Source organism: Cajanus cajan, chromosome 5 (genome assembly GCF_000230855.2).
Source record: "Cajanus cajan strain Asha chromosome 5, NIPB_CcT2T_4, whole genome shotgun sequence".
NCBI lineage: Eukaryota > Viridiplantae > Streptophyta > Magnoliopsida > Fabales > Fabaceae > Cajanus > Cajanus cajan.
The window spans coordinates 2,208,023-2,338,287 of record NC_138521.1 but is presented as its reverse complement, the minus strand read 5'-3'; the positions used below and the strand labels follow the sequence as shown (position 1 = coordinate 2,338,287).

The 130,265-nt window shown below is 30.5% G+C and overlaps 12 protein-coding genes across 16 annotated transcripts; 4 read left to right on the top strand and 8 right to left on the bottom strand.

The window, feature by feature from the left end:
* The first annotated feature begins 3,748 nt into the window (after window positions 1–3,748).
* LOC109809141 (Ran BP2/NZF zinc finger-like superfamily protein) lies at window positions 3,749–5,503 on the top strand. 2 transcript variants are annotated; one of them, XM_020372375.3, is made up of 3 exons: window positions 3,749–3,905; window positions 4,348–4,723; window positions 5,142–5,503. In XM_020372375.3, exons 2-3 carry the CDS (start codon window positions 4,368–4,370, stop codon window positions 5,215–5,217), a joined length of 432 nt encoding a protein of 143 aa, XP_020227964.1. In that variant the 5' UTR covers window positions 3,749–3,905; window positions 4,348–4,367; the 3' UTR covers window positions 5,218–5,503. The 2 variants fall into 2 exon arrangements, with proteins under 2 accessions (XP_020227964.1, XP_029129064.1); XM_029273231.2 differs by having other exon boundaries at window positions 3,786–3,905; window positions 4,358–4,723.
* Window positions 5,504–9,787: 4,284 nt separating this feature from the next.
* LOC109808207 (3-isopropylmalate dehydratase small subunit 1) lies at window positions 9,788–13,011 on the bottom strand. The gene is made up of 2 exons (XM_020371099.3): window positions 12,131–13,011; window positions 9,788–10,140 (listed from the first exon to the last, which is right to left on the bottom strand). The coding sequence occupies exon 1, from the start codon at window positions 12,855–12,857 to the stop codon at window positions 12,132–12,134; it is 726 nt and encodes a 241-aa protein (XP_020226688.1). The 5' UTR covers window positions 12,858–13,011; the 3' UTR covers window positions 9,788–10,140; window position 12,131.
* An 8,722-nt stretch (window positions 13,012–21,733) lies between these two features.
* On the bottom strand, window positions 21,734–27,149 carry LOC109809455 (uncharacterized). 2 transcript variants are annotated; one of them, XR_014433817.1, is made up of 4 exons: window positions 26,805–27,149; window positions 25,874–26,102; window positions 25,249–25,596; window positions 21,734–23,171 (listed from the first exon to the last, which is right to left on the bottom strand). XR_014433817.1 is itself a non-coding variant. In XM_020372778.3 (3 exons), exons 1-3 carry the CDS (start codon window positions 26,894–26,896, stop codon window positions 25,309–25,311), a joined length of 609 nt encoding a protein of 202 aa, XP_020228367.1. In that variant the 5' UTR covers window positions 26,897–27,149; the 3' UTR covers window positions 24,814–25,308. The 2 variants fall into 2 exon arrangements, 1 of the variants encoding a protein (XP_020228367.1); XM_020372778.3 differs by lacking the exon at window positions 21,734–23,171 and having other exon boundaries at window positions 24,814–25,596.
* Window positions 27,150–39,730: 12,581 nt separating this feature from the next.
* LOC109809262 (MAPK kinase substrate protein At1g80180) lies at window positions 39,731–40,015 on the top strand. The gene has a single exon (XM_029273700.2). The coding sequence runs from the start codon at window positions 39,731–39,733 to the stop codon at window positions 40,013–40,015; it is 285 nt and encodes a 94-aa protein (XP_029129533.2).
* Window positions 40,016–47,473: 7,458 nt separating this feature from the next.
* LOC109809934 (peptide deformylase 1A, chloroplastic) lies at window positions 47,474–50,859 on the bottom strand. The gene is made up of 4 exons (XM_020373360.3): window positions 50,384–50,859; window positions 49,463–49,552; window positions 49,292–49,359; window positions 47,474–48,238 (listed from the first exon to the last, which is right to left on the bottom strand). Exons 1-4 carry the CDS (start codon window positions 50,756–50,758, stop codon window positions 47,998–48,000), a joined length of 774 nt encoding a protein of 257 aa, XP_020228949.1. The 5' UTR covers window positions 50,759–50,859; the 3' UTR covers window positions 47,474–47,997.
* Window positions 50,860–74,148: 23,289 nt separating this feature from the next.
* LOC109808201 (glyoxylase I 4) lies at window positions 74,149–75,735 on the bottom strand. Its single transcript, XM_020371092.3, has 3 exons — window positions 75,480–75,735; window positions 75,200–75,305; window positions 74,149–74,592 (listed from the first exon to the last, which is right to left on the bottom strand). Exons 1-3 carry the CDS (start codon window positions 75,632–75,634, stop codon window positions 74,335–74,337), a joined length of 519 nt encoding a protein of 172 aa, XP_020226681.1. The 5' UTR covers window positions 75,635–75,735; the 3' UTR covers window positions 74,149–74,334.
* Window positions 75,736–88,439: 12,704 nt separating this feature from the next.
* On the top strand, window positions 88,440–90,946 carry LOC109808217 (uncharacterized protein At2g34160). The gene is made up of 5 exons (XM_020371115.2): window positions 88,440–88,656; window positions 88,768–88,816; window positions 90,292–90,354; window positions 90,453–90,517; window positions 90,639–90,946. Exons 1-5 carry the CDS (start codon window positions 88,540–88,542, stop codon window positions 90,738–90,740), a joined length of 396 nt encoding a protein of 131 aa, XP_020226704.1. The 5' UTR covers window positions 88,440–88,539; the 3' UTR covers window positions 90,741–90,946.
* A 2,897-nt stretch (window positions 90,947–93,843) lies between these two features.
* Window positions 93,844–96,914, top strand: LOC109808328 (O-fucosyltransferase family protein). 2 transcript variants are annotated; one of them, XM_020371278.3, is made up of 6 exons: window positions 93,844–94,058; window positions 94,197–94,276; window positions 94,642–94,712; window positions 94,812–94,900; window positions 95,031–95,252; window positions 95,890–96,914. In XM_020371278.3, the coding sequence occupies exons 1-6, from the start codon at window positions 93,931–93,933 to the stop codon at window positions 96,620–96,622; spliced, it is 1,323 nt and encodes a 440-aa protein (XP_020226867.1). In that variant the 5' UTR covers window positions 93,844–93,930; the 3' UTR covers window positions 96,623–96,914. The 2 variants fall into 2 exon arrangements, with proteins under 2 accessions (XP_020226867.1, XP_020226869.1); XM_020371280.3 differs by having other exon boundaries at window positions 93,997–94,058; window positions 94,600–94,712.
* Window positions 96,915–100,035: 3,121 nt separating this feature from the next.
* LOC145957694 (uncharacterized) lies at window positions 100,036–101,725 on the bottom strand. Its single transcript, XM_083074109.1, has 3 exons — window positions 101,544–101,725; window positions 100,469–101,346; window positions 100,036–100,376 (listed from the first exon to the last, which is right to left on the bottom strand). Exons 1-3 carry the CDS (start codon window positions 101,723–101,725, stop codon window positions 100,036–100,038), a joined length of 1,401 nt encoding a protein of 466 aa, XP_082930235.1.
* A 2,390-nt stretch (window positions 101,726–104,115) lies between these two features.
* Window positions 104,116–108,769, bottom strand: LOC109809212 (DEAD-box ATP-dependent RNA helicase 15). 2 transcript variants are annotated; one of them, XM_020372460.3, is made up of 12 exons: window positions 108,628–108,769; window positions 108,396–108,512; window positions 107,649–107,749; window positions 106,733–106,905; window positions 106,344–106,575; window positions 106,111–106,229; window positions 105,804–105,860; window positions 105,524–105,708; window positions 105,064–105,208; window positions 104,836–104,919; window positions 104,642–104,705; window positions 104,116–104,462 (listed from the first exon to the last, which is right to left on the bottom strand). In XM_020372460.3, the coding sequence occupies exons 2-12, from the start codon at window positions 108,503–108,505 to the stop codon at window positions 104,452–104,454; spliced, it is 1,281 nt and encodes a 426-aa protein (XP_020228049.1). In that variant the 5' UTR covers window positions 108,506–108,512; window positions 108,628–108,769; the 3' UTR covers window positions 104,116–104,451. The 2 variants fall into 2 exon arrangements, with proteins under 2 accessions (XP_020228049.1, XP_020228050.1); XM_020372461.3 differs by having other exon boundaries at window positions 108,396–108,704.
* A 5,821-nt stretch (window positions 108,770–114,590) lies between these two features.
* Window positions 114,591–117,350, bottom strand: LOC109808368 (uncharacterized). Its single transcript, XM_020371355.3, has 5 exons — window positions 117,191–117,350; window positions 116,484–116,597; window positions 116,181–116,260; window positions 115,221–115,345; window positions 114,591–114,849 (listed from the first exon to the last, which is right to left on the bottom strand). Exons 1-5 carry the CDS (start codon window positions 117,241–117,243, stop codon window positions 114,778–114,780), a joined length of 444 nt encoding a protein of 147 aa, XP_020226944.1. The 5' UTR covers window positions 117,244–117,350; the 3' UTR covers window positions 114,591–114,777.
* A 10,959-nt stretch (window positions 117,351–128,309) lies between these two features.
* LOC109809929 (ethylene-responsive transcription factor WIN1) lies at window positions 128,310–129,876 on the bottom strand. Its single transcript, XM_020373357.3, has 2 exons — window positions 129,704–129,876; window positions 128,310–129,172 (listed from the first exon to the last, which is right to left on the bottom strand). The coding sequence occupies exons 1-2, from the start codon at window positions 129,781–129,783 to the stop codon at window positions 128,683–128,685; spliced, it is 570 nt and encodes a 189-aa protein (XP_020228946.1). The 5' UTR covers window positions 129,784–129,876; the 3' UTR covers window positions 128,310–128,682.
* Window positions 129,877–130,265: the final 389 nt, after the last annotated feature.

Below are 130,265 nucleotides of genomic sequence, written 5' to 3'. Positions count from 1 at the left end.
TAAAAAAATTTGCATTTCTTTCGACGCAGTTTTAGAATATATGAAAGAAGAATTTAACACTCAACTAAGAAAGAAAAATGTTAAAACATTTTTTGACAGATTTTTTTATCATATATTTAAATTTATTAAAAACTTACAATTTAATGAGTATTCATAGGTGATTTTATAATCTCTAATAAAATTTAACTAATAATAAATAATATTTTAAGGGTGTGTTAGTACCATACATTGTATGGATATTTCAAAAGATTTTAACCTCACATAGTCGCATTATTTGAAGTTGGTTGAAAGTATATGTTTATATGCTAAGAGGGAAGCAAAAGAACATTAACCGGTGCTTAGGGGTAACAATGATTCAAAATCAATTAAAAATAATTTGAAATTTAATTCAATAATTAACTCGTTGAGTTTGTTTTATAAATTAAATAAGTTGAATTTGAACTAAAAATTAAACACGATAAATAAATGAGTCAAATATGAGTTGTATATAATCCATCTCATTTAGTTCGTAAATTGACTAGACATATAAATATATAATTAATTTTTTATTTAATTTCAACTTACTAAAATTTGAAAAACTTTCAAAATTTAGTTATAAGTTAATAATAATAAAAGAAGTGAACATTTTAAAATTTTAGATTTATGACTTTATGTAAAATAGAGTAATTTTAATTTATATAGACTTTAGTTATTATATCTTTTTTAGAATCATATCTTGTAATCTTACAAAATTAATAAAATAAATAACATTTTTCTTTTAAAAAATAAATATTTTATTTAAAATCTATTATTAAATAAAAATATATGAAATATATAAAATAAAAAAATTAATTCATGTAATTTAAACTAACGAGTTGAATCAAATTACTAACAAATTTAAAATAAATCAAATTTAAACTAAAAAAAGAATCATTTAAAATTAAAAACTAAATCAAATATTATCGAATCAAATTAAATCAAACTAAACTCAACTCAACTAAATTTTAGCCGGCGAATACGTGAAAATAGGCCTCGTGAAGATGCTGTAATACAAATCTGGCAATTTGTCCCATTTCAACCTGACTTCGATTTACCATGCCAACAATTAGAGAATTATATTGTTATCGGTTTTTAACTCATTAAACACATGATTCTCTTTATTAAAAAAATCAACAATTAAAATTTTAATAATTTCATGAATTATTATATACGATGTACTTAAATTTGATGGCAATGTATCTTTTAAAGGTGGTGCTTTTAGAATACCGAAGTACAAAGGGTTACTTGATAATGATAGATAAAATAAAACTTGTAATGAGTATTCCTTCCTCGGCATAGAAGCCATACAACTACCAATAGAGTTAGTGTGCTTAACTATTAAGTTACGTATAAAACCAAACCATGTGACACATAGATGTTCTTCCCAGTGAACAGTACACTTTAACAAAATAGGAAAGAAAGTGGTAGAGCTAAAAGTAAAGTAGATATGCTATAATATTGTAATATTTTTTTAATAAAAAATAAAATAAAAAACTAAGGATATGTTACGATGCACAATGGCACATAACATAAAATGAGTAGTAACTAGTAAGGATTTGATTAGATGATGTGTGTGTTGTTGCTTGGGAAAAGTACGCACACAATCACAGATAGCAGCAAATGATGTGGTCGTGGTCTTGCATGGAAACGATTCCCAAGGAGAATCGAATCATCCCTCTTTATTCTTCTTTACAGTTTGCCTCTACTTCCCTTTACCCTTCCCCAAGAGAATGGAGGCCAGATCTTGGCTCATTCATTCTCACCATTCAAGAGAGAGATAAAGCTGAGGTTTGTGTGAGAGAACAAAAACAAAAGAAAGACAGAATAAAATACTTCAGCAGCAGCCGCAGCAGTGCTTCAACCAAAGAATAGAAAAAGAATACAAAAGATGGTCAAAATCAAACCTCGAAGACTTGTTATTCCATCATAAGCCTTCACCTATCTTTATTGAAACTCTCCATTTCCCTTTTCTTTTCTCTTTTTCCATTTATTTTATCTTCTTCTCTCTTTTTTTACCTTTCTAACTTATACCAACTTCCTTCCCTCACCTTCTTCACTTACATTACATTCCTCATCATTGCTAGCTACAACAATTCTACTACTACATGAATGTATACGTCACACATTTATCTTATATATGGTCTCAACAGTTCCATAATTTTGACCCTCATAAAATTCTTAACTACAAAATTAACGACGAAAAATTATATGTATATACTAAGGATTTTATCACTAACCTTTTTTACTAAACTAGGTACTTTTATGAGAGAATAAAAGAATATTCAAATCAATTGTAAAGCAGAAACTATTTTAGAAACATATTGACTGTCAAAATTCTGTTGATTCCCAAAGAGTAATGGACATGAAAGAGACTTGGATCCCCTCGTGGATGTTATTGGGATAATTAGTGGGCCGGTCTATATGATTTAATGGTACGAATATTCATTACGTGGTGGCAAATGCTGACTTGGATTCCACATTGTCCAATTAGAGGCCGCCAACATTCTTTTCTTTTCTTTTTTTTTTCTTCCTACTGTTCATTTTTCTTTTTGTTGTATACAATTGGATTCTGTTTGTGGGGTTGTACAATTCGAATTTGATTCTTGTAACCAAATGCTGTGGTCAAAGGGACTTTCTAGGGTTCATGGTTTATTTTGATTGATGAGATCTTTTGACACTGTCTGTTGTGCTATTAGGTTACATGCTCTTTCTATGGGTCTTGAGTTTGTTTGACTTGGCTATATCTTGCTAGCTGCTATAGAGAGAAAATGTTTGCCAATTTAGTGCTGCGTTATCCTAATACATCAAAGAACATATTATAGTGCCAAAGTTCATAAATAGTATTAAGCATATAAAAAGTTGTTCTAATCAATAGCCTTTTATAATTCATGTTATTTTCAGAATTTGCAAGTTTAATGTACAACTGTTCAAGATAACTTCAACTAATTTTATGTGGCTTCATCAGAAATTCTTTTAAAACTCAAGCTGTGTAAATTTGAGAGTCACTTTACTGTATTACTTTATTGAGGGAGAAAATTTGAAAATTCAATCTCATTTAAGATTACACACTAATTAATCGTCACAATTTTGAAGTAACATTACTAACAGATAAGAGAGCCATAAGCATTCATGTTCATGAAACATAAACTAAGTAACAGTTCTGATAACCTGCTTATAAAAGGAGAATACGTTTTTCCATTAATATATATATTTTTAGCTCCAAGAGGCCATGTTATACATGAAAAATTCTTAAAACCAGGCCTAGTAGAAAGAGTTGAGGTAGCATACATGAATTCGTCGATTCTAACCTCTTTGTGATCAATGTATTATGTACACCAAATATATGAAAAATGCTTTGAAATTGAATGCACCTATTGTGCTTGAACCGTAACGTATGTAAGCCTTTAATTGGCATCCTGGGGTTGGAGAAAAAATACAATGAAAAAATAGAAAGAAAAAAAAAACTAGTTCAGTTAGGATGAGACTAGCACTATATGAGCCCCTGCCTCTATCCGATTTTGGAGTTGAAGGACAAATGATTATCCTATATGCACTTTGCACCCGTTACCGTGCCATTAAAAACTTAAACAAAATGAAATTGTAGCCCACTGGCAAAGTATATGTTCAAAATTCAAAGTGTGCTCTCTTTGGAATTGTAGCACGAATTTCCTTTATCTTTTTTCCCTCCTTTAGAATTCATTGATCCCATTTATCAAGGTTGCCACTCAAACAACACTAAAAAGTACTACAACACGGCCCTCCATTTATTCTCTTTTTTCTGTGCTCTCTGCCAGTATATAAACCATCCCCCCTATCACATTTCCTCATCAGTAAATCCTCTTCACCTTCTGCATCTCTAATACTTCAACTTACTGTATTATCTTGAGGTTGGTCTTTTGTATTTTCCCTCCTACCACCCCCCCCCCCTTATTATTTTTTTCAGTCTTACCTACTTAAATCTTTAAAATCTTTCTATGTAATTCTTCAGTGATCAAATCTCTCCAAAGGGGTGACAATTATAGTAATGTGATCAATCTGTCTTCTACTAGAGTGCTCTATTATGTCAGCCTCGAAACTTGTTTTCATAGCTTTCAGAGAAGTTAATGTTAATCCATCACTAAGTTATTTTATTTTTGTCCCAATATTATAATAACCATATGCTATTAAGCTAGCTAGTGCCTAGTACAATGCACAAACACATGTACATATGTAGCATATATATAATGTGGCAATAAGTTTGATTAACAGAAAAAATTATTCAACATTTGACACATGGTTGCTCATAATTTATACACAGTCTTTTCTAATGAGGGTTGCTGAATGCAACAGTAATTTGCAGAGAAGTAAATATGAGCAGACCAGGAGACTGGAACTGCAGGTCATGCCAGCACCTGAACTTTCAGAGGAGAGATTCGTGCCAGCGATGTGGGGACTCAAAATATGGAGACAGAGTTGATTTTGGGGGGTTTGGAGGAAGAGGAGGGTCTTCATTTGGGTTAACAGGGTCAGATGTTCGCCCTGGTGACTGGTACTGTGCTGCTGCTAACTGTGGTGCACACAACTTTGCAAGCCGCTCAAGCTGCTTCAAGTGTGGTGCTTTCAAGGATGACTTGGCTGGAGGCTACAGCAGTGACATATTGCGCTCAAGAGCTTTTGGTGGCAGTGGAAGACCTGGATGGAAATCTGGTGACTGGATATGCAGCAGGTGAGTGGTCATTCATTGATTGATTGATTTTTGTGTCTTTTGATTATTGGTTCTTCCTTAGGGAACATCTTATGCTTTTTCCTTTGCCTCCTGTCTTTAAAGTGTGAAGAATATGACAAACACAACACACAAAAGGCACTGTTAGTGTTATAGGCATGCAACTCGTATCTTTATTGGGTTCCCCTTTCTTTGACTGCTTTTAGGAGTTGCATACTTTGAAAAATAGTTGTCCCTTCTGCTTAGTGACCAACCTTAAGTGCAAGAAAATGTGATTCACTGATTAGGCTATGTTTGGTTTTAAGTTTGCATCTCGTAACCTCAGTTAGCTGATCTGGAATGCAACACTGACATGTTTAGCAATTTTATTTCTTTCCTTGTGTTTCTTGTTATGACTAAATTTGTTTTTATTATTGAGCAGATCAGGATGCAATGAACACAACTTTGCTAGCAGAATGGAGTGTTTTAAATGCAGTGCTCCAAGGGACACGTACTAGAAATGAGTTTATGGTCGAAGCAAGAAAGCTACATTAATTACTGGAGATGCTGCGAGATTTCTTTATTAATTTCTTTGGGATGTTAAAGACAGTGTGAATTCTGAAAAGGTGGTTTAAAAGACCATGTTACAGAGAAGCTAGCTACATCCCCTAGGATCTTTCTCAGAAGAGCTACAGCAATGTTGTTTTGGTGCTTTAAACTATTTTCTTTAGTTTTGGCGTTAGAGAGTTCATTTATTGTATGGTGCGTGGTTTTCTTAAATGAATATGAATCTCTTTTCTTGTCTTTTTCTTTTCTTTTCCCATGAGATGAACTAGTAGTAGTACTTCCCAAATGGATGTGAGAGAAGGAGCGATGTGATGCAATGATCTATCATTCATTTAACTTTCACCAAGTGGACCAGATTATTCTGTATGATCAAACAGCTATCAAAGTTAAGCATGCATGCGGGGTCATGTGTTACGCTATTTGTTACTATTTGGTAACCCAAAAAAACAAATTCAGAAATATTTAACAAACTCTCATACAAATTTTTGAACACACTTGTTATTTTTTGAAATTTATTAAAAATTATTTTTTTAACTAACTTATTTTCTAAGTCTCTATGATAGTTTTATAATATTCAATAAATTATGGTTAATAACAAAAATATGTATTAAAGAATGTATTATTAACACTCCTTAAGAAAAATAATAGTATACACATACAAGTCCACCAAACAATTTTCTTAACAAGGGACAGCCTTTAAAACTTTAAGTTGACAAAGAGAATATTTGAATTAACTTTGAATCATCATTGCAAACAGTTCGGTTCAACTATAAGGCATAAAACATAAAAGAAAGACTTGTCTTTTTTAGTACTTATAAATATACCTTTATTTGATTTAGGTCCTACAAATGTTTTTTTTTTTCTTCAATAATTTTGATTTCATAAATTTTATTTAAATTTTTAAAAATGGTCTCTATCATTACTTAGCAGTAACATACCATACAATTAATCATGTCATATTAACAATCATTTTAAGATAGTTTCTAAACATCAGCATGTGATAAAAGAGATTTTTTCAAAAAAAATAAAAATAGAACCGTATTAAAGACATAGTATTTTATTAATAAAGAATGGCGACAAAAGAACTTTGTAATGTAATTAAGTTAAACATTTGGGTGATACTCAACTCATTACAGAGAAATTAATATTCCTTAATCTGTATTATTTTTTTATGAGAAATGTCTCAAACCTGGTCCTTCCTTCAATGTCATAGCTAGCATATTTGAAACACAAATCACATTGGATTCCTTTCTGAATGTAAAGTATACCTTTAAAAAGGATGCACATTGCGGATTTAAAAGATGAGCCCAATACCATAACTATATTTGCTTTTATGTAGGACTCTTGTCTTCCTTTCAGGCAAGCTTTATGTTAGTGAAGTGTCTCCCATTCTTTTCAGGCAAGCTTTATGTTGATTAAGTGTCTCCAAGTTTTGACTCTAGATTATATATATTGTGTTACTATTATTTCATTATTCTCATTTTCTCTATTGTTATTATTTAGCTAAAGCTACATGGTTTATCAGTTGGAGGTCCCAACTCCCAAGATGTCCTCCTAGTTGGGTGCAGTTCGGTAATGGTGCTGATTATAAAATAAAAAATAAAAAATTATCCACTTTAAAATCTAATCTAACATTCCTATCAATTCTGAAATTGAATATCTGTGCGATTCTTCTTTCAAATAAGGTCATTTTCATTGATTTCTGCGACTTAGAATTTATTAACGACGTTGTCTAACTTATATCCCAAATAAAAATGGGATTAAACACCTCATCATAAATTATAGATACAAATATACCAGAGTTTGCACCAATCAATTTTTATGGGATTGTTTAACCCCATATTTAGTTGGGGGTAACCCTAATTTTTTATGTGTTTTTGGGAAAATAATAAAGTAAAATTTTATATCAAAGTTCAAATGTGAAGTGATGTTACACATTGGTTAAAATTAAATATGTGGAATAATATATAAGTGAAAAAGACTCATTTACCTAATATTTTAAGATTTTAGGTTATATTGTGGTATCAAATTTACTTGTATGACTTACTCACTATTTATTACGTGGAATGTTCCTTGCCGTAAAAAAAATCCCAACTCTTTTGAATGATAAATGAGGTAAATGAATTTCATTGGTGAAAACAAAAGTTTGTTTGATGAGATACATCATATGAATGAGATTACAGAAGAAGCTAACTGATGCAAAAAGAACCATGTTTCTATTTCCATGTATTATTATCTCTGGAAGATCTTGCCATTTAATAGTGTGATCCGGCCTCTTATTCTTCTTTGTATCATTTGCTGTCTATAGCAACCACTTGGGAAAAGCACACATAACAATTTCAATTGCCTCCTATGCGTCCCTGTAGGTGCTGTAATGTTCTGTCTCAAGTCTTAACTGCTTTAGATGGGAGTTTTATGTAGCAACTTATACCGACAGGTTTTTGTTTTTGAGCTACTTCCTTTGTATCAGGCTTCTTTCTTTTTTTTTCGCCAAAGTGGTATCAGTTGTACATTTCTTTGATCTTATTAATAAAATTGATATTTTTGCCTTTTCTATTAGAAATAAAAATTGGACCAGGCTAATTCTATCATTGTAATTTTACAGTACAATAATAAAAATTAGGAGCTAATTCTAAAAGTGTGAAGATTGAGAAGAGTGGAGAGACAACAGAGGCTAATTCTGAGACATTTTATGTTAACTATTTGACTTATTTAAAATAAAATTAACTCATAAGTTAACTAAAATTACAATACAATAATAACAATTAGGGGGCTAATTCTAAGGGAATGTGAAGATTTTGGAAAGTGAAGACACAACAAAGGCTAATTCTAAGACATTTTTCTATAGTAACAAGTAACAACTAACAAAGGTTAACGATCTTTCACTTTTGAATTTGACTTATTTAAAATGAAAATATTTTGAGTGTTTTTACAAACTTAACTCATAAGTTTACTAAAAACTTATAAAGTAACTTATAAAAAATAGTAATTATTTGATCATAACTTTACACAGCCACACACACTATATAGATAAATTATCAATGAAAGCAATGGACAATCGTAGTTGTATTTTATTTGTTTTCTTATGTGTTTTTTTCATAAAAATTATAATTTAATTAAATAAACGTATATACACAGCCCAGAACCACACACTATAACTCTATAACTATACCAATATATTATCATTGAAAGCAATGAACAACCATAGTTGTTTTGCTTTTTTTAGATATGTTTCTTTCTTCTTTTTTTTTTTTTTTTTTTTTTTTTTTTTTTACAATGATCACATTGAAATTAAACCTATAATTTCTTACATACTATTTCTACACCAGACGGATTCAAGTGATTCTATCTGTCTTTCGTTGTAGATACACAATACCGTGTATTATCATTGAAAGTAAATAACAATTAACAACCATAGTTGTTTTGTATTTTGTTTTTTAGATGTGTTTCATTCATTTTCATGAAAAATTATAATTTAATTAAATAAACTTATATCATTTAAAATCACTTTTTAATATTTGAGTATTTTTAATAATCTTATCTTAATACAGAAGGAATAGTTAATTTTTTCATTTTAATCCTGAATATTTATTAACGTTTGTTTAATGGCTAGATATTTTAATTAAAAATAAAAACAATTCAATTACATATTAAAATAAGTGGTTTGACATCAAACAATGATAATAATAATAATAATAAAAGTAGTATTCCAAATTGTACAATAAATAAGAAAAAAGTGTGCGTCCAATGAATGAGAGTGACAAGATAAAGAAAAAAGGTTTCTAAAAAAATTAAGAAATATCAAGTAATGAAGATAAAAAAAATGAAAGAAAAAAAAAGTAATTTACAATTTAAATCACTAGTCACTAGTTAAAATAATATATGAAAAAGTTAAAATTCACTAGTGTATTAGATAAATTTACTTTAGTGAAACCAACTTATTCTCCAAAAAAAAAGGTGAAACCAACTTATTGTAAGTTACTAAAATGGCCTGTGAAACATATACATAAGCTGCCAAGCATGAAACTATTATTTTTCATTCATCCTATTTTCCCCTTGAAACACTCGAGTCATCACATGCACACACAAAAGACAGCAAGGAAAACTAAGAAACTCGGTGCATGTCTTGTTCAAAACTTCCAACAAACAAACACGTAATTCAAAATTGTTACATCAAGTCCATACAAAATACACAGAAACTAGTTATCCATCGTGCATCCTAACACACTGCCAGCCACTCTACTCCACTGGTGAGTTAACAGTATATGCATTTCAATACTTTTATCTATGTTGAGCAAGTTTTTATTATACCACGAATATACTTCGTTAAGAATTCAAAAAAGAATAAACGGTTTTCAAGCTACTTGCATTAGGTGATCAATTTCAAATCATCATGTCAAAATACAAGAGTAAAAGTTCGGTCAATAACACTTCTTTAGCTTCTTTTTGGCTGTTATTTTGTAGCTAATCTAAATAAACATGATTATATAGAGTTTCGTGTGCCTTTTGCAAATTAAAATATTATTCCAACTGTTTTTATATTATTGAAAAAACTTGCAAAGGAGTACAAACGAGAATACACTAGAGATCCTGCTAATGCTACAAGCATCCAAAGGTTCAAATGTTCTAATGGGAGCTTTGACACCAAGAAAAACTTCAAATTTCCAAAATATAAATAATTCTAACGTCAAATTTTACAGTACTATCTTTCAACCAAATAACTTTCATCTTAGAAAGACAATGCAGTAGTCTATCTGTGGAATACTCAAATATTTGGGTAGTTGCGAGTTGCTGCAAAAGAGAGTGACACAATTCCAACAAGTCCATGAATGTTTCCGGCTTCTCCAAATATCTACTGCCATGCCAATATCTATCTGGAAGGTAAAAAATTTCAGGCATTGGAATGTGGACGCATAAGATGAAAACAGAGAACTACAACAAGGTGTCATCTACTTCAAGAGCAAATATAAATAAATGAGCCAAGTCCACAAGCTTTTGGAAACAGAAACTAATCAAAGGAAACTAACTTAACTTCTGAAGATGATTATTGAGAACAGAAGACAACCTTGATGAATGTCGACAATAAACCAAACACCAAAATCTCAAGAGAATGACGATAGTATCTACTCCATTCATTGTATTGTCTTCATTTTTAAAATATCAAGAAAATTGTTTTGAAAACCAGATCAGACTGGCCATGTTAGTTCACCCAGGAAACTGGTGAACCAGCTTAGTGTGCAGTAGTCCAAAGAAACCACAGAATTTATCAGAAGACTGGCAATAGCTCAGCTTGCAACAGATAGTGAAAAATGTTTAATACAAAATACATTTATTTTTTCCTTTAAAAATAAAAAATTAACATAAGGTATTTGTCATTTTCTTTTTTATTCTAGATGTAACTTGTTATTGCTAATTAACATTGTTGTGTATCCTTAAAAAACATGGACCTAAATATTTATGATATATTTGATTTGGACCTAAAACATTGTGTGTACTTCGAATGTTAAAAACTACAAAATGGTGTTTTATTTATAGTTTTTAGTATTGCAAAGTTAAGATATCATGTTTCTTTAATACTATTTTCCGTATTATTGTATTATTTATTATTATTATTATTTTATTAATATCAAATTGGTCATAGTTCAATCATTGAACTTTGAACCATAAAACTTGATGAAAACATCAACTATATTCAAATAAATCAGAGAATGGTTTCCATGAAATTAGTCTCCATGTCACAATTTCCTGTTTCAGGGTAGCTAAATGCAGGAGTCGAGATCCATGATCAAATACAAAATGAGAATAACTAATTCGCAAAACTTGCCAAATCTTTTCAAATCTAAGCTCCCATCTAAGTTGGGATTACAAGTGATGGACAAGGAGGAATCTAACATAAATCTCGCAGTTCCTAAGAAACACTTGCACCATAAGAATTCCATACCAACCCCCTTTTCTACGTGTGTTTCAGTTCACTCTAAACAGGAATTTTAAGTTCAGACATCCATATTGGATCATGATCACCTACAGTTGTATAACAACTGCACAAAATATGGACGATCAAAAATGTGATTTCCATATAATTAAAATGTAAAAAAAAAATGTATTTAGCATTATGTGCATCCCTGTTGAATGCAACCGCAAGTGCATAACAATGCAGTTTGTTTTTGAACAGCAAGTTGTTAAAAGCCTCACATTGAGTAGAATAAGAACTCGATATGGTACTTAATCCATGAGACTCTACCACTTAATGGACTAATCTTTTAGGCTAGATTAAGGTGCAAATCGAACACTAATAGGTGAGTGAAAGCGTCAAAGAGGAGAGGGATACCACCGGGTCAGTATTAATAGAGTAAAAGCCACCATTGACGTAATCTCTTAAAGGATGTGGCGATGTTAGGAATCCTACATTGAGTAGAATAAGAAACTCAACATGGTACCTTAAACCATGAGACCTAATAGCCTAATCTTTTGAGTTGGACTCTCTTCATATGCTTATGTCGTAATGCTGGTGATCCTAATCCTTGGTTTTCACACACAGGGTCTGGAGGATTGGTTTTGTTGGATAGGTGAAAGCTCGTCAATGGTTATTATAACTAACACTGCCGAGTTTCTTCAAGCTAACCTACAGCAATCAATAGCATCATAGCTAACAGTCTAAATCAGTAATAAAAAGGATACTAAGGTCCCAGAACAATATTGCTAGTACAAGCCGAAACACTAAACCCTAGTTTCTCTTCCTTTATATTTTCACACAATTTCCTAAAATGGTACAAGTATTGGTCTACAAAATGGTCACTCTGATTCAGACATAGCACAAACATAATGTGATTAAATAAAAAAAGAAAGAGAGAAAAATTGGAATACCTCAACGAGAGGGAATCATGCCGGTTTTCCTCGCATAGGCAAAGATGCCACCGGCCTCGATGACCGGACCGGCGTCGCCGATCGGCTTCAATTGGTACTCCTTCCCGGTGGTGTGGTTTATCAAGCGGCTCTCCCCGAGCTCGATCGTGACGACGTCGCCGGTGTGGCACTCCTCGCAGATGCGTCTCTCCGACTCGAGCGGGTACACCTCGCCGGTGGCGACGGAGTTCCGGAAGAAGATGCGCGCGTAGGACTCCGCCACGACGGCGGAGACCCCGGCGGCGCCAAGCGCGACGGGCGCGTGCTCGCGGGAGGAGCCGCAGCCGAAGTTGTCGCCGGCGATGACGATGGAGTACTTGGTCTTGGTCTCGCCGGCGTCGATGAAGCGCGTGGCGTAGGAGGCGGGGAGGCCAATGAGGGCGTAGGATCCGAGCTTCTCGTACTCGTCGGGCTTGGAGGGGACGAGGGTGAGGTACTCGGCGGGGATGATCTGGTCGGTGTCGATGTTGTCGCCGACGACGTAGCAGAGGCCGTGGAAGGAGGCGGAGGAAGAGGCGGCGGCTTGGGCGCGTGGGGCTTGGATTGAGACAGAGGCGCGGTTGCGCGGAGCAGTGGGGAATGAGAGGAAGCGCGGAGAGCGGAGAAGAGAGCGAGAGAGGGAAGAAGCGAATGCGAGGTTTCGAGGAAGAACGGTTGCAGTTGAAGTTGCTGCAGAGAACAACGCCATTGTTATTGTCTTCCCCTTTCCTAGGGCTCGTCGCTCCTGGTTATGTAGGTATTCCAACGACGCCGTTTCTGTGCACGAACGTGGCGGCTCTTCTACTAGTAAACTAATCCATCTGCTCTTTTCCCAATAACATTTTGAATTATTTGTGTAGCAAGTTTCCCCAATGAGGTTTTCATTTTCAGGGTTTAAACAATCTTCAAATAAATAGTCTATAAATTTGAATATTTTTTTAATTTATGTATAGAGCGGAAGTTTTAATTTTGTTTCGGTAAAGAAATTAGTCTTTCATTTTTTAAAATATATAATTATCATTTTTAATTTTTACTATTATATAACTCTTCTTAATTATGTATTTATCTAAAGATTAAATGATTATTTCACATAACACTCATAATTTTGAAACCATGTACACTTCGATAATGATGGTTTTAAAATTTAAAAAAATAATAAGAAATAAAATATTTTATGTGAATAAAAATTAAATTTTATTCATTTTTCATATAAAAAAAATTATTCTAAATTTTAAAACGATAAGGAACAAGATAAAAAATGAAGAACTAAAACAAACTAAATTTACGATACTATTACTTATATATTAAAATATTCAAATATAAATCAAAATATTATTTTAATCCTTATGATTTTATTTACTTTATCTTTTATTTTTTATAGTTTAAAATAAATTTTTTAAGTATAGATATTTTTCTTTTTTAAATTTTTTTAATTCATATAACTTTAAATATATTTTTAAATTTTATATTTGTAATTTTTTAATCATTTTAGTCTCTATCATTTTTTTTAATGTTATCTCTTTTGTGTCATATTAACGTGACTAAGGTATTAATTCAATTTTATGTGTCTAAAATCGAATCTATTTTATTATAATTATTCTACATTAGATCTCTTAAAACTTCGTGTTTCTTCCATACACACACTTATAATATCTATTGTTGAGACATTTTTTATACTCTCACAAAATTAAAAACATCTACCATATCAATACAAAACTAACAACACTATATAAAAGAAAATGAACAAACAATAGAAAATAAAGCAAATCAAATTATACATACTCAAAAAAAAATATTTAACATAAAATATATAGTTCAAATAAACTCTTACAATAAAAATTTAAAGAGTGTATTCAATTTTTTTTTTTAAATTGCTATAAAATTTTTTGATAAATTGTTTTATAAGATGAATTAAAATTTTTTGAATCTATTTAACCAATTAAAAAATTATAAAATTAAAGAAATTTAAATTAACATAATTCAAATTTCAAACATTTTAAATTTTAAACTTCATTTTCTAAACACAACTTAAGAGGGCTTTTTTTTTGTTATTTAAAACATTAATATGTAAAATGTACATTCAAAAGAGACATAATACAAAACATTATGAATGTCTGAATAATAGAGTTAATGTTTTACTCTTTAAATAATATGCAATGTCAATTTAAAAATAATTAAATTATATATATATATAGTGAAAATATCATTTTCAACAATTTCATAAAATTTCACAAGAATCTTAATTTCGATAACATGTGATTTGATAGTTAAACAAGAATTGAGTGTGTATGCTAAAATAAGAGAAAAAAATTAGATTTTACCTTACTTCAAGGTACATGATAATTATATATTTATAGCAAAATTAAAATTATATTTCTCATTATTCTTATATACAGTAGCGGAACTTGAAAAAATATTACTCTTAAAACTCTTCCCTTCTCATTCTTGAACTGTGGTTTTGGTGGTTGAAGACGCTGATTGAAGGCTGGCATTCTTGTTAACCCGTGCGGAGCTCCTTTCATCTTTTTCCCCCTTTCAAGCATTTTCTTCCTTCTTCTCTTCTCCTTTTCCCGGAAGCTGCGATCTTCAATTAGAGGTAAGGGAAGCTAGATTTTTTTTTGAGTTTTTGGTTTAAAGAGAGTTCTAAGAACTCCTTAGCTGTTTGATGTTTGTGATTTTGATTGAGAATGATGAAGTTAAGACTTTCGGGGTTTCGGAGTAATAGTGAAAATTTGGAGTTTTGATGTTTTCATAGTTGCATGTTGAAAAAGAGTTGATTTTTGGGTTGTTGGATGAAAATGGGGTGTTTTGGGTGGATTGCATGTGCTTGGATTTCTTGTTTTTGCAGGATTGTTGTTTAAAAATGGTGGAGGGTTTGTGTTTGCTGTTACAAAGAGTCCCCTGGAACCAAACGGCTAAGCCATTTTAAGGCGCTGAGCGCTTTGGGGGCAGAGAGCCCCCAGTAACCAAACGGCTGAGCCGTTTTAAGGCGCTGAGCGCTTTGGGGGCAGAGAGCTAGAGGAGAACCTCTGGAGGTAAAGCGCTGAGCGCTTTGAAGGCGCTGAGCGCCTTTGTGCTTTCAGAATTGGACTTTGTAGTCTTCATGAAAGTTGTAGCTTTGGATCTTAGCTTTCCAATGGCGCTGGAATCACCCAAAAAGGAGTTCTAGAACTCCAAATATGGCTGTTTTAGTGAAGAGGGGTCAAGCTGTCAGCATTGGTTAAGTTGTTTTAGGTGCTTAGGTTGATTGGTGTTGTTTGGGTGGGTAATTTTGCATGATTGATGAGTTGTAAACAAGAAGGGTGAGCCGTATTATATGTTGTATGTTATAAAGTTATTGATCATGCTATTAATAATGCGAGAGTTGAATTAAAATAGGCGAATATGATGTGATGATTAGTTGATAATACTATTGTTGATGTGAGTTGTATCAGTTGTATATTGTTGTAAGTTATTATGTTGAGTTGTATCACTTGTGCATTGTTGTAAGATGATATGTTGAGCTGTATAGTTGTGTTGTACTGTGTGTTGATATTGGATGTTGTAGGCCGAAAGACTGAGGTGTTGTAGGCTGAAAGGCTGAGGTGTTGTAGGCCGAAAGGCTGAGGTGTTGTAGGCCGAAAGGCTGAGGTGTTGTAGGAGATCTCCGAGGTGATATGCGTGACGACGCATTTTGTGTGTATTGATAAACTGTGTGGTAATAGCTGACAGGATGTTTATGGATGAATTGTTGATAGTTGTAATTGCTACTATTACTATAAAAAACAAATTTCCCTATATCTTGTTCTTTTTATACTAGCTTACCCTTGTTGTTTCCATGTGTTTGGACTGCGATGATCATACTGGTATGGGAGCAGAGCAGGGCTAGATTGTAATAGGAGCAAGCTTATAGCTGGCAGAGGACGGGGAGTCTTAACTAGCTGCTGTTTTGGATGTTAAGCCACTATCTGGCTATTTCGGATTGTATTTTATATTGTACGCCCTAATTCTAGTCGGATTGGAACATTTGTATATATTTATATTCTAGATCCTATATTTATATACTTGTTCTATTTTGTCTAGTGTTTCTGGTGTGCTACGGTTATGAGTGTGGTGACCTGTCGGGTCGTTACACTATTTTTATATATATATAAAATTATAAATTAATTTTTTTATTAATTAAAAAAATAATAGAATTTTTCTTTTTTTAATTTAATTTTTTTAGGTTTATTATAATTAATAATATAATAATATATAAATATAATATTAATATATATATATATATATATATATATATATATGAATATATATATATATATAATTAGAAATGTTTGGGGGAGCGGTGGCTCCCTGTCACTACCAAAATCCGTCACTGCTTATATATGAATAATTTTAGGATTGCATATTGAATATATTGGTGATACACATATTTTGATGACAATGAGGAACAAGATGTAAATAACAATGGTAATTATCATATAAATATATGACAACATATATTAACAACTTGTAATTGTGATTTGGAATTCATATATATTTTTAGTGAATGGGAAGGTTCAACTCGTGATTCTAAGTTACTAAGGATACATTTGATTTACTTTTCATTTGCTAAAAGTAAAGAGATAAAGCGGTACAAAATTATTTGATACATGTTTGATTTTAGAATCTGATACACGATAGAACAAAATAAAAATTGAGAGACAGAATAAAATTATAAAAAATTGTAACTCACTCATTCACCATACAACTTTTTGTTTGGTACATAATCCATTCAAATTGTCAAAATTGTCCTTGTGCCTCTGTCTCTCACGCACAACTTCCACTTCTCCTAGGTTGCTTCTTTTCGATTTTTTTTCATTAGTTTTTCTCCCTACATAGTATTTCCTTACTCTCCGCTTTATTTCAAGCTTTTGTTGTGCTTTTTGCGATTCAAAGACACTTTCACATGAAGTCACAAACATGTAATTACAGGTAAACACTTAAATAATTTGGAGTATTGTTTTTCCACGCACCATGTTAGAAACTTACAAGCAAGCACTTAAATAATTAATATATAATATACTATTAGAAACTAATGTCATCTATTTGTGATTGCAGTATAATATATGACCAACTGGGACCATCCAGATTTGGAATTAAATGTATAAAATCATAATTTGGAGTATTTAGCTTATTGAACAATTTGGTACACATACACGTGGATTTCATTTGTTATTACAATATTACATTACTTTATATTTCACATTTATTTGTATAAATCTTTCCCCTTCATCAATGCTTCTTTCAACGTTATAAAGAAATTTGAATGTTCCACAACAAATTAAAAAAATCTTATCCAAAAAAATCCAGAAAATCCATGTAATTCTCATATTTTTGTCATAAAATGATTATGGATTTAAATTCCTGTAAAAAAATGAATTTGAAGAAATTCGATTAGTGTATATTAGTGAAAATAAAATGAAAGAAAAACAAAGATTTTCTTTAAAATGCAAAGAAAAGTATTGAAGACTTGTTGGGAGAGTGTTTAAAACATATAAAGCAATATAGTAAAACTGGTAGTTTAAGAAATTTCACTTGTTTTGTCATGTACTTAAGCTTATCAAACAGAGTACAACATTAAAATGTGTCTATCGGATACCAAACAACATAAAAGACAAAAAGTTGTATTGTGACTCAACTATTTGTCCTGTACTATATCCTGCACTATATGTGTATCAAATGCATCCTAACTGATGCTTTGACAACAAAGAATGAAATTGAAATACCCAAGATAAATCTACTTTTAAATGATAAATATGATTTTTCTTTTTGTTTTCTTTTTTACTAATTTTAAGTGTTGTATATGTAATTAGATAAATATTTTTTAGCACATTGTGAAATTGGGAATAACTTTTAACTTGATTTCAATGCATTGTGAAATTGGCAACAACTTTTAACTTGATTTCGATGCATGCAATATTATTTACAAATTTTGCAGATCATGATAAGGTGATGACCCTCAAAATGAAAACAAATTATTTGACATTCGTCATGCATTCTTAAAAAATTTGATTAAAAAGATATTTGATATTTTTAAATCACACTTCATAATTTTTAAGTTAGTGTCTCTATTTATATTTAAAACACAAGTTAAACTTGTGTTAACATGTATAATAATACATAATTGTTTTCACAAATAATGTTGTCAAATAAAATTTCCATTAAATTAGCAGACAAATATTTATCTTCGGTGTTACATGTTAATAAAAATCATAATCTTGAACAAATTGTTCAAACTCAAATGCATGGAAGAGAAGTTATTAATACATGGAGAGCTAGTATAATAATAGATATGCATAGAAATAATATTTAAGAGAACATGAAACTAAACTGAATTCTCTATTAAGAGATCGAAAATATTATATAAATTTTATTTTTCTTTATTCAAATATTGACATTTATGTTTTTTTTTATTAATTCTTATAGCATTAAATATTTTGTTAAAAATTCATGTCATCTTTTAAAATCTTGTAAACCAATAAAATTTTATAAATTCTTTTGATATAATTAATTGAAATTTAAACTAAAAAACCTTAAAAGTCATCACGTTAAAATTGTCTTTTGACATTTAATTCAATATTATCCCTTATTTCAATACTAAAAGCAACTATGAAATTGTCTTCTCAATAGTCAAAACACACCCAACCAGCCTTGCTATTATCTATAAGAAGACTAGCACCACTCCCATATTCAGAGGACCCCAAGCTTGCACATGATATTAGAATATCTTTTGGGCTGTTTATTATGGCCTCAAGCTTGCACATGATATTAGAATATCTGGAGACTTATTTGTTGAGTCAGATTCTGCTATAACTGTTAACTTCTTGAATGATGGGTGCAACAGGTATCATCCTTGTTATTCTTTGTATAACAAAGTAGTTAGTATGGCTCATACTGTATCTCTTGTTAATTGTAGGCATGTGTTCAGAGAGGCCAATCAAGTGGCTGATGTTTTAGCCAAGAGAGGGTTGACAGTGTTAGAGGGTATCCAAATTTTCCATACCCCTCCTGCCTGGTTACATTTAGCTCTATTAGCGGATGCTTCCGCAGTACCATTTTTTCGTGGCTTTTAGTTTGGGCGGTTAGCCCCTTTCAATACCAAAAAAAAAAAAAATATTCAGAGGACCCCAGCTGATATGGTCCAAACGTTTATATTCCTTAGTCAAAAATTGATGCAGGTTTATAAATATAAGTAGCCAAAAGGAAGTCTTTATAACCTTTGAACTATTACATACATTAACAATTTAATTTCAAAATGACTCCCAAACATTAAAATTGGAATAAATAGGGGTATATCTAATTTTATATATGCTCCAATTTCATATTAAATTATAAAAACTAAATGGTCACTTTGATCTTATAAAGCGATGAAATAATCAAAATGTCTTTCAAGCTCTCAGAGAATGCTAGACTGCTAGATTTTCTATTTGAGTATTGAAAATAAACACCTTGTTGTTTAGATTTAATAAATGCAATCAAAGAACCAACAGTGCCCATGTTAAGCTGCATTATACATATAAAAACATAAAAATAAATGTGTTAAATCTTATAAAAATCAAATTTAATTTATTTATCATATAGAGATGTTTTTGATGTGTGATATAAATTTTTACAATTTTGATTTTTTTTTATCAACATATACAATAAATAGAAAGTACAAAATTTTGACAAATATAAGATAAATGAATAATTCTTCGAAATTTATATTTTATACATATGATAATTTAAATATATATATATATATATTTATTAGAATTAATTTTTATTTTTTAAAATATATTATTTTTTAGATAAAAAAAATATGTATGTGTAAATGGTTTGTCTTTGATCTTTGAACCACATTGTGTGTTGGTTGGAGTTCTAGAACGGCCCGTTCTGAACCCGGAACGGCCCGTTCCGATTTCAAAACGGCCAGTTCTGATGCACTCGTTGGTGTTAAATAATGCATCTGAAACGCCCGTTCCGGATGCAAAATTTACGCACCACGAGTGCAACCAGAATGGTCCGTTCCGGTTTCAGAACAGGCCGTTCTGGTTTTAGATGCATGAAAAAATTAAGCATCCACGTCCGCATCCAAGTGGCGTCCACGTCACCAGGAGTTAACTCGTTTAAATCATTTAGATAGAAGTCCCAAATTGCAATAATTTAAATTATTGGAGACCAAATTGAAACAAAAAATTAAAATGAAACTAAATTGAAACAAAAAATATTATAAGAGACCAAATTAGATTTTTAACCTAAATTTAAATGTTCTTTTAATTTATGTATAAAGCGGAAGTTTTAATTTTGGTTCAGTAAAGAAATTAGTCTTTCATTTTTTCAAAACATATAATTATCATTTTTAATTTTTACTATTTTATAACTCCTCTTAAGTATGTATTTATCTAAAGATTAAATGATTATTTCACATAACACTCATAATTTTGAAACCATGTACACTTCGATAATGATGATTTTAAATTTTAAAAAAATAATAAGAAATAAAATATTTTACATGAGTAAAAATTAAAATTTATTCATTTTCCAAATTTTAAAACGATAAGAAATAAGATAAAAAAATGAAGAACTAAAAATTAAACTAAATTTACGATACTATTACTTATATATAAAAATATTACAATATAAATCAAAATATTATTTTAATTCTTATGATTTTATTTACTTTATTTTTAAATTTTTATAGTTTAAAATAAACTTTTTAAGTTTAGATATTTATCTTTCTTAATTTTTTTAATTCATGTAACTTAAAATATATTTTTTAATATTATATTTGTAATTTTTAATTATTTTAGTCTTTATCATTATGTTTTTAATGTTATCTTTTTTGTATCGTATTGATGTGATTATGATATTAGTTCAATTTTGTGTGTATGTTATAAATATTTTAAATTAAATCTCTTAAAATTTCGTGTTTCTTTCATAGATGTATTTGTAATATTTATTGTTGAGATATTTGTTTATATTCTCACAGAATTAAAAACTTCTACCATATCAACAACAAAGTAACAACACTATAAAAGAAAATGAATAAATGATAGAAAATAAAGTAAATCAAACTATACATACTAAAAAAAATTAACATAAAATATATAGTTCAAAGAAACTCTTATAATATAAATTTAAAAGAGTGTATTCAATTAGATTTTTTTTAAAAGAATTGCTATAAAAGATTTTGATAAATTGTTTTATAAGATAAATTTTATGAAATATTTTAATAAAATTTATAAATTATACATTCATCTAATAATTTCACATAAATTATGATTTTTTTTTTCTCTCTCTCGTTCTCATCACTCTTCTTTCTTGCTTTTTTCCTTTTTCTTTTCTTTCTCTTTCATCTCCTATATTACATTTCTTCTCTTATTTATTTTTTTCATTTTTCTTTCTTCTCTCTATTCTTTCTTCTATGTTTCTTTTTTTCTTTTCTTTTATCAATATTAACATAAAATTTATTAATATATGTATTTTAAACTATTAAATATTATCCATCGTTACTTTTTAAATTATTAAATATTTAAATTTGACTAAAATTTATTTTCAGCAAAAGTTTCAACTTATTATATAATGAAAATCAAATTGTCTAGTATAAATTAAGTATTTGAAATTTAAAAATTTTGAATCTATTTAACCAATTATAAAATTATAAAATTAACATAATTCAAATTTCAAACATTTTAAATTTTAAACTTTATTTTCTAAACACAACTTAAGAGGGCTTTTTTTTGTTATTTAAAACATTAATATGTAAAATGTACATTCAAAAGAGACATAATACAAAACATTATGAATGTTTGAATAATAGAGTTAATGTTTTACTCTTTAAATAATATGCAATGTCAGTTTAAAAATAATTATATATATATATATATATATATATATTATGAAAATACCATTGTCAATAATTTCATAAAATTTTACAAGATTTTAAAGATCTTAATTTCGATAACATGTGATTTGATAGTTAAACAAGGATTGAGTGTGTATGCTAAAATAAGAGAAAAAAATTAGATTTTACTTTTACTTCAAGGTACATGATAATTATATATTTATAGTAAATTTGAAATTATATTTGTCATTATTCTTATATATGAATAATTTTAGGATTGCATTGAATATATTGGTGATACACATATTTTGATGACAATGAGGGACAAGATGTAAATAATAATGGTAATTATCATAGAAATATATCATAACATATATTAACAACTTGTAATTGTGATTTAGAATTCATATGCATTTTTAGTGAATGGGAAGGTTCAACTCGTGATTCTAACTTACTAAGGATACATTTGATTTGCTAAAAATAAAGAGATAAAGCGGTACAAAATTATTTGATACATGTTTGATTTTAGAATCTGATACAGGATAGAACAAAATAAAAATTGAGAGACAGAATAAAAGTATAAAAAATTGTAACTCACTCATTCACGATACAACTTTTTGTTTGGTACATAATCCATTCAAAATGTCAAAATTGTCCTTGTGGCTCTCTCACTAACGCACAACTTCCACTTCTCCTAGGTTGCTTCTTTTCGGATTTTTTTTCACTAGTTTTCTTCCCTACATAGTATTTCCTTACTCTCCTTTATTTCAAGCTTTTGTTGTGCTTTTTGCGATTCAAAGACACTTTCACATGAAGTCACAAACATGTAATTACAGGTAAACACTTAAATAATTTGGAGTATTGTTTTTCCACGCACCATGTTAGAAACTTACAAGCAAGCACTTAAATAATTAATATATAATATACTAATAGAAACTAATGTCATCTATTTAGCTTATTGAACAATTTGGTACACATACATGTGGATTTCATTTGTTATTTCAATATTACATTATTTTATATTTCACATTTATTTGTATAAATCTTTCCCCTTCATCAATGCTTCTTTCAACCTTATAAAGAAAAGAAATTTGAATGTTCCACAACAAATTAAAAGAAATCCGTAAAATCCACGTAATTCTCATATTTTCGTCACAAAATGATTATGGATTTAAATTCCTGTAAAAAAATGAATTTGAAGAAATTCGATTAGTGTAAATTGGTGAAAGTAAAATGAAAGAAAAACAAAGATTTTCTTTAAAATGCAAAGAAAAGTATTGAAGACTTGTTGGGAGAGTGTTTAAAACATATAAAGCAATATAGTAAAACGGATAGTTTAAGAAATTTCACTTGTTTTATCATGTACTTAAATCTATCAAACAGAGTACAACATAAAAATGTGTCTATCGGATACCAAACAACATACAAGACAAAAAAATTGTCTTGTGACTCAACTATTTGTCCTGTACTATTCTATCCATCCAGCACTATATGTGTATCAAATGCATCCTAAGTGATGCTTTGACAACAAAGAATGAAATTGAAATACCCCAAGGTAAATCTACTTTTAAATGATAAATATGATTTTTCCTTCTTCTTTTTTTCTTTTTGTACTAATTTAAGTGTTGTATATATAATTAGATAAATATTTCTTAGCACATTGTGAAATTGGAAATAACTTTTAACTTGATTTCAATGCATTGTGAAATTGGCAACAACTTTTAACTTGATTTGGATGCATGCAATATTATTTACAAATTTTGTAGGTCATGTTAAGGTGGTGACCCTCAAAATGAAAAAAAATTATTTGACATTCGTAAAGATATTTGATATTTTTAAATCACACTTCATAATTTTTAAGTTAGTGTCTCTATTTATATTTAAAACACAAGTTGAACTTTGTGTTAACATGTATAATAATACATAATTGTTTTCACAAATAATGTTGTTCTAATAAAATTTTCATTAAATTAGAAAAAAGTATTTATTTTCAGTGTTACATGTTAATAAAAACCATAATCTTGAACAAATTGTTCAAACTCAAATGCATGAAGGAGAAGTTATTAATGGATGGAGAGCTATGATATTTAAGAGAACATGAAACTAAACTCATTTCTCTATTAAGAGATCGAAAATATTATATAAATTTTACTTTTCTTTATTCAAATATTGACATTTATATTATTTTTTTATTAATTCTTATAACATTAAATATTTTGTTCAAAATTCATGTCATCTTTTAAAATCTTGTAAACCAATAAAATTTTATAAATTCTTTTGATATAATTAATTGAAATTTAAACTAAAAAATCTTAAAAGTCATCACGTTAAAGTTGTCTTTTGACATTTAATTCAATATATCTCTTATTTCAATACTAAAAGCAACTATGAAATTGTCTTCTCAATAGTCAAAACACACCCAACCAGCCTTGCTATTATCTATAAGAAGACTAGCACCACTCCCATATTCAGAGGACTCCAGCTGATATGGTCCAAACGTTTATATTCCTTAGTCAAAAATTGATGCAGGTTTATAAATATAAGTAGCCAAAAGGAAGTCTTTATAACCTTTGAACTATTACATACATTAACAATTTAATTTCAAAATGACTCCCAAACATTAAAATTGGAATAAATAGGGGTATATCTAATTTTATATATGCTCCAATTCCATATTAAATTATAAAAACTAAATGGTCAATTTGATCTTATAATGCGATGAAATAATCAAAATGTCTTTCAAGCTCTCAGAGAATGCTAGACTGCTAGATTTGCTATTTGAGTATTGAAAATAAACACCTTGTTGTTTAGATTTAATAAATGCAATCAAAGAACCAACAGTGCCCATGTTAAGCTGCATTATACATTTTCTAAGGAATTCTCCCAATCTTCTATACAAAACGTCATCAATGAACTCAACAAAGAAAATTAGGAGCCTACACATGTCTATAATTCATTTTGTTTATACATGTCTCTTTTTGAAAAAAAAAAATCCATCTTTTTGTTTGGATTTAATTAATGCAATGAAATAACTAAAAGTGGGCAATAAGTTGCATTATGCACTTCCTAAAGAATTTTGTATAACCCCTATTCAGAACAGCAACAATGAATGAGTTTGACGATGTCTACAAGTCATTCTCACTCATGAACAAACATAAAATCCATGTTGCATGTTCTCCACTAGCAAGCCTATGATTAAGAAATCTTAATTCTTGCGTTTGTAATTGCCTTGAACGGTAAGTAAAGTGTTACTTACCTGTCAAATTCAAGCATCCCAGCTAGTTATGCCATGGATGCATGCATGCCATTGCCAGTCTCATTTTACCTTTGATTTGAAACGTTTTACCTTCACAACGTGCTTTCGAGTGAAGCTACGAATTATCTTTCTAACATCCTTTCTAATAGAGAAGAATGCTGAGATTAGCGCTACATACATGGCGGGATAGATATGGATACCTTTTGCATAAGTGAAAGCAGATTTTCCCATAATGGACTCTCTAATTAGACCCCACATAAGAAGAATGATTCCAAAAAAGCTCATTCTCCCTGGTCTTATCACACCTGTGATTGCTCCTCCCACAGACAAGTAGCTTCCTGCCAGAACCTGCAGGAGAAATCCAACTTGAAAATTAGTGTCAAAGCTTAACCTTCAAGGAGTTCACTAGTATTTAAAAAAAATATATTAGTGACACACTCTCTAACAAATTATTATTAGTTGAATTTTGTTAAAAATCACAAAATTGTGAGTCTTATTCTTTATTTAATAAATTTCACTCATAATTTTTAACCAGCACGCTAAAAGTAGTGTGATAGAGTGTCTTGCTAGTACTATTCAAAACATTATAGAGGCATTATTTTTCAGTTAAGTATCAACACAACACCTCTAGGCGTTGGAGATCTGTTGAAGCAGAGACCGCCCTTTTATTGAACTGGTACAACTTTAGCAGATTTCCATAGCTTGGGAGAGTTTTCTGCTTGCAAATTGCTTTCGCTAGAGCTCCAGGGTAGAGAAGAGTCTTCACTATAAAAAGAGGGAAGACCTCACTTGCAATTAACTGAGAAGATGTCACTTCTAATGGTGTTTTACACATTCCAATTCTACATGGAATACTGAAGATAAATGGAATAGGATTATTCAGAGTTATCACTGAAACAGAACATAAAAGTACTATTCCATAATTTCATTCAGAATTTTATGCGTTAATCAATGCAAGAATAAGAAAAGAGAGAAGAAAAAAAAAACCTAATAATAAGACTCTGTCACTGGTGGGAGTGCAATCATGACACAAATTAATGCTATACTTCTACAACAATTGTCTGATATGTTGGAGATTCATTTTACACTTATATTTGCTAGTTCATTTGTCTGACATTATGTAGGTGCATATTGCTGAAATGAAAGTATCACAAAAGTGGGTTCCTAATATTAATTGAAGATGATGCATCTAATTTCAACAAGGTTACGATCATGTTTTTATTTTTTTTTGATAAGCAAGGTTACGATCATGTTGTTGATCGATGATTAGAAAATCCTAAAAAGAAAATGACAATAAGCATTATTGGATTACAAACAAAATTGACCAATAAGGCACATTGGATCTACAATCCACGATAAAAACAAATATTAAAAAGACAACAGTAAAGACTGGATTATATAATAACATTGGGGGATTTAATAGTGCTTCAGAGAAAAGATTCCTAGCTTAATTTTTTTTTTTTTTTCTAATCTCTTGGTTTTTTTAAGCTCTATTCTCAGGACGATATTGAATGAGTCGATTAACGAAATAGGAGGAGGAATAAGAGAAATGATACCTGAAAATGGGAACTTGAAAAATGATGATAAAGAAATATATTGAAAAAGCGATGGAGCAAACGAGGGTAGTCCATTTCTTAGAAGAAGCCATGGCAGCAAATCTCTTTTCTAAAAGGTCCCAAAAAATGGAATAGATGTGGCAATCGGGGTCAGGGGTAACACTTTGACGAGTTCAATTTTACCCTAAAATTAAAAATCCCTTTCAAGTTTCTTTCTCTCTTATTTTTATAGCAAATCTCTCTCAAAAGAAAGCAACCAGTAGCATCTCATTGCAACCATTTTTTAATCTTTTCTATCTTTAAGAAGAAGAAAAATGTTTTCGTTTTGGGTTTTCCGCAACTGGTGTTTGGTAAATAAATGTTTCACTTTCATATGCATTGGACCACATCCACGTCAGCCTCTTGTCTTTTATTCTTTTTAAATACTGCCAAATTTTACACATATATAATCAATGTCAAGGAATCATTCCAATTCCGATAAAGCACGTGACTCAAGGAGGTACCATCATATGTCAAAGCTAGTCCAACAAAGATATAGTAAGTATATTGGAAGAAAATAATTACTTTTATTTACACAATTTTTTATATTAAAGATAAATATATTACTGTTAACAATGATAGATAATTATATTCTTAACGTAAATAGTTTAACTATATATAAATTCTTAAGTATAACTAAATTATATCATATTTTTAGCAAATTTAAACATTAGCTTAACATTTGCATAAATAACATTCTTTTATTTTTGTTTTATAGATCAACATTTTAAAAAATCATTTCAAATTAAGGAGTGCAAGAACATTAAAATATCACAAACCTACATATTTCACTAATAATAAAGACACAAAAATTTGGTGGAAGTCACCAATCAATTATGAGAGATTTATCAAATAATATGTGCATAGTATTATTCTTCCTATAGTCGACTATTCACATTAACTAAGAATGTGACAACATTCAAACTCTTCACACCTTCATTCTCAATCCCAGGGGGCTATATACCATATAAGTGCCAAAAATATGATATACAAAGAAATCGTTGAAGTACCCTTCACTATAATTGTACTCATGCACTCGAAGTTAGGGGGGTTGTGTACTGTTCGAGTTGCCACATCACAACCTAAGACTGTGTCTCGACATTTGGAGAACATTTTGCAACATATGTTTTGAAGGTGCAACACTTGAGAGTTAGACGAATATTCCACAACCAACATAGTGTCTTGGCATTTGGGGGACACTCTACAATGTGTGCCATGAAGAAACCACTATTTGCGAGTGTACCATATGGGTCAGCACATAGATCATCATGAATATGAACCAAAAAGTGATCATTAGGATACCTTTCACTACAAGACTCTTTGTGCTCATGCACTTAAACTTAAGGATTGTGTATCAACTAAATCATCACAATGTCGACATAAGACTATGTCTCAACATTTAGATGACACTTTGTGATGTGTGTTGTGAAGATGTTGCCCCCCAATGGTAGTTCAATAGTTCTACAATTGACGATGTGTTTCGATATTTTGGAGACACTCCTTAACAAGAATTATAAAGATGCAATTTGCAGGATCACATAGTATAAAAAATATGTACTTGAAACAGTCATAAATGTTGTGGTTTGTGAAATCATTTAAGAATAATAAGGTTATAATGTCATCTACGAATTTGGGAACAAGAGATAAGGGATTCCGTTACCAAACATGGACTTGTTATATTGTAGGAGACTCTCAAACTTGAAGGTTAAGTTACACTCATTGAATGTTCTGGACCGGGATAACAACTAGAATTCTATAGAGGTAATCTCGCATATTGGAACTATATGAGACGCACCAAATTTACAATTTTTAATAAATTTTAGTTTAAAATATAAAAAAAATATTTTTTAAAAAAATATGTCCATAACGTTCCTCTTAAAAAAATTTGAAATATTTCAATCATATGGGCCAGGCCGATTAAAATATGTGAAGGCATAAAAGCAAAAAAAAAAAAAAAAAAAAAAAAAAAAAAAAAAAAAAAAGGGAAAAAGAAAAAAAAATTGAATCATTCATATCTCGGATTATACTATTTTCAAAATCTGGGGCATGTTCAAATCAAATGAAACGCGTCTTGTTAAGCCATCTCAATTATAACAATTGAAAAGAATTTAAACTTTCATGTTTGCAGCAAAAACAAAAATTGCACCCAACAAAAGTGAAAAGGGTCAATCTCCTAGTCCATTATAGAAAATTGACGCTAATACAATGTCAATTTCAAAATGATGTTAATACTCAATATGGCACACAATTTGAAGCCGCAATTTCTTGACAGAAACACAATTTTACAATCTCATGTTTGTTGGTACTTGGCTATTTGGCAAATCGCAATTGAGTAGTTAATAAAACACTTCATACGCGAAGTTTGCTAACCATCATCCCTTCAAACTGGGATCTTCAGTTTTGGGGCATATCTATGTCTATGTCTATGGGGAGCAACCTTCCCTTGGATCTCTTAGCCAACATCTTCTTCTTTCTCTCCCTAGACTCGTTAGCCAGAGCAAGATCAGTTTACAAAAGTTGGCACACATGTTCCAAACATTGCCCTCTTGCCCCAACAACAACCTCTTCATGGTTCTTGGCTTTTCCAATTTGCAACCATAGACCATGTTGGTATGTTCACAACTCAATCCTACAAAAGTGGCACCAACTCACGTGGTGTGCCTATGGCTGAGAGGCTGGCCTTTGCCACACTTGTGAGGAGGAATGAGGTGTTGGCTTTGGTGGGTGGCATGTGCGAGGGGAGTGCTTGCATTTGGGAGCTGAGTGAGGGGGACATGTGGTTGTTGGTGGATGAGGTGCCACATGAATTGGGGTTGAGGTTGTTGTTGGGGAAGAGTGTTAAGTGTGGGGGGTTTGTAGAGGGTGAATGGCTTTGGCGTTGGGTTGATGGGTGTGGTTACATCAAGGGGGAAGAAAGTGCACAATTGCACTATAAGAGGGACCACTAGGGTCTAATAGTATTGGATGAGTGTTGAATCTATTTATCCACATGTTTTTGTTTAAAAAATAAAATTAAAACTATTTTAAGATAATTTAATTTTGTGTTTGCCGGTAAACTATTTCGGCTAACTATACAAAAATAAATATAACTTATCATTATTTATGTTGCACTAATTAATTATTGTTTATGATATAGCATTATTATATTTTGTTATTATTATTATAAGAGAATGATCACTAGATCCTCCTTAACATTATACTCATATTTAATACTTTTTCAGTAAATTTTTTTTTTAAGGGAAGTAAATATTTTTTTTAAATCATACTGTTATATATATATATATATATATATATATATATATATATATATATATATATGGTGTATAAACACATTTTATTACAAAAATTAAGAATTATATATCTAAATCATACAATCATTTTGATTAAAATTAAAAGTTAGTAAATAGTCACATAATCACTTGAAAAAATACTTTATATTTTGTTTTAATATTTTTATGTGTTCTTTTTTAATATTATTCGTTTAAGTATGATCTAATTGTTTGTATTTATAATTTTCATCATTTCATGTACTCCTAATGGCCTATATTTATATATAAAATATAATTTTTTTTCTATTTTTGATAAGCTATAAAATATAATTTGTTAATGTATACTCACTTGTTATTTTAACAAATTATAATTATAATTATCTTTAACTATTTTAAAATATAACTTGTTAACACATTTTTAAATAATACATTAATATATATATATATATACTGACATTTATGATATAAATTTATTATTGTGTAATTTATTTGTGAATTTTATTAAACAAGATAAATTTATATTGTAATATAATTATTTTATAAAGAATAAAAAGAGTTGGTGTCGCTCCTTAATGTAAAATTGGTTTTGGGGCTGCATTTGAACGCTTCCTTACGACCATATCTATTATGTCGACTTTAATGGGTCATGACAACCCATAAAAAAGGTGATCCATTATTAGATCAATCTTTCACTACATTGATAACTTTGATGATGTGACGATGGTGATCACAATTTTTTATATTAATTTTTTGAAATTTCTGTTTTAAATAATTAAAGTTGGATAACCATACTCCTTGGCTTCTTTGTCTTCATCATATGGTAGTTTACCAAATTTGAAGAACATAATTACGAGTGTCATTTCGAATATATTTGTGGACCAAGCCAAATTGGTCTATATGTTATTGTTACCGTCTGTTTTCTTAGGAATATCAACACTATGGTTTTTTATTTTTTTCTTTCAGGAGTTTTCAAACACGAGACAATTTTTGTCAGAGATCAGCAGACATAAAATAGATGAATATTCTATCTCAAGTTAAGTTTTATGTATTGTAAGTTAGTCAATTAAATTAAAAATGTTTGTTGATATTGTATTAGCTAATAAATTGAGTATGGCAATTTTATTATTTGCTTATAGCTATAAACACTCTGTTTGCATAAAAAAAAATCACAAATGCTTATAAAAAATAAAATAAATTAAATTAAAAATTTTGCATTTTCTTTTACAAATGCATTAGTCAAACATATTTTGTAATAATTATTTTAATAATATGTCTAATACAAATTATGATGAGTGAATAATATAAAAATCTTTAGATGAGGCATAGATATAAATAATAAAAGTCTAAAAAGGAAATCCATATCTACATGGCGACTTTTCCTTAATCCACTTCATTTGCGTAGCATAGTTAAGTTCCAAGTTGGGTTGCAAACTCATTGTGTCTTAATTAAGCTACGCAACTATATCTGAATTTGCTTCACGCATGTAAAAATATTAGCAGTAGCCATGACCAACTAAAATACTACTTTCAATGCTTCAACTAATTAATTATTGAAAGGGGCTGAGTGGGATTGAGTGAACGATCAAAAGAAAAAACTAGGTGATCTTGCACCATTAAAAAAATGAAGATCCAATATAAATAATGAAAATCAAAAAAATTGAACAAGTCCTATATATTAAATACAAACTTCTATCTTATTCGAAAGATTTTTTTAGAAAATTTTAAAAAAAAATTAATTTTATCGCTAATTTATTTAACTTTTATTTTCATAAATATTTATGAATTAATTTTAATATTTTAAAATAAATTATTAATAAATAAAAATAATATTATATTATAATATAAATTATTTATCATAAATCTAAAATATAATTTATATATTTAAAAGTATTTATTTATACAAAGTTTAAATATAATTTATATATTTAAATATAATATTTATTTATACATAATTTATTATAAATTTTAATTATATATAATAAATATTTAGTATGTGTGAAATTAAACTTATTAATTGAAAGAGAGAAAAAATACAACTAACAATAAGTTTTAGAATTTGTTCGAGACTCTAAATAATGTTCAAATGGCAAGAAATTAAACAATACAAACTCAAGGTAAATGTCTTAAATGTTTGATTTACTAAGTGTGTGCTTGAAAAAAATGTTAGGTTAGAATATAACTTACGTTTAACATGTTTCTTTTATAGTTGAGAAGCTTCAAATGTACGTTCAATTCAAAGTTATAAGACTCATGAATTCAGTTGAACGAATATTAGAAAGTGTGCTAATGGTAAAACAAACACACACGTTATCATTTAGAACATCAGAACGTGTAAAAATTCATTTTAAAATATTTAAATATAAACACGCTCTAATATATTTATTTTATTTGTCATCTAGTGAGATATATTTTCCTTCTTATTCTCTATTAAATTCCTTAAAATAAATGATTCATCTCTAGTTTTTTCTTTCTTTCTTAGACTTCTCAAATTTTAATTCTATATCAGCTTTAACTATTTTTTTTATTAGAAGTTAATTAGTTGCACCTGAACTTTTTGCATAAGCTTTTGTTAATTGTAACAATAACAACAACCACAGTTGATGACTTTTTTTTTTTGTTCTCTGCCCAGTATATTTTATAGGCTCTCCAATCCTTTTAAAACCTAATTTCATTCCCCCAAAAAATTTATTGTTAGTCTCTTTTTTAAAAAAATAAATAAATAAATTAACACCATTGTCCGAATACCTAGAGTTCAAAAGTTTTACTATTAGTTTTCTTTTTAAGATTAATGATGCATTGCATTTCATACCATTCGCACATAATATTTTACATAGAAAAGGTTGCATATTTTGACATTTAAAATTTATTTATAGTCTCTCTTCATTATTTTTCAGTTCATTGTGGAATTTGTTAGGCACTTGATATTTGTATATTTCAATAATCTGATTCTTGGACTAAGAGACACTAAGAGAGCCTTTAGTAGAATGAATATTTTTCATGTCTAAAAAACACGATTTATGTGAATCATAAAATCTACCAACTATAATTCTTATAAATAATTAAAATATGTTTAGTTGATGATATTGTTTCTCTTCTCCCAAAATTCACGTTTTCAAGAAAAATCTCATCACTTTTTATTTTCAAAATATTACATTTGCAATAATTTTGTTTTTAATATTTATTCAATAATTTTTATCGTAATTTTATAAAATATATAGAATTAATTTTTTAAAAAATTTATGGTTCTAATTTTTAATTATGATTATATATAAAATTTATTTCTCATATTTTGTTCATAATTTTAGGTGAATGATAACTATTAATTTTTTAATATTATTATAATGTACGTATAATGTCATTTTTTAAAAAAAAAAAATCTTTAATAAATTTTATATTTTTATTTGATTTAAATATTTTTTTAATCCATGTAAAATTAGGAGTTTTGATTTTGATCTCCATATAAAAGTTATAAATATTGTTTAATTTCTCATAAAATAAATAAATTTTTGTTTGATCTCTATAATATATATATATATATATATATATATATATATTATTTTCATCTCTCTAAAATTTAAAGTCATTATTTCTTGTCCTTTTCAATTATTTTAAGGTTTAAACGAAAATTTAAAAGTATATTAACATAATATCATTAATATTCAAATATAGTATCTAGGATATTTACTTAATCTTTTAATAAATAAAAAGTGGTTAAAAGTAATCACACACATAAAAAAAATAGAAACTTAAGATAATAATTTCAATTTTAAAGTAGAAATGAGAGAGATAGCGAATAAGTATGTGGATTTAATAGATAAGAAATGAGGAAGGTGAAAAATAAAAAGTTAATATTAAAAAAAATTAATTGATTAAAATAAAATAATTGTTAAAAATTAAAATTTTGGCATTTTGTATTTTTTATTTCTTTCTTATTTTTTATTTTTATTTTTATATACCTCATTTTTCATCTATTTCTTTTCATCTTACCAAACATACATAATATTATTTTTCACTTATTTCTTACCTATTTTTTCATATATTTATCTTTAACTAAACAACCAAATTTTCATTCTATTTCTTATCTATTTTCATTCACTTATTTATTTCTTTTATTTCTTTCAACTCTATTTTTCACTTATTTCTCTCCTCACAATCAAATACATATATTCAAATACTTTAAAATTATATAAATGCTTATTAACAAATATATCCAAATACAACAATTTATTAAATTTTAAATACTTATAACATAAATTCTTATTACATAAGAGCTTATTAAATAAGATCTTAAATAAAAAATTTATTATAACAAATATTGTTTTACCATTAAAATATATTATAAGTCACAATAATGATTATTGTGAGAACGAACTATGGAAATTAAATGAGATTTAATAAAAATAAGTTAAGACATCGCGTTGAATTTTATAATTGGAGTGAAAAAATAGTAAATATTATTAAATTATATTACCTCTTATCTAAAATTGATGATCTTTAAGTTGTATACTGACTATCTGTCAAAACAATTAAAAAAGAAGTTTTATACTCATAAATCAAGAAACATATAATTAATACTATTGAAACTAATATATTTTGTCTAAATTTTTCACGTTTAATATTTATTGTAAGAATTCTTGTAGTTGGACGTAATTGTTAAACCATGAGGTATATAGATAAAATAATAAAACTTCAAATTTATAAAAAATATTTTTTTTTTATCGAAAATAGTATATGTGATTGTGCTAACAACGAACAAATTAAAGGAGAGTTAACTCAACTTAGTATAATTCAGCTAGACAAAAATTTTAAGATATGAATATATATTCACTTATTTAGTATCTTTCACATTTTCAAGAAAAATTAGTTATGCGTTAATTGAGAATATTCTGTAATAATATTATATATATATAAAAAATTAACTCAAATTAAGTTTTTTTCATTGAAGTTGTTATAATAATATTTTTTTTTACATTAATCGTGCATAAAAATTAAATTTTCTTTAATATGAAAGTTAAAAAAAAAGGGTAAATACTAATAACCAAAACAACCCCTTAACAAGAAAAAGAAAAAGGAAATTTGTAACACTATCATTTTATAACCTTATTGTTGATTTGATCGTTGTTGTTGAGAGCTCTAAGATTGAGAGACCCTAAGAACACATTAATCTCTGAAGGGTTGGAGCATAGATAAGTGGAGCCGACTCAGAAAAGGTATGAAAGAATTTTTTTAAAAAATAAGCTCATAACTTAAGTTTTTTTAAAAACTTTAAAGAGAAGCTAGAGAGAGATTTTCTCCTCCTTCTCTCTTCTTTCTTCTTGAGCCTTCCTTTTCTACTTTTTTCCTAAGTTGATCCTAGTTGGTTGTGGGCTAGAATCCGAGCATGTGAAAGTGGAAGATTCGAGTAGATATCGTACGAAATTCTTTCTCTTCTCTTCTTGCGGATTGATTCTCTAAGAGGTAAGGGAAGTCGTGATTTTGAATTTAAAGTGTGCATTTCGTGGTTGTGATGATTGGAATGAATTACCTAAAGGTGTTGAGTTATTGAATGGTGAAGTTGAAAAGGGTTTCCATGGGTTTTGTTGTTCAAGGGTGTTCATGGGGGCTCATGCTCGATCTTGGACTAGTTTCAATTGCATATTGTTTTTGATGATGAAATTATGTTGTATAAATATTGTTTATTATGTTGCATGCTATGGGGAATTGCTGATTTTTCAGGAAATTGAGCGAAATCAGGTTCTACATAAGTGTAGAATCTAACATCGCGAGTTGGACGATTAGAAATTGTTATTTAATGATGTTTTACATTTGATTGCTACGAATAAGTTGTATGATGTAAAGTTGGTTGTTTAAGTTGTTTGGTAATTGATTTATGATGATGTAGTAAGTTGAACATGTTGTGAAGTTGCGGGCTATTTTATGTTGTCTTTAGTTGATTTCTGATGGTTTTTATTCAAAATTGTAAATGTTGCAAAGATGTATGTTATTTATGTTGATTAAGTAATACGTTGTAGAGTTAAAGGTTGAATGTTGCGTATGTGACACCCTCTACTCCAACACAAATATACAATAAATATAACACATAATACTGTGAATAAATGAAAACTTTCATAGTTAAAATAGTTGTTTCAAATAACAAAGGAGTAAAAGCTTCACATCCATAATTCATAAGTAAAATCTCAAATGTGGAATTACAAAAAATTAAAGTCAAGTTTTCCAAAATGAACAAAAGATAATGATTTCCTAAAACTAATCCTAACTAAGTCTCGATGTCACATGTCTTATTAAAGCACACTCAATAATAAGGTCTAAGCTTCATCGCCAACATCCTCATACTAATGATTACCTACAACACAATAAAACACACATAGAGCAAATAAGGGAGTGAGAAACATCTCACTCGGATTCAGGTGTAGAAATAACGGTTAGGCAACACACACACAAATCATAACAAACACAGACATAATTACACATTAATCAAGTACAAATTCAAGTTAATTACACATACAATAGAACACATACACAGTTATTCATCATGCAATGATGTCATGGACTCGACTCATAGATGCATGCATGTAGCGCTAGTCACATATCACATATCACTGGTGTGCTGTCGAAACAACACATCTAAGGTAGTCTAGTAGTACATGTATAGGGAGCTATCCATACACTCTCAACTAGAAAGATGTACTGATAGGGACTTGTTGGGATAACAAAGTTGCGCAAGTTACGTCTCATGCTCACAAACGAGCGAAATCGAGACATCCAAACCGCACTATCCCTTAGGACTCCCCCAAGTTGTTACATAAGGAAGGTCTCCCTAACGATGTACTCCACATCATACCCGTCACATAGATGTACATGATGCATGTCACACATTCACACTTCATTGACTCATCATTTCACTTGTCATAATTTCTCATATATCATGTCTCATTGTCACATATCATCATGTCACGTGTCTCATATTCACTTTTTACATTGTCTCATCATATTCACATGGTCTCATACAAGGAACTTTTCATTGTCACAACATCAGAGTAACAGATAAATCATGCCAGGAGATAGTAAAAAACATACACATTTAAATTGTAATTCATTTCACATAAAACATAAAGGTACCAAGCCAAGGTTTTGCCCAGCGTGCCCCAATGCGAACCTACATTTCTCAACTTTGCAAAATCACGTGTTTTCCACATTTAGGCATGAAATCACTTAAATCAATCGGTCAAAATCCTCCAAATAACATCCAAAACATGAATTCATAATTTTGCATAAATTACCTCAATTCTTATCACAAAATCATATTTCTAATTATTTTTCATAGGGTTTCCAACAGGAACTCACAAAACACTCTAATTCATGTCAAAACTTATCTATTTTCGAAATTAAACACATATTCATACCCAACAATTACTAAAGATCACAACAGAAAACTAAGAAGCCAAAACAAAAAATATTCAAAATTTGCTTGTTCTTTAAGAACATGCATCAGGCAAGGGATTGAGGGCCAATTTTGCTATCAAACATATCCATTACTGAAATTGAACACATATCTATTCTCAGAATCATACAAGGAACACAATAGAACTATCAAAAAGCTAGCAAAACAAAAAATATTTATAAAGTGTCTGTTTCCATAGGCATACATTAGGCAAAAAGATTAGGAGTCAATCCTGCTACTCAACAATTATTTTCACACCTCCAAGTGAAGTTTCTCACTACCCCCTTACCTTGACGAGCAGAAGAAGAGGCATGAGCCAAATCAGGTTGTTCCTCGTCTTGAAGTTCTCCTTGTTCTTCAGAAGTGTGAAAGAGAAGTGAAGTCAGAAGCGTTAAAATGAAACTCCTCTCCCCTTAACTCGCGATAACTTCCATAACTCCCTTTTCTCAAATAAGATTAAATAATAATAATAACAAAATTACCACTATATCCTCCCTTCTCCTTTTTATAAAATAATTAAAAATAATCAAATACACTTCCTCCTTTTTAATTAAAATAACATGTACTTAACTTTAATAAAATACATTTCATAAAAACTTGTCTCATATCAAATAATCAAATATTAATTAAAAATCATGCTTTATATTAAAATAGAGCTCACATAAAATAGATAAATAATATAAAATATACTTCTCCTTTTAGTAAAAATAACATATGTTTTATATATAAAAAATAAAAATCATATAAAATAACTAAATAATATTAAAAATACTTTTAATAAATACATTAAAATAAATACTAACATATTATTAATATAATCTATAAAAATTGGGGTGTTACAGTGTAAGTTGTATGTTTTTAAAGCTAATAAGTTGAATGTTGAAAGTTGATAAAGTTAAGTTGATAAGCCATAGCTGTGTGGATTAGATACATATCTTAGCTACGATACATAGAAATTAGAAAAGAGTTAAAAATGTTTTTGAACTTAATATCTCATTATATGGATATACGTTGCTTTTAACTCTTCAATAAGCAAGTTGACATCTGAAAGGGCGTTGTTTTCAATTGTCTCTTCTAGGTTCTATGTGGTATCCGTATGTGGACAAGGTCGAGGCACATATGTATAAAACGACCAATCAAGTACAGTACCAGATCATAGACTTAGTCTCTAACCTAATATCGAAGGGTTGCAGTATTTATAAGGTAGCGGTGAAGTAAACCCATAGGTGGCTTAATGTTGTAGGCTAATGTCGTGATAGACCCATACCCAAACTATTTTATCTTAACATAGTAGCATACTTCCTTGTTTAAGTGGTGAAACTCGAGAAATCAATCCAGCTTATGTTAATCATTGTTTCTGTTATTATATTAGTCATTATGATTCGATAGGGTCAAACAATTTAAACTGTTCACCATAAGATGTAGAAAATCTTCATAAGATGCATTAAATGATGTATATGTATATATGTTGATATGATAAACATACTATGAGACTTAAGTTGTTATAATGATAATGGTATCCAATTATAAGTTTAAATGTTTTAATATGATGATGTTTTCATAAGTTGTTACATTGAATTTTTTTTACAAGCTTATCATGTGTTTTACTTGTAGTTGAAACTACGATGATTATATTTCATATGAGAGTAAACATAATTAACGAGATGACTTACATAGTTGAAAACTAGTCACACCGAAGATAGCTAGATATTTTTATTGATAATTATTTATTGTATAGATACCAACTAATACTTTAATTTATTTTACAATTGATATTATATTATATATATATAGTATGTATATATTTGATAGTAGTTAATAATTATATTATAAATTTTAATTCTGATACATGTTATTTAGTCTTTTATTACGTAATAATTATTTAATAATAATAATAATAATAATAATAATAATATAATGGCATGTGATATCAGTGAAATTACATGTCATATCGTTATAAAATTTGAGAAAAAGAAGACAGAAACTTGAAAATTTCTTCACAGTCAATATGTTCCATTCCATTTTTAATTCCTGTGTACCGTCATGGTGATTATATAAATATAAATTTTGTGAGCGAGTTACACACGTAGAAACAACAAACAGAGTCATATAAATAGGTTCGAACGTAGCTAGAAAGATCCACATAAGACATAACCAGAGAGAGAGAGAGAGAAGTCATGGCTGGTCTGCAAAGATCCGCGGTGTCTTTCAGGAGACAAGGTTCATCAGGGCTTGTTTGGGACGACAAGTTAATATCAGAGGAATTAGACCAAAAGGGTAACGACCTTAACACCAGAACACCACCACCCCCCACCCTCCCCAGAACCCGCTCCAACTCCGCCTACCGCACCGGAAAAGTCTCGCCGGCGATCGACCCTCCCTCCCCCAAGCTCTCCGCTTGCGGCTGCTGCACCGCCTTTGCAAAATCACCCGCCAAGCCCCTTAAGCATCGAACCAGGTAGCTAGCTCTTCCACCACCGTTTCCGCTTATATATCTATGTGCCTCAAATGGTCAATTGTAGCTTTTTATAACAAGTGGATCTTTTAATAGAGATAATCATGTTGGAGTAAGTATTGTTATGATTTCCGCTCTAGACTCCAATTTTAAATTTCTGATTAAGCTAGATCAATATGTTACCGTCTTATAATTTTAGTTTGTTTTCAATTGTATCGTGGAAGAAGAGATGCTGGTTTCTGAATTATGTGTATATTTGTTGGGTCGACCAAGAATTTTGATCTATGTACAATGTAAATCTTTCAATAACATCTTTCACATGATTGTGCTTGCACAAATTTGGGATGGGTGCAATATGTCAAAGTGATTTAGTACGCCACAAAATATGATAATTATGAGGAAATTTAATTCAAACCATGTGTGTTCCAAATCATCTCTATCCTCTGAGTTGTTGTTTTGTTTATTGGGATCAGCTTCAAGCACAAGGGAAGACGTGTAAGGTCAAATTTCATGTGCTTGTTTCCTTCCTTTATCGTCGGCAAAAGACCAATTATTATTATTATTATTATTTATTTAAAAATGGTTGGCATGACTAATTCTGACACTTTTTGGAAAAATAATGGGTGTTGCTGTAACAGGGATTAAATGGACCTTTTTGGCTATACCCATCACAAAGTAATTAGTGCTAGCATCTATTTATTCTGTTGGTTTTGGGAATTCAATCACTATGTCTATGCATGCCAGGGAAAATCTTTATGCACTCTGCTCCCCCTGTTTTCTTATTAATTTTTTACATTCTTTATGTTTCTTTGTCATTAATTTTATATAATAATTATTAAAAAGCATTTATTTATATATATATATATATATAAATAATAATAATAAAACATTCTGAAGTTTTAGATCTTATGCAATTATTTGTATTCAAATAAATTCCAAATAGTGTTATTCTTTTTCCTCTATTTAAACTAATTAAACTTTTGGTCAAAATATAAAGTCGATATTTTGGTAGAGAAAATGGAGAATCTAACCCGAATTCTAATTTAACCATTCGGCGTCGGTGGTGCGGAATCTCTTGAAATCTGATACAGTGTGAGAGGGGATTTTGGTTATTATTTATTTGAGTCTATAATTTATTGGAAAGTTGAAAAAACGAACTTGTCCAAATGAACGTGGTTTATCCCCCACTCCCATCGGTTTCATGGGACATATTAGAACAAGTAGTGTTCCACCCACGAGAAAGTGAAGCCAATCACTTATGACGTGCTTTTCTTATCACTGATCTCTCATTCATTACTCATCTGTGCTCAGGAATCATTGTCAAACATTTCCCACTATAAAGAGTGCTACCAATACACTCTACTACAGTTTTTTAATATTCAAATTTTATTTAAAATTACAAAAATCTTAAAGTATCCTCCTGTCTGTGGTTGAATTAATCTCTAAAGAAAATTTGGAAGCTGAGAAAGTAAAAGTTATCACCTATTAGTATTTACGTGCTGCATTGAATCATTATTTTGATTATTATACAATTAGATAATTGGGTGGTATATGATTATTTATATTTTGGATTTGGTTGATTGTCTTCTTGTATCGACATTGAATAATCATGGTGAGTCAGAAGAAAAAGAATAGGAAAAACAATAAATGAGGTACACATAATGCCAACATCGCAGCCGAATTGGACCGTCAACACGTTTATACAACTGTACTTTCCCTTCATTTCTTTTCTAATGCTCGTAATTTCTAAAGCCAACATTCTGTTTCCCCTCTGGGTAGATAATATATATTATAATGATAACTTTTATATAAAAATCAACAATTAAATTTTTATAGTTACACAATTATTATAATTTTAGTTATTGAATCATCAATTATTGTAACATCCTGTGATAATTGTTACACTTCATAAAATTACTAATTGATATCAAAATTACTCACATTAAGATTTTATATTTATTGTACATGGATATACATATTATGACAAGTATATAAGTATAAGTACAACTAAGAATAACTCTATAAATATATACAATATATGTGTAATCATCTAACATAAAATAATATAAAATTTTAAGTGTTGGTCAAACACTATTATACAAAGCATAAAAGATAGTCTAAGATAAGATTGTATTGCCAAAATGACCATGCAACATCTCCATGAAGCCCGCTCTAGCTAACTATGCCTTATTCCTATGAAAAATCATGATCATCACAATCCAAATCACCATGGAAATAAAAATGGTAAGTTAGAGTTTGAAAATATATACATATAGAAAACAACCTTATAATATACACATTACACCACAACCATATATGAAAGTTACAACACTTCAAACAAACATGCATCTCACATAAATCATGTCACACAAGACATCAACAATACATATGAACACACCTAAACACTCATTATATGCAAACATATCAATCAATGCGTCGTCATGTATTCACTTACAGAGATCTCCTAACAACATGAGCAATCTAAGTGATTTTCACCATATTGAACCAACCCAATCATTTTCACGCCCAAAGCATTGGCTCAGTCACAACAAAATGGGATACTAATCCCTTCTTTGATTTCTCGAGTCTTATCATTTACGCTAGGAAAGTCTAGTTCCACAGTTAGGAGCGATACAACTGGATATAGACATATCACAATCTTGACATGCATTACCAAGTATATCACATGTGGAGTTAGTCCACTAGCCATCCTTAAGGAATCATGTAACCTTTCTAGTTACTTGGTTAAGGGTTGTAGCCTTCAATTTCCTACCTTACTCAACCACTAACTAAAGACCTAGAGGATAGACTCAACACATCTCAAAAACTCACTCCAAGAGACACATCTACTCAAGGAGGGTTTTCCAACAGTGGCCTACCCAACCACCACTCCAAGATACCCTATGTGGGATCTTCTATTTTCAAAATAATATCCTCTCCTGAAGTCCTAAGTTAACCAACATGTTTTAATGTCACATCGTATTCTCAACATTTACACCTGATCATACATCTATTATATGCATCACATCCAATCAATGCATATAGAGATTAACAATATCAATCATGTATTACATACCAATGCTTAACACCTCAATCAATAATAGCATATCAATGCTTAACAATTCATCCTAGTATAGAATATTAATGTTCAACAATTCATTTAATAATAACATACCAATGCTTATTCAACTCCAACTATGCAATTTATAACATATCAATCATACATAGCATATCAATGTTATACAACTTAATCATAATAACATATCAATGCCTATCATCATACATCATATAACATGTATCAACATACAACTTATCAAAGACCAACTATCATAAAATGACAACTTTCACATAAAATAACACATAGGAAGTTCTACTACTCCTATCATGCTCATCCTTAATTATTTCATATGAAAGAAAAGAATATTTTCTACAACTCCGAAGAGCTTAGATTCTAATTCCATCATCTACCATGTTGAAAATCACAAAACCACAACAATTTGTCTAAATGCTAATAACTTGACCTTTACTCACTAAAAATATCATAATTGGAGTTTTAGACCTCCTTTTTAGGTGATTTTAAAGTCATTGGAAAGCTAACATTTAGGACTAAAACTTTTATAAATAAAACAAAATCTAATTCAAAAAGAACCAAATTGCTCATCCATTTCAAAACCGCTTAGATAATTCCTTTCAAAAACACACCTGATTCTAATATGTAATTTTGCTCAACCGTTTCCTTCCAAAGACACCCCTATTTTCATTTTCAATTCCGCTTAGCCATTTTATAATAGAGACCATCTTTCTTTTTCGCAATTTTGAGGTTTTCAAACTTCTCATTCCATCCCAAGCTTTCTATAAGCTCCAATCTCAATTCTAAACCATAAAAACTCATCTAAACAACTAGAATATACAAATTTTGAACAACAAAATAACTCATAACAAGAATTTGGGTACAAAATCAAGGTTTTCTCCCAAAACCTCCAAATACCACAAAATCTCCAAGAAACTAAGAGCACCAAATTCTCTTGCAAATCAGTTTAATATTCAAACAATTATGCATCAATAAGCATTCATTCCACACATGCAACATGATAATCCACACAACCATCCATCAAGATCAAGTTTTAACTTCTCTTACCTCGATTCCGAGCTAAACTAAGAAAGGAGAAGGAGAAGAGAGGAGAACTTCCAGCTTCCAAGCTCTACATCGCTCAACCTTATGATTCTTAACTTAAGCCTTGAATCTGACACTCTCCACTATGAATCTCACATTCCAAAAAAACTTAAAAAGAAGAAGGAAAGAAGAATCAAAGTTTCTCTCACTAGATCTCTCTCTCTCTCTAAGGTTTAAAGAGCAAGAGATTATGAGTTCTATTTAAAATAGAAACCTTATATATTTTTCTTCCTAAAGTCAACTGAACCTCTGAACAAAGACCTCACAACCTACCCAATGTTACAATGTTACAGTTATAGTTATAATTTATTATGCAAAAGATACTTCTTTAATTTAAAAGAACTGCAAACTTTTTTAATCAAAGTAAAAATAAATGAGTATGTTACAAAATAAATTAAACAAAGTATCTACTTATTACTTTTGGTTCTCATTCTATTACAACCCTCGTATAATTATTTAAAGATTTAAGATTTGTTATTTACAAGCAATATTTATATATAACTATTTATAATAAATAAATATATTTGAATATATAAACTATTACAATTAAAATTTGTAATAAATAAATATTTTAATATATAACTTATATTTTCAATTCACAATAAATAATTTATACTTTGACATAAAGTTATATTGAATTATTAATATTTTTCAAAAATATTAAAATTTAGTTTAAAAATAAAAATAAAAGGACAAATTAAAAGAGGAAAACAAAAAAATAATTATTTAGATTAAAAATGATAGTAATATAAGATGGTCAATTATTTTTGGGGGTTGCTATTGTATCCTAAAAAATTGAGGGGTTATGGTACTGTCTTTACTATGTGTCAATAAAATAGATACATATCATTTAATGAAGTCATGTCCATCTTTTAAATAAATTTTATCTTTTATTTAGATATTGATGTTGAAATGAGTATCGTGGATTTGAAGTCTTCCCAACCTTAGTACAAATGTAACATTCTCTTCGCTTGAATCGTGAGATAGAAAAAGAGAGGTTACCTTCACTTGAATCACGAGAGAGAGAAAAAGATAGATTATTTGATGTTGAAACGAGCATCATGGATTCAAAGTCTTTCCTGTCTTAATACGAATGAAACATTCTTTCTACTTGAATCGTGAAACAGAAAAAGAGAGATTACCGAATGTTAAAACAAACATCTTGAATGGGAGTAACAGATGCAAGAACAATGTCTTCCCTACCGTCGACAAGGAGGTAGGCTACGATGTCTTCCCTATGACTCGCGAGGATATAAGACATTGTTAACTTCTATAAAAAAAATTTTTTTTAAAAAAACTAACTTGAAAATTAAAATAATTTTAATTTAAAATATAAAATGATGACTCAGACTAAAATCATTGACATGACATGACTATATCAACTATCAATACCTTTCAAATTATGATGGATACTATATAAATTCTCTTATTTTTGTGAACAGTTAAATCAAATGAAATTTAAAATTAAAGTTTTAGTTTTTTATGCAAATTAACAGCCCACCACGAGAACTAACAGCACCCCGATAACACTTCTTTTCAATGACAAATCAAAACTTTACTATGTTTTATCATTTGTTTTTTTCTCCCTGCATTTGCAATTTTTTTCTTTACCGTGTTTCAAAAAAATTAGGGGGAATAATTAACCTTCGTGCCCAAATAATACCGATATCTATACCGATAATAAAAGATAATTTTTTATTTAGTATTTACTTTTATCTTTTTTATCTTATTTTTAATAATTATAAAACAAATTGTTGTTTCCTTTTTAAATTTTTTTTATATAATATATATCTGGCAGTTTTTTTTTTTTTTTAAGAAATAGAGAGGATGAATCGGTTTCGGTGCATTTAATAACAGATAATTTTTTTAAAAAAATAATGAAATAAAAAGAGAAACAAGAGACGTGCATCATGTCGTGATTGGTTTGTCTTGTGTCAATTATTACGTTTGACATACATGCATATTTCATATTTGCTTGAGGCTTTATTCATTTTATATACATTTTGGCGTATCAGAATTTCAACGAGTCTTTCTACCTATTTGTTATAATTTTTTATTATGATGATTTAAAAAAAAACACTTTTTAAAATTTTTCTTGGCATTTGTTTAATTTTCAAAAGAACTACTATTTTAATTTCTATAACACACACGATAAACATTTATTTATTTAATTAAAATTATAACAAATATTATAAATTACATTATAATTAAAATTTATAATAAACATTTTTTAAGATATAAAAACATCTTGATGGAAATGTGTCAAATCCAATCAGAATAAACCAACATTACTGTGATTCACCACATCGATGTAAGAATTGGATATGGAATGTTTCTATGTAAATTAGCATTTCTTTTGAGGTTTGGAAGGGAAATGCATTTTATTTTTATCCATACAACTCAACTTGATATAAAAAAGTTACCATACTCACATACTTATTTAGTCTTGAGCTAGATCCCATTTGTTGAGAGGATTGCATGGTTCTATGATTGGGTTATGTTAGGATAACTGTTACAAAAACACTTTTGCAAATTCCAATTTACAAAATAAAAAAGAAAAAATGTTGCTTAGAAAATAAAATAACTTTTGAGCTTTTTAAACTGAAATTCGAACATGCACTAATTCTGTAACAGTCTAAAATTAAATCCGTCTATGAATAGTAGTTGATTGCATCATTATCATCATAATCACATATAACTCTCAATGTCCAAGAACCATAATCCTTGATGTTTATTTTAAAATTCAATTCAAATACTTCAGAAGTTAGTTTGATTTAGTCATAGAAAGTTTTGCAGCAATTCCACTGAAGCTAAAATATGCAACAAGAATGTGATGTCCTCTATCGTTAGAGAATGCAGACTTCAGCTGTCAAATTGGAGTATATATCCTTAACTAGCAGCAACGATTTCATTAGACAGAAAGTCTGGCTAGCTAGAAACGGACCCTGCCTTTGTTTCATCTGAACAAGCATATTCTATATAGAAGGGGGGAAAATTGTATATAAATGCTTTAATAATTGATAACAATTTGCGGACAATTGTCCAAAGTGGAAATCAGAAATGGTGAATATTGTATATAATCTGTATAAATGCATATACTTCCTTTCATTCTTTGTTGACTCAATTTCTTTGTAATTTCCTTGTAATCTGTATAAATGCATATTCTGATGGTCTCTAATCTCTATTAATAATATCAGATTGAACACTAACACTGACACAACTAGGCTTAACATTGTGGCAAAAGCAAAGTCACCATAAAAATAGGTAAAAACAGATGATTTAGAAAGAATATAAGAATTTAGAACTTAGACTTTTATATCATCCCGATTCATTAGACTGACAAGTTCTCCCTCATCATCATTAGAGGATGAAATAAGCAAGATCTGTGCACAATTGGTATAATCAAGGATTAGACTTGACAAATGAAGTTACATGAATTTCTAATGCCCAAACAGCCACCTGAATGCTCCAAATTACAAAAGGATACAAATCCAAATTTTTGTCATACGCACAAATTACGATGGGGAGAAAAGCTAGGCAGTAGGCATCTTCATATTCAGATCCCATAGTCCACAACTCTGAATTTTTAAAGTATAAGCTACAACATTGAAACTTGCATGAAGTGAATTAATGACTAGCGTAGTGCAATGGCTACTCTAGGCAAAATGCAGGCAATGAAATTTGAGGGAAATTTATTTATTTTTTTCAAATTGAGACTATGTCTAAAATATAGAATCTGGCCACCACTTTAGGATCTGCAAAAGTCAAATTTTCACAAGCATGCATTAGAGGCAGTTGCAACCTCAAAAGCAGGGTCAGCAAGGACCAAGTTTGGGGCACCCCTGGGCAAGAGGCAGGTCCAGGTTGTCCACAGTTCTGAAAGTTCTAGGTACCATCTTATCCACATATATAGTTCCATCCAAGTGATCACACTCATGCTGTAAAATTCGAGCCTGCCAACCGTAAGCATTTATTTTGATTGGTGCACCATAACGATCCAAACCTGTAACCTCAACATCAAGGTGTCGTTCTACCACTGCTCTAAATCCATCAACACTGCAAAATTTTATAACAATTGAGGAATGAGGATGTATGATACCATGGATAAAAGGATTGAACATATATGGTTGGCTGCCATGGTGTTGCTATATAAATCACAAAAAATTAAACATGCCAGCATTATTGTTTTTCCAAATGCTGCCTTTACTTTATTGAAAAAGCTATTACCAGCATCAATATTCAATAATCCAGAAACGTCATTAGATTCCTAACAGGTTGGAAGGAAATCTCACTCATAACATTAAGTTATCTCACTGTACTGTTGCACATGACACTTTGGCAACTGCAGCCATTTTCATGTATCACACTCATATTACTTCACCATTAGCAAATTATAATTTAGGAATGTTTAATGACTAGATCAACACAAAGGTCATGAATATTAGACATCAAATTATAAAAACAAAACAAATATAGCGCATCAGAATACATAAGGTGAGTAAGCTAGACTCGAGCAATACATCAAACATTCAGACAAGTATTTAAGGAATAAAGCATATAAACAAACAATCATCTGTAAGAAGTTAATTCTATCAAAACTACCATTACTATGTATTCATTACGAGGATGCCAACCACACAATCACCTAGGTCAGAAAAATTGTTTGTGGAATAAGGTAGAATTAATACTCTTCAGTCATTTAGCAAAAAGTAATGACTCCCCAGTACATCCTCTCTGAAGCAATTGTTTAAACAGAGGCATATATGAACTTTAATGGAACAGGTCACGAGAAAATTATTAGTGTCAAATTTGCTGGCCTCATTGATTGCATTATCCCGTTATGTATTCTTATAGTAATTTAGATAAGTGGGGTATGATCTTGATCTCAAACAATGTTAGAGGAACTTTAGGCATTACACATGAAAGTGCCAATAGCCCAGCAAAGAGTCAGGGCAGTAAATGTTAAAAATAAGACATGCAAAAAAATTATTTAGAATAATAAGTGATATGTAATAGCTTTTACTTCTCATCTCAAATACTGAATTATAATGAGCACAAAAAAGTGAATTGATAGTCTGACAAAGCAAGAGTGGAAACAAAGAAGGAAACCTCAAGCACCCTTCAAAAAATAGAGCAGTCCTCTTGCCCTTCTTCTCTAGCTTGGGATTTAGGATCACCTGCCTCAAGAGAACTAATGAATGATTATTAAAGTAATAAACCTTAAGGGCAAAACTATAGATATAAATTGAATACTCTCTTTTTCTCTGCATATGAACACACCAAAAGATCAAAAGCTCTTCTATCTTGAACTTTAGCCTCTTCCTTTGGGACATAACTAACATACTCTTTGGTATCTTCCAAAACAATTATCTGCATGTATGAAAAGACAATAAAATACATATTTTTACACAGCTGCACATTGTACCATAAATAACATCCAGAAGATTTTAACATAGGACTCCGATTGTCACAACTTTCTTCATAAAAAAGCACCTTTTTTCTGAATTAAAAAAAACACTTTTAAATGCTTTTCATGCGTTTGTTTCAGCTTTTCAAAATAATCAGAAGCTAAAAAAAATAAAATCAGAAACTAGTTTTGAATAGTTTCTCATAAAATCATCTTTTTTTTTAAAGTATTTTTTTTATGATTCTAAGCATATATTACTTTCTGCTTTTTTCTAAAAACCTCTAAAAAATAACAACCAGATTGTTTTATATCAGAATCACTTTTTTGTTTGAATATGTAACAAACTGCCCCATAATATAAATGCATTAGACTATCAGTATATAGTTAAACAATAAAGATTCATCCATCCACCAATGGTGAAAAGAGTGGATTGAAAAAGGTTTTGATTTTGCAAGGTAAACCTCCAACTTTCACATTACAGAAATGGCAAAACTTTGTAAGTTGGAGTATAAATGAGTTGTATAAATTCACTTTCAATTGTCCCACATTATTGTGTAAGCAAATATTAATGAGGTAACTTCATCCTAAATTTGCTAACCTTCTCAAAATAAGTACATCCTTAGCCCATAATCTATTACAACTTCAATTTCACAAGCAGCTAATTCACACTTATAGCTTCTTGTGTTTTCTTAAGTGCAATTATTATTAAAACATTTAGTATAGTCATAAAATGAGCGACACACAAACAAAATATGGAAGCTAGAAAACACAAAATCACTAAGAACGGAACTAACCCTCAAAGGAACTCCAATTTGAGGAGCAGCTAAGCCAACTCCAGGAGCCTTCCTCATGACCCGGATCATGTCATCAATGACCTTCTGCACTCTCTCAGACCCTATCTCGTTAGCATCAACTTCCTGTGCAGGCTCGTGCAGAACAGGGTCACCGGCTTTGACGATGTCAGGTAAATTGGTCTTCTTGCTGTCTGCTCCCAGACCCAAAAACCACCCTGCTCTGGCAGCGAAAGTTTGAGAAGAAGATACAGAGCGCCAACACAGTGGTGGCCTTGCAATGCCAATTGTGGATAATGGGGTTACAGCAGAGCGCAAAAAGAGAGGTTTTTGGGCAACGGACATGGCAACCAGGCGGAGGAAGTGCAGGGCCTCCATGGCCCTTTCTCTAGCTTCCTGCAGATTATTGTGCAAAATGCTCAGCACCACTACCCTGGGAGAGGGGGGTGTGTTTATGGGTTGCGCTATTTTTTGGACCCAACGAATGAAGGAATTTTGTTGATTTTGGGCTCAGAAACTATTTACCCAATCAAACAGACCCAACCGAAAGTTGAATTCAACCCACCACCATTGCCATTGGATTTGGATGACCTTTTTTATTTTCCCCCTAAACCACGTATATATTTCACCGGATACAATCCTGTTTAAGAACAGGACTGCTATAGTTAACCAGGTAGGAACAGATGAGTTTATTCTTATACAACTTGAAAATTTGAACAAATTATTTATTTGAATCTTAATCTAACTCCATCAACATCTAAAATATGTAAGACAAAATCATGATCAACATTGTTTTAATATATCAGTATAAACCTTCACAGATATGACTGACTAATTCTTTTCACTTCTATTATTTAAAACTTGTAATTGAATTTAAATTTTTTTTAATTTTATATCTCTTCATGCAAATTTACATGGAGAATGAAATAGGTGATTCTAAATCTTATTTAATTTTTTAAAAAAGATGGTGACTTAGCATAATCTAAATTTTTATATCCAAAATCAATATCATTATAATTATTGTAACATCCTCTTTTAATTACGAATTATAACTATTTATTTAATTACTTTTAAAAAAATCAAAGTTATATGAATAATTAAATAAAACATACATTAAGTTAAAGAAAAATAAATTTATTGATTATATAACACATATATTTTAGTACAAGTCATTGCTACTAATATTTCAACCTTAACTATTTAGAAGAAAAGAAAAATATATTTTTTTACAAAAATCTTATCCCTATTTCTTATATTTATTTCACAAGGGAAAAAATGATATATTATATAATAAGTTAACATGATTGGTTAGCAGGGAATAGATGTGATAGTCATAAGGCTATCCAAGACGATTGACATTGGCTTATTGAATAGTGATATAATTGAGGAACTTTGTCCTTTGAATATAACTATATTATTTTGAGTGTTTATTATTGTAATCTTGAGAATATGACATGAGCGAGTGTTGTAAACAGTCTAAAATTCAAAATAGTCATATACTTTGATCAAATTATTTTTAAAAACAAATACCCAAAGGAAACAAAAAATACAAAAGGAGTGAGAATAAATTTTTTATAGGTCATTGAAAAAAATAATCATATAATCATATTCCAATGCAATTTTTCTTTTATGATAAGTACATACTCATTTTCTTGTTTTATTTTATGATTGGATTTTAATAAATTTTATAGTGACTAGTCAACATAAATAAGTTTTACTATGACATAATACTACAAGTATCATCTACTCATTTAAATTTTCCAAATCAAAACTTTCATCTACAAATTCATGTCTTTATCCATAAATTCAAATCGTTATTACTTATAACATGTTTGTGTTAGTTAATTGATAATAATGACTTCCTTATCATGATTATGATTAATATTTATTATCACAATAACAATAATAAATTATTATTATTATTATTATTATATATAGGAATAGGAAAAATAAATATTATAAGTACATATATTTTTTTTATTTTAAATGTATAAACAATCAATATAGTATAAAAATTACAATCTTAAATGAACTTGGCATTATTGTATTTAATTAAGAGCAAAATTTTAAATATAGTATTTACAAACAAGAATTAACATACTAAAATGAATTAAAGAAGACATAAATTACAGATATAAAATAATAAATAAAATAAAAATGATTAAATAATATATCAATAATAATTAGATATTATAAAATAAATAAATAAATAAAATGAGATTAAAAACACCTTACAAAATTAATGATTATATATATATATATATATATATATATATATATATATATATGCGTTTGCGTATGTATTAAATTAAAAATTATAATAAATATTTCTTCCCTTACGTATAATAATTTTTTTAACAATAACTTGATCTTCTTTGATGTGCCAACAAAAAAAAATTGTGAAAGAAGTAGAAAGTGAAGCACTTTGTGCTTTAGGACCACTACATGAACCCCTTTTATACTACTAAGTGGTGGGGTTAAATTTGTAAAATTTATTAACATATAAGTCACACAATCCCCTTCATTTTTTTTTTTGGTAAATAAAGGGGCTAAAAGCCCGAAAGACTAGAATTAATCAAGAAAAGCAGCAGAAGACTCTGTCTGCAATAAGGAATGGATACATCTAGGGGCAGAATTAAAAAGGACAATGTCCTCTTGTAAAGAAAGGCTATTTCTAGCTAAGGCATCAGCAACTTTGTTGGCTTCTCTAAAGATGTGGCTATATGAGACAACCTGCACCTGATTACCCAATTCTTGAATTTCTTTAACGAGATTGAAATTTGGATGAGAGTGATCACAGCCGTGAGATATGAGATTGACTGCTGTCAATGAATCTGTCTCAACTAGAATTCTGCCAAGCAAGTTGTTATTCCGAATGATTCGAAGCCCATGAAGAATAGCCCATATTTCAGCATTGGTGATAGAACAACTTCCAAGCTTGCATGCATAGGCTAGAACAAATGCTCCAGCTGATTCTCTAACAATTCCACCACAAACAGCGAGGCCCCTGACAGAAACTGATCCATCACAATTCAGCTTGAGGTGGTTGGCAGGTGGACGGGACCAAAAACTAGAGAGGTTGGACATGGTTGGAATGAAACCTTCAAGGACTGAGCCACAATTGCCGGAAATAACACTCACACGGGCGTTGATTTCTGCAACAAGTTGCTCCGATGAAATTGTGGTGTTTTGGAATACTACTCGATTTCTCCTATGCCAAAGGCAGTCGATAGTTGTAGCAAAAATAGTGCTTCTCTTGTCATTGGTAGATTGATTCCGAGATAGGTGATGTAGTAACCATGTTTGAATATCTGAATTTGAGAAATCTCTTGCCTTCACGAAAGCTGAAAGTTTAGACCATACTTGTTGTGCGAAATTACAATGAAGGAGAACATGCCATGTATCCTCATAGTCATGATTACAGGCTGGGCAATTGGCTTCCAAAGCAGTACCCCTATGGACTCTAGTGGAGTTTGTCATTAGGCTCTCGTGTGCCACTCTCCATAAAAAGGCTCTAGTTCTTTCAGGGCCCTTCCATCTCCAAATCACCTTGAAAATGGGCTTGCGATCTAGGCTTGATATTTGTGTTGATGCTTCAAATGCAGAACGGACAGAGAACACTCCATCTGCAGCTGGACCCCAAAGGACAGAATCTGCTCTTGCTGAATCTGTTGGGATAATCGAACTAATGATGGATTGCCACACATTAGATGGCACTAGCTCGCGAATATGATCAATTTCCCATTCTCCTTGGTCTGAGACGTAGTCACGCACACATTTAGACATCTCGATCGGTGGAATAAAAACTAAGGCGTGGTTAATGATTGCACCTAGACTAGGCAGCCAATTTTCAATCCAAAAACGCACCTTCCTACCGTTTCCAACCTTCCACTTGATATTAGGTCGAAACCAATCCCAAGCAGCACATATGCCTTGCCATAGGTTTGACATTGATGATTTCTTTGTGACAACAAGGATAATCTCATTTGTACATCCGTATTTTGCTTTTATAACCCGTACCCATAGTTTGTTAGGTTCATTAATCAAGCTCCAACAATTTTTCATCATGAAAGCATTATTCATGTCCCTCATTCTTCTCAAGCCTAGTCCACCGTTAACTTTAGGCAAGCAAACAGTCTTCCAATTAATTGCATGAGGGTGACGAGTTCTATTTCCATCCCCCCCAAAGGAATCTTTTACAGATTTTGTCCACCTCATCACACAATGCTCTAGGAAGGTGCACCATCTGCATTGTGTAAGATGGAAGAGCTTGAAGAACAGACTTTGTTAGAGTCAATCTTCCTGTAAAGGAAAGGTTTTTTTCTTTCCACCCACTGAGCCTACTATTTATTTTATCAATTATACCTTGATAGGTGACCCTGTTCACTCGGGAGTGATGTGTCGGAATTCCAAGATACTTACCTAGATCATTCGTTCGCTGAAAGCCAAAAACTGAGCTAATTTCATTTCTCACAACATGGCCCACATTATTCGAGAAGAAGATCCTAGTTTTTTCCTGGCTGACTTTTAGCCCTGCACTATCACAAAATGTATTTAGACAAGCTTTTATAACTTCCACTTGGTTTGTTGAAGCCTCTGCAAAGAGAACAAGATCGTCTGCAAATGCCAGGTGAGAGATTAATGGGCCTGATCTAGATAAGCAAATAGGCTTCCAGATGTGATGTTCAATAGTCATGTTGATCAAATGGAATAATCTCTCCATGCAAAGCACAAAAATGTAGGGGGAGATGGGGTCTCCCTGTCTCACTCCTCGTGATGGAAGAAACTCGCTCAAGGCCTCTCCGTTCCAAAGCATTCGAAACTTAGCACTGGAAATGCAAGCCCAAACTAGGTTTATAAAACTCGAAGGAAGGCCAATATCAAGTAAAGTATCCTTTATGAAATTCCAATTTAAACGGTCATATGCCTTTTCAAGATCAATCTTGATGGCCATCCAACCTTTGTTTCCTTTCTTGGACTTCATAGAATGCATTACCTCCTGAAAGACAATGACATTATCCCTACTATTTCTATGAGGCACGAAGCTACTTTGATTTGGGTGCACCAGATATTCCATGACCTTGCTTAGGCGATGAGCAAGAACCTTCGTTAGGAGCTTGTATGAGACATTACACAAGCTTATTGGTCTCATTTGTTTTAGATGTGTGACTACCTCCACTTTTGCTATTATAACTATAAGAGTGTCGTTAATATGAGCCACTTTAGACGGTTGTTCCTCGATATCATGTATTAATTTGCAAACAAAAGGACCAACCACATTCCATTGTGATTGATAGAAGATAGCTTGTAGGCCATCAGGTCCCGGAGCTTTAAAACTCCCCATACGCTTGATAGCCTGTAAGATCTCTTCATCACTGATTGGTCTACCAATGACATCTAATTCCGCAGTCCCTAGGGAAGGGAAGGCATTTTGTAGACACAAGTTGTTATGATCTCCTGATTCGAGGAAAAGGTGTTTATAGTACTCAGTGACCATAGCCTCCAACTCTTCCTGTTGCGTTACCCACAGGGCCTGATCATTCAGGAGCCTCTCAACCTTGTTGCGCCTTCTTCTTATGACGATAGTTCCATGAAAGTATCTGGTGTTTCGATCTCCCATTAAGAGCCATTTGCAGCGTGACTTTTGGAACCAAATTATTTCCTCTCGAGCTAATATAGATTCTAATTCAGTCCATAATTCTGATTGAAGTCTTTCAAGGAAACGGTTCGGGCCTTGCATTAGTTTGCCAGTGATCCCATTCAATCTACGAAGCAGTTGTTTTTTAGCTTTAAACGCATTGCCAAAAGTATTTAAGTTCCATTCTAAAAGATATTTTTTAATGTGACCCACCTTTTGATTCCAAGACTCATTAGCCTTCCATTCACGTTGTATGAGCTCAGGAAATTCATCATGAGTTAACCAAGCCGCTTCAAATCTAAACGGGCGGCGATAGGAACAACGGACTACACCTAAATTCAATTGTAATAAAATAGGAGTGTGATCAGACTTTAGCTGGTTCAAGTGCGTAAGAGAAGCTTCAGGAAAAACTACTCGCCAATCGAAGTTAGCTAGACACCTGTCCAAGCGTTCATATAGTTGCCTCTTTTCCATGTGAAGGGAGAACCATTAAACCCAATATCCATTAGGCTGCATTGATCTACAAAGTTACGGAAGGCACTGTCCCCACAAAGGTTAGCATTGAGTGCCCTTCCCATCCTTTCATGCTGATGCAGAACAGCATTGAAATCACCAACCAAGTTCCAGGGACCATCAATATGCTTTGAGATTTGGGTCAATTCCCTCCAAAGCACAACCCTATCTTGAGGATGTGGACTAGCATAAACTATCGTGCAAAACCAATGGGAAGAATCATTCAGAACCTTAAGGTGAATAAATTGGAAGGAGTGGTGAACAACTTCAATATTCCATCTCTTAGGATCCCAAAGACACCAAAGACCCCCATAATGACCTTGTGCATGTACTAAGAACTTCTTGTCGAGCAGGATTCTTCTAGTTACTTCCATAGCTCTTTCACCACTTATATGGGTTTCAAGCAAGCAAAGAAGTCCCACCTCATGGTTATAAATCATATCATTGACTAGTGAAGCAAAACCTTTGTTACCCGCACCCCTACAGTTCCAACATAGAACATTCATTGGAGACTGTTTTGGTTTGTGGGCTTAGAAACCCCTGGGTTTTCTACTTGAGGTATCAAATGTCTCTCTTCTGCTGGTAAATATTCTCCATCAGGCTCAAAATGGCGTCGTAGGGCTGCAGCGAACGCCGCAGTTTCTTCATCAGGTTTAATAACATGCGTCACTAGGTTACGAAGAAAAGGGTCTTCACTTGATTGGTGGTTTAGTGATCGAAGTCCAACCATTACACGTTGGGTGTTCATCGCTTGTGTAGACCTATAATCTGGCGTGATATGATTCTCATGGTTATTGCCTTTCTTCGGATCTTGAAAGTCTTGAGTTTCTGTCTTTTGTTCCCCACCTTTCTTACGAGTTGCTGCAGGGCCCACAAAGTTAATTTTTGGGCTTGGATTTCGTGGATTTTTTCCTCCAAGAGGGTTACGAACTTTTACATGAGTTTGCATGGCCCGGGTGTTATTCGTTTTTGGGTTGTTCTTTTCCTGATAGTCTGTTAGGATCCTATCCTCTAAGGATTTAACCGCTTCCTGTTTGTTAGCACCAGAGGATATAATCTGTGTTGAATTAGTATCCTTATTTTTTGGGGAGATATGATTCTTGAAAGATTTCCTGCCTCTCTTGACCAACATCCACGGTCCATAGGGGTTATCTGAATCACGGCCAGATTTTTCGGGATCTCCTCCAGATTTTGTGTTGTTCTCAACCGAATTGTTGCATGCATCCATACTAGGGTTGATTGGGCATGGCGAGTTTGGTTGTCCGCCGCCATGACTATCGTTCTCGACCTCTATTGCACCTTCATGATCTTTGGGACAAGATGCAGTCGTTTCTTTCTCGTGATCAAAACTTTCCCCACATTGATCTTGGCGATGTCCATATCTTCCACACTTGAAACAAATTGCATGTAGGCCTTCATATTCCAGCTTTAATATGTGCCCCATTACATTGATCATGGACACTAGTTTTCTTTACAAACTCACTTCCACGCAAATACGTGCAAATTTACCTCTTGAGTGAATTGATGTGAGTTTGTCAATCTTGAGCATGGAACCAAGCTTACTCCCCACCCGCCAAAGAAACCTTTCGTTGTACAGCTCAATCGGGAGGCCAGGAATACGGATCCAGGCTGCCACTTTACGAGTCTTTGAGGCAGTTACATTAAAGAAAGGTCTCCACCTTTGCACCACAATATAGTGGTCAGCGATCATCCATGGACCTTCGTATAGTGCATGTCTATAATCTTCTTCTGCAGAAAACTGAACTAGGTAGAAATCATTAGGCATGTCAATGATTCGAATGGATCCAGCCTTGACCCAATCACGATGGATTTTGTGTTCAATGGCTTTGAAGGAAACCTTCCTTCCTAGCACATTGATTACCAGAGCATTTTTCCATGGGGCGCACCATTCTTCAAATTCTCCTTGGGATATGGAGATCTTAGGGCATGGATCAAGCTCATCCTCGAGCTCTCTCAAGTGGTCCTCATCAACAGCATTGAAATCTTCGTAGTCCTCCATCTCCTTCAACAATGACTGGTAGTCCGAGAATATCATGCCACCACCAATAGATAACACGCTATCCACATATGATCTTTTGGACCCATCCATCCTTTGCATGTCAGCAACGACTTCCATGTGAACGTCGTCATTCCCTTCCTGGTCCTTCGTCTTTACTTTCTTAGTGCTTCTTTGGTCTGCGTTCTCTTCCTCTGGATCAGGAGCCCTTCCAGCGTTTCCCATCGTCTTATTCTTTGGCTTATATAATGTCAAAATCGTATTCTTGACCTGTCTCTTATCACCACTTTCTCTCTTTTTCAATCCCCTTCGTTTTTACAACACATAATGTCACTCATAAAAATTAAAAAAAAATTAAAAAAATAAAAAATAAAAATAAAAAAAAAAGTTGTTTGCAAAATTTAGATCTAGAATCAATTTCATAAGTATTAACAATTATTACTTTACAAAGTTTTAGTTACTTTATGACTTGTCTCTAGTTATAGATAATATTCACTTGTTATTGATAAACTTGCACTGAAAGAAAAAATATTAATGATTAACTTCATTTATTTTATTTTATTTTTACTTTTTTTTTCTTTATTATGATTAATCCAATTTCTAATTTTTGCAACTTGCATTTATTACAATAATTTTTTATTATTACTTCACAAGTAAGTATATATAGACTTACTATATTTAATGACTCATATTTTATATTTAACGATTAAACTATTAAATTTAAAAATTTTAATGCATAGATTAAATTTATGAAGTTAAAAATTATTTGATATTTTATTTCATTAATTTAAATTGACAAACAGACAATCATAAAATTATTTTATATGTTGATTATATTTATAGTAAATTTATAAAATGAAAGAAATACAAAATTTAAATTAAATTATATTTTATAATATATATTTAAAATAAATAATGTTATATTATATTTTTAAAAAATATATAATGCACTAAGATGAGTCGAAACACAACTCAAACTTATCTTTAAAAATTAAGTGGAGTTTAATTTTTAAACTCACCCAATGATTGACCAAATTAGGTTAGGAAAGGAGCTGAATCATGCTCTTCCGTGGTTCAAACAGCCTCGTGTTGGGTCACATCTTGCGGCTGTGGCTCAAAGATGTCCCACAAGAAACTCTCATTAGTTTCGTATCATGTGATCATGTGATGGTCTTTCCACTATTAAAGTCATTGTCAGACTCAAATTTTCTAATGCTTCCTTTATAAATTAGAAAGGGTTCTGTAATCTGTGAGCTATTTCAATACCATGCCATAATATCTATCCATCTACGAAAGAATAACATTGGATATGGATGATAAATGGAACCTGTCTAGCATAGGGTAGATAGATACCAAATAACTTTTACGAGTCCAAGCCTAGTAGCTAATTAAATAATATTTTGGCATTTATATGACTGAAAGTAGATCTGGGATAAAAGCAATTCTCATTCCTTCATAATCATTTCCACGTATGGGCATGGTATACACGAATAATTAATTTTCCCTACTTTTTCTTACGAGGAACTTTTTTAATTGCATTCGCCGTATCTATCACCTCAATTAATCCAAAGTTAGGCAGGTAGGTGCAGATGCTAGGTTGTCGATTATAATTTGATCTGTTTTAAGAAAACATCTTGCGAGAATTGCCACATACATTTGGTGTATAAGATATGTATGTTAAATGTACACATCAATATATAAACATTAAATATCGAGATAGATAATTATTTTATGGGGTTTACACGTGTCATCAATATACTAATAAAGAAAATAAACACATTAAATATTTACAATAAAAATACTAATAAATGAAAATTGCCTTTAATTATATTTTAATTAATGACTGAAAAACCATTTTTTTAATTTAATAAGTAAAATTTAAGAGTCATTAGTGATCGAGCCAACTTTGTTCCGTTTCTAAATAAATTATTTATGATAGTTAAACATTTTGATATTTTTTTGCATTAGTATAAATTATACTAATGAAAACATATTTTGAGTATTTAAATCAATCTCTAATACTAAGATATTAATTACTTAAATGTTTAAGTATTAAACAATTTTTATACCGTCAATCTTAAATATGCACACAAGATTCTGTCAACAATTAAAGTTGCAGCAATATTATTTGAGTCAACAAACAAGAAGCTTTGAAGGGCTACTACTTTCCGGCATTAAAAATCATGTCTTAAGCCGCACCAGGAAATTGAATTGGCTACTACACCAGACAAACCTGTCTCGGATAACTGTAGCAGCAAAAACTTCTTTATCAATAGTTTTTACATATTTTATGTCTATATATATATATTTTTTCATTTTTAATAAATGTTTAAAAATATTATTACAACATTTGCTGATTCTACTCAAAAGAAGACTCCTTTTCTTGATGATTGAAATAAAGTATATTTGTTATACAATAAAAAAATTTTATGTTTGAGAATCATAAATTTTAAAGAATTATGAAAATCTATTTGATTTATCATAAATGTTTTTAAGAATATTTTTAAATGTATTTTAAAAATTAAGATTCTTATTACAATAAATAAATAAATAAAGATAATATAATATTTTTATTGTATTAAAATTTTATTTTTACTTCTCACTTCTCTCATTTTTATGAGAAACATATACAAAGTCATTCTCAAGAACAATATTTTCTAAAAATGTTAATAACAAATCAAATGCGAAAAATTAATACTTTACTTTATATTCCTAAAAAAGTAAAAAAAAAAATTATGTAGCAAACGTTTCCAAAGAGTTTTTCTCCCTCTTCTTATACCACTTAGAAATTTCAAAATTAATTTGTCAGTACCGTGTAAAATCTTAAATTATTATTGATAATTTTCTCAGCAAATTTTGTAGTATTATACGTAATATTTAATATGTATAAAAGTCTATGTTCTTAAAAAATAATACATATTACATTACCATAGATATGATTTTTATCTAATTAAATGTCGTGAATGTTAATTTTATGGCTTTAATCTGATAATTAAGTTAAATAGAATGATTAAAATCACACGACATAAGACTTTGAATAAAAGAAGACATACCTAAAAAGGAAATATAAGCTATATATATACATCCAACCAGCTTAGAAACTTCTACGCATCTTATATTGGTCAATTGTCACCCATCTTTGACTTTGATTTGAAAAGTTTTGCTTAGCACGAACATTAAGAAAAAGAAAATTGAAACATGAAAAAGAAACTGCAGATTCCATTTTGCTTGGTGTGTGTTCTTATATATATATGAGGAAGCACATGAGGCTACAAATTAAGCATTGATTCAATTGAATTTGTAACACAATACAACAGAAGCAACAATGGGAAAGAGTTATCAAAGTTATTATAATCCAAAGGAGCATGGAAATGAAGAGAAGAAGGAGGGCACAGAAAAGAAGCAAGAGAGGATGCCAACAGAAGACATCAACGCTAGTGCTGATGCCTTCATCAAGAACTTCAGACACCATCTTCTGCTTCAGAGGCTCCAATCCATAGAGAGTCACAAGAAAAGGGAACACTAGCTCATAACATATATATCTTCATCAATCATTATTATACATTCTAATAAATAATCGCATGAGGCTATATAAGCTGAATATATAGTGTTATGCATTTATGCACATTGTGTCATTTGTTGTTTCTATAATTAAGCATGTAGATAATAATATAGTCCCTGGCCTTCATTGGGTTTAGGATTGCAATATCTTTGTGTAAGTGATTCTTTAATACTCATTTTCTTTCATTTTATTCAAATGTACGTCCATTATTCTTTTCTATCGTATTATTTATTATGTTTCTCATATTTTTTCTTTCTATTTTTCTCTTTTTCATCGTTCTTTTCTTTATGTCTTGTACAAGGGAAAAGTTATGATTATGAAAAAGAAAAGTTATATTAATAAGTAGTAATTAATTAAGTACCGATTAAATTAACGCTAAATAATTGAAGGAGGCAGAGAGACCCCTCTGTTCCAACTGTTGCAAGGAAATTTCTACCACGACAATTGCATTGATGTGAGGGAAAAACTTCGATCATATACTCTCCGTTTCATGGTGTAAGAAGAAAAAAAAAGTTTTAAATGACTGTAATTTTATTTTTTAGTGTATTATTAATAACTTTATTTATATTTTTAATGATGTTTTTCAGAAAATTATTGTGTTGTGTTGTATTGTTTTTGGTAAAAAAGAATATTACTAATATACTTAATTTTATAAAATTATAATTCTCTTTTATCTATTTAATAATTTTTTATTTATGTAAAAAAATAATAGCACTCCATTTATTTAGAGACAAAGGAGTAATTGTGATGAATTGATTTTTAGATTGACTGAGAAGTGATTTTTTTACATAATAGTTTTGGACCAATATCAGATTGAAAATTTTTAGAGCAATGAAATTTTCGTTTTCCTGATAAAATAGTATTATAGGTTTTTTGTTTTTTTATTTAAAAAAAGAGCTAGATGACTAGTGACTACCGTTAAAAAATAGGAAATAGGAAAAAAAAGAATGTATTATTTATCATAATGTTATAACAATAAAAAAAATTAAAATAACAAAAACTAAAAAAAAATGGGAAGAAAAGTTTAGGAAAGTATAAATTCATACCTATAATTGATTGATCTTTGAGAAAAAATGCTTATCGATATTATAATTTGATGTACTCTTCTTCTAAAATATGTCAATATCTGTAAGATACATTATTCCACAGATTTCCAAACTAAAAAATACTATTCCAAAACAACTTTTAATAATAAGAGAAATATTTTTTTTAAGAGGGGAGATGAATTTTGGTGTGTTGTAGTTTATATTTGTTTATTTTCGATCATTTCTTTTTTTCCTTTCTCTTATATGTACCAAACAAGTTAATAATAAATAAAAAAACAATAAAATTTCCAAGGTGCAAAAGATAGCAATAAAACCAACCTGTGTGGACAGTGCAACGAGCACAAAAAATAAAAGACTTGGTCATAACTTTCCAACAATTACTTCTATGCATATCATCTTAATAAGAAAATGAGTTAGTTTTTATTTTCATTTTGATTTCTATAAAAAAAGTATTATTTAAAATATTTGAAATTATTATTTTTGTCCTATAATATACTTTTATTTATTTTTACATAAAATTTATGTTTAATATTTTTTTATATTTGATGATCATTTTAAGATAAACAAATAAGTAAATAACACTTTTTTAAAGATTTATAAATTTTTTAAATAATGTTATATGCTAACATAATATTATAATAAGATATAAATTTATTTGAAATAACCACTCAACCTTTTACTAAACATAAACATGTAATAGTAAATACTAAAATAATAATTTTAAATTTTAGGGAAAGAAATATAAATTTTTTTTAAGGGACTAAAATCAAAATCTATTCATTTTATATAAACTTAAAATATATTTAAATCCAATACTTAATATCGATATTAGTAAATTTATATTTAATTATGGAAATTATATTGTAAGAAATATTAATGTAATTATTTTTTTCTCTAAACATGGTCTACATAATATTAAAATTTTGATAATAAAAAATTAATTTGTCCTCGTTAGATGAAGATCACTGCGATACTCTATTGGAACAAAGAACTCGCACATCATGACAATGCTTGCCCATTGTCAATTACTAAGGCTTAAAAGATGAATCTATTATTAGCTTGTTACTTTCAATTTCACATGCATACGAATTGTTTTGTGTTAGGATACACACTCTAATTATTCTTGTTGTAGCGGGTCGGATTTGGGGTCTAGGTCTTCTCGTCCTTCTCCGAGTAGTCCGAAATGAGGAGGGGTGCCTGCAAAGACACTCCAACGCTCAAGTAAGTGCTCGGCGTATTAAATGCGGTAGTTAAAAAGTTTGTTACGTACCTCGTTGGGGTCCTATTTATAGTGATTTTTATTGGGCCGTAATTAAGGACTGGGCCCCGGGAAATTAGGGGGCTAATCCGGTGCATTACATAAATTAACCTCTCCATAATTATCTTGGCGTAAATCCGTGACTTGGCCGAGCACACCGACACGTTCCGTTCAGATTGTGAGTGATCGGTGGGCTCGGGTATTCGACCTGGTCGTCCACGAACTCGGGTATTCGGCCTAGTCGGCCACAAACTCGGGTATTCGGCCTAGTCAGCCACCATACGGTATACAACCCCCGCAGCGTCGAGGATGGGAAAGACGAAGACGTTTTAATTGTATAGGGTTGTGGTTCTCGGCGTGCAATGGCAGATGTTGCTTCCGACCGCTAGTAGTAGTGTGCATGTTCCTAGTGTAGTCGGTTTTGCTAACCTCGGTGGTCGTGGCCGGTTCGAATTTCCTTGTGCCAAACGTCCTCCCTAATTGCTAAGCATGTTATGATGAGGTCGGCTGTCTTCGAGGAGAGGTTGCAGGGGCGGCTTAAGGAGGCTGAGGCGACGTTGAAGGAGGCATTGACCGCCAATGCAAAGGTCACCGAGTCGGTCGAAGAACTGAAGAGGGCAGCCGACACCCATAGGAGAGAGGCCGACGACTTGAAGTTGACGGTCCAGAAAATGAAAGTCGAGGCCACCGCTGCAGCTGCCGAGATTGCTCGGCTAAATGAGGCCGCTACCAAGTTCGAAGACGAGGCCACCGAGAAAATTCTCGACCAGCACGATGCCGGCTTCCAACATGTTATGCGACAGGCCTTCTACTTTTGTGAGGTCCCGGCTAACTTCAATTTTGATGTTAGTCGGGATTTCTACGGTGGAAAGTTCATAAGTTACGCCGAGTTCCCTCAGGGTGCTCAGCCTAACGAAGAGGCCCCACCGACAAGGGAAGAGGAGCCGATCATTGATGTGGTCGGCGATGGGAATCCGGAGGACTCGGCCGCAATGTAAGAGGTTGACTCTGGTGGTAGTAGGTTAGGGTTAGGATTTTTTGCTTGCTTGTAATCAGGCCATTAGTGCCTTTTGTGATCAGTTATTGGCGTCGTGGATAAAGATGATTTTTTGTGTAAGTAGACGTACTGATCGGCCAAACTTTAATGAAATATTTTACTTTCCAATTTTTTGCCATATTCATTAACGCCTAGTAATATAAACACAACTGAATGGTATGCTCGGCCGAAGGGGGGTTAAATTCATGTTTGTCGCGAATTAATGCTTGGTGTGAGTTCGGCTCAGGAGTGCTCCGCCTAGGCGTGCTCGGCCTCAAAATGCTGGAGTACGTGAGAGTGCTCGGCTTGAGAGTGTTCGGCCGAAGCGTGCTCGGCCTCGGAGTGGGATCATGCGATTTCATACGCGGAAGTGTATTTGATCAGCGAGAGTGCTCGTCTTGAGAGTGTTCGACCGAAGTGTGCTCGGCCTCGGAGTCGGATCATGCGATTTGATACGCGGGTGTATTTGATCTGCGAGAGTGCTCGACTGGAGCGTGTTCGGCCGAAGCGTGCTCGGCCACGGAGTCGGATCATGCAATTTGATATGCGATGTATTTGATCCGCGAGAGTGCTCGGCTTGAGAGTGTTCGGTTGATAGGTGCTCGGCCTCGAAGTTGGATAACGCGATTTGATACGCGGTGTATTTAATCCGTGAGAGTGCTCGGCTTGAGCGTGTTCGGCCTAAGCATGGTCGATCCCGGAATGTTGGGTTATGCGATTTGATACGCGGTGTATTTAATCCGCGAGAGTGCTCGGCTTGAGCGTGTTCGGCCGAAGCGTGCTCGGAGTCGGAGTCAGATCATGCGATTTGATATGCGATGTATTTGATCCGCGAGAGTGCTCGGCTTGAGCGTGTTCTGCCTAAGCGTGGTCGGCACCGGATTGTTGGGTCACGCGATTTGATGCGCGAAGTGTGTTGGAGCACGCGAGAGTGCTCGACTTGAGAGTGTTCGGCCGAAACGTGCTCGGCCTCGGAGTCAGATCATGCGATTTGATACGCGAAGTGTATTTGATCCGCGAGAGTGCTTGTCTTGAGAGTGTTCGGCCAAGCGTGCTCGGCCTCGGGGTCGGATCATGCGATTTAATACGCGATGTATTTGATCCACGAGAGTGCTCGTCTTGAGAGTGTTCGACCGAAGCGTGCTCGGCCTCGGTGTTGGATCATGCGATTTGATACGCGGGTGTATTTGATACGCGAGAGTGCTCGGCTGGAGCGTGTTCGGCCGAAGCGTGCTCGGCCTCGGAGTCGGATCATGCAATTTGATATGCGATGTATTTGATCCGCGAGAGTGCTCGGCTTGAGAGTGTTCGGCCGAAGCGTGCTCGGCCTCGGAGTCGGATAACGCGATTTGATACGCGGTGTATTTAATCCATGAGAGTGCTCGGGTTGAGCGTGTTCGGCCTAAGCGTGGTCGGCCCCGGAATGTTGGGTTACGCGATTTGATACGCGGTGTATTTAATCCGCGAGAGTGCTCGGCTTGAGCGTGTTCGGCCGAAGCGTGCTCGGAGTCGGAGTCAGATCATGCGATTTGATATGCGATGTATTTGATCCGCGAGAGTGCTCGGCTTGAGAGTATTCAGCCGAAGCGTGCTCGGCCTCAGAGTCGGATCACACGATTTTATACACGGTGTATTTAATCCGCGAGAGTGCTCAGCTTGAGCCTGTTCGGCCTAAGCGTGGTCGGCCCCGGAATGTTAGGTCACGCGATTTGATACGCGGTGTATTTAATCCGCGAGAGTGCTCAGCTTGAGCGTGTTCGGCCTAAGAGTGGTCGGCACCGGAATGTTGGGTCACACGATTTGATGCGCGAAGTGTGTTGGAGCATGCGAGAGTGCTCGACTTGAGAGTGTTCGGCCGAAACGTGCTTAGCCTCGGAGTCGAATCATGCGATTTGATACGCGAAGTGTATTTGATCCGCGAGAGTGCTCGGCTTGAGCGTGTTCGGCCGAAGCGTGCTCGGCCTCGGAGTCGGATCATGCGATTTGATACGCGAAGTGTATTTGATCCGCGAGAGTGCTCGTCTTGAGAGTGTTCGGCCAAGCGTGCTCGGCCTCAACGCGTGTCGTAGTGCTCGGCCTACGTACATCCTTAGCCGAGGAGGGTACTCGGGAGGGAAACCTGTCGGGCTCGAATGTACGTTTTGAGTGATCGGCCGAGGATTTCTCGGCGTCGGCGCATGTTTGTGCGTAGTGCTCGGCCTAGGTACATCATTAGCCGAGGAGGGTAGTCGGGAGGGAAACCTGTCGGACTCGAGCGCACTTTTTGAGTGATCGACCAAGGATTGCTTGGCGTCGGCGTATGTGCGTAATGCTCGGCCTAGGTACATCCTTGGCCTAGGAGGATACTCGGGAGGGAAACCTGTCGGGCTCGAGCGCACTTTTTGAGTGATCGGCCGAGTATTGCTCGGCATCGGCATATCTGCGTAATGCTCGGCCTAGGTACATCCTTAGCCGAGGAGGGTACTCGGGAGGGAAACCTGTCGGGCTCGAGTGCACTTTTTGAGTGATCGACCAAGGATTGCTTGGCGTCGGCGTATGTGCGTAATGCTCGGCCTAGGTACATCCTTAGCCGAGGAGGTTACTCGGGAGGGAAACCAGTCGGGCTCGAGCGCACTTTTTGAGTGATCAGTCGAGGATTTCTCGGCGTCGACGTGTGCGTTATTCGAGATTGGACCTGCATGAGCGCGACCTAAACGTGTATATATATATATATATATATATATATATATATATATATATATATATATATATTAAAATAAGGAACGGCATGACAAATATTTAAAAATTTCTTGTATACATTGTGTAATGTGGTCCTCTTGGGGGACGAACATTTGAGGGCTCGGCATTCGCCTTTCTCATCGGGTCTCGACTCGGTTCTTTTCGTCCATACCCATCCTCGGCTCTGGCCTGATTTCTAGTCTTCGCCAATTCTTCCATTTGCATGTACTTCTCGGCTCGGCATCGGAGATCGTTCATATCACCGGGCGGTTTCTTACACAAGCTATTCACAAATGGCCCCGGCCTGAGGGCAGTGCTCAGCCGATCCATTGCCACGGCTGGGTTAAGGTCGCCGATCTCCATGGCGATCTTATTGAATCGGTCCATAAAGCTTCTCAAACTTTCCTTCTTCTCCTGACGAACCCCCGCCAATGCTAGTGAGATCGTCCTGTACGGTTTGCATGTCGCGAACTGAAGAGCGAATTGAGACGACAGCTCACTAAACGAGTCAATGGAAGCTCTCGACAATGGCGTGAACCAGCTCAGAGCCCTCCCTTTCAACGATGTGGGGAATATCCGGCACAAGGTCGAGTCATCTTGAGTAGAGAGGGTCGCTTGTGTCAAGAAAACGTTCAAGTGCTCCTCGGGGTCGGTGGACCCGTCATAGTTCTCGATCGGCATGCTCTTCCAATGGTCTAACTGTAACAGCCCAATTTTTTGCTGGGCCAAGGGCCCAATTCGTTGCCCGGAACGGGGCGTTTCAAAAGTGAAACAGGCCGTTCCGGGATAAGGAAATGCTTAGAAAATGAAGTGGGAGAACGGGCCGTTCCAATTGGAGAACGGGCCGTTCTGGATTAGAGAACGGGCCGTTCTGGTTTGGAGAACGGGCTGTTCTGGAGGGAGAACGGGCCGTTCTGGAAACAGAACGGGCCATTCTGCTGAGTTTGAGAACGGGCTGTTCCGATTTGAGAACGGGCCGTTCCAGTTGAGAAATTTGCATAGGTTTGAAGGGTCCAGAACGGGCGTTCCAATTTTGGAACGGGCCGTTCCGGTAGGTGAGCCTGAAATCCTATAAATAGTGCCCCTCACCTGTCATTTTCACACATCTCTCATTCTCTCTTCCTATTATTTTCTGTTCTCTCTTCTTTCCCTCTTCTTCTGCACTCTCTGAAGACCGAGAGGAACCCAGCGGAGGAGATCAACCAGATCCTTAGTTTCAACTACTGTTTATCCAGGTACGGGGGAAAAAGGAATTATTTATATGTGGAGTGACATGAGGGAATTGGGCAGAAGAAGAGCCCTTAGGATTATGAGTAATTTTATAATTATTTTTGTTTGAAGAATTATTGGCATTATTTGATTCTGTATATATTTAGGGCTACAAATATATGATTTGTTTATAAAAGTGATGTTATGGGAGAGAGAACGAAATTATAGAAAAGTGCCTGTAAGTTAGGTTTTGAAAAAATTGGATTATTTCTGTTTGCGGAATTAATTATACCATTAGATTCCGTATGTGTTGAGGATTAGAAATATATATTTAATTAGTAAGAATGATGATCTGGGAGAGAGAACGAAATTGTAGAAAAGTGCCTGTGAGCTAGGTTTTGGAACAATTAGGAGTTTTACAGTTTATGTTGAATTTATATTAAATTGCTAATTCTATTGATTATCATATTAGTTAAAGAATGTTATTGTTATATTATTTGATAAAATTGATAATCTAGATGAGGATTCATGGTGAATTATTTGAGGGGTATGTGAACCACCATTTTGTGTGGATTGTGTATGTATTGTGGAATTGATATGTGGATATGGATGTGGATGTGGATGTGGATGTGAATGTGGATGTGGATGTGAATATGGATGTGAATGTGGATGTGGATGTGAATATGGATGTGGATGTGAATGAGAATGTGATTGTGGTTCCTCAAACTTGTGACCAGGGGTGGCACGACCCTAGGCAAGAAATGCTACAGGCGTGACCTTGGCATAGTATGGGATGGGTGATTCCTCATGCTTATGTCAGGGGTGGCACGACCTCGAGCAAGAGATATTGCAGGCGTGACCTTGGCACAGTGTAGGATGTTTGATTTCTCATGCTTATGTCGGGGGTGGCACGACCTCGAGCAAGAGATATTGCAGGCGTGACCTTGGCACAGTGTAGGATGTTTGATTTCTCATGCTTATGTCGGGGGTGGCACGACCTTGGGCAAGAGATGCTACAGGCGTGACCTTGGCATAGGGTGGGATGTGTGAGGCAATTAACGCTTATGTCGGGGGTGGCACGACCTTGAGCAAGAGATGCTACAGGCGTGACCTTGGCATAGGGTTAATTGTAAGATTTGTGATGGATTGGTGTTATTGCGAATTGTGATGTGATGATGATGCATGATTGATAGAGTTATGATATATTGAAATGTTTATGAATATTTTATAATGAGATGATATGTTGCGTTTTTCCTTGTGTGCTTTACATATAAATGTTTTCTTTTCTCACCGTACAATTTGTGGATGTTTTAGGTGAGGAAGATCCGGCTATGAGTGGCATCTAGAATGCCAACAGTTGAGTTGTGGGTATGCTCTGATATTGTGACATCGGGGCAGAGGACTTCTAGGACATGAACTTTATTTGTAAATGGAACTGTACTATTATTTTGAAAACATTTTGTAACCTCTTATATTTTATTTTCCAAGTTTCTTTTTCAAAATATTTTGGATATCGAAGAATGTTTCTAAAGGTAAAAATGTGAACCCTTTTACTAACGTTGAAAAATTTATTTCCTTAGTTTATTTATACAATATATGTGTTGGGGTAGTAAGGGTGTCACACTAACAGGGTTGCCTCCATTATCCTTCGGGAGAAGGGGTGTCTCAACCAATGGGTGGTGGTGTCGATCTTGCCACCAATCAAAGAAGTAACCGGTGTTCGGGTTACATGGTCGGTGGGGCATGATAGGCCGACTCCTCTGGGAGTGTGGGAGTTGACGGCACGTAGGTTTGGTTCAGACTTCGGAGCTTAGCGTTTTCTCGGCGCAGTTCGGCCAACTCCCTGGAATCGGCCTCTCTCTGTCTTTGGAGGGCTGCCATTTCCTCGCGCAATGCGCGCAAGTCACCGTGGAGGTCGGGCTGGGCTCCGTCGGCGTTCGGCCGGACCTCTTGTATCACAGGCTCCGGTTGTGTCTGAGTTTTTCCATATGGGTATCGTTCTTGGCCGGTCATGACGGGATTGTTCTCGGGGTTGGGGATCGGTTGAGTCGATGTCGATGGTCCTTTGCGTGTTACTACCATATCTCGGTCTCAGTTGTAGAGTTAAAAGGGACTGAAAACGTCTCTTCGGCCACACGGTGGGCGCCAAATGTTCCTGTGTTAGGATACACACTCCAATTATCCTTGTTGTAGCGGGTCGGGTCCGGGGTCTAGGTCTTCTCGTCCTTCTCCGAGTAGTCCGAAATGAGGGGGGTGCCTGCAAAGACACTCCAACGCTCAAGTAAGTGCTCGGCGTATTAAATGCGGTAGTTGAAAAGTTTGTTACGTACCTCGTTGGGGTCCTATTTATAGTGATTCTTATTGGGCCTAATTAAGGACTGGGCCCCGGGAAATTAGGGGGCTAATCCGGTGCATTACATAAATTAACCTCTCCATAATTATCTTGGCGTAAATCCGTGACTTGGCCGAGCACACCGACACGTTCCGTTCAGATTGTGAGTGATCGGTGGGCTCGGGTATTCGACCTGGTCGTCCACGAACTCGGGTATTCGGCCTAGTCGGCCACAAACTCGGGTATTCGGCCTAGTCGACCACGAACTCGAGTATTCGGCCTAGTCAGCCACCATAAGATATACGAATTAAATTCAATGTTTAATGAGATTATTATTATTTTTAATAATGATGACAACATAATGCATACTAGTTGGTGCCATATAGTCTATAACGCGGAGTTGGGTTTTTCTCCCTCGTAGAGCATGGTGATATCTTCATTTGACATGACTCCATCTTTTGACTCCACTTTTTACTCGAAGTTATAGTTTGAGAAAACAATGGTTAGAAATAGCAACTAATCAAAAAATTCAAATTAATGGGGCAATATTTATATGCATTTTTTTACATACATGAATTTACAGGATTTCGAATATAAAATAACAATTTTATAAGATGAAGTAAATTAATGAAGTCTCAAGGTAGTTAGATGATAGATCGTGCAGTTTTTATTTGAGATGTATGATGAGTTGCAGTTATTATATATTCTTGAAACCCATAACATGTTTCTGTTTTGTTTTCGAGTTTTTGATATGCATAACAAAGTTCTTGTTTATTTTTTCTTGATACACACATGTAAACAGTTTCAGTTTTTTATGACACCCATGAGTCCACAGCTAAGTTTTCTGTTTTCCTTTTATAGGTATATGTAACAAGTTTCAGTTGTAGAGAAGTTGGAATATATTTTGTGGGGGCAATAAATAAATAAATAAATATATATATATATATATATATATATATATATATATATTATATAATATTAATTTATTTTAAAAATAAATTTATTTAGATTTATTTCGTTCAATAACGATCTAATCGTTGAATTAAAAACTTTAATACATAGATCAAATTTACAAATTTTTTAAAAATTTAAAATTTTGATATTTCATTTTATTAATTTAAATTGACGGATAATTATAAAATTATTTTATATATTAATTAAAATTAGTGAAATAAAATATTAAATAATTTTAAAATATTAAATTTTAAAAAAGGTAGTGGGACAACTGGCCCAGAGTCCAATACTTAAATGTTAAATCCATCCCTGGTTAGAAAGTAGAATGTGATATTAAAGCTTGTAGAGTAAGTTTTCATAATTTTTTGAATTGAATATGAAAGTGGAGAGTCCTGATTTTTAGTGACTATAATAATAATAACACGAAGCTCATTCCATGAGTGTGCCAACGACGACATTTCATTAAAAATAATAAAAATAAACATGCGTTAACGTTTAAATTATTATGAAAAAAAATATAAATACAAATACATGAACTAATTTTTTTAATTTGTGCAGTTCAAAGATACGAATACATTACAAATTTAAAACTTTATTTTATTTTATTAACTTTAGATACTAAGAATGTGTTTAGCTTATTGTTAATAGTCACTAAATGACTGTTGAAGAGAAGTAAGAATTTGATGTTAAAAATTCATAATAATATAATAAATATTATAAAATACAATATTATAGTATATTTAATAGTATATTTAAGTAAGATTTAAAAAAAATTATGTATCTAAAATTATGAGAGATTCATTTTTATCGATTTTAATAACATGAGAATAATCTAACAAGACACAAAAAACAAAAAATATTTTTCTTATGAATTGATTAATGAGATACTAATTATATATATTACTAATAAAAATTAAAGACCTCTCAATAGGTTACTAAATAATCTAATCCATCAAACTATTTATCATAAGTGCAATATACATTATCCATAAATTAACAATAATGTACAATATAATTAATATTAACATATAAATATAATTTATTAATTAATATTAATCTATAATAATAATAATAAAATAAAAAATAATTATATAAATAAATCAATATATATATATATATATATATATATATATATATATATATATATATATATATATATATAACATTTGTTACTTCTTATTGGTGCATTGGAAAGAGAAAATAATTTGTTACTTCTGGTGCAATATTTGGACACATACAAACGATTCTCCATACATTCACCAAAATAATTACGATCAACACATTCAAAGACTAAGTGGAATGTTGACTCAATTTTTTGTTTACCTATTTTTCTTCCCTTTATAGGGATATCGTTAATTAAACCAAACCATATGCGATAATCATCCCATTCGTTGCCATGTCAACTTGAGCACAAAAGTTACTAATGCAAGTACTTTACCAGGAATGAACTAAATTAAAAACAAAGGCCAGCAAAGCAAACTCCACTTTGAAACGCTCGAAAGCGAATGGTTGCAAAAGCTCTAGTACTCTGTTTGGTGAATTGTTTATTACACGATATATATCACAAAGAAAAGGTAACAAAATGATACATTGACAACTCGACCACATTAAAAAACAGCACATCCTCGTGATCCATGAGGATTCACCACACAACAAAAGCTTCTCACTCACTCAGAGTTGGTGAACCATTTTCTGTATCTGCTGCTGATTCTGCATCTTCTCAAGATTCACAAGGGAACATGATCTTGCCACCTCACCAGCTAAGGGAATCACAGGAAGGCTATCACAGTTGCATATCTCGATCATGAACCCATCAGGGTCGTGGAAAAATAGCTGATCTACTTGGATCCCACCTTCCTCCACCGTTGCTCGCACATAATCAATGTCCATTTCCTTCAGCTTCTTCTCCACTGCCCCCATGCTCTCACACTACAAATTACATATAAAATGAATAAATTAATTAATTTCTCATCAAAACAATTAACTTTCGTGACAGCTCATGCACCACACTAGAAGACACGTACAAGTAACTGCAAAACATTGTTTGCGTGTCTTTTCTCTGAACTTACGAAAGCCAGAAGGAAACAATTCAGAAAAGTCTAGACACTAGACAAATACAAAGTATTAAGAACTAAGAAGTGTGATTATGGCCAATAATATTGCACTGAAAACTTGAACCACTTTGTCAGCTCAATGATCTCATCAAAACAAACTTATCCACTAAAAGACGTGCACAAGTAACTATTTCTATATTTCTCTGTGTGTGTTTGGTTTTTTCTCAACAAGTGGCAGGAAAATAATTCAGAGGTGTAGACAAATACAAAGTAAGAGGTGGTCATCATTTTGTCTATCTCTGAACCTTGTTACATTTTCATATTTATATTATCCATCTCCATCTTTATTTCGGGATTGTTCGTTTTCGTTCTTATCATAAAGAAAACATTAATTAATCCATCAATGTATTGGTACTTAAATCTTTTCTTCCTAGAAAGATGACCAAAGTTTGATCACCATAACTGGATGCAAATAGTCTGACCTGAAAAGATATATGGTTATCCTTTGGATTAATTTCCTTCTTCTTTGGCAACTTTTCTGGGTTCTCTGCTTCTAGTAAATGAATTCCAATCCCGTAGCCAAATAGCCTGCAAAGACACCACATAGAAAATCAATAAAAAAAACCCCACCAAAATTTCCTCCCCGGGAAAAAAAAGAAGAAAACAAGAAACTTTTTTTGTATGTTTTTCTCATATTTAATTATCTAAGGCGATTGGAAAAGAAAATATTAACGGTTTGTAATTAACAATGATATGAATTACCATGCCCCATCAAAATCAAAAGAGCCTGGCCTCCTGATCGGGGAGAATCCAAGAACGTTCTGATAGAAATCCATTGATTCTTCCAGTGATCTGCATATGAGGGAGATGTGGTTCACAGATTGAAGGCGCAAAGGGTTTCCCGCACTTTCCTTCATTGTCTACAAAAAAAAAGTTACCCTAAACTACGTACAGAAGAAAATGGAGTTGAAGAAGAGAAGAAGCGAAAAAATTGATCTAGCTACAAAGATTATCACGGAAGTAGCAAAACGGGTACTGCTCTATATAGAAACGAAGAACCCGCTATTGTGCGCCACGTGTCCCTTCATGCTATACGTGTCAGATACGTATTTTGTCGGTTACATCAACTACACGTCGCTGACTAGGATCTTACGAGTGAGTGTTATGTGGGGCCGTGATACGTGAGCTTGCATGTATCATATTTATCTCCCTGCACTAGACCGGTTGTTGTGATTGGCTTCTGACTCCAATTGTTTCTAAAGTTTCAAAATCAGTTATATTCTTTATATAATTCTTTTTTATTTTTTAATTCTTATATGAATGTCTAATTCTGGTTCAATTTTAAATTTATTTTTTTTTAAATTAAATAATATTGGTTCATAATTAATATATCATATAAAGTTAAATAAAAATATTGGCATGTCTATAAATTCACTATTTGATAATTACTTAATTTTTTATATTAAATATCAATCAATGTTACTTGATTTATTAAAAATGTTCTCGATAAACAATTACAATTTTTATAGTAATTATTTTAAAGAATTCTACAAATGATCATTTTTATTTAATTGATAATATAAAAATGTTTATCTGGACAATACATTGAAAATAAAATATCAAAGTTATACTATAATAACAAATAATAATAATTAAATATTTTTAAATATATAAATTATATAATTATGATATAAAGTTATTATTAATTATTAGTGATCTTTTATAATAGAAAGTTATCTTTAATTATTAATATTTTTTTTATAAAAACTATTAAAATTCAATTTATACTCAAAAATGAAAAATAAATTGAAATACTTAGACAAATAATAAGATTAGGTATCTAAATTTATAACTATAGTAAAGTGAATACCCTTCAGTTATGTTTTTGTTAGATCGAGTAGATACGTATCGCATGTTGTCATTATGTTCCGCAAGTTTGACTCGGTTAAAAAAAACTATTTTTTACTTTATTATTGAATTACTCTCTAATTTACTTACAACTTTAACCTCTAGCCATTAACTAAGCTACTCACCATTATATTTTTCAAACCCTGACATCAAATTAGTCATTTTTTTTACAAATAAAATTATTTTAGATGATATAGATTAAAACAATTATGTTAATTTGTTAAAATATAAAATATTAAATTATATTTTTAGTTATTTATTTATTTTTATAACTTAATTTGATTATATTATTTTTAAATAGTTTAACTTGATCATTTAGTTTTTAAATAAAAAACTTAATAATATTTTTTTTTTTTGTATAAATTAACACTAACAATGTTAATAAAATTGAATGAAAGAATAATATTAAATACTTTATAAAAATAATGAGACCAAATTAAATCTTAAAAATAAATAGAGAAACTAAATTAAATAATAATTGACATAACAATTTTTACCGATATGTAGTACTAAAATAAGTATTTTTATATATCTTATAATTATTTTTGCATAAAAATAAAACTATGAATAAATAAAATGATTTTTTTAATTTCCTATTTTTTTATTGATTTTATATTTTTATCTACTTGGGTTTTTATTAATTTATCTAAATAAAATAATAATATTTTGTTAAAAAATTATTATTTAATTTGATCTTTTTATTTTTTAAATGTTTAATTTGATTTTGTTATTTTTAAATAACATAAATTAATTATTTAATATTTATAAAATGTTTAATATTATTTTTCTCTGATTTCATTAACATTGTTAATATCAATTTAGATATAATGATAACATTAAACTTTAAAATATATATATATATATATATATATATATATATATATATATATATATATATATATATATATATATAAGCGATGATATTGAACATTTAAAAAATAGAAATACAAATTAAATTCTAAAATAAATATAGAAAGTGAAAACATAATAACCAATATAAAAATTATTTAAAAATGTTCAATGATGCCTAGTTAGATTATGAACATTTTTAGAAAATTTTAATTAATTACTTAAACTAAAACAATTTATTATTAGCTCTTTATTCGTTTATAATTATTGTAATTAATTTTTTAATATTAATAAAATCGTTATAAAAAAAATTTTGCACTTTCAAACAATTATAACTTTTTTTTTCCTTCTCTTTTATTAGAATTATAATAATGATATCAGATCCAAACTTATAATTATATGTATATTACTTTAACTTTCATCACTAGGTCAACCATAAACCAAATTTTAGAGAATAAATTACAAAAGTAATATAAAAAAAATATAAATTAATATATATATATATATATATTAAAAAATTGTAACTAATTATAAAAATTAATATCTATATATTAAATATGAACAATTATTATATGCGAAAACGTTTTTATGAGTTATTCTAAGAATGTTTTTATGAATTTTTATAACTTTTGATTTAATTTAATTTTTATTTATCATATTTATTTATAAATTAATTATATTTTAGTATTTTAAAATAAATTATTAATAATTAAAAATAAATTTATATTATAATATAAATTATTTATCTTAAATTTAAAATTTAATTTATTTGTTTAAAAAAGTTATTTATATAAAATTTAAATATAATTTATATATTTAAATATATTCTTTATTCGGATATATAATTTATTATAAATTTCAATTATATATAACAAATATTTAATCTATAAAATATATCGACAAAAATACTAGTGATATATGAAATGCAAATTTAAAATATATAATTTTATTTTTTTAATTATATATTTTAATTTATAATATTCAAAGAAAATAAAACATATACTATATGTGTAAATTTAGTGACTTTAATTACTACGTACCTTACGAATTATATTAAGTATACTTTTTAGTTTATTAAAAACAATTGTTTTCAACGTGTGTAACAATCTAACAGGTTATTATACTTGTTATAATTTAGCTACTACACAGTAGAAAGATTAAACAACATACATCTGATATAGAATTATAATGCAACAAGTAACTAAAATTATGCACATGGTCTATATGTAGGAAATAAAAATAATTATAATAGTTCTTGTACATATGTGTTATATATAAAATATACAACAATGTGCAAGATAAACCTAGGCGTCAACAACTTACTATTCAAAAGTTAACTTACTTATTGAAGATTTTTCAACAAATGGGCTCGTAGAGTACCACATCTCATATCCGCATAATGGGATATTTAATTTTGAAATCAACACTTAATTTCTTATAATTTTTACATGTATTTATAAGGCATGTATCTCAACCACATGTATTGGAAAAAACACAAGTCCCACATCGACTAGAGATTAGGCAATTGAATAGTATATAAGTGGAAAACAACCCTCACCTTATAAGCTGGTTTTGTAGGGTTGAGTTAGGCTTAATCCACTATTCTAACATGGTATCGGAGCCATTTAGATCCACTTTAAAAATGGGCCACCCACCATTGATGCATGCCTCATAGGCATGAGGCGGTGTACTGGAAAAAACACAAGTCCCGCCTATCCTAGATCATTAAAAAAGGGTCACCCACCATTTATCCACGTACCAAGCCCAATAGTGCTGGACGTGAGGGGGTGTATTGGGAAAAACCCAAGTCCCACATCGACTAGAGATTAGGCAATTGAATAGTATATAAAATAGCTTAAAACAACAACTTTCATCATGCAACTTGCACCCGACGCCACTCATAAGGTGTTCAACGCCATTGAGGCAAAGGACTCCTTGTCTTGTCAATGCTTAGCACCAAACTACATGTGCCTGACAAGGTTGAGGCAGAGAGTCTCTACTCTCTTGTGCCTGATGTGGCAAAACCCATGTCCGACCTTAATCAGGCAGAAGCCCTATGCCTTATTCACGGTCGTTGCCACTCTACTAGTGCTCGACATAGACCCAAGCAGAGATAGGTCTCTTTCCTCATATCTGGCGTCATTCAAAATACGTCTAACATGATTTCAACCTAAGATGATTCTCTCTCCTCATGCCTAGTGTCACCAACCTTGTGCCTAGCGTGAATGAGATAAAACCCCTTGGTTGAAACCACGCCTAGCATCCTGAAGGCACACCTGGCGCGATATCAGTTATGCACTTGTACATAAACTAAATTATTTTCCTAAATCACCTGAAACTCAATAGCTTGACAACATGCAATATGAAATACAACACATTTGCATCATATAAAGTCCAAAAGTAATGCTGAAAACAACAGGCAACTAAGAATTAAGAAAAATCTCCAACTACTCTCATAAGCAACTCTTAGAACATCTTTAATTCACACAACTCATCACACATGGATTTCTACAACATTAACTATGAATTTAGTGATTCTAATCAACACAAGTCATCCTAAAACAAGATTATCCAAACATCAAGCTTCACTTACCTTTTGAGAACTGAAACCTAGGAGAACAAGAAGGGAAGAATGAAATAGCACAACATCAACTTATGAACCTCAACTATACAAGTTTGGAATCTGCAACACAATAGCTCGGATCAACTACAAGAAGTAGAAAAGGAGGAGTTTTCAAAAGAATAAGGGAAGGAGGAGATTTTAGGTTCTCAGATAACTTCTCACTGGTTTCACTGTCTATAGACCAACTGATTTTTGAGATCCCCTTAACCCAGAGTTCTCAACAATGACTAACATCTAAACAATAAAATTTCATATGATTAATACAGCAAATCATCAAATTAGCAGAATTACAACATGTCCTAATTATATAACTAGTATTTTAGTTTGTGCAATGCATAAACATATTTATTGTATATAATTAAAATTTATAATAAATTATATATATAAAATATTATGTTTGAATATATAAATTATATTAAAAATTAATATACATAAATATTTTTAAACATATAAATTATATGTTAGATTTATGATAAATAATTTGTATCATAAAAAAATTACTTTTATTTATTGATAATTTAATTTAAAATATAAATATTTGATTTATAAATATTATTATAAATAAAATTTTAATTAAGTAAGAAATTAAAAAAAATACAAATCTTTCTATTAAATAAAATTCTTTAAAATACTCTCTATAACATAAAAATTTGTATTTAATATATAGGATTGGAAAATATAAGAATCTTTCTATTTGAAAATATCAATATTTGCTACTAAGAAAGACGAATTTCTTTTGAAAGTCATGTAGATTAGAGGTTTCTAGATTATTTAAAGTACTATTACTTAAATATTGGCAAGAAAAGTTTTTCAATACTTGTGATACACTTTTTTCCTAAAATAATGATTCTCACTTTTATACGGCAATTTTATTTATTTATTTTCTCAATTAGAAAAAAAGGTCAATCGCAAAAACATAAAAAGCATATACAAATATTATATATAAAAAACTATATAAAATCGTTGCTAAGTATATTTTTAAAATACTATGAACCCGTTCATCATAATTTTTATGGATAAGAAAAAAAAAACAATAATCACATATCTTCCATCACTTTATTACTGTTGTATTTACCATTAAAAGTGAGGATAATTTGGAACGTTCAAAATTAAACTCTTTTCATATTTCTACACACTTTTATTGAGGGAATCTTTTCTGCTTAATTTTTATTACATTACACGCATACATGAATTTATAGATTGGTGTCGTTATCTATACCAAAACAAAATAGTTTGATGTCGTTATCTATACCAAATAATAATAATAATTTGATGTCGTTGTTCTTAAAATAAATTTTTTGCTACATTTCATTGCTGACAACGCTTTAAAAAAAAGTGGTCAAGAAGAAAACTTCCTTTTTATTTCAAATAATTTAAATATTCCTCACGTGCTTTCGTGATAATATACCAACAATTCAACAAAATAATTTGGTTTCGTTTGACATCGTTTTGAAATGACATAAAAAGTTAAGAGTTTAATATAGCATCTTGAAAATGTTGTGACGGTGGTGTAATCCACTATGTTCTAGCTGTCTCTTTGAGCAACGTAGTGAAACTTTTACAGAGTACCTCCAAATATCGACACAGATTAAAATATTTATATAGAAATGGTTATGTGCATAATAAATATCATCATAAGTTACAGCTAATTGATCTGTCTTCTGTGAACTCTGTTAATGTATGATAATTCATTTTTACTGAATCTGGTTCTTTCTTTTCAAATAGAAAGTACTTTTAATTTTTTTTTTGACACCAAGTACTTTTAAAAGTTACTTTGTTTTAATTTATATTATTTTAAGAATTTAATTTTATTGTTTATTGTTTATTGTTTATTTTATTTTTAAATATTATTTACTTTTATTTTGATTTCAAATTTAATCTTAATTGAAATTCTTGTTTGACGGCACACCATTAATTTTCTCCAATTGTCTTCACCTACTTCCATTCTTCTAACTTCAAGTATCCTATGACACCTACTTCCATTCTTCTAACTTCAAGTATCCTATGAATGCTGAGGGGTGGATATATAAAATTTTTTTTTAATGCTCAAGTAATATTCTCACTCTAACTTTAAGTATCCTATGACACTATTTAACCTATGTCAAACATTAACTAGGCTAAGAGTTATTGTCTTAATTACGTTTGGTGTCACTTAAATTGGGGTTCGACATTACCAAATTAAAGAACCCTCGAAGTAACCACACCTGATGCTCCCTCAACCTATGCTTAGAGTGACCAAGTTAAATAACTCTCCTCAAACTTATGCCTCACGGTAATAAAAGTTATGTGCTAGACGTCAGTGAGGCATAGAGCTTTTGGCTTACATTATGCATAATGCCATGAAACTACGTTTGACATAATGAAAAGTTCTGCACTTGATATAATCTTGTTTTGGATCAATCTACCTGAAACTTAGAAGATTTCCAACATGCAATGCACCAAATAACATCATTTTCATCAACAAAAACAACATGCAACCAATAAAAAAGGCCAAAGATCATCACTTTCTCAACTTCTTGCACAACCAACTAAAAACTAAAAAAATAAGCAATTCAAAACTCAATTTCAATCAACACAGTCACAAAAATTGTACAATTCACGTAAGGACTCAACAATTTATTCGACAACAAAAATTTCAAGAGTTTCCCTACATTTTAATTAACTATAAAATACGAAGCAGAAAGAAAATCGAGATTCTTTGAGGAAACTCCGCACCACTTCTCCAAGGTCTTTAATTTTTACCACTAGAGGCTTTGAATTTCTACATAGTTATAGAATTCCACTCTAGGAAAGGTCTTAAAACTCTTTAGTAGACTTAGAGCATAATAAATTCTCTCATAGTATGTTTGGATGAAAAATTTGAATGGAGTAATTCATGTTTTTGAAGAATTTCAAATGCCTTAGGATAAAATGCTATGTTTAAATGAAAAATTTACGAAGAATTTGAAATCTAAGCATTTATAAAATTTCTTAAAATAATATAATTTAAAATTCTCTAAAACAAAAAAGGTAAAAATTTGAAATTCTTCATATTTTTTCTTTCTTATTTCACCTATATAAAAAATATAAATAATTTGTTATTATCGAATATTCAAAATATTTTTAAAATTATTAAATATAATCTAATATATTATTTTTAAAACTATTACTTGTTTAAAAATTAGCTAATATTTTTTTTTATAAAATTTAATCTTAAAATCTCCCCCCCCCTCTCTCTCTCTCTCTCTCTCTCTCTATATATATATATATATATATATATATATATATATATATATATACATATATATAATCATATTTATCATGTTAGAAACCAAATTAACATATCCAAATCAAGAATTTAAATTTTAAAATTTTTGAGTTGACTTATCTAAACAAACCACTTAAGGAATGACTGAAACTGAAATGAAAGTAATTCAAATTTCAATGATTTCAAATTCTTTGAATTTCTAAAATTCTCCATTCAAACACATCATCATGCTTCAAAGCTCCTCTATCTAACTTTTCTCAAATTTTTCTTAATAAATGAAATTATGAAGTTCACATCTTAAGAAAAATCTTATATATTATCCTTTAATTAGTTGACTTTGTCTCTGACTTAAAATAATTCATAAACAACATAAACTCATAAAAACTCTTTAATTTTTAGAGTTTTACAACAAATAAGCAAGTAACTATACCAACAATTAAATTAATAAAAATAACAATCATTAATAAAATGCACAATATTATATAAGTGTGTCAATCAGGCTTGTGTGATTCAAAGAACTATATGTATTCTTTGTTATTTATTAGTTCGTCTAGTATTTTGTTCATCGAATACCCTCACAATATACAATTGAATTTTTAAATATTGTCTTAATATATTATATTAAATTAAAAATATTGTTATTTTAAAATTAATTAATTAATATTATTATAATAATTTACTTTTTAAATCGTAATATATCATATCATATAAATAAAGGTGATGTGACGTAAACTAAATACTCGATTTTATAATTTTTTAAATTTAATATTTTTTTAGAAGGGTCAATTTAATCTTATATTAAAAATAATTTATTCATCTATAATTTTATAACAATATAAAGAATATTTATTTTTTCCTACACATTTTGTCAAAATTATTCACTTTTTTCTTATAAATTAAAAATTTTAAATATACATATCATAACTTTTGATGATCTTACAATACGTAATAATTTTATTTTATTTTATTGAAGTTATGAGCTTGTGGTGTGATTCAAAACTCTCTTCAAGAAAGGGTTTTTGCAACTGTGGTCTTCAATGTTCTTCAAGCTTTGGTACTCATAAGAGAATTGTTGTCCGAAGATTAATTGTACATAATGTTCAGATTGGTTAGTAAAATGGCTAACAACCAACATACTCATATGGGATGCCCTGGCTTTCTTCTGCACCAAAAAAAGAACTGATACGAGGTTAGAAAAATAATATTATTCAGCACTATTGATCTCAAAAAAGAGAAACATGCTTTTGTTCATTTTGTATTCTCCCTAACTTGAGATTTATGTATGACTTTTCTTCTTCTGTGGAGATGTAACCATTAACTCTCTTTTTCTTGTATCATATTTAATTTTTTTCTCACTTATCACTTTAAGTGCTTCTAATCTATTTTATATCATGATACAAACACACAATTAACCGAAAGGCCACATTATTTTATATCATGATACAAACACACCAAAAAAAACCATTAGTCACATACTTTACGACATAGTACTTTACCAACAATTATCACTCGTTGTAGAAGCTCGACAATTAATTAAACACTAGTTTCACGATTTCTTTTATAACGATTTCACGAGTTTGATATTTATTATATTAATTAATATTAATATGTGGGAACGAACAATCACATCATTGACTGTACGTCATCTGCTTTGAGTGGTCCATGCCAGTTTGCTATTTGCTAGTTGATCCTGTCCAATCATTCTTTCCCGTTTTCAATTTTCATGATGTTACCAATTAAGATACCAACCTATATTATAATTATCCAAAAAAAAAAAAGCATACTATATACAAATAATAGCTTAATTAGAAAATACAAGTATTGATCAATTTAATAAAAATATGTTTAGATGTAATTTAGACATAAAAATTATTAATTTTTAATGAAGAAATTTTTAAAAAAATATTTTTAGAGTATATCCAAGTAAATTTAATAATTTATACTCTTGTTCTAACAATTATAAATTTAGAAAACCTATCTTACGGGCTATAGCTATAATTTAGAGCAAAATTTATAATGTTGATTTGTTGAATTATGATAAAAATTAAACACAATATTAATCCATTTATTAAATATTAATATTTTTTTAAATATTTTTATTAAATAAAATATAGAAATATTCATGATATAATGATATTGTTCTAACTTTTTTTATTTACATTTTTTTATATATTTTCATAGTTACTTTTCAAACTCTTAAGAAAAATAAAAAGGAATTTAATTGTTTTATTATATAAATTTTAAACAAGGAAAAATAAAGATATTCATTAATATAATATCCCTTTAATATTAACTATAAATCCATCCTTAAGAACCTAATAAAAATAATATTTATTTAAATTTTTTATTGGTAGCAATAACAATAACACATGATTTGGATCTAATATTCTATGTTTATATATATACATACTATGTTCTACTTGACTTTTGTAATATTTTAATGTGACAAACTATATTTTATAATATTTTAAAAATTAGACCGATCATCAAATTGATTAGAATATTAAATCAATAGGTCAAAGGTCAAATTCGTTAGTTATTAATTAAACTGTATGATCTAATTTTTATTAATTTTTTTAAAAACTATTCGTGTCGTATATTTTATATTTGTAAATTTTAATAAAATTTATGACATGTCTTAAAGAAGTCTCTAAAATAATAATAAAAAAAACAAAAAAAAACTAGATTATATGCTATTTGAACCACATAAATTAAATATGTAATTTTCAATTAAAAATATATTATATAAATTATTTAAGTCAATTATATAATTATAGAGTATGTTAATTTAGTGACCACTAAGGTATTATATAATTATACTCATCTTTTTTCTAAGTCCTATCTTTAAATAAAATAAAATAAAATAACACACACATATATATATAAGACTCTTTTACATACATGAAAATGGTTTGTGTTTGAATGTCACTTTTATGAATATTTTACTTAAACTTTTGAGTGTACTATCGATAGACCAAAAACTCATCGGTTATATTTATGATAAATAATTTATATTATCACATTTTTTTATTTATTAATAATTTGTTTTAAAATGTTAAAATTTAAATTTAAATAAACTCCTATATATTAAATACGAATTTCTATCTTGCACAAGAGTTTTTTTTTTTCAATGAAAAGGTTTGTAGGAATTTTTTTAACTTCTTATCTAATTCAATTTTATTTACCATAATTATTTATGAATTAAATAATATTTTAAATTAAATTATCAAAAAATAAAGATAAAATTTTGTAACAATATAGATTGTTTTTCATAAATCTAAAGTATAATTTATATGTTTCAAAATATTCAGATATACTAATTTTAAATATAATTTATATATTCAAACATAATATTTATGTGTATACATAATTGATTATAATTTTTAATTATATATAATAAATATGTATATATATTGTACATGCTAAAATATTTGTAATCATGATAAATAAAAATTAAATTAGTTAATGGATTAAAAAAAATCTTAAAAAACTCTATAGTCAAATAAAAGCCCTTAAAAATATTTTGTATGTTAGATAGCGATTCATGTTTAATATATAAGAATTGAATTTAAGAGGTGTTTAGTTCGTGAAATGTTTTATTTTCTAGTGAATTTTAATTTGTCATGTTTGGTAGCTATTTAAATTTTTTTTAAGGAATATAATTTTCTATAAATTATTTTTATCTCATTTTCTCACAAAAATATTTTTATGGGGTTAGAATCCAATTAGGGATTGCTCCATGTGATGTACACATTTTTTAGATTATTTGATCCTTAAATTTTTAAATAATAAAAAATAATATTAAAAATTAATAATTATTTTTATAAAGATAAGATTCAAAAACTCAAGGCTTTTAGCTTTGAAAATCAAATACAACAACAAATTAATCTACCAAATAATGACAATTTTTAAATATTTTTATTAAATAAAATATAGAAGTACGAAGTTTCTCGGTCCTATTAATGTATATGAACACAATATTATTTTTTAAAATAAAAATATATGTATAATTGATATTTATCTTTGCAAATTATCTCTCTCGCTCTCTTTCTATTTCTTACCATCTCTCTATCTCTCTCACTAATCACTCCCCCCTCACTCTCTTCCCCTCTCCCTTTCCCTCTTTTCTTCCTTTTTCCTTTATCTCTCTTTCTCTCTTTGTTTCTGTCACTCTCAATCCCCCTCTCTTCCTCTATCTCTCTCTCTTCATCCCATATTTATATTTCTTGTATCTCATTATTTATTGACCTAGTCAATTTTTAATAATATTTTCAAAATTTGTGATATTTTTACAGTTTAATAGTATTTGTTAACACTTTTTTATTTATTCATTTTTTGTTTGAATGAAATGAAATAATATATTTTTATCCTTCTGAATTATAATGTAACATTTTGTTTGTTTGTGTTATTTTTACAATTTAATAGTATTTGTTTTTCTTTTGAATTATAATCTTAATTTTAAGTTTATAACTTTTTAAAATAGTTTAATATCATATTTGTAATAAGATTCAAATATATAAATACATTTAATGAGTTTATTTTAATAAAGAATATTTTTTTAAAAATATTTATATACTTAAGAATATGTTATTATAACAAAATATGTAAATCTTAAATTCTTGAAAATCCTATATGAATATTTCTAAAAACCTTTACGAGTAAAAAAAAATATAGTTATTTCCAAAAATTTTGAGTATGAAAAAATTTTCCTTTCCAAAATTCGCCTTATTCTTTTCCTAAAAGTTCAAATTACATAATTTTTGAAATAAAAAAAAAATTGTAGGAATTAAAGAAAATTAAAGATAATAATAAAACTGATTTAAAATTTTATAAAGAAGAAAAAAAGTAAAAAGCACATGCCAACGGGCTTCATGGAGGACCAGCCTATTTTTAGGCTAGACTGAACTGAAAAAAGTTGGAAGTTAGGGATTGGGATTAAAATTTACAGAATCAAACAGGCACCATATATTATATTGATTTCTTTTATTTATAAAATCATTTCCAAAACTAACAGGCCACAATTCGGCCCATTAAAAGCCATGGGCAATTGGCCCAATTTCTCTAGGCTTTCCTGCAATACATCATAATCATAACGCAAGAGAAGGAAAATTGGATTTTTCGAGGAACATTTGGTTGTTAGGGTTTTGATACTTTTGTTTTGTACGAGTTGCCTCAGAGTCACTCAGCATTCAGCAATGGAAGCAATCACCGAGGGAGTGAATAACATCAACGTCTCCGATTCTTATAAGAAAAACCGCATTCAGGTTTCCAACACCAAAAAGCCCCTTTTTTTCTACGTTAATCTCGCCAAGGTAGCCATTTTCCTTTCGATTTCAAACACGTTAACTTTTCCCACTTATGAGCCATTTCTAATTGGTGCGCGCACGTTGGATTTTCTGTGATTTTGTTGTTATTTGTTTCAGAGGTATATGCAACAGCATAATGAGGTTGAGCTCTCAGCACTAGGAATGGGTATCAAATCTTGCAACTAATTATTATTTATTCATTTACTGCATACCTTTTAATCGTTTTGAGTTTTTTAAGCTATTAATTTAATTGATCACACTGTAACCATGTCTATTAGATTTGAGTTGTGCTAAACCGAAGAATAGTATGCATTGAAACTTTATTGAACTGTAGATGCTAATTTTGGAATACAATGTTGCGTATCAGTCTACGTAAACGTGATTTACTTATAAGCAGTCTCTATAAATGTTTTAAGGCCGGTTGAATAGGTGGTTAAGGTTTAGGTTTCTTTCGTTACGTTCGTGACTCTGACTGCATGTAGTGTGTTTGACACGGAGAAAAATGCTTTGTTCTGCTTACGCGAATTATATGATATTGATATTGATATTTGTCCACGTGGCTTATGCATTGGGGAAAGGCATTTTGGTTTCTGATTCTGTTAGGAAAATATAAAAATCTAACACTTAAGATTTTAGTTTGCTGAATGATCCTTACACTGTAAAATGTTTTTTCATAATTAGAGAAATACTCCTTCCTAAATTTATATTACAAAGCATCACGTTCCAATACATTGTTGGACTGCTGGTAGGATTCACATTGGATAGACATCAGCAGTGGAGGTTCAGATCAGTAGAGGTTGTCCAAGAAAGAAGTTTCCAGCGGATGAGCCTATGTTTTTAAATTTATTAAATAAAGGGTCTATTTTTCTATATAATGAAAAAATATGAGAGAATGTTTTAATCCTTTAAAATCATTTATTTACATTATTTTACTATGAGTTTCCGTACCCCAATTGGCCATTGGAGTATTGTAGTAACTCTCTTGCATCTGTCTATTTGTGTTTGTATTCTCTCCTGGCCACACACTAATTAACTTCCCCTGTCCACGGTTGACAAACATGTTTACCTCCGAATTACAATATAGCTCTGGTGGTTTTAGGCCTACAAATATAAACTTGCGTAGCCTTCTCCTTACTGAACATATCCATGACAGTATTTGAATATACAATTCTATCAAATTCAGTAGTACATGCATTTGAGAGAGGCTTTAAGTAACATGTTTGCTATGTGATTTTTCTGTGTATAGGAAGTAGGAACATAAATGATAATGGATGAAATAAAAGGAAACGAATTTAACTCTAAATTTTTATGTTGTTGACTTGTTTGGTGCATTACCTGTTTATTCCTCATTAACTAAAAACCTGACAAGCCTCTAATATAGAGTTGACAAGGTTACATTCATTCAACTCAAGTACATTGTTGCATGGTTTTATTCTAGGTTTTAAGTATAACACATTTGTTAATCTAGGGTTTAAGTATAATGCATTTATTTTCAGGACAGTAGAATAATATTCACAATTAAAACGCGGAAGACTCGGCTTACTTCATGATTTACATATTGAGTCAATCTTTTTTAGTTTGATCTTTGCCCAGCTATTTCTGATATCTTTAATCTTTATCTTTTTTTTTTTTTTGTAACAGCTATTGCTACAGTTGTTACTGTAGCTGAAATCTTGAAAAACAATGGGCTTGCTGTTGAAAAGAGTGAGACATTATATTATCTTTTTAATTGTCTTCCTTTCTCTTCCCTCTCTCTAATGATTGAACAATCAAATTTGATTAATGATGGAATCCCTTTGTAGAAATCATGACATCAACAGTTGACATCAAAGATGATTCTAGAGGAAGACCTGTCCAAAAGGCTAAGGTAAGGATATATACACAATTCTTGCTTTAGAATATGCTTTTGTTAATCCTTCCAATCTATGGCTTTTGATTTCTGCTTTATGACTACCATTGTAAAATACTTTTGATAAATCACATTTTAGATTGAAATATTACTGGGGAAGACTGCAAACTTTGATGAGTTGATGGCTGCCGCCGCTGCGGAAGATGGTGAAAATGGAGATGTTGAAGAGCATGCCGCATAAAGTTCATCGAAGTTACACCTGTCTCGAGTGAAGATGTGTACTCTTTAATGAACACCTGTCTCGAGTGAAGATGTGTACTCTTTAATGAACCGCGCTTGTGTTGTTCGTAGGTAGCAGACAAGCATATAATTCGTTATATAGACTGACCTGCAGTGTTGAATTATGCGATTCCTTCATTTCTTTTCCCTATAAATAGAGGCTTTTTATGTCTTGGCTGTTGCTGGGTTCAGTTAGTCATTTTTCGATGGATAGGAAACATTGGCACATTTAACTACTTCAGTTTGAACCATAACAAACAATATCCAGAGTTTCAATATTTACTGATCGCTAACACTTCTATTTGACAGAGTCGGGTATCAAATTATTAGGTTCTAAGTCTTTAGCGGTTTCTATATTTTTAGCTCAGTTTGAACCTGTCGGTTAGAAGATATACACGGTTGTCGGTAACTTTTTGGATATTTCAGTTGGGACTCCCCATTTCAAGGCAATCAAGTTGCTTCAGTTAAGCAAGTCGATAGAGAAAAAAAATGTTGGAGCAAATGGGTTTGTATACAACTTTGTTTATGTAAACCACTATCACTAAAGTTGCTTGATTATTTTTTTTTTAAAAGTTGCTTAATTATTGTGAGTAGAGAAGTAAAATTAGGTATACTAAAAATTGTATTCATAATAAGTGTTGTAGGATCTATATTGAATCCTTGTTTTAAGAGTGTGTTTGGATGGAAGATTTTAATGAAATAATTTATTTTTTTTAAGGAATTTCAAATATTTTGGTGTAAAATGTTCAATTTAGATGAGAAATTTATAAATAAAAAATATTAAAATTCAACCATTTGAATTTACAAAAAAATAATTTTGTTTGGATTTTAATATCCTTTCTAATGAAGTTTTGTTAACGAACTCTACATATCATGACGGAAATAGTATTACTGATTTATTTATTTAGAATTTAGGGTTTAAGGTTTATTATTGATTTGTTTATTTAGATGTGTTTGGTTTAAAAAAACACATTCTCTAAAATATTGGTTATGATTATTAAAATGTTCCTGTTATACAAAAGATGCAATTTAAATATTATTTTAATACAATGCATAAAAATAAAAAATAAATTAAGGCGAGCATTATAATTCTGTTACAAATAATTTTTAACATTTATTTATATAAATCATCCTATTTTATTTTAAATAATAGAAAAATATTATAACTTTTAATAGGGCGTATTTCTTGAAAATTAGAAAAAGTACTTTTATTTATTATTTTATTTTATATATAATTAATATGACGTTAAGGTGATCCAGCTTATTTTTTTGCTAAATTTATATTTAAATTGTTTTAGATATTAATTATATTTATTTATTCATAGATATTAACTATATCTTAAGTATTTTTAAACAAAATATATAATTTCATCTACGTATCTGACTTGAGTATTGCATGGATAACATCATGAGGTTCATAACAATGTTAATTTCCATATTTTTATTTTTCTTCAATTGTTTTTAAAACTATATATAATTTTATCTGCCACGAGTCTAATTTATTTGAGTATTGCATGGATTACCTTTGCTTGTTTTCACACATTACCAATCTTTATATAATCAATTAATTAGAAATTATTTTAAAATGGTGTTTTAAAGTAAAAATAAATAATAACATATTTTTTGTATAAAAAATAAACATGTATTATTGATTGTTATCCAACCATAATATGTATATACAATAAGTTTATTATGTTTTATAAAATGAAACTTAGATTAGGTTTTTTCTTTGTAATAAGTAGTTAAAGTCATCAAAAGAACAATTTCTAATCACGCATTAGTATAAAGAAATTATATTGCCTAGAAAAAAAAATATTTCGTCTTTCTATATAATATTTAAAAACAATATAACATACAAAATAAAGATAATAGAAATTAAATAATAATTGTAGTTTGTAATCCAATAAATTGAGATAATTATAGGAGAAAAATGGTTTAAAATATTTATTCTAAGGAAAATATTTTATTTGGTGTATACATTTTTTTGGACTGATTTGTCCTTATAAACACCTCTCAAAATATTCTTTTTCTCTACACATTTTTTTCTCCAAAATAACTATTTTAAAGGTATTTTGAAATTACTAATATTTATTGAATTAATTAATATTATATTTAGTCTTTAAATTTTAAGGTCTCAAGTTTAAATTTTAAATTTATAAAAAAATTAATTTTTAATATTATTTTTTATTATTTAAAAACTTAGGGTAAAATAGTTCAAAAAATTATGTCTAAAAAAATTCACTTTTATATAAAAGTATAGATTTATCATAGTAAAATTCTTTTATTACATGCCAACACGAAGTACTTTTTAAGTTAGTATATAATAATAAGAATATACGTAAATCAGTCTCTTTATAAAATACAAATAATTATATTATGTGAAAATATTTTTTAGAGACTTTTTTTTATGAAAATATTTTAAAAATTCTTTTGAAATCATATATAATATATTTTTATTATAATTATTTATGAATTAAATATTAATATTTTTAAAATAAATTATCGATAAATAACAAAATTTATACTACTATATTAAAATATAATTTATATATTAAAAATATCTATTCATTTAAATTTTAAATATAATTTATTTATTTAGATATAATATTTATTTATATACATAATTTATTTTAAATTTTGATTATATACAAGAAATTTTTAACTTATGTATTACAGACAAAAATACTAATAAAAAATTATTATAAACTTTTTACTATAATTATAAATTCTTTATTGATTAAGTAAATGTTAAGATTAAAAATTATGTTAAAATAAATATAAATTATTTATGAAAAATCTAAAATATAATTTATATATTTAAAAATATTTATTTATTTAAATTTTAAATATAATTTATATATTTAAATATAAAATTTATTTTAAATTATATATATATATATATATATAGATATAAAATAAACATTTAATTTATGCATACTAAAATACTTATAAAAAAAAAATACGTTGTTCTTGACAGTATAATTAAAAAGTAATATAAAAAATCTTATTAAATTTTTATTCTAATAAACTTCATAAATTTTATGAAGTATAATGCATAAAATAAGTAAGAGAATAGAAAACCCAAAATGTAGAATGCACAGAGCAAAGAGATTTTCCATCGTCGTCGCAATAGCAGGGATCTGTGAAATCAAATGGTCGTTTTCTCTGTGAAACCTTTCTTCACCGTTCTCGTCGTCTCCCTCTCTCTCTTCTTTCTTCTCGCACTGCTATCGCCTCCTTCCTCTTTCTCTCTAAATCCCATTTTTGGGGAACCCTCACAGTATGTTCTTCACAATTTCAATACCCTTCTTTTTTTACTCGTTTAATCTGACATAAAGTTTTGAACTTGGTCACTGGGCACCTTCTATTTGGAACTTAGTATATTGGGAAGTAACCTTCTTTAATTTTTGTTGTGCAGGGGGGAGGTGGATATATGGAGTGTTCGGAGACTCGTGGAATGGAGGCCTTGCAATTGGTGGCTACAAGGCCATCAAACAGGTACTTTTTACTTTATCAATTCAGCTTTGTAGGTTAAAAATTGGTTGTTTTGAATGAATGAACTTTTGCGATTACTAGATTCATTTAATAATGTGAGAGTCTCATAGGGATAGGTAATTGGGTATGAATGTCATATAGTAATTGAAGTTTTGGAAATTGCTTGGAGTAGATCTACTTGTGTTTTAATAATTGGAATTTGGGGCATAGACTTGCCTGGATTTTCAGGATATGCAATGGATGGGGGTTTAAATTGTTGAGGGTGGGTGAGGGTTGCTGACTGGCTTTTTATTTTCTGAATCAACCTTAATTGGCTTTCATTGCAGACAATTGCTTTCGTTTTTTTGTTTATTCTTGAAATGGTGCAGCTCTACCATTAGAAACCAATGGATATATCAGAGTGGATTGCTACGGGGGCCTCAATCAGATGCGAAGAGATGTGAGTCCTTGAAGAAAACTCTTGAATTTCTACACCAGATCCTTAGAATACTCTTTTGCTTCTTTTTTAAAATTGAGATAAAATCTGCAATGGTTGCAGTTCTGTGATGGTGTGGGCATCGCTCGTCTGTTAAATGCAACCCTCGTCCTACCAAAGTTTGAAGTGGCTTCATATTGGAATGAATCAAGGCAATTTACCTTTCCGTTTCTGTGGAATTCTTCTTAGCAAAATTTTACTCAAAATTATGTTTATTGGTCGACAATAAATAAATTTAGTCCTGCTTAATGGATGGATTTCTGAATACTTGGTTCATTACAGTGGTTTTGCAGATGTATATGATGTAGACTACTTTATACAACATATGAATGGCTTTGTCAAAATTGTCAAAGAGTTACCACCAGAGATTGCATCAAAAGAACCCGTTCGAGTGGACTGTAGCAAACGGAAAGGGCAATTTGATTATGTTGAAAGTGTGCTTCCATCTTTGTTAAAACACAAGTACATTTCAATCACACCAGCAATGTCCCAAAGAAGAGACAGGTATGATTATAAATCTCACTTCCTTGAACTACCATGTGATAACTGATTCATTATTAGTTCTATGACCAGAAACTAATTGCTCTTAAAAGCATTAACACCTTGGATATTGTTCTAAATAATTTCATTCTGAATAGGTATTTGCTTCCAAATATCTTTTGTTCTTTCCTTTCCCTGTATTTCAAGTTTTCAACAGGGGGATTTCACTTCCTTATCATGGCAATTGCTATAATGGGTAAATTCTTAGCATTTTAGTATGACTTTATAAGTGAATTTATTCCTAATAGACTTTGTCTTCATCCACTGTAAAAAATTTCTGCAATAATATATAGCATCTACAGTTGCTATGAGCTTGTCAAAAAAGTTTGGTCTACATAATACCGACTAACAATTTAATTGAGTTGTAATATTATGTTCCATGTGATTAATGACTTTGCAAGCAACATCAGTCCTCAGAAGCCAAATAGCTTAAATTAGAGAACAATGTAGAAAAAAATTATTCTAGATCCAAAATGGCTACTGCTGTAGAAACTGGAGGCTATCGAGAATTGAGATTTTGTGCGCCCAACCCTCTTTTATTTTTTCAAAGTTGTATTGTAACCAAGTTTGTCTGTTCTTTGTCTTTCTTCTACCCTTGCAGATACCCTTTGTACGCAAAAGCTGCTCTCTGTCAAGCTTGCTACAAGGCGTTACGTCTCACCAGATCCTTGGAAATGAAAGCCTCTCAGCTCCTAGATGCAATACCTAAACCCTTTATGTCTCTCCATCTTCGTTTTGAACCCGACATGGTTGCATACAGCCAGTGTGAGTACCCTGGCCTTTCTCCTGCTTCCATCAAAGCCATAGAAGCAGCCCAAGTGGACAGAAAACCATGGACTGGAGAGTTGGCCCGCGTTTGGAGACGACGAGGAAAATGTCCACTCACACCTAATGAGACAGCTTTAATACTTCAATCGCTTTCCATCCCACCAACCACAAATATATACCTTGCAGCTGGAGATGGTTTGATGGAAATTGAAGGGTTGACAGATACATTTGCTAACATAGTTACCAAGTCAAGTCTTCTCAGTGGGGAAGATTTCACAAGCATGCATGGAAATACAAAAGCTGCTTTGGATTATTATGTATCTATTAACAGTGATTCGTATATAGCCACATATTTTGGGAACATGGATAAAATGGTTGCAGCAATGAGGGCTTTCAAAGGTTTATATAAGACTCTGTTTTTAAGCAGAAGAGGTTTCGCTGAATTAACCTCACAGGGTCTTAGGGGAAAGGAGTTGGTGCAAGCACTATGGAAGGTTCACAGAGATGATTTTGCCATGGGAAGAGGTTCTGCCCTGCCTGAATGTTTTTGCGAATTCAAGTTGTGATTTTGGACCTTAGATTCATCATTTTTTATTTTTGGCATTATTAATTTAATTATGCTCCACTTTTAAGGCACTCCGGGTGGTCATAGGTCGGGTATGTCTTGATTAACCTGAAACAACCCGAAGAATTTTAAAATTTTATTTTCAATATTGATTTGGGCACATGGGACCTGACTCGAATCAATTAAAACTTACATCAATTTAGACAATCTAAAAAAAAAAGTTAATGTAATTTTATAAATTTTATTGTGTAATTCTATAATTTTGATACTTGAGATTATCAGTTTTTTCTTCATTCTGTTGTTTTTTTTCTATACCTTTTATTTTATTTAATTTCGAAGCAGTCATTCGGCCTCGGCCTGGGCTAACCTAAATATTATCCGGTTGTAGCAGTTTGGGTTGCCACAGATATTTGAAAAACCTAAACTAACACTAAATCGAAAAATATTAATTGATTAGATCTAAATATTTCTTAAATTTATCTAACCTGACTCATGTTTACCTCTATCCCTTTACTTGTGAGAATTGGTTTGTTATCCGTTTATTATGTTATCTATGCTCTTTAATCTGGTTAGTGATGCATTTTTGGTATGGACACGAGTGAAATGATTACACTTGCAAACACCCTTCGTGTTCTTCATCATTTTCTGCTAAAATAATTTATTTAGTGCTCTCCTGTTGTGTAAACACCAAACATACGGGGAGATGTTCATATTATATACCGCTACAATGCTACACTTTTATTTAAAAAAATGTTAGTATAAGTATTGATGTATTTTTTAATTATATATATATATATATATAATTAGTTTTAAGTTTTACATAAATAATTAGTAATGTTAAAGTTAGCATTTGGGTGTTTTAGTTTAGGGTAGTTAGCTCTTTCTGTATTTTCTGGTTTACTCTTCCATCACCTATAAATATAGATAAGTATACCTGTCTCATGCTACCATGCATGCGGGTTCTCTTTTTTTTTTTTTTTTTTTTTCTTTATAGTGCAAGTTTCTTTTTCATAAAAACAACTCAAATCCTTTCGGTTCCCAAACCCCGAATGTTTAACGAGATCTTCAAAGACTATAGGGCTAGAACTAGAAGAACCCTTTTACAGACGCTGCTACTTTTCTCTCTCTTTTCGCTTCTCCAATTTCTTCAAGTTTACGACCTATGTGATACCGGTAAAAGGTAATATGTGATCTTTTTTCTTTTTTTTTTGGCTTTTGTTACTTAAAAGGGAATTGGACTTATTTATTTGTTTATTTTTTGTTGCTATTCGTTTTGTTCTGCGATTTTGTAATTTTTTTTTCTCTGGGATGTGTGGGAATTGTTGTGCATGCGTGCATGTTGGAGATAGCAAGGTAAAGTTTATGTAGCACATAATTTGAGGAAAACGAAATGGGTGTGCGTTAGTGAGAAAAGAAAAAAAAAAGTGAGTTCTTGCATGGTTCTTGTTCTGTTTATCTTCAAATGACAGCCTTGGGTTTGCACTTTGGGATTTATTTACTTTTTTTTTTTGTTGGTATTCGTTTTGATATATGCAACAGCATAATGATTTTAAGCTCTCAGCACTAGGAATGGGTATCAAGTCTTGCAACTAATTATTATTTATTTATTTACTGCATGTTTTATGATGTGGACTTTTCCTTTTAATCGTTTTGAGTCTTAAGCTATTTATTTGATTCTGATAGGAAAACAGTTTTTTCTGTAAAAAAGTTTATTGAATTGATGATGAAATTTACCCTGAATCCCAGCGAAATGTAAGAGCTAAAATACTGGAACTGCACAAAATGCACACAACAGTAAAATTGGAGTATCCATGCTCCAAATGGATGTAACATTGAGATTAGAAGTTATAAAAATCTAACGTTTAAGATATTAGTTTGCTAAATAATCCATATTAGATGTAACATTGTCTCTGGACATTGTTCCTAAATTTATATCCCAAAGCATGACGTTCTCATACATTGGTGTATGTTACATGCAACCTACTACCTGCTACGTGTAACCTTCTACCTAGTATATGTACCCTGCAACACGCTACCAACTACATGCTACTTGTAACTTGCATCATATTGTTTGCTACTTGCTATTTGTTATCCATTACTCATCACTTTCTAATTGTTACATGTTACCTGTTACTAGTTACTTGCAACCTACTAGCTACTACACGTAACTTGTTACTTGTTACCCATTACATGTTACATATTACCTTCTATCTGTTACCTATTACTTATTACCTGCTACTCGTTACGTAGAGGGATGGATGCATTGGAAAGAGAGTAAGGACAACTCCCTCCACTAAATTCTTTATCTTTTGTAAATTTAATATATTTATCAATGATATAGTTATTTTACACTTATTTTCACTAAATTTTAATTACATATAATAAAAAATACGAAAATCTTCGAAGAATTTAGCTTAAAAAAATCAAGTATTTGAAAATGGACTTTTTTTTATAAATATATCATTTTTATTTATTTATTTAAATAACCTGAGTTCCAGATTATTTATCTAAATAACTCACTTTTGAGGCCCGGGTGAGAAATCAGTTACTGGGTAACCGATTTCTCAAAGGGTTTTTTTAAAAAATTTTCAAAAGCCCTTTGAGAAATCAGTTACTCAGTAACCGATTTCTCTATTGGGCCTTTTTTTATTTGGTTTTTTTTTTTTTTTTTTCATTTTTTGTTTTTTTTTTTTCGTTTTTTTGTTTTTTTTTTCAGATTTTTATATTTCTTTTTTTGTTTTTCAATTTTTAATTTTCAGATTTTAAAAAAATTATATTATTTAAAAAAAAATTAGTTAAGTTTTTAGAATAAGATTAAATAATGAAATAAATATTAAAAAAATTTAAAAAAAGACTATTTTTATATAAAATAATAGAAAACAAAGTACAACATTTGGAATGTTTCACCACATTTTAAGCTTGATGACTTGAACTCCCTTGACAGTAAGGACATTTCTTCTTTGAGTGACCTACATTCCTGTAGAGAGAACATCTTTTTGGTTGTCCTGGTTCAACCATATCCATTTCAGTCCGTATTCTTGATGACTTTGGACGACCTTTTTTATTTATAATCTTTTCCGGATTTGGTATGATTTGCGGTTCTTTACAATTTGACCAATAAGATTCATTGGGCAATTCACCAAATAATTCGTTATACACATTTGAAATATATTGTAATGTGTATACCTGATCTATGTAAGATTTGTAATCGTGATGAACATGCTTACATTCAGCAACAACATGGGAGCATGGCATGTGTAGCTTCTGGAATTTCCCATAGTCACACCACTTGTCATGTAGTTTAACCGTGAAAGTTTCAGTAGGTCGTGTTTCCCTTGGGTTAATGGTCTCTTACACCAGAAAACATGTGTTGTGATGATCAAATTCAAGGACATGATGATTGTTAGCCTTTGATTATGCATCTCTCATGGCCCTCTTGATTATTTCAGTATAAATTTGGTTAGCCCTAAGTTTAGCATTGACTTTCTTCCCCCTTTGGATGAATGAGGCATTACATCTCTTGTAAGTCGACATGATAATTGCAAAAATTGACAAATTTCTTGTTTTTTTGAGAATGGAGTTAATTGCCTCAGCCAAGTTGGTAGTCATGTGTCCCCATCGTCGGCCACCGTCCCATGCAAGAGTCCATTGTTCTTTTGGTATAGTGTTGAGCCATTCAATTACACCTTCGATTTCTGGTTCGCTCGTTAGTGTGTTGTAGTAGTAATTGAATCTTGGCTCAGTCATCCCATAAGCTGTGAAATGAGATTAGCAAAAAATGAACAATTTAGTATTGTTGAAATATGGTCAAACAAATAACAGTAATTAATGATAAAAAAGTACATACCCATATTGATGATTAATTTTTTTCGTTCTGTGTTCTTGAAATGCCTCATTAAGTTTTGGGCAATATGGCGAATACAGAAAACATGAACTGAATTGTCGGGTGTCCAACCACTGCCTTGTCTAGCGTAGGCTGCTTTCATGGACTCATGCCTGTCCGAAATTAAGCAAAGGTCATCTTGAGGGCAAACATGTATTTTGAGATAATGTAGAAATAAAAACCATGCATCTGCTGTTTCACCCTCAACAATGGCAAAGGCAATTGGAAAGATTTTGTTGTTACCGTCTTGAGCCACGGCCTCAAGGAGAGTTCCTTTATATTTGCCATACAAGAATGTGCCATCAAGTTGAACAATGGGCTTGCAGTATTTGAACCCATCGATACAAGGTTTAAATGTCCAAAATACTCTATGGAATTGAACATAATGATGAACCATCTCACCTTGTTGGTTGTATAGTGGCCTTGTTTGCTTCTCAACAACAAATCCATTAAGAAATCCACTCATGGCATTGAGCAACTTGGGTAAATCATGGTAAGATTGTTCCCAGTTGCCATGTAAGTCTTCAATTGCCTTTTGCTTTGCCATCCACGCTTTGCGGTATGAGATTGTGTACCCTTCAGCACTTTTGATGTGTGCTATTATTGTTGGAATTGAAATAGATGGATCACTCTCCACCAAAGCAAGAATACTTTTGCTAATATATACATAGCCAAGGTTAACATGATCTTGTGTGATAATAGGGGATGAACAAGAATGTTCACCTGATACCTTACGAAGCTCCCATTTTTGTCTTCTAGTAATAAAAGCCGCTCTGCACCTCCAATCACATGTAATGTTAACACAGCGTGCAACAATTAATGTTGGTGAAGATTTCTCCACCCTGTAATACAAACCTTTCTTTATATGGTATGCATTTAACACATGTTAGACTTCCTCCTTTGTGTTGAAAGTCATGCCTTGAAATAGGCTGTCAGGAGAGTACTCGACGTCAACATGGTCAAGTGCATGTCTATACTCGGTGAAATCTGTTTGTAAATCAACATTATGCATGTGTGCTAGGAAATTGAATGTTCTTACGTGTTGAGATTGTTGTAGAAGACAATCTTGTTCGTCTTTTTCATCATCTTGTTGGAGTCTTGCATCGTCTTTCCCCTCACTGAAAGGACCAACTTCTTCTTCAGAAACTCCAACTTCAAGGACACGTCGTTCTTGTTCTTCTTGTGGGACTCCAAATGTAAGGAGGTTGGTAAAGGATCCATGTGTATGAAAATCGTCTAACGAAGGTTGGTTCTCATAATAAAAGGGTTGGTTTTCATATGAAGAAGGTTAGTTTTCATGGGAAGAAGGTAGGTTGTGATAGGAAAAAGGTTAGTTTTGATAGGAAGAAGGTTGGTTTTCATAGGAAGAAGGTTGATTTTCATAGGAAGAATTTATTGGTGTGAGATCTGCATATAGTTTAGCAGAAGTAAGATGTTTAAGAAAACGAACCATTTGAATCATACCATGAACGTCTTCATCGTCGTTAAGCTTCACAGCCTAGAAATTAAGCATTCATCCGCCTACCACTTGTAGATATCGAAAGTAAAGTTGATCAACTGAATGTGGTTGTGGTAAGTTGAGTCTTCTTTGGATCTTAGCTTTCAACGCATCAAGTGTGATACGTGAACTAACTAATAAAATCATTGGGTTAGAGGATACAAAAGTATCCCCTTCGTTTGTTTGAGTGATTTCACCATTGAAGAAGACTAACACATAGAAAGAAGAGGAAGACGTTGTAGACAAAGACTAACAGAAAAACAAGAAAATTTGGCTCAATTGCACTCTGCATTTGAACCCAAGAATGGTCTCATTTAAATAGAAGGTGAAGATAGGCTTCAATGAATTACACTCAACAACCCTAAACACTGCATCAATGACACTCTAAAACCCTACGCACTGCATCAATGACACAGTCATCAATGACACTGCATCAATGACACACTACATCAATGACACATTGTATTAATGACACACTACATCAATGACACACTGCATCAATGACGCATTCATCAATGACACACTGCATCAATAACACTCATCACTAAAGCATTTGATTTCTGACACACGTAAATCAATGCCATTCTTAATTAACATATTTATAATTTTAACAATTAATTTATTAAATTATAATATTAATTTTTATATATTTAAAAAATTTAATTTCATTATTAAAATATATATTTTAATACATATTTTATTTGATAATTTTTAATTAAATTATCTCTATTTTTTAATTATATTTCTTTTTTTAATCAAAACAATATTTTTTAAAAATATTTGAATCTAAATAAAATATATTTTTAAAAATATTTAAATAAATAAACTAAACTAAATATATTTTTTTAAAATAATAAAAAAAACCAAAAAACCAAAAAACCAAAAAAGAAAAAGGACTAGATAACCAATTTCTCAAAGGACTTTTGAAAAATTTTTAAAAAAGCCCTTTGAAAAATCGGTTACCCTGTAACTGATTTCTCACCTGGGCCCCAAAAGTGAGTTATTTAGGTAAATAATCTGGGGCCCAAGTTATTTAAATAAATAAATAAAAATGATATATTAAAAAAAATCTTTGAAAATGATACTTTATAAGTGAGTTGTAAAAAATCTAAATTTATTTAGACAATAAAATGGGTTAATATAATTATATTACCGTATAATTTGGCAATCTTTAAATCAGTGTCCGATTGATTCCAAAACTGTTTCCTATCCGGTACAATTGTACAATTTATTTGGATCTAAGGTGAGGTTAATGTTTTAAAATTAAAACCAGAACAAAAATTCTAGCTGAAAAAAGGACAAAAATAACATAACACAACGCAACTAGATCAATAGTTGAGTAAATTGCCTAGTCTTTGAAATTACGTTCAGCAATTATATTTGTTCCTATATTAGCTTTTATTCCCATATTATGATTATTATAGACAAGTCATCTAATCATAATCTTAATAATTAGGATTAACAAAGACTTTTGCCCAACACAGAAATGAAGAACTAGAGATCTGCACATCGTTATAAATCCACGATCGAGGCAAAAATACCTAATCAAGATTAATCTTACTTTTCAATCTATTTCTCTACTACAATTCTCGACCCAAGTCATAAGCGCATATATTTTCTTTTAACCCGTGAAGCCCTCAACTAACAGCCACACATTTTTTCGAAATACTTGAATTTAAGAAACCTACTTCCTCCGATAATCATATTCCATACATAAATAATCTAGAGACTCAACCCAAAAATACGTGTAATTAAAAGGCGTGATTTGGCTAGTCATACACAGTAAACTATATCGTCATATGGTCTCTTAATGTACCACTCACATCTAAATTTGTATTAACACAACTGTCATCAAACTCTAGGATGTTATTACCGGTCTACAAACCAAATTCCCACCTATAATAATAAAGTAGCAGCAGCTAACCAAATTAAGCATTTACAGTAAAGATGGATATGAAAACGCAAAATCCTATGATACTTAAATGTGAAAATAATGTACAAGGGCTGTTGATGGCAGTGGCAACATCACGACCAAAACATCAGTCAACTCTGAAAGGCCTGCCACTTTTACAGCCTCATTCAAGTAGCGGTGATATCTGATTCGGTGGGAGGGTAGGTGTAAAAGTTACTTCATTAAAATTCTAAAACAGCAAATGCTACTACTGATAATGTTAAACGAATCGATAAAATAACACTGCTGCAAATATTCAACGAATCGATGATAAACAATACAATTATAAGCTACAATGACTACGTATTTCTACAAATACATCTCCTTAGTCTCAAGAGGGAGTCATTCAAAATGGCCAATATTCCGTACAGTTTAAATGATATAACATTTTTTTGCTAAATATTGTCAGAGCACTCAAATTGATGAGATGCAAACTAATCCATCGCCAATCGACAATACATACTTCGCATTCCACCTCCTAACTGATCCAAAACATCATCAATTCGGCACTGCAGAAAAAATAATATAACGAACATTAATGACCAAGTTAAAAAAACTACTTGAAACAACAAAACATCTCATTTGAAAGTATTATATGCAAATATGATACTTCCACTTCGGATAAACTGGGCATCTACTCGTATACGATTCAACTCAAACTAGTAAGCCAATAGGCAAATAATCTTACTATATGTTGAAGTGTCAATTTGTTCAGGAAGCTCCTTTATATCAACCTCAAACCTAGATTGCACCTACAATCAGCGTTTAGAACATTGTTAATAGAAAGCAATGTATGAAGAAAAGGTCCCCTGATCCCTCCTTCCATTTCTCAATGGCAGTACAAAAGAAAGATCCTAAATCTTCTTGAAAGTGTACCCTAACCTGATTAAGAACCTCAGAGTCCGAAGTAGAGGACACAAAAGTAATGGCAAGCCCCTTTGTGCCAAATCTACCAGCTCTTCCCACCTATCAATTCACATGTTAATAAAGCAATTTTGCGGCAGAGGGAACAGAGGTGAGGTAAATTACAAGCATGTAAACACAAAACAACTTGCTAGGAAAAAAAGTTAAAAAGATAAATAAATCTAATGATATGGATCCAGAAGTTACCCTGTGCAAGTAAGTATCAGCAGAATCAGGCATGTCATAGTTAATAACTATATTAACACGTTCTATGTCAATCCCCCTTCCAACTAAATCAGTTGCCACGAGAATCCTTTGCTTCCCTTCTTTGAAGCCCTTGTATCGTTTCAATCTGAAATAGGTAAATGTGTTCAAGGGAAGAAAAAACTACTGCTACTACTTACTAGATAAATATCACATCCCTGCAAAAATCATGAAGTGATATAGATCTGAGCAGCCTTAAAAGTAAAGGGATTGTCAGATTTGAGCCGACACAAGAAATGTCCAATTGGTCTACCCTACTTTGAGTTGGAGCTCGAGGCCCAAACCAGAATTTTTCTGAACCAAGGACAAGCACATTTTGAAATTTTTTAACAGGTATGAGGTATGACAACTAAAAGGTCCTAATAGCACACATGCCATCAATTTCAAAATAACTTATATATACCTCTCTTCCTGTGACATTGCAGAATGTATGCAGATGGATGGGAAGTTACATTCCACAAGCAGCTTGTTCAACTCTCCAGCTCTATTAACACTTTTGACAAAAATAACTACTTGGTTGAAGTCCAGAGCATCAAGAAGATCATTCAACTTCCGATTCTTCTCTGACTCTTGCAATTTGATATAGTGCTGAAAAAGGTGATAGACAAGTAATTGAGCTAGTAAACAGAATTTAATTAAAAAAAATGATTATCAACAAGAGAAAAAAATGTTAGCAAACACACCTGCACAAGACCGTGAAGTGTCAATTTGGCCTCATCGTCTACATAAATTTCCATGGGCTGAAAGTAAAAAGATCATTAGTCAGAGGATAAAGATAACATTTAAACAAGGCCAAACATTCAAAATTTATTCAAATATAACCACATAAATCAACAAAAATGCTTGAAAAAATAATAATCTTGATGAAAATTACTATTAAAAAAAAAAACCAACAATGTTATGCAAAAATATCAGCAACGTAAACAATAAGTGGCACTACGAAACCATCCTCTCATAAGCAAATAAGTCATAACATAAATAGAACATTACATCTTGCATAAATTTCTTGCAAACAGGTCGGATCTCTTTACTGAGTGTAGCCGAAAACATCATCACTTGTTTATCATGAGGAGTCAATTTGAAAATCTCTTGCACATCTCTTCTCATATCTGTGAAGGTCATACAAAAAATATATTAAGAAATAAGAAAAGTAGCACAAGATATCATAGAGATTGCTAATGCAAAGCCACAAACACATTTACAGAGAGGAGGGAGAAAGAGACCAAGTGATTCGAGCATCTTGTCACACTCATCAAGTATAAAATGCCTCACATTCTTTAAACCAAGGTCCTTATCTCTAGCCAGGGCAAGAATCCTCCCAGGAGTTCCAACAACAATATGTGGGCATTCATTCTTGAGCAATTCTTTGTGAATCTTGATGTTGACACCACCATAGAAAACAGCAGCCTTTATATCAGGAAGATATGTGCTGAATCTCTCAAACTCATGGCAAATCTGGACAAATACAGCAAGCAATTATAAACATGCATACATGTCTTTCAGCTTTCGGTAACACAAGTGAATTTTAAGGGTTAGGGACACAGAAGATGAGCAAACAAATTACTCTGCAAAACAGTTCAGATACACTACATCCAAATTAATGCAGACATACCTGATAAGCCAGTTCTCTTGTGTGGCAAAGAACAAGAGCAGCAACTTGACCAGCAACAGGATCAACTTGCTGAAGTGAGGAAAGAACAAAAACAGCAGTCTTTCCCATCCCAGATTTCGCTTGGCAAATGACATCCATTCCTAAGATTGCTTGAGGGATGCATTCGTGTTGCACTAATGAAGAATCAAACAAAATTGTAGTGGACGAATCCTGAGTAAGTATATATGATCTTCCAGATCCTTTTAATGTAAAGGTTTACCAACCAATTTTCGTGACGTATTAATATGCTAGTAGTGATTACCTGATAAATTCAGAAAAGAAAATAGATTAGGGAATACGGTAAAATTATAATAATGAGAGAAAACCAAGATGTGTTAAGGAGATAATCAAGAAAAAAATTCTTTAGTAGAGGAAATGTGATTAACAGAATTAAAGTGACTAGATTATCATATTTCAAGGCCAAAAAATTTTTTTTGGGTGGCTTCTGAAAAAGAAAAGGTTTTGAAGGGAAAAACAATTACTTACTCCCCACCCCCCCCCACCCCATAATAAATAAATAAAGAACCTAAGATGCCCTTAATCATACAATGATCAATAAATTACCCCCTAATAAAAATAATATCAGTAAGAAACCAATGAACACATAGAACAATGAATTCAACAGTGTAAAATTTATTGAGAAATGTAACAAAAAAACACAACTTAACAGGATGAATAACATTGAAATATGGTAATGGAATGACTTATGAGCACAGATAAGCAAGTCATCTAGTATTACTAGAAAGAAAAATCAAATTAATCAAAGTCCAATAAACAAAGTGTGTAGAAATTATGCAAAGATCTACCTATATTAAATTCAACCCGGCTATATTAGATTCAATTTATTCAAGCAAAGACAACATGTACTAAATCTTGCCTTCTGACGGATGCTCAAATCCTGAATCTACAATGGCACGTAGAAGCTCTGGTTTCAACAGGAAGTCTCGAAATCCCGAACTATGGATGCCAACATAACCCCTGCATCATAAAAGATACATACACAAAATGAGAATTAACATCAAAGATGGCTTGAGAACCCAATCAAATAAATTTAATTACGAAAACTTGCATCCATGTGTCCCAAAAACCTTGAAGCCAAACACTAATAAACATATAGAGTATATATCATACAAGATCCTTTCTAATACTCGGAAAATAAAACAATTGTTTTTTTTTGTCAGGATTAAGCAAGACCCTAGCAAGTTTATAAAGCACATATACTTGTATCAGTATCGGTATGAGTATACAGATACATACAGTACCCTATCAACTTTAACATTTCTAGTTATATACGGTATTATATCATAATGCCTAACTAGAATTGTCACAAATTGACATTATTTTACCATTTATTTCATCATACTTTTATCAAATATCTTTGCTCTACACAAATTTTTCAATGATTAACAGTGCAGATATCGCATAAAATGAATGGTGCCAAACAAAATATTAAAATAAACTAGTCAGAAATCATTTTCAATCGGAACTCTTTCTTTTCTGTACTGTTCCGAGAAGTACACAGAAAAAGGAAAAAAAAAATAAAAAAAAAAAACATGACTAATTTTCATTTTCACTATAAAATACTATTAAATAAAGTGGATAAGAAAAGAGGAAAGAGACTAACTTCTTGCCCGCTTCAGCATCGGGTTTAGCAGAATCGGGAGCTTTATCATCTTCTTCTTCGTAATCGAGTAGTTCTTCCTCGTAAGCCTCGGTGTCCTTCAATTCACCCATCCTACTTCTGTTCGTTAGGGTTAGGTTTTTCAGTTTCAGTTGGAGAGATTCAGAGAGAGAGAGGGGGGGAGAATCGAATTGAATTGGCTGAAGAGAGAGAGAGAGAGTTGATAGATGCTGACCTTTGAAGACGCAAACAAATGGTTCGAAATGACAATGAAAATAAACCCTAGATCTGGTTCTGGGTTTTAGAGAGAGTAACAGAGAGAACAGCACTGACCGAGAAGATATAGCGTGTGCAACCATTGAATATACCAAAATGCCCCCTTGCAATTCAACCTGTCGGATCCGGATACGAATGATGCGGGTCGGGTTGAGACTGAGTTGGGCATGGCCCTTATTCAACCTCTTCTGAGTTCTGACTTCTGATTAGATCAAATTTTTCTATTTTTCTATCAAAATTAAATCAATTAAACAATGACGAGATGAATTATATTGGATTTTTCATACATAAAATTTATTAAAAAAAAAATAGCATTTTCCATATAATTTTAATAAATAATTATGAATAAAAATGTCATATCATTTGAATATAATAATTAAAAACTTGTCATTTTTCCTTACAATTTTAATAAATAGTTGTGGAAATAAATTTTAAAGAAATATCATACCATTAAATATGATATTTTAAAAAAATTGTAATCTTTTCTTACAATTTTAATAAATAGTTATGAAAAAAAACTTGAAAAAAATGTCATATCATTAAATATAAGACTATTACTTATTCTATTATTATTCAATGGTATCCAAATTGTAACAATCATGGTCATTACATTATGTAGAGTTATTATCAACAATAAAAAAAAGTCTAATATAATTATAAAAGTTTAACTAACAAATATATGGACATACATATAATATGAATATAAAAGTATAACCATTGTATTGATATAAACATATATACATATATATAATAATCTCAAGGTAAACTATATAACATAGTGTTAATCAAGCACACTTATACAACTACATAAAGTAACATTGACACCAACAAAAGGGTCCCTCTACCTGCTTGCATCCCCTCCTCCAATCTAGCCTTGACTATTCTCATACAATAAATGATCATTACAGTCCAAATTACGGGAAAACAAAAGAATAAGTTAGAATTCAAAAACATGAAAGCATAAAAAGTAATTATATATCGTACAACATCATACCAAAAATATTTGAAAGATAAAAACTCCAAAACTAACATATATCTCATCCAACCATGTCAAGAAGACATCCAACAATGCATATAAACACACCACAACATACATCATATACATACATCTCAAATAATGCATTGTTACGCATTTACTTACAAAGATCTTCTAACAACATGAGCAGTCTAAGTGACTTCATCGTACTAAACCAACTCAATTGTTTTCGTGCCTAAAGTATCGGCTCAATCACAGTAAAATAGGATAACAATCCCTCTTCTAGTTTCTCAAATTTTATCACTTGTACTATGAAAGTTTGTTTCACTGTTAGGAATAATATAAATAGGCATAGGCTTACCATAACTTTGACATGCATTTTTCTTAAAATGTTTTTTTCTTAAACCCTAAACCCTAAACTTCTCAAATAATTGTTTTTCTTAAAAAATACATATTTAGAAGCATTTTTTTAAGTTTAAACAAACCGACCCATAATTTATTAGTGCTCATGGTTCAATAAGATTCCTAGATTTTTCAAATTCATTTTTATGATCAAAGAATAAGTCTACTTATACTTATTCCACTCGATAACTTTGTTTTATATTAAATTTGATCAATTCAAACATTAAATTAAAAATTCTTAAAGCATAAATTAAGTATGCAAATACTTAAGAAATTTGAAAACTATTTCATATCCCGTTTCATTATTCAAATTGATGGATATCATAAAAGCACTTTTATACATTGATTTTAATTTATATAACAAAATATCGAATAGATTTTAAATTTTTTAAAAAAAATTGTAAACTTATCTATATATTAAATTTTTTTAATTAAATAGTTGGATCATTGGATTTCGATGTAAAACATAAGTTATTAAGTGAAGTAAGTTTAGGTAAACTTACTCTTAAAGGTGTCAAAATGAGTCAACCAGGTTTACACCACAAGTTTGTGCTTTAAACGGACTAATCCAACCTAACTCACTTTTTGGTGAGCCAAAAAAATTTCAACCCGGCTCGACCTACCACGGATTGGTGGGTTAGGTAGGATGTCTCACCAAAATTTTTTAAAATAAAAAGTACAAAAATTAATTACATGTTTCTATTTTTAATAAATAAAATAAAGAATTATAATTTTTTATATCTAGAAATCAAGTCTATCATTGATTCAAATATAAATACATAATAAAATATCAATCAAAATTTCAAATAAAAGTTACATAAAATATAAATATATTTTTCTTATCATTTTTAAAATAGTGAGTTAAACGAACCAACTAAACTCACTTAAACTCTAACTTATTTGACTCATGGGTTAAGTGAGTCGGGTTGCAATTTAGCCAAAATCGGCAATTATTTTCCTAATCTAGCCTAGCCCAAACCATGGTAAGTCAAGTTGACCCACCGGATTTGACACTTGTACTTACTCTTGAAATAAGTAAATCCTTCATCTCTCTTTATATATAGAAAAAGGATTCATTTATTCCAACAAGTAAGTTTTGGTAGACTTCAATAACTTTTCTACATTAATTTTCAACGATTCAATCATTGATATATAGATCAAATCTATAAATTTTTAAAAAAAATTAAAAAACATACAATATTTTTGTATATAAATTTAAATCAATATATAAAATATTTATATAATTATCTATCAATTTGAATTAATAAAATAAAATTAATAAATAATTTTTTTTTTTTACTATCGTTGGTACTTTTGAAATTCTTTATTTTATACATATCACATTGATTAATTTATTTAAATATTGCCCATTAGTAAGAGTAAAAGAGTATCAATTACTAGTATAAAAGATCACATAATAAGTTACATGTCAATAAGATATTTTAAAGTGCACAATTTACCGTCAATTGGTAATGTTATAAATTATGTTTGAAATTATTTTTCCTCCCTCATTTAAATATGTTCGAATATTGTGGCAAAATAAATTACTTTTTTTTTATCAATAATTTTTTAGGTGAAAACTAAATATACACAATTAAGTAATAATATAGTAACTTAAAGTTTGGTGGGGTGATTTGTGGATTGTAGTGGTTAAAAGATGTTAAAATTTTGTGCAATAAATGAAAGTAACAACTTAATATGTCATGAATGTGTTAATATGGGGCACGTGTTTGGTGTGTTGGCTTGAAGAGTTTTGGATATTCGTGAAATGTTTTTATCATAGTTGTTGTAGAAGGTTCAAGTAAATCATGACTATTTTCTTTGTATAGTTTGAATTTTGTATGTGTAAATTTTGTTTTTAAAATCAGTGTATATCTTATATTAACCGACTCTCATATTGAAATTGTATACTTAGATGTACATTTTGAACACCGCACTCGTGAATAGTAAAATAAAAACTATTCTCCATGATCCAAAGTCTCAAACTTATTTTATTTTTATTTATGCACTTAATTTTCTTCATTTTGTTGATTTCAATTTAATTTCCTTTATCTCTATCTTTAACTTAAATTTCAATAAGTTTTTTAAAAGATTGTCAAATTTTCAACAAGTCTCTTAAAAAGATTGTTGATAATTAAAGACATTATATCATAATTTAAAATATTTATTATAAATCTTAGATATAACACATGAATTGAAAAATATTTATTTATCATTATTTTTAATTTTAAATAATATATTTCTCTTTAATAATATCCCATGATTATTTAAATTATTATTTTGGTTTTTGAGTTATAAGTAATCATTAAAAAACTTGTCTTACACCGGTAGTTTGAGGCACAAACGCTTATATTGTGTCATTGAGTCTAGCACTCTTTTAGAACAGATATGTCATGGTCGTGCCCGGATATTTTGGTGGATTGTGTTTGCACAAATTGGACGCATTTTCATCGTTGACATTTACAAAATTGACATTATATCTCCATCTTGATGCATGTGACTCAACTGTTTTAGGGTTTTTTTAAAATAAAATATATATATTAATAAAAACAAAAACAAGAAAGAGAAGATTTGAAATTTTAAAAAAATTAAATCTTGATAAAAAAATCATAAATAAAAAATAGAGAATTTGAGATTTTAAAAAAATAATAATAAATCTCAATAAAAATAGAAACAAAAAGGAGAAGATTTGAGTTTTTTCTTTTAAAAAAGAAAAAAATCTCGTTAAAAACAAAAATGAGGAAAGAAATATTTTTCAACTCTCTTTACTTAATTTTCACGTAATAGAAAATAAAAAATCTTAATAAAAACATAAATAATAATAAGAGATTTCGATATTTAAAAAAAATATTTTGAATTATAATACTTTTTAATAATTTATTTTTGAGACTCAATAAGTTATTATCAAATTCATATATATTTATTTTTGTTATGTTATTTATATTATATTATATTATATATATTATATATATATATATATATATATATATATATATATATGAGGAGGTTATAATAACACTGATGTAACTTTTACTAAGTATTATACCATTTAATAACCTTATATTAAATGTGAATTTTGTAAATTTAACCGTTAGATTGAAAGTTTTTTACTTCTAAATCATATATACAAAATTTTATATTAATTCAAGATGATTTGATACTTCATTCTTATAAAATAAAATTGACGTAATATATTCATTTCAAAATATACTAAAATATGAACACTTTGATTACCTTCAAGTTCTTATTTAATTTTAACAAAATTTGATATACACATATAAAGTGATATGAACTTTTAATCTAACGGTTGTATTTACAAAATTCACATTTAATATAAAGTTATTGAGTGGTGTAATACTTAGTAAAAGTTACATAGGTGTAATTATAAACCCCCCTCTCTCTCTCAATATATATATATTTATTTATTTTTATTTTTTTTGGTGTTCACATATTTTTTTTCTTTCAATTTTATCATATCTCCGTATCTGTATATGTGTGATGTCATTTCCGAACCCGTTCTACATTGGTTTGAGGTGAAGTGGAGATTCTGGAGAATACAAGTCCCACTTTTAGGTGAATAATAGTTATACAATTTCACCCTGGTATCTGCTTCTTCAATATGGATATGGGTGAGTGTGTCAAATAGTGGTCAGAAAATATGTCTCATTAATTTCATAAAAGAGATATTCTATGTGCGTAACGATGTCTGAAATGCGATACTAAAAACCTAAGTTTGGGCTGGCCGAATTTAACGAATTAGAAACACGAATCATATTTATTTATAATTAAATTAAATGATCAAAAAATATAAAGATATTTTTTTATCAACAAAATATAAAGATATTTGAATATATAATTTCGTTGAGATTTTTTGTTTTAATTTACAATGGAATTTCAATCATTCACATTCTATACTTGATATTCATTCACATTTAGTCCTTATGGGCAAAAATTCCAACATTTGATTCTCGCAAAACTTTCATTATATTTTCATCCTTATTACTTGAATTCGTTATAACAACGTTAAACAAATACTGATGTATGTACTGAAAGTCTAATCATGTAAACAAATGCTGATGCATGTATTGAAAATCTAATCACGGGATATGTAAATCATCCGTCGAATGTTCAGTTTTAGTTCTCATATGAAATTAATATTACGTCTTAAACTTTTCATAAAATCAACATTACATGTTAGCCCTATATATGAATTAAAACCTACTGCTATCTAATGTTTACTACCAATCCTATATAACAATAATATTAAAGGTTAATTATTTATAAAAATAATAAAAAAAATGAAGCTAAAAAAAAAATTTATTATCTGATCCGAACCAATCTGATTTTTTTTTCTCGAATTGATCAGATCCTTAACCACCCCTAACTTCATCCCTCGTGTTTTTAAAATGGTATTGAAATGAGATGCAATTTTTTTAACCAAACATGAAAATTCCTTATTCCATAAAATGGAAAGATGATTGCCATAACAAAGAATATGCAAGGGATAAAAGAGGGGTAACCTAGGCAAATTATACAAGGCAGAATTTGAGAATGCTACAGCATAAAAGTGCTAAAAATTGAGAAGATTTTAATACAGTCGTTGCAAAGCACAGATAACCAGCACAATATTGGGTTGCTTGCCCATATCCATTTACAACAAGCTACACTGCGAACACCGGACTCAGACCAGACATTGAACTATGAGTCTATGATTGACTCTGGACCTCTAATTCAAAACTCTGTTGGAGGCTTTAACCTTATCAGTCTTTTGATTCTATCCTTTTCTGTGTTTTCCAAATATCCCTTCAAAACATACAAACAGAAAATGTCAACCAAAGCGTCAAGAAGAAAATTGCTCTCTGCTGTGCAACAATGGAACATAGAAGTTAGATACATTTGGATTCATGGTACATGAAGTAAACAGTTACAAAAAGGATTCGAGTGTCTAGTGCAAGGGTATCCAAAAGCCATTTAAGGTACCAATCACACGCATAGCAGAAGATAATATCTAACTGATGGGCCTAATGTAAAACAAATGACCCTACCATATAAAAGGATGTATAACATGGAAATTTGATGAGTTCCAAAGGCAAGCAGATTGAGTAAACTGACAAAATTTCAAAAACTCTGGTTCTTGTTATTTTGTATAACTGAACCTGTTCATGCCTCCTTACCTGCCATACAATTTCATCTAAACACAAGCATATTCTTCCATACTTGTCAAGGAAAAGGCGCTCACTTGGGGGCTTCCCACATACATCCTTCACAGCCGAGGTTAACACAAAGATCACTTCTGACACTGGAGAAAAACAAAAAAACAGCAGATATATAAATTGTAAATTACTCCACAGCTCTTGAAATGTCCAGTTTCCAGCCAAGGTGAAATAAAGCATAGTGCTAAAAAGGCAAATGCCAACATGTAATTATTCGTTTTCATCATAAGCCAAACAAATGCATGCACTAAATGTAGAATCCAAAATCTATCCCTTAGCAGTTAACCTGACTGCTAGTTTTTCTAGCAACATTCTAGAAAAGGAATTTTTCCTGCCAATAGTTAATATTCCTATTATCTAAATAATAAAGTGAAGGGGGAGCTTTTCATCTTTAGTTTTTGTCCCAAAACCTATGATCTCATCTTATCATAACGTCTGTTAGACAAATCAATATATATATATATATATTGCAGGGTTATCTAAAAAATATAAAATTGAAATTCAGCTTTCAATAATTACATTTAACTCTCTCTCCACAACTCTCACCGTACACCACTGTTTTTCTCCATTACTGAACTCTTAACTCCAGTATCTCACGATTCATGTTTCCTTTTCATCATAAATAATCTATTGTTTCTTATCATCCTATGCACACATATCTATGTGTATCCCCCTTAACAGTAGCAACCTAAATGAAGAGTCTTAGTCACTACTGTCTAGTGTAATCAGTTAAGCATATTCATTTCAAAGCTCAAGAAAGAAACAAGAGAGAGAAAGAGAGAGCTGGTAGCTTTATGCAAATTTGCCAAATATACCCTTCTCTGCCGATATTGAAATCTAAAACAAGTGAGCCTAATGACTCGTCATCATACTTTAATTTTACAATCAACATTATAAAACACTGATTCCATGAATACATACAAGCAAGTTCATCGTACTCGTCCTTGCCCACGACATAGATGCTGACATCCCCAAGCACCGTGTATACAATATAAACTGACCTGATGCAAGGAAAATGTACAAGTACCATAGCATCATAAGGAACTAAACAAGCAATTTTCTACAACAAGGAATACAAATGAACAACAGTTGGTAGCAAAAGGTAAACTTGTTTCAACTTTCAAGTCAAATATCAGGTCTATTCTAGTAAGCAACTAATGTTATTCAGTTTGTTAATCTTTCTTGCAGTAACAATAAAGCAAGTGAAGAGTATAGTATACTGACTTGTGGCAAGCAACTAGGAGCTCTTCGTTTTTGACACCCTTAAGATTATCAGCTCCAAGCTTGACTAAGAAAGAACGCCAGTGTAGGCGCTCCTCTGCAGGAACTCCATGAAAACTGCAATGATGAAAATCAATATGTATGTTATGCAAGCATGACATGACATGACAGCATAAACAAAGGGGTTAAAGTTAACACAATCAAAAAATGTAGTGCAAATTCAAAGATAAGCAAATCCGGACTCTTAATATATACTTTTTTTTTTGGGGTCATGCATTGCTGTGAAGCATATAAAAGCAAAAGTAACTCTTTCCAACCACTTTTTTTTTTTTTTTTTTTTTTCATTCATAAGACTAAATCGAGATCTGGACTCATAATATAATACCACATAATTAATTAAGCTTAATCTTGAACGCAGTAGTGAAAATCCGTATTATTGTTTAACAGAGATAAATGCCCCTTATACAAGATGCTTCAGAAAACAACTATGCCAACTACTACCACTACTTCTACGGTTCTAACCTTCCGATCAAAATCCAAGTCAAACCCATTTCGGATCCAAGCAAAATAAAGAGATTCGATCGGCAAAATAATAAGTGAAAAAAAAAATGATCGCAGCATGAGAAAATTGAGGTATTGGAGAAATTGATGGGGTTCTGAAGTAACCGAGCAAAAAAGAGAATTGGAAGAAAAGATGGATCTAAACGCACCGTTCGATGAGGATATTGCCCTCAGCGTTGGCAAACAGCACCGCAAGGATCATTTTCTCTATCTTTCTCCTTCTATTCTTCTTCTTCAGCTCTCCTATGTCCTCCTATCCCACCATTTCAAGGGTTCTGCTGTTAAATTACTTAAATACCCTCACATTTTATACGTTATTGATTATTCCTCTGAATGCAATGAGAAACTGGGAATTAGGTTGTTTATTTGCGTTTTCATTTTGTGTTTTTACCTATTATTTTTTTTTTAATTATAATTTTTTTGAATAATCATGGTGGTTAGATTCAAATTCTCTATAACTTGATTAAGCAGCACAAGCATCTACCATTTATGTAAATTAATATTACTTTTTTTTTGTGTTAGAGTAAAAAAAAAAACTGGTTTTCACCTTGTGTTGTGTGCTCAGAATGGGATGGGAAAAAAATGAGAAACTATACTTACACATTAATTTATATAGATTTTCAACAAAAAGATAAATTATAGGAAGAGGAAGACTGTAAAATAAAAAAAAAAATCTGGTAAAATTATAAAGAAAATTTAAAAAAATATATAATTATAAGAATAATAAATCGTTCTTAAAAGAGACAGGAATGGTTATTTCATTCTCATTTAAGTAACTGAATTAATATGTAAAATACGCATGTTAAATATTTATTATAAATAATTAAAATTTATAATAAATTATATATAAATAAATATTATGTTTGAATATATAAATTATATTCAAAATTTATATAAATATTTAAATATATAAGTTATTTTTAAATTTATGATAAATAATTTATATTGTAGTAAAAATTATTTATTAATAATTTATTTTAAAATATTAAAATTTAATTTATAAATAATTATAATAAATAAAAATTAAATTAAGTAAAAAATTAAAATATTTTTTAAAATTTTTCTCGTTAAAATATTTCTAAAATTATTCTTATATAAGATAATTATTCATATTTAATATAACAATTTTAATATTATTTCATTCCATCCTACTTAATCTTTAAACATAACTCAATAATCTAGCCATGAAAATAACATAGTTTGATCTAGTTACCAAGTAATTTTAATAGTTAAATATGTAATTAAAAGTTGATGTTTAACCTTTAAAATAATATATATATATATATATATATATATATATATATATATATATATATATATATATGTGTGTGTGTGTGAGATAAAATAATATATTAAAGTGATTGTATTTTAATTGTATGGAAAACACTTATCCTTTAAATAAATCCTAATATTAAGATATTGTTCTTTAACTTACAATGAAATCTGAATTCATTAAAAAAAATCACATATAATTGATGATTTATTTAATTTATATTTTAGAAAATTAAGGTGATTGTATTTTAATTATTTTTACTCAACTTAATATTTAAATTATTTTTGTTATATTTTTTAAAAAAAAATTATTCAAATTAGTTCTATATAATTTTACCAATATTTCCTATAACGTTACTCTCTTTTTTAATTTAGCAAAAGTTCTGTTATTTTTATCTATTTATTCACTTTCATAATACCATTCAAAACTCAAGATGGATCTCAACTACGATATATTTAATAAGTCATTCTAGTAACTTATAACTTAGTTTAACTAAAAGTTTTTGTATGATAAACGAATTTTATTTGGTAAGATACTTCAACTAAGTTAGAAGTTATATAGCAAAAACTATAAGAAATTCCAAAGGATAAATAGAAATCATGATGGGGTAGTACTACTAGTGGTGATGCATGAGCCTAGAGATCATAGACTTGGGCTCACTTTTGTACTTTCTTCATATAAGTTTCAAATACTACTATCTATCTCTTCAACATTAAATTATCATACGGATAAATAGCTCACACATTAAGACAAACCAATTAGAAGCTGCATTACATCCTATATCTTCTTATGTAGTCAATTTAACCTTCAATGTTCTTGTTACACACACAAATGGCATTACCTAGTGAACCTATGCATCTCTACCACATGGCCTTGCTACTCCAAAATTCATTATTTTTCAATCAGGGATGAGATGTGATGCAATTTTTCTAAATCAAACCTTTATAGAATGTAGAATAATTGCTTTTCTGTTTTCTTTCTCAAGCCTCAGCATCTTCCCATAAATTCTTAAGTGAAAGACTTTAACTAGGAAGGAAAATGCGCAACTCCTGTCGCCTCCTGTTTATATAGAATCAATTGCGACAGCAACAACAAGATGTTACGACTTTTGGACCATCAATTACTCATAATTTATCTTAAACTTCTTTTAGCAACAGATTAAGGATTTTTAGTGTACAACTGTAGATCATTACCAACTTAATCACTTCATGCTTAAAAAGCTCCACCACAACAACATTTTAATTTTCTCATATATTTCTTTTCCATAAACTTAATGATCTCATTACTTGATGATTAATATGACACATATGATCACATTATTAGTTATGTGTTACCCGATAAATATGTCACTTAAGAGTTAATATGTTATGTAAGATCCATTCAATAACAAGTGATGTACAAATTAAATTTTGAAAGATTTTTTTAAATAAAAATATTGTATGTTTGTATTTTTGGATTAAGGATGGTAAAATGAATCAATCCAATCATTTTAGACCTGTATCGCGTCAACTACCAAAAATAGGTCAAGTTCGAATAACCCACCAAGTGAAAATGGGTTGGATGTCCTAGCTAACTCTACTTGAGGGTGGATTGACATATCGACACGTCAGCTCTTCAAGAAGTTAAAAAAAAAGGATTATTTATTTATTTATTTATTTTGAACATCTCTTTCAACATATTTTTTTTCCAATATTTAACCATCTACTTGACAAAGATGAGTTTGAGGGGAGGAGGGTGGATTTGAGTAGAATTATAAAAAGACAATCATGATTGGTAAAGGGAAAAAAGAGTGGATTTAAGTGAAACTTAGGTAAGTCCTGCATGAAAAATACTTACATTAAAAAATTGGGAGGGGGGGAGGATTTGAGCTAAATTTATACCAAAGAAATTAATACCCCATTTCTTTAAAGTGCATGTGATTAGTCAAATATGTTGTGTATGTTATATTGTGTATGATGTTCAAATATGTTTTACAATATATTTGAATATGGTTACATATATTGCATTAGGTTCAACTATATTCAAATATGTTATCTATGATATTCCACCAATATTTGATTATGATATATGATATTTGACTATGTAGCATGTTAATCGGATATGGTAAATGATTATATTTCATATTAGATTATGTTATTTGTGATATTGGCATATGGTTGGCTTTCTGACTATGTTCATAACAAACTAACGTATTCACCATATTTCAATACGTTATCACCTTAATGTATTATGTGAATAAAAAAAATGTACCAGCAAATATTAATGCATGAAAGAGTAAAATGGTAATTATATACATATATACACACATAAAAATCTAACTTAATTAAAATACAATTTTAAAATATCAACTTAATATCATTCTGTCAATCATTTATAAATTCTACTATATTTCTTTTACCTATTTTCTATCAAATTAATTCACACACATATTTCTTTCCATTCTCTCCAGTTCCTCGCCCTCTACTAAGTAGGGGGTAAATGACTCACATAATTTAATATATCTATATAACAAACTAAATATTAAATCAGAAAATATTTGGTTTAATTTAATACAAAATAAATATAAAATTTGTTACATAAAATAATAATAATAATAATAGCTCTTTCAATAGATTTTTTATAAAAAAAAATAAAATTAATTACATATAATAAAATAAATCAAATATATAACATATTTGTTACATAACAAATCAAAGATTATTTGCATAATAAATCTAACTTATTTAAATTGAACGTTAAAAAAAAACAATAAAATAATAGTAAATATAGGTATGCAAACGAACCAACTTATCCTAACACATCGTTTAACCCGGTGGACTGTTAGATTAGACAAGTAAACTGATAAAAATACATATTATAGGCTGCCAATTCTTTATGGATCAGTAGGTTGATATGTTAATTTTGGATGAACCAACACATTGGTGCGCCAATAAATGCGTGTTTGATTTTTATTTTCAAACGTAATTTTATTCTCTCCAGTTAATATATTAATTTATGTAGAAGCTGTTATTTTTAACTTTTGATTAAACGTGTAACTCCAATTTAAACACACTCTAGCTTGTTTTGTCACGATATTTTGAATTGAATGGTAAAACTCATAAAAACATAAAACCCTTTTCGTTATAAATCTTGTCTTATAACACCAATTATTAATTAATTATAATTGTCGGCATGATTGTTGAATTTAAAAACTAATTATCCAGCTAGATGATGAATTTCACCCCGTTTGCATCAGTTTAGGTAGAGTCCAGATGGTGAATCTTTCATCTGTCGGTATCAATTTAAATTTTGTTGATTATTGGCTTTGTTATTCTATAGAACCAAGGTGATGTCATCGTCTACGAAATTAGTATATATTATGCTACTTGTTTTTTAATTACCAATGTTTCGTTTACTATGACAAAGCATATGCATTAATACCTAGCCCTGCTTCAACCCCTCGTTAGATGTGATAGAGATATCCACGTACTTGATAATTTAAATCTATAGGCTATAGATGCGGGTAACATGTACACCCCCCCCCCCCCCCCCCCCATATATATTAAAATATTTTTCTTTATAGAAAATTAACCTTCTTATCTTGTCATATTTATAATTTGAATAAAATTATTTCCTATTAAAGATTCTACATGCAACCCAATTTTTTTTTAAAAAAATGTTGGAATAAAAATGTTTAACGAACAGAAAACATATTTAATATTTAAAAGTTTGCGAATAATTTGATAAAATGTATGATTTTTTTTATAAAAATTTTTCTTGTCTTCAAACGCAAGTTTTTAACTGCAAGTTCACGATATTTTATATTTATACAGAAAATATTTCGTTAAAAGATATCACATGTTTTTATGACATATTTGCTTCATGATTCTACTAAAGTAAATAGTGCAACATGCAGAGTCTTGATTATTAGACGAGTTTAATTTCTATGTTAAAAGTTTTAGAGAAAATAATACAAGAACCATTAGTATAAATATTTTTTATACTGTTACTCAATTAAAAATTATCTTCAATAATAAATTTAGAGAAAATAAAATATATATTGATAATATAAAAAAATTATATAATCATTCGACTACAAATAATCATGTATAATAAATTTTTTAACCTTTGATAAATATTATTTTAAAAGTTAAATTAAATATATTTTTAATTGATCGGTTATGTAAGACTATTATATAATCAATACATAATTAGGGATGGTAAAACAAGCTAATCCGGCCTGTTTTGGCCCGACCCACCAATGAAAAACAAGTTGAAAACGCTGGCTCATCCCGCCTAAGGACGGGCTAGCAGGTCGGTAGGCCAACCCGCATACCGTAAAAAAGATGGAAAAAAAATATATTTTATGTTTAAATAAAAAAAAACTGCTACAAATAAAAAAATATAACTATATGAAATTAAAAATGTATACATATTGTACATAATATATGTTCAACAAAAGTAAATTACAAACTTAAAATAAAATCAAATAGAAATTAATCCACTTACACCAAAATCAAAACTAAATTATAAACTTACAAATTACTAATAATCTAAATTTTTTTATAGTCCATAAAACAAATTCATTACTTATGCAAGCAACTGAAGCCCAATTACTTATACAAGTTGGCGGGTTGTGACGGGTCAGCTTGCCATTTGGCCCGACGGGTTGGCGGGTTTAGCGGGTTGAAATGATGGATCCAACCCACCAATTTTTGGCGGGCTAACGAGCCGACCCGCAGGTCACAGCCCATTTTGTCATTCATATATACAACCATGAAATTTATAAACTTGTTATTTTTTATAAAAATTAAAAAATCATATATATATATATATATATATATATATATATATATATATATATATATGAGGAATGATCGACCACTAGGGTTAGTCTAGTGATTAGGTGAGGAGGGATTATGGTAGTTAGAAGTATGAGGACCTAGGTTCAATCCTCATTGCAACTATCTTTGTAATCTTTCCTATCTTAAAAAAAATGTTAAATACATGTATACTTAAAATTTAAATTAAAATAAAATCACATTTCATATAGGAATGACAAGAGGGGTGAGCCCAATGAGTTTTGGCTATCTATTAAAGGCGTGACTTGATTCGGGACAACTTTGCAAGAGACAAAAATGCAAAATGAAAACTCCACTCCATCTCCATTGAAGTTGTAGAACCTGCGCCTTCTCCTTTTCTTTTTTAAAAAATAGTTCCTTTATAGTTTCAACATATATTTTTGTATAAAAACTTGGTTTAAACGTTTTTTTTTTCCATTAAAGTCGAATCAAGATCAGATAGGTAGTTACAAGTTTAAATTTAATTAACATGTCTAATTATATATAAATTTATTTTTTTACTGCATTTATATATAAAGTTACTTTATTTAGAAGAATTTTATATACAGTTATTAATGATATAATAATCGATGTAAATTATAGTAGTGCAACTTGATCTATATATCCCAGTAATGAATTATAAAATTACACACACATAATAATTTATGAAGTTATTTATTATGTTTGAGACGATACAACCCGAAACTTTAGTGATAATAAACAAAACATAGGAAAGTATATGTTTTTATATATATTATTATTGAAATCAAGTGTTTGAGATATCAAATTAAAGCTCTGAGCTTTGCATAGTGAGATTTCATTGAAAAAGAAAGTAATGATAAAAAAAAATTGTTAAAAATAAAGAGTATTTGTACCAATATTTTTTTCCAATAACTACAATACTAATACTCTTAGTACAAATTCTACGAAATCATCTTCCTAATAGTTATTTGTATTATTAAATCAATAAAATACTTTTTTTTAAAGATATAAATATTTTCAAATGCAGTTTTTCACTCCTTTATTCGACTTCCTCGAATTCCTTCTTGGTGTGGTGGTTTTGGCATCATTTTTTTTATCGGATGGATACGCATTATTACTAGAATTTTTTTTATTATATGTGATTTTTTATGCGAATTTTATATTAAAATTTGAGCAAATAATATTTTTACGAAATTTTTTACGAAATTTTATTTGCAGGTAATACCTTCGTAGATAATATATTTTTGCGAATTTTAAAATTTGCAAGAAATTTTCCTACAAAAAAAATTTGTAGGAAAGTTTTCTACAAAAAAAATTTGTAAGAAAGTTTCCTACGAATTTTTTCGTAAGAAATTCTACTGGAATATTTTTAACGAAAAAAATCAAAGAAATTATCACAACATGTGATACACAATCTTTTAAACTCTAAGATTGTAGATATTTATATCTTCAAACACTCAACCATATAAATCAACTTGTAAGGTAAGTGTTGCTCCAACTTATATACTCTTTAATTTTTTTATTTTCAATCGATGTGAGACTTGAAGTTTTTTTTAAAATATTAAACTTATAAATTTAAATATTTTTTTTATTTTTCCCGCGGATTAAAATTGGCAGGAAAATCCGTAAGAAAAGTTACCTGCAAAATTTTTCTATCATTTAGTAGATATTACTTGCGAATTTATTTTTGCAAGAAAATCAGTAAGAAACAAAATAAAATTCTTACAATATTTTCTACAAATTTTTACCATGGAAAAAAATTTATATGATCATTAAAATTGTAGCAAAATATGCAAAAATTTATTGTAGATTATTTTTCATAAAATTTTTGTAAGAAATATCTGTAAATTATATTTCACAAATAAATTCGTAAATTTTTTTTGTAAAATTAATATTACAAGAAAATTCACAAAAAAAAATTTCTGAGTATTTTTTTATAGTAAAATTCGCAGGAAAATGACACTTTTATAGTAGTGATGCAAACTCGTGTGTTGATAAAATAAGAAAAATAGTTAATAAAATTTTTTATAAGTTAAAAGAGGATGAAGATAAATTTATAAATATATAAATATCTTTATTAATATAAAAAGAATGAAAATATGTGTGTAAATATGCGATGCACAATAGTATAGGCATGACAACCAACTAAGCACGCAAGTCACCATATATCACGTATGGACAAAGTCTCTTTCCCGGATATAATGACCAAAACAGCAGGGGCAACCTTAGCAATTTGATTAATGAAATCACGACAAAACATGTGGCTTCTTAATCAATTTGGTTAGTGATTCTTTTTCCCTTTGCTACTTGTCTATGAGTCACATTAGTCACATTTCATTTACCCAATGATAATCGTAAAATATTCATATAATTTTTATTTAAATTAAGTAATTATTAATATATTTTATGTTCTTAATTTTTTTTTTTCACAAAACACTTAAAGAGTTAATTTTATTTTATAATTTAAATATTAAAATATTAGGGTTTTTTTTTATAGAAATAACATAATAACTTAATAAGAAAATAATTTAGAAGTTACAAGTTTTAAAGGAGAATCATCACTCCAAACTATATAGAAGACTCGCTCCAAATTAGTGAAATTCGCTTCAAGTGACTAACAACTCACTTTGAGTGAGTCTAATCAGAGACCAACCCTGGAAGATTATATCAACTCATTCAGATCTATCACAAGAGCGCTTTGAGTAAGTGAAGTCAAAAAGTACTATTGAAAGCACACGCGAAGCGAGTTACATGGGTACTCTAAGCAAGCATATCAAACCTAACAACCCATCAAAATTGTTATAAAAATAGGACCTCTAGGAGTTCTTTGTATTTGATTTCAATCATCAATATTCTTCTTAGCATAATTTTAAAGAGATTAGAGAGAGTTTCTTTGAGGTCGTTATTGTAATCACAAATCGCTCAAATGTCCTTCTATTGTTGTGTAAATCTTGTTCACAAATGATTAAGTTTTCTATAGTTGGAGATTGAGGTAACTCATAAAACTATGTAATTAATTTTTCTGGTGTTTTTCATTAATAAAGTCATTATTCAACTAATCATTATATTCTTGTACTTAATGCTTGTTATGACATGATCATTCTCTTCATAATTTTTATAAGTTTTAATCGAGCTTGAAAAATCATTATAAAATTATAATATAAATAAAACGTTGATAACATTTATTACCAATAAATTGAGATAAACTTTATCAATCGATCCTTGGTCCTTGACCTTAATGTAAGATTGTTTAACAAGAATTACCAACAAATTGTGATTTTCTGTAAACAACCTAGACTTTCTCACCTAACGAATTAGAGTTTAAATATAATTGTGGGCTATTGAATTATTAATAGTATAATTGCAACATTAAATGAAAAATTATGAGATTTTATATAGGAAAAGTTAATGAATCGATCTCTGAGTGTTCTTATTATAAATGAAAATTTGTCATAATTTACTATCATGTTGTTACTATGGTGGATAATGTGATTGCTTTAATATTTGGAAAAAAATTGTTGAATAACAAAATTTGTTCATATTAAGTGTTCCTAATATATCTTAAGTAAAATTATGTTTAAAGCTTAAATTGCTTGGAGATAAGCAATATTTTAAGTTTGGTGTATTTTGATAGTTGTCAAATATGCATACAATTTTTATTCAAATTAGGCAATTTTTAATGCATTTTATGCTTCTAGATCTTTTTTTTACCACAAAACACTCAATCAAGAGTTGATTTTATTTTAGGATTTAAGTGTTAAAATATTAGGTATTTTTAATATTTTTATTTGTTGAGAAATAACACAGAGAAAATAATTTAGAAGCTACAAGTTTCAAAGGAGAATCATCGCTCTAAACTATATATATAGAAGACTCACTCCAAACTAGTGAAATTCGCTTAGAGCAACTAACAGTTCATTTTGAGCGAGCCAAATCAAAGAGCAACCTTGAAGGATTATACCAGCTCGCTGAAAGCTATCACAAGAACTCTTTGAGCAAGTGAAGTCAAAGAGTCTTTTTGGAAGCATACTCAAAGCAAGCTACATGGACGCTCTAAGCAAGCGTCTCAAACCTAAAAAATCATCAGAATTGTTATAAAAATTGGATCTTCAGGAGGTATTTATTCAATTCCAATCATCAATATTCTTCTTAGCATAATTTTAGAAAGATTAGAGAGAGCTTTTGCGAGGTCACTCTTGTAATTACGAATCACTCAAAAATCCTTATATTGTTGTGTAATTTTTAATCATTAGTGACTAAGTTATCTATTGTTAGATATTGAGGTAGCTAGTGAAATTATGTAATTTTCTCTATATTTTTCATTTAATAAAGTTGTTATTCAATTAATCCTTTTATTCTTGTATTTAATGCTTGTTGTAGTCTGATCAACCTCTTCATGATTTTTAATAAAGACTGAGAAATTCTTTTAAAATTATGATCCAGATAAAATATCAATAACATTTATTATCAAGAAATTGAGATAAACTTTATCAGTCGATCTTTAGTCTGTGACCTTAATGTTGGATTGTTGAACAAAAGTTATGAAGGAATTGTGATTTTTCTTAAACAATTTAGACTTTCTTACATAAGGAATTAGAGTTTAAATATAATAGTGAACTATTAATTAAATTAATTGTATAATTACAACATTTAATGAAAAATTAAGTGGTTTTACAAGGGAAAGTTAGTGAATCAATCATTGATTGTTCCTATTATAAATTCAAATTTGTCATAATTTACTACTTTACTTTATTTTCATTAAATTTAAACGTTTATTCCTAAATAATTTCAAATGAACTAAAGTCCATGCAAATTCATTAACTCGAATTTCTATCTAATTTACTACCTACAATAATGGGTATTATTGTCAAATGTGTAACACTCTAGTTTTAGTGATTATTATGAAATTCGATAACATTTTCTTAATGAGTAAATAAAAAAGATGACAAAAGTACATTTTTTGTCTCATATATTATTTATTAGTATTAATTTAATCTCATATTAATTATTTGAATCAATTTAGTCATATATTTTTAAACGAATAGGATGAAGAATCAAACATTAAGATACATTTTAAAGATGTAAGACTAAATTGATTCAATTAATTAAAATAAGACTAAATTAAATATAATAAATAATATAAAAAATGGAAAGTATATTTTTTACCTAAAAAGAAGACTAATGGAAAAAAGCTAACAACAAAGAGTTAGGTAAGGGAAAACCTATTATTATTTTGCCATGCATAAATATTACACGCAAAATTTGAAAAAGCAATTAAGGAATAGTTTTTACATAGGAAATGAACTTTAACAACAGTAAATGTAGGTAGGTAGTTACAGACACATGGGGAAACATTCACAGCCATAGACACTAAACATCCTCATTCCTCTCTCCTCATGAAATGAATGCAGTAGCACTCTCACTCACTCTCTCTCCCATCCTATTCAGCTATTCTATTTGGAACAAACAAACAAATAAAACGAAGTGAAAAGGACTAAGGTACATGAACTCTTTGAATGCCCCACGTGAAAATGAAAGCATAATGTTGTGATGAGGTTAACTCAACTCAGTTCCTATTCAGAAGTTCCTCTATCATCTGCAGTGCCATTCTCTGCTCCTCATCTAAGCCATTTCCTTCCTCAGGCTTCACCTTCTCTGGTGCATCAACAACCACAGGCAATTCTGAATCAGAAGAAGGACCCTCACTCTCACCCTCGTTGTTCTTCCTTTCCAACTCAACCATCATGATCCAGTTTGAGTCAGAACGAGGGCCTGCACGCTTCTGCCACACCCCTATGTGGGAATTCTCAGTGTCAAGCCTTAGGCATGTGAGGGAAGGTGAAGGGGACTTGCAACACTTCCTAAGCTTTGCACTCAGAACTGCAGACAATGTGGTTGTGGAAGAGGAAGTGCTGGAACTGTGATTCCCCATTTGGTTCTCAGCAACTGGGAAGTTTGTCTTTGCGTTTCTGCCACTCATCAAAATGGCTGCCTCATCATATGCTCTAGCTGCTTCCTCAGCTGTCTCGAATGTCCCAAGCCACACCCTCCTTTTCCTATTCAAACACCACAAATCACAAAGACTATCACATTCAATGCACTCATTTTTCTGAGACTTAGTCTCGGGATAACAATTTAAACAATATTGTAAGTTTTTTGGACTGAGAAACCATCTCGATTACAAGTTTTCTGGACAAACTAAGCAATACTAATAAGTAATACTCTCACATTCAATGCACATTTATATGTGACTTAAACTTTAGACAACAATTTAATATTTTAAGTTTTTTAGACATACTTGAGAGAACTGTCTGCATTACAAGTTTTATAAACAAACTAGGAAAAACATAGTAATGTGAGAGCAGTACTAATAAGTAATGCCAACATCAAGTAAAGCCACCATTGTGAATTAATTCAGATACTATCAAGATCAATGAATAGAATGGGAGTAGGTTTCATGGGGCAAGGATTTAAAAAGGCAGACTAATAAAACAAAAGAAGAGAAAAAGAAATGGTACTTTTTTGTAGAAGTGGAACAAATAAATAATTGAAAATGTTTAGTGAGTTGAGTTTGATGAGAGTAGTACAATAATGGGTGACGAATCTCAGAAACCCACGAGCCCCAATGGCGTTGCCTCACACCTCTGAATTTCCTTGATTGCACCATGTTAGTCAGAACTATCTTGTCTTTTACAAAAGAGGGTGAGAGAGAGAGAGAAAGGACAAGGGATAGAGTGTATGAAATTTGTGACAAAGAATGTGAAAGTCGTGCCATGTTATAAAGCACGGGGTGCTGATGCAGTAATTTAGGCTACTTCCACAAAAGGGACACGTGATTTTTGGTTTAGTAGGATTTCCACACATCAAGAGTGTAGGACCAAATTGTTTTAGCCTCTTTTTACCACTGATGTTGATATTTCATGGAATGTCCTCAACAGTAACAGTTCATGTTAGAAGGGTTACAATTGTAGAATAAAAAAAAACGGTTAAAAACACAAACTGCTATATCTTATTTGGTTAGCTCAAAAGTTAGCCATTTCTTGTTTCTTTACTAGATAATAATAAGAGATTGAACTTTCAGCCTCAAATCTCCCTTCATTCTCATCTCATTACTCAAGTGGTCCATTGCCAAGTGCAACGTAGAGGGCA

Excerpts from the sequence above, each read along its gene's own strand:
- LOC109809141 (XM_020372375.3), top strand. The coding sequence starts at position 4,368 with ATGAGCAGACCAGGAGACTGGAACTGCAGGTCATGCCAGCACCTGAAC. Across the intron at positions 4,724-5,141 it reads GGTGACTGGATATGCAGCAG|ATCAGGATGCAATGAACACA; the intron begins GTGAGTGGTCAT and ends ATTATTGAGCAG.
- LOC109808207 (XM_020371099.3), bottom strand. The coding sequence starts at position 12,857 with ATGGCGTTGTTCTCTGCAGCAACTTCAACTGCAACCGTTCTTCCTCGA.
- LOC109809455 (XM_020372778.3), bottom strand. The coding sequence starts at position 26,896 with ATGGCTTCTTCTAAGAAATGGACTACCCTCGTTTGCTCCATCGCTTTT. Across the intron at positions 26,103-26,804 it reads TTTCAAGTTCCCATTTTCAG|TATTCCATGTAGAATTGGAA; the intron begins GTATCATTTCTC and ends ATTTATCTTCAG. Across the intron at positions 25,597-25,873 it reads CAGATCTCCAACGCCTAGAG|GTTCTGGCAGGAAGCTACTT; the intron begins GTGTTGTGTTGA and ends TTTCTCCTGCAG.
- LOC109809262 (XM_029273700.2), top strand. The coding sequence starts at position 39,731 with ATGGCTGGTCTGCAAAGATCCGCGGTGTCTTTCAGGAGACAAGGTTCA.
- LOC109809934 (XM_020373360.3), bottom strand. The coding sequence starts at position 50,758 with ATGGAGGCCCTGCACTTCCTCCGCCTGGTTGCCATGTCCGTTGCCCAA. Across the intron at positions 49,360-49,462 it reads GAAGAGCTTTTGATCTTTTG|GTGATCCTAAATCCCAAGCT; the intron begins GTGTGTTCATAT and ends CTCTTGAGGCAG. Across the intron at positions 48,239-49,291 it reads TTTTTTGAAGGGTGCTTGAG|TGTTGATGGATTTAGAGCAG; the intron begins GTTTCCTTCTTT and ends AAAATTTTGCAG.
- LOC109808201 (XM_020371092.3), bottom strand. The coding sequence starts at position 75,634 with ATGAAGGAAAGTGCGGGAAACCCTTTGCGCCTTCAATCTGTGAACCAC. Across the intron at positions 75,306-75,479 it reads TTTGATTTTGATGGGGCATG|GCTATTTGGCTACGGGATTG; the intron begins GTAATTCATATC and ends GTGTCTTTGCAG. Across the intron at positions 74,593-75,199 it reads ATAACCATATATCTTTTCAG|TGTGAGAGCATGGGGGCAGT; the intron begins GTCAGACTATTT and ends TGTAATTTGTAG.
- LOC109808217 (XM_020371115.2), top strand. The coding sequence starts at position 88,540 with ATGGAAGCAATCACCGAGGGAGTGAATAACATCAACGTCTCCGATTCT. Across the intron at positions 88,657-88,767 it reads TCTACGTTAATCTCGCCAAG|AGGTATATGCAACAGCATAA; the intron begins GTAGCCATTTTC and ends TATTTGTTTCAG. Across the intron at positions 90,355-90,452 it reads TGGGCTTGCTGTTGAAAAGA|AAATCATGACATCAACAGTT; the intron begins GTGAGACATTAT and ends ATCCCTTTGTAG.
- LOC109808328 (XM_020371278.3), top strand. The coding sequence starts at position 93,931 with ATGGTCGTTTTCTCTGTGAAACCTTTCTTCACCGTTCTCGTCGTCTCC. Across the intron at positions 94,059-94,196 it reads ATTTTTGGGGAACCCTCACA|GGGGGAGGTGGATATATGGA; the intron begins GTATGTTCTTCA and ends TTTGTTGTGCAG. Across the intron at positions 94,901-95,030 it reads TCATATTGGAATGAATCAAG|TGGTTTTGCAGATGTATATG; the intron begins GCAATTTACCTT and ends GGTTCATTACAG.
- LOC145957694 (XM_083074109.1), bottom strand. The coding sequence starts at position 101,725 with ATGGATCCTTTACCAACCTCCTTACATTTGGAGTCCCACAAGAAGAAC. Across the intron at positions 101,347-101,543 it reads TTCTACAACAATCTCAACAC|GGTGGAGAAATCTTCACCAA; the intron begins GTAAGAACATTC and ends TTTGTATTACAG. Across the intron at positions 100,377-100,468 it reads AAAATTAATCATCAATATGG|CTTATGGGATGACTGAGCCA; the intron begins GTATGTACTTTT and ends CTCATTTCACAG.
- LOC109809212 (XM_020372460.3), bottom strand. The coding sequence starts at position 108,505 with ATGGGTGAATTGAAGGACACCGAGGCTTACGAGGAAGAACTACTCGAT. Across the intron at positions 105,709-105,803 it reads CACTTCACGGTCTTGTGCAG|CACTATATCAAATTGCAAGA; the intron begins GTGTGTTTGCTA and ends CACCTTTTTCAG. Across the intron at positions 104,920-105,063 it reads CTGATACTTACTTGCACAGG|GTGGGAAGAGCTGGTAGATT; the intron begins GTAACTTCTGGA and ends GTGAATTGATAG.
- LOC109808368 (XM_020371355.3), bottom strand. The coding sequence starts at position 117,243 with ATGATCCTTGCGGTGCTGTTTGCCAACGCTGAGGGCAATATCCTCATC. Across the intron at positions 116,261-116,483 it reads CTCCTAGTTGCTTGCCACAA|GTCAGTTTATATTGTATACA; the intron begins GTCAGTATACTA and ends TCCTTGCATCAG. Across the intron at positions 115,346-116,180 it reads CGAGTACGATGAACTTGCTT|TGTCAGAAGTGATCTTTGTG; the intron begins GTATGTATTCAT and ends GTTTTTCTCCAG.
- LOC109809929 (XM_020373357.3), bottom strand. The coding sequence starts at position 129,783 with ATGGTGCAATCAAGGAAATTCAGAGGTGTGAGGCAACGCCATTGGGGC. Across the intron at positions 129,173-129,703 it reads GAGATTCGTCACCCATTATT|GAAAAGGAGGGTGTGGCTTG; the intron begins GTACTACTCTCA and ends GTGTTTGAATAG.